This window comes from Corylus avellana, chromosome 2 (genome assembly GCF_965113065.1).
Source record: "Corylus avellana chromosome 2, dhCorAvel1.hap1.2, whole genome shotgun sequence".
NCBI classification, from domain to species: Eukaryota; Viridiplantae; Streptophyta; class Magnoliopsida; order Fagales; family Betulaceae; genus Corylus; species Corylus avellana.
In genome coordinates, this window is record NC_142491.1 from 23,124,170 (window position 1) to 23,268,348 (window position 144,179).

Genomic DNA, 144,179 nt, shown 5'->3' on the forward strand with positions numbered 1-144,179 from the left:
TTCTACTAATGTTGCTTCTTCTTCAAAGATGATTTTTGTGAAACAAGTGAACGCAGAAGATAACTTGGCTGAAAAAAGGTAATTTCTCCTCCAATTTCCAAAGGTGGGAAAGGTAACGAAACTCTAACTGATTCCTATGTGGCTCGTTCTAAGTCGAGAAGTATGCATATGTTAAGGAACCAACCTTCTCAAAGGTTTATCCTTACTTGTCATAAATGTGGTAAAATTGGACTTATTCGTCCTAAGTGTTTTCAGTTGAGCAGTCATGAGCCTAAAAGAGAATATTTCCATTATAGAAATAGTTATGAGAAATTATTCAACATGATGAGGGGCGTAATAACAAGGTTAGATGTCTTGGACAAGAGTCACACATTTGCCCCTGATGTGAAGAAAGTTTAGGTCAAGAAGAGTAATCTCATTCACCCATTGAAGGGGAGTGTTAGTGGACTCACCTAGATTAGGTGGGCACATGACATGCCTAGAATTCATGCATAGTTCATTTCTCTTTGGTATTCCAGGACATTTTTTTTTTTATTGTTTTTGTGTGTCTTTGGTGTGAATTTTTTTCATTGTTCAATGCTCATTATCTCATGTACTATTTCTAAATGCATATCCTGCATACGTGCGGGGTCAACACTTCTGCAATTTACATCTGATAATTCATATGTTTATGATCTGCTTTGTTCTTCTCGATATTGTTGAGGGAGTAAGAGTCATTCTTCTCATGATTGAATTTGTGCACTCTATGCCCCTATTAAGTTTGTATTTTTGATATGTTTTTGGGAGCTCTGGTAAGACATTTTTTTGTTAAGGAAGATAGTCAGTGTCAGTTCAATCAACTTGACCAATGCATTAGTTGAACCTAGCTCCTAAACATTCCGACATTTTCTCCTATGTGCTAAAAGCATTCAATCAAAAAAAAAAAAAAAAAATCAATATGCTAAAAGCATAAAATGTGATCAATGACTTATGTTTGCTTCAGTGTGTTCCTATAGAACGAATCAGTGACCAAATCATTGTGAAAACAGATAATCACTAAAGGAAATGGTGAAAAGCAAATGATATGTCTCAAGGGGAGTGTATCGGGCGAGGGAGTCTAGGCCCTAGCATGATAAGTTTTGACTGTTGATTGATTCAGATTGTTTGTCTTTCCTATCCAAGTTTTCTGTCTATACTCTTTTCAACTGATGAAATCTTATTTAATGAAAGTTCTCACACACTACACTTTTCGCATAAGTTTACTGAGTTCTTGCTTACTTAGTTGCATTTGCGAAACAAGTTGCTTTGTACATATGTTGAATCTCTGGTGTTTGTGTAGTCTGTTGATCACTCCGTTTTGCTAGGGTGTTCATGAGGTGTTGGACACCAGTACAAGTTTTTTTGTGGTCTTTTTTTTTTCAATTTTTTTTTTTTTTTTTTTTTTTTGTGGTTTCAGTTTGAGGGGGAGAATTCTTTTATCATATCATGATCTTGCATTTCATTCATTATGCATTCGTAACTTTGATTATATATATGTTTCTGTAACTTTCCTTAGGCTTACTGGTGTTTTACTGCCCTTGATGGGAATAGATAGAACACCATTGATGATTTTGATTTTTGATATACTTGTTACATCTATGAATGATATTTGTTTTGTGTTCTAATAGATTTGGTGCGCTATTCATGATTATATTATATTCAAATATGTTATATTATTGGTCATTATTTATTCATGTTCCACATATGTCTTGATATGTTTTGTGAAGTGTTTTAGGAAACATAAAGACTTTTTGTCATTCTGTGACAAAAAAAGGGGAGTAATGATGGGAGATGATTGGATGTCTGCATATTGGTTTTTGTCACCAAATTGTCAAAGGGAGAGTTTATTAATATTTTTGTTGGCTTAATTCGGTTCCAAAATGCAAAGGCTACTGTCCACGGACTCAAACACTGATATAGAATGCTCAAAATCTAATATTCACCGTTCATAATATGGATTCATGTGTCATGAACGTCCATGCAAAGGTTTAGCTCAATCGGACCACAAACACCCATCGATCGAAGCTGTTGATCAAGGACCGACGGAAATTCCAATAACTCTCATCTGCCAAGGCTGTCCGGGTAGCAAGATAGCCTGTCCGGACAGGAATTCAAGCAACTTGGTTTTTCCATCCTTTGCAAGGCCCTGTTTGGACATGGACTTAACCTGTCTGGACACCCCGTAGGTTTTATGCCCAACGTGTTTTTAAGTGGGCCAAGGTTTAGGGTTTTGTAGATGTTATAAATACATCTTTATAGAATTGGAGAGACACGGATTCTGGATCTAGAGTTCGGTAGTTTGTGCTAGGAGTGCGTTTAAGATATTGAGTGTTAGAGTTAGTTTCTCTTAGAGTAAAAGGTTGTGCATGTATTACAAATCGTATATAATTGAAGTCAACCAGAATTCCGGTGAAGGGAGATCACGTAGAAGGATTGTGCCAGATGTTCTGCAAAGGGCTATTGCGATAGAAGTTAAGTAGGTCGCTTGCCTTATGCAAGAGTGTCAGCTTCAAAGGTTTTGTAAGTGTGAACTTCTTGTAATACTTATTCTTTTATGGTGGAGTGATTTCCTAGGTTTTGCTACTCCGAAAAAAGTTTTACATTTAGAAAGTTCTCTAAATGGTTTTCTCTTCGTAACCAAATATCCGTGTTATTTAATATTCATTGCATATCTGTATTTGGTTGATTATTATTTGTTAGGTTAGATTTATTTCCGCATACTATTTTGTGAAACACCTATACAATCAAAATAGGTGTTAATTTGACTCAATTAGAATTTTCAATATTCTTTCACTATTTGTCTAGTTTTATTAAGAAATGATATTGTTGGCTACAAAATAAAACTCATATCAATAGGCTCACATACTCCTGGTTTGCATTCTAGAGGTAATTTGATGTTTCATAAATTTTGATTATAGCCAATTGCTTGCAGAAGAATATCACACACATAAAATAGTTGTAATTTTTTTTTTTTTTTTTAATGATGCAATCATGCAATGATAGCTAAAGGAAGATATGCTAACAAAGACTCTAGTGACAATGGGAGAAATAATTCCAAGTTAAAGTGCAAAAGGAAAGAAAAAATGAAAGGTCCTGAAAATGTGGTAAAAAGGAATGTCACTCATGTAAAGATAGTAAACTCAAGGATATAAATAAGGAGATGTACCACATAGTTCAAAATCCAATAGTAATTTATTGGAATGAGACTTTTTATATGACAACATGCAGAGATTATAAGGGTTCGTTTAGAATTGCGGTTTCAATAAATGTGATTTTAAAATCATAAAGGCGTTTGATAAAACATGTTAAAAAAATACTTTTTTATTAAATATTTGCTATGTGAAATCATGATTTTGGTTTAAATTCGCACTTTTTCAAATAAGCATCCACTAGCCTGCTTATAAAAATCGTCGTTTTTTTTTTTTTTTTTTTTTTTTCTATTTTAAATTAAGTGCTTTTTAAATCGCAATAACAAACGCCTTACGTTTTACAATATCTTTTAAAAACGCATATTATTCTTATGAAATTACAATCACAAACGCATTCTAAGTCCATGTAGTGGTAATGTCTATATATATATATATATATATATATATGGGTGATGATAACAACCGTGAAATAATTGGAATTGGTGATATCATAATTATTATATTTGCTGGTGTTATGGTAACGTCCCGAAGAAAATTAACAGGTAATTGATTTTAAGACGCGTCACCTTATCCCATCCAGACAAAATAGAAACATAGGGGGGCATTTAACTCTCTCACAACAAGGGAGAGTGTATGTAGTAGGAAACTTCACTTAAATAGCAAACAAGATAGTTAACCACTAATTAACCACCAATAGATAAATATTACCAGAGTTATTCAATATGATTATGTACAAGGCTATATTTATAGAGCTTACAAATTATTTGAATATATTCTAATCCAATCTCACCGATCCTAATAAATAAATAATAATAAAAAATAAAAAAACAAATCCCTTCACTTAGAGTAATTCAATACTCTAACATGAAGGTGAAATGATTTCGTGGCATCAGAGGATGAAAACATCTTATGTTTCTTCACTTATTTTTATTATTATTATTATCTTTTTAAATTTTGGAAATGAAACCGAGAAAGTTGTTGACTAATTATAGATAAGTAATTGATACAAATATACGTATTAAAATAATTATTCTCCACAAGGAATGCTTCCCAAAAGCATATGGGCTGTGTTTGGCAAAGGGTCGGACTGGACTGGACCCAAAAATCAAAAAAAAATTCTTCTCAAAATTAACCTAAATATTCTTACTTTTTACATCACATTAATAATTTTTTTGTTACTATTCAAATAAAAAAATTAGAACAAAACAAATTTTTTCACTTTTTATACAAAATATTTTTACTTTTTTTTCTCATATGAATCAAATCTACAACAACACCGGCCTAACTCCCTTTTTTTTCATTCCATTGCCAAAAACAGTCATGAACAATATATTATTGATAGCAGTATGGTACAAAATGCAGAGGGTGAAATTGTAGAAAGCAGAAAAGGAGGTGGGCAAAAGCGAAATAATGGAAAAGAAAAGTGAGCATTGACTGTAATTATTATGAAATGTCATACGCATCAGTGTACGTGTGGGGAATTATTGAAGGGCAGTGTTTTAACTGGTACTTGATGGCGGGAAATTTGGTGCAGAGTAAAACAGATAGCTGCTGACGTCAGCATTGTAGGAGGTGGTGCGGGTGGTGGGATATAATGATTATACGGATTTGTTTGTAACTAATGGGTTTTGACCGCACATGCGTCTCACGTGCTCTCCTTTTCTTTTGGATTGACTACGGCTTCGTGAAACTTTTTCGAATTACGGCGGTAATTCTTTGTTAAAAAAACAGTTTTTTCATTTTTTTTTTTTCTTTTGACGGTGGTGGTTGAATTAAATCACGCGCCTTTGGTGCGCGTGGGGTGGACTCAGGTCTTCCGGGTCTACCTTTTCTAAGTCACGTGGGCCCTCCTGACAAGTCTTTTTTTCTTGAGTCCAGACTCCACATCCACATTGACATGTGTCTTATTAATTTACATTTTATTAGGCTTTCTGAATTGGAGCCCATTTGTGGCCCAAAACCCAAAAATACCAACTTTTTATATCGTATGTTACCTTATTTCATTTGCATTGAACTGAGCTACAAAGTCCATAAATCAATCTTATTTATTTTATTTAAAGCTTTGGGGAAGTTATATTAATGTTTGTTTATTTCTTTATGTAATTTCATTATTTTTTTATTTTTTTAACCAAGATCCAAGGTTGAAGCATAGTTAATGTTCAATGTAAAGGATCTAATGATGGATAGATAACTTTGGCAACCAATCCTCTTAATATACGAGTAGAGTAATACTACTTTTCACAATTATTTATTATATTAATTTGTTTTCGAAATTTTTTAAGGGGTAATTCAATCAGTTAGGGACCATGTTTCATGAAGCAGATGTCACTAGTTCGAATTTCTGTCTCATTTTCTCTCCCATTGTGTGGACACATAAAAAAAAAAAAAAAAAAAAAAAGCATAACTGATTATTTTTAAGTGGCTTCTCTTTCTACATCAGTCACTTAAAGAAAAAAAAATTACTTAAAATACGTTGCGTCAACCAGTATCATGGCAAAAACAAGATGGTTAAAAAAATAAAAATTGCCAATTTTGAACCTGGGTTTATAATTGACAAAATTTGATTATTGATGAGTAGAATTATAGTAAGGGAATAATATAACAAGGGTGATGGAGTGAGACTTCTCTTTTCTTGTATTTAATGGTTTGCCCCCACCCTGATGTTTACTTTTTTGGCCATATCTTATTTATTTTGTTCTTTTATGTGTTAATTATTTTGTTAGTTGGCAAATTTCCTAAATCAAAACGTGTGCTCTAAGTTATGTCTAAGTCCAATAATCATTGAGTTTTGTTTCGAGTGTTGAAGATCCTAAGGTCATGTACCCTAATGATTCATCTCACATAATAAATGACAACGGTAAAGACCGTAAAGTTCATTTTAGATGACTTTTAGGTTATTTGCTGAAACAATGAGTATTACCGTTTTTACTATAATTGTTTTTTTTTTTTTTTAATAAATTAATATGACAATTCACAATTAATAAAATGATTAAGAGCATGTTTAGGATTACGTCTGAAAAATAAAACTTTTAAGTCAAAAAACGCTTTTTGACAAAATGTTTATTTTTAAGCTTTTGCCAAAAGTGTGTTTTAGCAATTTTTAAGCTTTCGAAATCCTTAAAAGCGCTTTTAATTTATTTATTTTTTACTAAACAAGTACCTTTTTTTTTTTTTTTTCTTTTTTCTTTTTTCAAACGGACTTTTTGAGTGTTAAAAGCACTGTTAAACCCTTCAAACGCAATCTCAAACATGCCCCAAAATAAAACATTATAACGGTCAACTTAATTAATTAGTAGTTGACTAATCAACTATCCACTCTTAAGGTGCGTTTGGCATTACAGTTTCATATATAAAAAGTGCGATTTTAAACCAACTTGTAAAAAATTGATTGTTTGAGATTGTGTTTTTTAAAAATTGCAATTTGAAAGTGCAGATTTTTTGTGTTTTCAAATTGTAGGTAAGGAGGTGTTTTTTGAAAATACATAATTTTAAAGGCTAAAAACTGCGATTTTAAATGTCAAATCGCGATTTTGCCAAACGTTCAACTGTATTTTTAAAAATCACATTTTCAAATTACAATGCCAAGTAGACCCTTAATTATTTTACCAATTATAAATTGTCGCGTTAATTTGTATACGAGAATTATAGTAAAAGCTTAAGTATTTTTTAGTTGACCATTAGTTGATTATTAGGTTCAAAGCCCATTTGTGTGTGGGCCCAAAAGTTAGATCTAGAGGCCGGTGTTTACAGAGGATTCCATGGGCAGTTTGAATCTGTTTGACGGTTGTTTAAGGCCCACATTATAAATAATAATAGTATTGATTAAAAAATAATTATGGTTAATTTAAATTATTGGCAGGTTTGTAAGAAAACAATTAAGGCCATAATTATGGCACACAACCGTTTATATATATATATATAAAACCCCAAGAGGTTGTTCAATCGGCTGGAACCACACCTCATGAAGCGGAAGTTACTAATTCGAATCATTTTCCCCTCTTGTGCGGACGTGTAAAAAAAATAAAAATGAAGATAATAAAATAATATATACAGTTTCCAAAAAAAAAAAAAAAACTAAATTGTCTTAATATTGAAAATTTTTCCAAACATGATATTTGTTATTTATTTCTAGAATTAATATTTTTAAAAATAAAAGAAAGCACTCCAAATAACATATTAAATTATATATATATATATATATATATATATATATATATATATATATATATATGTATTTTATTATTATTATTATTATTTTTTTATTGAAAATACTAGTTATAGTTGCTTCGGCATAAAGACGTTTAAGTGTATTAGCCATATTATTAATTGAAAAAAAGATATTAAAAAAATTTAAGGAAAAAAATCTACATACTCCCCTCAAACTACCACCCAATTGACAATGTCCCCCTAAAATTATAAAAAATTACCAATATTCCCCCCAATGACAAAACTACCTTTAGTAAATTAAAAACAAAAAATACTAAAACTTAGAGAAAAAACCTAAAAAAAAAAAAAAAAAAATACGAAGGGTGGCAAATTTAAAATAAAATAAAAAAAATCCTTTGTATAAGAAAAAAATTAAAAATTTTCGATTTTTTTTTGTTATAAAAAATGAAATTTTTTGTTTTTTTGTTTGTCTTATGACTTTTTAAAATAAAAGTTTTTGTTTTCTAGAACAAATTTTTTTTTAAAAAAAATATTTCTTTTAAATTTTCCGTTTTTTTTTTTTTTTTTAAAAAAATTTCGTTCAAAAAATAATTTTTTTTAAATCGTTCTTTTTAAATTAAAATTTTTGTTTGAAAAAAAAAATTATTTTTTGAATTTATAGGGGTATTTTTGTCTTATTGGGAAAAACATAGGTGCATTTTTATCTTTTTGCTAGTCTTAGGGGGGACATTGACAATGTTTTGATAGTTTGGGGGGAGGCATTGTCACAATTGAAAGTTTAGGGGGAATATTGTCAATTGTGTAGTAATTTGAGGGGAGTATGTGGACTTTACCCAAAATAATTAGTAATTTTGCATCCAAAATGTGATTTTTTTTTTTTAAATAAAAAATATGAGAAAGTCTACATACCCCCCTCAAACTACCACCAAATTGACAATGTCCCCCTCCAAACTTTAAATTGCGACAATGTACCCCCCAAATTACCAAGTCATTGTCAATGTCCCCCTCATTGACGAAACTACCCTTAGTAAAATTAAAAAAAAAAAAAAACTAAAATTTCTGGAAAAACCGAAAATTAAAAAAAAAAAAATCTTTTTATTAGAAAAAAAATTATAAAATTTCGTTTTTTTTTTTAATTTTTATTTTTTATGAAAATTGAAAATTTTTCGTTTGTTTTTTTGTTTTTTTTTTAAAGAATGTTTTCTTTTATAATTTTTAAATAAAAATTTCCGTTTTAAAAAAAAAAATTAAAATATTTTCGTTTAAAAAAATAAAATTTTCGTTTTTTAACACATATTTTTAAAAAATCTTAAAAAAAAATTGATATTTTTTTTAGAATAAAAATTTTGGTTAAAAAAAAATCGTTTAAAAATTAAAATAATTTTTTTAAAAAAATTTAAATTTTCGTTTTAATTTTTTTTTTGAATTTTAGGGGTATTTTTGTCATATTGATAAATACATAGGGGCATTTTGATATTTTTGCTAGCTTTGGGGGGATATTGACAATATTTTGGTAGTTTGGGTGGTACATTGTTGCAATTGAAAGTTTGGGGGGAACATTATTAATTGGGTGGTAGTTTGAGGAGGGTACGCGGATTTTACCTTAAAAAATAAAAAGATAAAACAGAACCGCCACTGATAGTGCTCTTAACCTTTCATTGATAATAAAAAAGACCCTCTTATAATTATTTTTAAAAATTAATTTCATATTTATATTTCACAATATTATTACAATAAACCAATATTTGGGCCGCCCGGGTGGTCCGGTCCGTCTGGAGCAGTAAATGATACGATACGGTCGGGTCGGATGCCCCGCATTCAGTCCGTAAATGCGTAAAGTAGGCAACAGGTTTAATCCTACCGGACATGGACAAGTCATCCCCAAGCTTTCCTTGGCTTGCTCTATCTCTCTCTCTCTCGGTCTATTCTTCTGAGGTCGAAAAATCCCAACCCAAAACTCAAACCCTAAAGGCCTCGTCGATTCACAGCGCTCGCGTTGAATGAATGCCTAAGGAGAAGAAGAAAAGGACAAAGTGATGGAGACGCAGTTCAATCACAATCTATTCGAAAGGCGCCCCATTGTCAAGTCCAAGACCCCCGCCGTTAAATGGTTCAAAGAGTGGTAATCTTCTGCATCTTCGTCTTTCTTTTCTGGGTTTATTTTTAGTTTTTGTTTGAATAAAATCTCTGTTCTATTGTATGGGTTTCTACGGCTAAATTGCTGCCATTGTCTGGTTTCTGAGAAAATTATGTTCATTAAAGAAAGAAGAGAAATTAAAAGATTTTTTTTTTTGGATAGTATGGCACTGTATTGTTGCCTTTTATTTTGATGATAATGGAAAACTGTGATTACCAGTAGGTGTTAGGCTTAGTCGTGTTGATTTTTTTAGGCTTAAAATAGTGATAATAATGTTTATTTGGTTTAATTATTGTGGTTATTTTGTTTTTTCATGAAAATTGAGGAAAGTATAGTAGGTTTATTGTTCTTGTTTGGTTTCTTAGAAAGGGAGAATATTTCAGGTGTTTTGAAGGAAGGAAAAGTATTGGAAGTTAAAGCCAAATTTATCAGTAAAGTTGACTATATGTTTTTGTTTTTATGTTGTTCCAGTGATACAAAATGGCAGTTCATGGGGTTAAATTGTGGGTTGATTGATTGGCGGGAATGAGGGAGATAAAATAAAGTAAAATCTTGAATCTTGTTTATTCAAAGACAATAAATAATAAACGCCTAGCCAAAAAGCCTAATAGTTGTCTGATTTGTTGATTTGTGTTTTTTTTTTTTTTTTTGTTTTCCTTTCGCCAATTTTGAAACAATGAAAGATTTCACATTCTAGAGATAGATTGTAGGCGGCTTTTTTTGCGTGGTCGGCGGCTTGGGGGAAAATTCTGACCCTAGATAACCTCAGAAAGAGGAATGTGATTGTAGTAAACAGATGTTGGATGTGTAAGAAGAGTGAGGAGACAGTTGATCATCTTCTTGTCCATTGTGAGGTGGCGTCTGCTTTGTGGAGTGCCTTTTTTGGCCGTTTTGGGTTATCTTGGGTGATGCCTGGTCGGGTTTTTGAGTTGCTAGCCTGTTGGTGGTCGGCAGGAAGAGGGGGGAGTGCTGCAGTTTGGAAGATGGTGCCTATTTGCTTTTTTTGGTGTCTTTGGAGATAGAGAAATAATAGGTGCTTCGAGGATGTGGAGAGGTCCTTCGAGGACTTTTTATCCTTTTGTTTCCTTACTCTGTATCTTTGGACTGTAGCGTTTGTTTTCCCGATTTCGGTTAGCTATGACGACTTCCTTGTACGTTTTTCCCTTTCTAGTTAGGTGTTCCTCCTTGTATACATCCAGTGTACTTAGGGGCGCCTCACGCTTTTAATAAAACCAGCTACTTACTTATCAAAAAAAGAGATAGATTAGTATTTATTTATTTATTTTTGGCTTTTTTTTTTTTCATGTGATTTGGTTTGTGTTTTAAGGGAAGTAAATTCACTAGCCTTAAAATTGGCCCAGGAAATCTATTTGACTTTTGTAAATTTGAAGATACAAAATTTCCTTTTAAAAAAAAAATCTCATCATATGTCCTAAGCCACGAAATGGGTAGGTGGAGGGGTATTTGGCAAAGGGGTGATTTGAAGAAGGGATTCACATTTCTGCTTTCTGAATATATGTGAGAACCAATAAGATAACTTAAGAATAAGATATTTTATTATATATTCGAGATTTACATGATTGGTTTGTACCATCTGCTGTTTTCTTATGTGATGCATGCTAATGATATGTCTGGTTTTCTTTTTAGGGTTCCCCAAGATGTTGTAGCAACTGGTGGGAAGTGCTCTCTCTTGAAATGGGTCACAGGTGTGTCTTACTTTCTTTTACCTTGTCTGCCTTTTTTTAAAGTTATTTTGCAATTTATCTTCTGGCAGAGGATTTTTCATGCACTTATAGTTGTAGACACTTCTTTTTCTTTTATGTTGTTTTAAACTAAATAAGTTTACATTGAAAGAGTGAAGAAGCATTGCAATTTGGATTTCAGGGGGTGTTTGTTAAACCCCCTCACATTCCCTCACATTCCACCACACTATTCACTTCATTTTTTTCAAAAAAAACATTCGGACTTTTATATCAAATCATTCACTTTTTATATCACATCATTTACTTTTTATTATTATTCAAATAAAAAAATCACTACAAAACAAAATTTTCTACTTTCCAATACCACTTTTTCATTTTCCCATATCAATCATTATTTTCTTTTTTATTTTTTTTCCATGAACAGTGCGGTGTGGTGGGGTGTTGTTTAACAAACACCCCCTCAATTGCCACTTCTGGTGTAGATGCTTCAACATTTAATTTCAGGATAAACATTCACAATTTCTGAATGAGATGAATCTTTTTTTTTTTTTTTTTTTGAAAATTTATTAGAAGGGAAAACAAAGAAATGGTTATGATGCTGGTATATGAATTTAAACGAGTCTGAAGATCAAGCACAAGTGCACATGTTTTAATCCAAAGATGAAGTTCATATTTAATGGTTTATCGTTTTTCTTTTGTCATTTTACTAATGCCTGCCCCCCCCCACCCCAAAAAAAAAAAAAAAAAAAAATCTACCTGTATCCCTATATTCAATTATATGGCTCAACACTACAATAAGCTTCCAGAAATTCAGTTCACCTGAAAGTTATTGAACTAATCCAAAGTGGAAGTTCAAAAAACTATGTACACCTTTTTTTGTCGTTAAAGCAAGCATTCGAGAAAAGTTAGACATAGAGATAAGGTTAGAAACTTACGTTGGAAGAAAGATTTTAATCCAAGCAAGGATGTTGGGGCTGATCTGGGCTCATATACCCTTTTCAAAATCAAAAGTGAAAAGAGAAGAATAAAGTCAACAGTTCAATAAATTCTGCAAGTTTTCAACCATGTGATTGACTTGCTAACCTCATTACTATTCAAAGTGACTGGCCATATTGATCGTAGCCTTTTATTCATGCCACATATTTGATTTCAGTTAGTTTTTTTTGTTGATTCTGCTAATTGGTGAGAGAAGGTACTTTATGCTTGTGGATTTGAGTTGCACAAGAATTCTTATCAAGATGTTCCTTGTTGGTCACAGCAAATGCCATGAAATATCCTGAGGAGTTAGTTCTGGTATTAGCATAGAATAGATAAAAATTTTCTTTTTATATTTGTTCTTCGTCATAGTATCTTGTGTTGGTATGTGTGTATGCCCCGCAAAAGATTATGCATAGTTTCTAATTCTTTTGTTCCCCGTGTTGACATGTGCTGAATATGAATGGTGGCTGGTGTCTAACCTGAAATCAATTATTGTGCAATATTTATCTAAGGGTTTGTAATCTTTTTGATCAGCAAATGAGTCTGGGGATCCTTATTGGATTATAATAGGATGACTTTGTTGTAGTTCTTTTTTCTTTTTTCCCCTTTTCTATTTTTTTAAATGTCAATAGTTCCTTATTTTTTGTCATGTGAGTTTGGCCTAATTTTTATCTTTGCTATCCTTCTTAGGGGAAACCTTGAACGCCTTGAAAGAGAAGGCAAAAGAGCCAGAGGTACCAGAGCCAGAACCAGAACCGACGACTGAAGTACTTTTCCTTTGCAGCTATGAAGGCTGTGGCAAGACCTTTATTGATGCTGGTGCCTTGAGGAAGCATTCTCACATCCATGGAGAGAGACAATATGTGTGTCACTATGAAGGGTGTGGAAAGGTATTGTTGTGTCCAATGTATTTTCTTTGTTTTTTGTCCATATTTGTTCAGAGTAATGCAGCAAAAGTGTGGGAAGTGGACGTCGGTTTACTGTTTCGAATTGAAATGATATGGAGCAGTGAATTCAGATTCTATGTACACTATGATAAGTTGCATTAGGAATAAAGGAACTGCAAAGTGGGTTTTATCATTGATGATGTGGTACAGGCTTATTTAAACCTCTCTACTTATAAAAAAAAAGGTTTATTTAAACCTCTATGTTAATTTATGTAGTAGACTTCAATCTGAAATTTGAGGTTCTAGGGCTAGGAATTATAGAAGGATTTGCTTAGGTTTTGTAGTTTGTATATGAAAAGATTGGATTTGCAAAACTCCTTTAGTTCATTTCCCTCCATAGATACTATAGAAGGCACGAAGTCACCATGTTCCACACAACAACACTCCTAGTGCTATTGGCAGTCCACCAACAATTTGACTACTCGTCTTGGCATAACCAAAGACAACCCAAACCGACTAAAGAAAACATTCCATATGGCACAGGCAACCTCACAATGGAGAAGAAGATGGTTCACGGATTCCCCATTTTCTTTTACACATGAAACACCAATCAACCATAATAACGTGCCGTTTTCTTAGATTGACCATCGTAAGGATCTTTCCTAGGCTGTTGACCAAGCAGAAAAGGCCACCCTCAGCGGAATCTTACTCTGCCAAACACTCTTTCAAAGGAAACGAAAGCCATCATTACAACTCATGACATTGTAAAAGGATTCAACATCAAACAATCCTCTTTTAGAGGGGACCCACCACATCTTGTCTTTAACTTCCTGTCTTACTTTAACTAAATACAATACCTTGAAGAACGAGGTAAAGACATCCACCTCTCAATCATAAGCTGCTCTAGCAAAGTTTACATTCCACTAAATGGGACCACTAGAAAGCTCCAAGTGAGCCACAACATAAGTACCCTTTGCGCAAGCAATACCATAAAATTTTGGAAATGCTACCTTCAGGGCCATATTCCCACACCATAGGTCATGCCAGAATCTAACTTTGGAGCCATTTCCCATCTCAAATCTAGGATGACTTAAGAACTTCTCCCAACCCCTCCTAATATTCTTTCATAACCCCATCCCATACGACTAGAGAGGCTCATCAGAATACCAACCACCCAATGAACTGCCAAATTTTAAGTCCAGCACCACTCTCTACCAAGTCTCTTTCTCAAGCCTATAGTGTCAAAGCCATTTACTTACCTAATAGAGTATGATTGAACATCATCAGGTGGTTTTGAACCCCAATCCTCCCTCAAATATCGGCGAACAAACCTTGGGACTAGCTTAGCAGGTGATATTTGAACTCTTTGCCTAGCCTACCCCATAGGAAATCACGTTGAAGCTTCTCAATACAGTTAGCAACACCCACAAGGAGAGGAAAGAGAAGATGCCTGATCCCAAAATGCCCATTTGTTTTCTATGATGTAATTATGTGATGAACTTCCACTATTGATTTGCGAACCAGTAGGTATACAGTCATTGAAGAGGTAATCACTTTTCTTTTTCCTTTTTTTCTTCCCAAGGAAAACATTAAGCTCATTGGAAAGGAAAGAGAGAATTATTAATAATGCAATGAGAATTAGGTAATCTTTTGATGTGTAAAATTACGGGAATTTCCTGAGATGGTTGAAGCACACATGAATAAAGCAAACTCAAATTACTCAAAGAAAGAAAGAAAGAAAAGAAAACACAGGCATGGTAAGTTTGGAGATATCACTTTCTGAGTTAACCTTGTAGGGTGAAATTGCAAACCAATGTAGATATGGTTGGGTTGTTAGGATGTGATTGAGTCTGGTTAACATCGCATTTCTCAGTAATGTATCCTATTTTTTTTTTTTTAGAACAACTTTTGTTCTGATTTCATGTAGTCTGACTGTTCACCCTCATGCTTCATCACCTGATTTTTTTTTTCTTTGTTACATTTCATTCTATCTTTTCCCATTCCATCGTGATCGTTTAACAATCTTAAAGAATTTGTCTATGTTCCAGAAATTTTTGGATAGTTCGAAATTGAAAAGACACTTTCTCATTCATACTGGAGAAAGAGATTTTGTATGTCCTCATGAAGGCTGTGGTAAGGTGACTAATCTGTCCACTTAGATTCTTCTTGTGCTTTTGATAGGCTCTTTTTTCTTTTATTTCTTGGTGTCTATGGTTGAGTTTGTATGTCAGGATGGGCTGTATATTTTACATGTTTCTTGTTGGGCATATATATATATATATATATATACACACACACACACACACACACACACACACACATACATGCATACACACACACACACACACACAAACATATGTGTGTGTGTGTGTGTGTGTGTATTTTAAGTGCTATTTTGTGCATTGATTGTTCCATGTTATGGCCAAGATCTGTCACAGCTTTGTGGCATTTTGATTTTAGGAGGCAATTTGAAAATATTCTCACTTTATTGGTGGTTTTGTTGAAATTCATTTTCCACAACCAGATTTGTACATCTTTTTATTTATTTTTAACAAAAGATGAAATCTGGATTATATATCAAGATTCAGGACTTAAGTTGATGTAAGACCATGTATTGTATATTGTAGTTTATTTCTTCTTCCTCTCTACTCTAGTGCGTCTGTTGTGCATGTGCCAGTGCACGGATTTATGAGTACTTACAAAGAAAATTGCAGTTGTAGCACCTGCATAAATAAATGTCTCTGGTTCAAGTTGCGTGTGAAAACTAAGACCAGATATGATTCTTTGATGCAAAATAATATTATTCAATGAAGAAAGAATTGTAAGGGCCACAGTCAACCAATTATCGCCTGTATTGTTCTTAGCCTTTTCATCATGGAAGATATGATTTTGTTATGAAATGCTCTGTACCTTTTCGTATTGTGGGACCAGCTCAGATTATAGTCATTTCTACGTTTCTGCTTCAGAAAGCTTTCTTTATGCACTTATTTAGAAGAGAAAAAGGGCTTCCTCTATGTTTGTGTTTGTGTGCAATTTGCGTGTGCGAGTGAGTGTGCTCCCATGTGCACGTGCACATGACATGTTTATTCATGAAATGCAGGCATTTTCTCTGGATTTCAACCTAAGGTCGCACATGAAAACACATTCACAAGAAAACTATCATATATGCCCTTACCCAGATTGTGGAAAGCGATATGCTCATGAGTACAAGCTAAAGAACCACATTGCATCTCACCATGAAAAGGTTGGTTCCACTCCCTAACTATTGCTGTTTCTGACATAATTTTTGTGCTACTTGGTTTTGCAATTGCTTCATTTGATCTAAACATAAAGCATATTTGGTTTTTTAGGGTATACAATTTTTTTGTCTCGTCAAATAAACCTCAGCTTTTCATTGCTAATAATCTTCTATATTTGTTATTGACGTGGATACTATCTCAAATCATTCAACCATGTTTTGATTTCAATTAAGTCCGCTTCATGGATCCTCTGTAACTAATTTGGGCCGACCACATGTATTTTTCCTTCATTTTGCTGTCTAAAATTGCACTCTGTCACCTCCCTTCCTTACTAGTTACTAACATGTTTTGTTCTTTAATATATCTACCTGTCATTTTTAACATTTCCTTTCCCTCATTTCATTCCTCAAATTGAATTAAATCACTTTCTCATCTTCTTCTCTATAGAAACCACTCCTACTTCTAAATGGATGACTTCATTCTTTACTTAACAGTTATTTGACTTTCCATAGAACATTTGAAAAAGTTTAGGAACTTTAGAGGAATGGCCAAAGGGAAGGAAAATCTTCTGCATTTCATATGGACAATAACATTTTATAGATGACATCTTCTGCATCTTCCCATGTTATTTTCTCATCTAAAAAACTGAGACTTGATTGCTCATTTCACCATTAATTTGCAGAGTGTGAGCGTGGAGGTGACAAAATACACCCCCCCTTCAGATAAGCCGAACAAAACTCCCAAGCCTTCTTCTGGGGCTTATGGCTCTGCATCATCTGACCGCCCTTATGCTTGTCCTTACGAAGGGTGTGAAAAGGCCTACATCCATGAATACAAGCTTAAACTCCATTTGAGGGATAGGCATCGTGGCCACGTGTCTGATGAGAATGCAGAGAATGCCGCTGCTAATGCTGATAATGAGATGGATGAAGCCAGTGACCAAGATGCCTATGGTGGAAAACGTGGGAATGGCAAAAATCAGAAACAAAGCAGGCCCAAACCAAACTTGAAATTGCCTACTCCGAAAGTCGCGCAGCGTAAAGGGTCGATTCCATCTTCTATCCCTGTGAGTGTATCGAAAAAACCATGGCCGAGCAAAGAAGAAGCTTACGAGGAAGAAGATAGTGAAGAAACAGAGGAAGATCGTGACAATGTTGAGGATGGTTGGAGGTATGGGGAAAACAATGACGACGATGACGAAGAGACAGAGTTTGAAGACTAGATCTTAATCATGGCACTCTGAATGTAACCCACCTTTTCACCTTCTTTTTCTTTTCTACATATCCCATTAATGTTTGAATTGTCGATGGGCTTAATTACCCATTTTGTATTCCAAGCATATAAAGAAAATAGCAATTCCGATTGAAATTGTCAATAGTTTAATGGTAAGTTTATATTACGTAGAAGTTCCCAGCCCTTCTTTCTCCCTATTCCCCTTTCTCTCAAATTCGCTTATGTTTGATCGCTGGTTATACATGAAACTCTTTGATATTGGAATCAAGTCTAATTTCAGTCGAGGTGTGTCACTTCTGCCTGTAAACAACAGGGATTTACATTTGCATTTGCTTTTGCTTTTGAACAACACTTTTTTTGGACAAAGATTTCCTCGGAACTTGGGTTGAAGGAACTTCGTTCAACTCAATCTAAAAAATTGACACACGTTTCTTAACATGTAAGAAGTACACGTGTTTTTAGTAAAAAAAAAAAAAAATAATTTTGTCTTTATTATTAAAAAAAGCATGTGTTTTTCAAACGCTCAAAGGACAAATGTCATTTTTATAAATTAAATTTGAAGCAAACTTGTACCGTTCAAACTGGGTAGTTTTATAGTAATTGAATTATTTGCCATTTCTTTGTACCCCCTTTCCCCCTCTTAACCTTTCAAATATTATGTATAGTTAAGGTCTATTTGATGCCAATTCAACATTGTTGGATTAAAAAAAAAAAAAAAAAACAGATAAAAAAATTGCAACTTTGGAAGGAGGCTAATGTAGTAGTTAGTGTTCTATGGATTTTTGAACTACAATTGGACGCATAAAACAAATTGGTGGGAGCACTCTAAAGAAAAAGTACCATCTCTATTCTCCAACAAGGCAATCTCATGCAAGGAAAATGCCAAATGCCTAATTATTTTGCTCAACTTATGGCCAACTTTTGCCTTATTTTTTAATTTAAAAAATAACAAAATAAAAAATAAAAAAAGTTTCTGAAGTAATAATTTTTATTTTTGTTAATTTTTATTTTTGGTATTTTTTTAAAAATAAAAATTTTATTTTGCTTCAGAAACCTTTTCCTTATTTTTTAATTTAAAAAATAAAAAATTAAAAAATTAAAAAAGTTTCAGAAGCAATAGTTTTTATTTTAGTCCTTCTTTTATTTGGTATTTTTTTTTAAAAAAAATACCAAATAAAAGAAGGACCAAAATAAAAATTATTGCTTCAAAAACTTTTTAAATTTTAAATTTTGTTATTTTTTAAAATTAAAAAATAAAATAAAAAAGTTAACCTCAAGTTAAGGCGGTATCATTCCTCCTCCTGCAAAGGGACCATGGGGCTGCCAAATCTTATATGCCACGAGAGCATTCTCTCCCCACATTCCTAAGATTTTTTTTTTTTTTTTTTTTAATAGTTTTTAACACCAAAATCTCTTTATGTCTCTCTTGCCTTTTTTTATTCATAAAAATGTTTTCTGTCTCCCTCTCCCTCTTCCTTTCTCTTTCACGACATACCCATAAAAATGCCCGCGAGAATTTCAATAGGATCATTACACTCAGTAATTACTCAGTTCTTTTTCTTTTTTTTTTTTTTTTAAATGTTCCTAAAAAAATAAGGTAACTTTTTTTTTTTTTTTTTTTTTGACATGTCCGCACAAGAGGGGGGAGGAGGATTCGAACTAGTAATCTCCACTTCATTAAGTGTGGTCCTAGCCGATTGAACTACTTTTTGGAGACAAAAAAAAATGTGACTTTTAAAATCATCATTTAATTAAAATTTAATAGTGATTAGTCACGTCCCCAAGAGGTAGCCCAATCGGTTGGGACCACACATAATGAAGTGGAGGTCACTAGTTCGAATCCCCTTCCCCCTCTTATGCGGACATGTCAAAAAAAAAAAAAAAAAATAGTGACTAGTCACAAACTTAATAATAATTATAAAAGTCACATCATTTTCTAAGTGACACAAGAAAAAATATAAGAGTAACTTCTAACATTACTCAATTACGATGTATTAAGTTGCATATACATAATCGAAGGCGTGCGCACACACACTATAGTAACTATTTAAAAAATACATGAAAATTCTTCAAAATCTTATAGCATCATAAAGCCAAGGAATTCTAAAATCCAAATTGCACACCAAGATTGGATCTACCGGTAAGAAAAAAAAAAAAAATCTACATGTATAGTTAACATAAAAAAAAAAAAAGAAAAAAAAAAAGGAGAAAAGTCTAATATCCCTAATCATTTAACTGACAATATCCTCTTTTAAATTTTAAATTATGATAATGTCTCTATAAACTTGTTAATTTCTCCCTAAAACCAACGAAAAAACAAAAATAACCTTACAAAATTTTCAATAAGACAAAAGCACCCAATACATTTGGAAAAAGTACAAAAAAAAAAGAAAAAAAAGAAGAGAAATAAAATCTATAATTAAAAACTATTTTTTTTTTTTTTTTAAAAAAAAAAAATCTTAGGGGTGCCCAAGCAACTCTTCAACCAAACCACACCCAAGGCCATTAGGATGGTTTCGTCAGCCCCTCTCACTGGCCACTATTTTTTTTTATAAATTTTTTAAAAAGATTTTTTTATCATGGGTATTTTTGTCTAAGAAATCGATAATTTTTTATAATTTGTGAAAATATTATTAATTAGATAGCAGTTTGAGATGAATATATAAACTTTTCTAAAATGTGAACTAACAATTTCTTGTAAATTCCTAAATTATAAAATTTAAGCTATTTTTAAGTATCAAAATATTTAAAAAATATTTTTATTAAAAATATGGCATATTACTGTTAATAATTGACTATATTTTCCTTAGCATCTTACTCTCTACGTTGTAAAAAAATTTGAGGAAAAAACTGACTTTTGATTTTAAGAAGAATAAGCATTTCTTCAAAAGTGAAGAATTTTTTTGGAAGGAAAATTCTTTACGCCTGCCTCGATAACATGCAACTTTTTTAATATGTGGCATTTTTCAAGCGTTTTGATGCTTAAAAACGCATAAATTTTAAAATTTGAGAATCTATAATTTTTTTAAAAATTGTAGGAAATCCTAATCAGTATCAAAATGAATAATCTCTTATTAAAAAAATAAGAATTAAATGCACAATTTTTAATACTAAACTACAATTTTAAATACCAAATTATTATTTTGCCAAATGCTTAACCGAGTCTTTAAAAATTACGTTTTTAAATTACATTTTTTGAAATCTCATAACCAAACAGACCTAAAAGAAAAAAAGGTAATAAAAATCGAATATCTTCAAATTAGAAACGAAGAAAAGAAAGAAATATATATATTGTTAATAAAATAATCCCTACAGAAACAGAGGCGAAGCTAGTGAGAGCTTCGGCCAGAGAGAGAAGTGAGAGGGAGACAGAGGGAGAGGTTAGGCTCTATCAATGGCTGCGTCGGCTTCCACAACATCGTCTCTGTCAGAGGAGGAGCTGACGCTGATAGTGAAGTGGAGCGGGAAGGAGTACACGGTGCGACTGTGTGGGGACGACTCGGTGGGTGAGTTGAAGCGTCGAATCTGCGAGGTCACCACCGTGTTGCCAAAGCGGCAGAAGCTTCTGTACCCCAAAGTCCTTGGATCCAAACTCGCCGATGACTCCGTCTTGCTCTCTCAACTCCCGCTCAAGGCCTCCCTCAAGATGACCATGATTGGGTATTACAATCTCTATTTGTGTGCGTTTTGTTTGTGTTCTTGTTAATTTGGTTTGTTTACTCTATTTTGTTGTTGTTGATAAATTTCAAGTCGAAATTTTGTAGATGTTGAACAAAAATTGAAAACAGAAAAGTGTTTGATAATGGGTTTCTTTTACTGGCCCTCTTCAAGCACACTCATGGTTAATTTAGCTGGCATTTTTAATGGGATTTGTTTGCTATTAGAATTGGGCAACTTACAGTTTTATGTTAAGGGGAAGTGGAGGACCATTATATGGGTTACTAAAATTTGTACTTTGTTATGGTATTCGGGATATGATTATAGTCATCACACTTTGATTTAGGTTTTTCTCTTCATTGGACTGAGGAATTTCACCCTTTTTGTAACACTTCCTAAAAAATGAAAGTTGAAGTACGTTTCTGCAGGAAGATTTAAGCCGACCATATTCTCACACGCACTCATACTTAAAATTGTTTTCTGTCAAAATTGAATCTCCGTTGCAAGAGGCTTTTAGTGGATAAAGGGGTGCAACTCAAGGAAATTTGACTAAAAGCGTTTTGTTTTCTAGGTATTTTTATGTTTAATGGTTGTGAATATAACACCCGTTCAAGTTTTTATGCGAGAGCTACTAACTCAAGGGTGCTACATCTTCTGCCTCAGGTAATGTTCTTGTAGACTCATGTCATGTGCACATGAATTTGGTAGACTTCATGAAAGTGGTGGGGCTGTGATGCTTGATTGGTGCATATTTTTTGTTTTTGTTTCCGACACTATATTAGAAGATAACATTTTTTTTTTCGTCTGTCAAAATTTCTCCTTGTTGATTTCCTGAATAGTAGTTCAAAATTAAGGTGCCACTAAATTTGAAATGGGAAATAAAGTAATAACATGTATAATTGTTGTTGATGAGCTGTTCATTCAAGTGCTGGATACTGGGATTTACCGTGTCTTTTGAATTTTTGAACTTATTACTTTGAATTGATACTGAGCTCAATTGAATCTCCAGTACTGTTGAAGATGATCTAATTGTAGAGGAAACGGACTCTCCTGAGGTTATTGATGATTTTGAACTTAGGAATGATGAAGCTGTTAGCATTCACATTAAAGATAAAGAAGTGAATAAGCAAAAATTGAGGAGACGTATAGATCAATACAAGGTCAGTTATTTTTATTTATTTTTTTGGTCTTTTATGTAATTGTGGAAGTTTTAGAATTTTTTTGAGCTATTCGAACTTGTAGGCCACATGCAACAAAATCCTGAAACCGAAGGAATAAGTGCTACTTTGAACAATTGACTTTGCTTACATGCTTTTCTATATGACATATCATGATGCTTGAGTTGAAATGTAGAATTTGATTGTTAGCTTTTAGCAAATACGAGGATAAAACTAGTTCCCTTGCATGCATTTGCTATCACAGTGTGCAGTTGTAACATCATATTGACAAGGGCTCATTAATGTTTGTGCATTATTTATCAAAGAAGAATCAAGACTTCCATGATAAAGGATCATTCCTGGACCAATAGTTTAATCGGAGATACTTGCTGCTAAAGAGTCATTATTGACTTCTGTCCTTTACCATGCATGATTGGTGGTTTAATTACCTTCTTTTTTTCTATTGGGTTGTATTGTTTTCTTTTCTGTTTTTTTGGGGGGGAGGGGGGGTGTTTGAGGCAATGGAGCTTCTTGTGTAAACAGTCGTTGTTGACATATGTACCTCCTGGGGGTGTGGCAGTGGTGCTTCTTGTGTAAAGAATCATCTAATAGTTGACTTATGTCCCCCCAAACAACACCTAAAGAACGAATGATATAAAAGACATTGAGTAGGCAAAACAGATGACATTGGGAACATGTCATCTAATTCTGTAGCCATCTTTGATTCCTTGTACCCTTGAATTATGCTGTATTATTAAATAAATTTTTCTTAAATAACCTTCTAAGAGTGCGGTATGAAATATGAAAAAAAAGGCTCTATGTTATACCCCCTGTCATTGAGCTGAACTGGGTTTCAAATAGCTCTGTTTTTATATCCTATACAGCTCTCTTCTGAAGTTCCCTACCATTTGTAAATGAGCCTCCCTCACTCTATTGATCAGCTGTAGGCATCTTGTCTTTCTTGGTTAACTAAGAACATTTCTCACTGGGATCCTTTCATTGATCAACCAAGTACGTGCTTGGAGGGGAGCCATGATGTATATGCTGACAGTGTTGCTATTACTAAGAGCTTAAAGGTGCCATCCCGCATTTACAGTAACCATTAACAGAAACTATTGGGCCATAGATGGAATTGGTAATCAAGTTTTGGTTGTTAGTTTTCAACCAGCCTTAAACTGCTGGCATCACTAATGCTTTATAGCCACTCATCCTAACTACCGAGATAAGCCTCTTACGCACCATCATGCCTAGACTGCCAATTCTATTACTGGATATTGTGACTTGTTGTCTTTTATTTTCTTTAGCCTTAACTGGTTAGGTAGACAACCACATCAGGTTGCTTGGGGCCCATTGCCTCTGGTACTCTGTGTATTTCTTCTCTTTGTTTGGGTAACATATAGAGGGTAATCTAAAATTTTCAAGATCATTCAGTTGTTTATGGTGAGTGCCTAGCAAAGTTCTCTACAAATTTTTCCAAATTCTTTATATATATATATATATATATATATCAAACTAATCAGGTGTGGTTTTGTGGAGAAATTGAGGGATTGGATAGGGCATTGTATTTCTATGTTGTGGCTTTCCATAGTTATTAATAGTTCACTGTTTGGATTCTTTAGTAATTCTTGTGGATTGAGACGGGGATTCAATGTGGGAATTGTTTTCAATATTTGTTGGATACAAGGTGGGTGATGGGTCAAAAGTCAGGTTTTGGTATGGGGAACAACCTTTGAAGATATCTTATCTGGAATTGTTTAGCATTGCACGTTCTGAGGATGTGTGGGTAGCTGAGCATATGCTGCTTAGAAATGGGAATATTCAATGGAATATGTTTTTTACCAGACCCATACTTGATTGGGAGGTGGATTTGGTCTCCTCTTTCTTTGAGATGTATTCTCTCAAAGTAAGACAAGGAGATGTAGACAAAATATGTTGGATCCCTTCTAAGAAGAGCAAGTTTGAAGTGAGGTCATATTATCAAGTGTTAACCATACCTATTGGTTTTCCTTTTCCATTTAGAGATATTTGGAGAGTTAAGGCTCATTCGAGAGTGGCGTTCTTTATATGGTCGCCAGCATTAGGAAAAATATTGACTTTGAATAACCTGAGGAAGATGAATGTTATTGTGGTAGAGTGTTGTTGTATGTGCAAGAAGAGTGAGGAGTTCATTGATCACCTTTTTCTTCATTGTGAAGTAGCAAGAAATTTATGGAATTTGCTTTTAAATTTGTTTGGTGTTTGGGTTATTCCTAGAAGGGTGAGTGAGTTGTCGCCTATCAGTGAGTTGGGGAGGGCAGGTGGGACATCGTAACATTTTGGAAGTTTGGCGGTTGGCCCCATTGTGTTTAATGTGGTGTATTCTGAGAGAGTGGCATGCAAGGAGCTTTGAAGATTGAGGTACTTCGGTGGTAGAACTGAAAAAGATTGTTATGTTCCGTTTCTTTTACATGTGGATAGCAGGGCATGATAATTTCCTTTTTTTTTTTTTCCAGATTTCATATTTTTAGGACTTTTGTTCTTTTTTTCCTTAATAGGAGTTTCTCTTGTATACTTTACTAGGGTTACTCCTCTTTGCGCTTTTTTAATGAGATTGAATTACTTATCCGAAAATGTATCAAACTAATCATTTTTATTAGTTAAATCTCATCTAGGGAACCTATTATAACAAATTGTTAGATTTTATTTTGCTACTTTATGTAATTTTTGAAGAGGAAAAAAATGCAAAAATAATTGGAGGGGAGAGTTAAGCAAAGGTGTAGATTAGGACTGCAAACAGGCCTAGCCAAATATCAGGATACTTAAGCTTAGGTAGGCGATCTAGAGGTGTGCTCTAGCTTTGCCATGAGTGTGACTTAGCAAGGAATCACTGTTCCAGCTTGGCTTGCAGCTGGATGACAAGCTCATTAGCAGCTTAACCCTGGGTCATGAACTCCACTCTAACTAAAAAGCTCTTTTTTTTTTTCCCCCTAAGTTTTAGACTTTCAAAAGTTAGGCAGAAATCAGAGAAACCAGAGGTGCCTGGTATCACAAGATGGACCTGAACTCTAGGCTCAAGCTAAAATTTTTTGGGCTTTGCTTAGTCAACAAATGAGCCTGAACTCTAGTTTCGAACTCAGTTCATTCAATTCGAGAGCAAGCTGGAACCACAGTAGGTTGCAAATGGCTTGGCTTTATTGGTTCCTTGGGAAGAGACTCAAAATTCTCCTCTTCAATCATGTATCTTAGATCCTGTATTTTGAAGGTATTACTGGGGAAATAAGCTGCATGATGAATGAGAGAGCATTTACTCATCTCTGGGTCATTATGAAGTAGGGATGATCTTTTGCGTTGTTTAAGGATGCCTTGCTCTTCCTCGTTTAATTATTCCATAAATAGGTTAATTACAAAAGACATAAGCCCCAGCCAAAGAGTATGCAAGTAAGATTGAATAAAAGAAGAATGATACTGAGTAATTCGAGTATTGGCATATTGCTCCGAGTGTTTCCATATGAAAAATTGAAACGATGTGATTTCTTTTGTTGACTATTATGCATTGTCATTAACAACGTTTTCACGAGCAATTCTCATATCCATATTTTACCACCTGTAGTAGTCCTCTCATAGGATACTGTAGCATGTAATGGACTACATGCATTTTTTGTGTTGGTAGAGAGGGAGGCATGTTTATAACTGACTATTGTTGATACTCTACATTGCATGCATATTTAAACATAGTAAAAGACATGTAGAGAAGACAGGCCTGCTTGACACTTCTTTGGCAAACCTCGTTGATGATGTTACTTGCTCATGCATTCTATTGTAGATTGAACTAAAGAATCCATGTCGTGAAGGAAAAAAGCTGCTTGTTCTAGATATTGATTATACTTTATTTGATCACCGATCAACAGCAGAGAACCCACTTGAACTTATGCGGCCTTGTAAGTGGTCTGTTCTTTGCATGTTTTTAATTTTTATTTGCGTCTTTAACTGCAAGTTAATTCTGACATTTTTGTGTACAGATCTGCATGAGTTTCTTACAGCTGTTTATGCAGAGTACGATATCATGATATGGTCAGCAACCAGGTCAGACTTTCACTTGGCATCCCCCTGGCCCCCAAAATTCTTGTATTAAGATAATGCCATCGAAGGAGCAAAGATCAATCTCTCATAACTGATTTTTGCAATCTCTTTCTACTTAAAGGATTTGGTATCTGGAATTGTCTTTTTCCTGGCCTTAATGTAGAAAGATATTACTGCTGAAAGTGCCTAAGATTAGGAGGCTTTCTTATTAAATTTTTGAAAGTTGTCATGATTATACGTGAAATTAAATGTATTGAGTTATTTTCTTAGGCAATTTGGTAGATGAAACTATTGCTAAATATATATATATATATATATATCCTTTCTACAGCATCAAGTGGGTTGAATTAAAAATGGGACAGCTCGGGGTACTCAGCAATCCTAACTACAAAATCACAGCTCTTCTGGACCACTTAGCAATGATCACAGTGCAATCAGATACCCGCGGAATCTTTGATTGCAAGCCACTGGGCTTGATTTGGGCTCAATTCCCTGAGGTATAGGCATCAGATAATACTTTTAATTATTCACATTTGCGTCCTTTTCTATATCATTTAAAGGTTATTGGGACTTTCATAAAATTGTATCACAAGAGAAAGATGAAGAGAATGAGAAGAGTTTCCATGGAAAGTTGCTTGCATACATACACACTAGGAAATTACCCCTGAAAAATACTCAACTCTCTTAACACTGCCTCTGAAACTGGAGCGCAGATGTCCATCATGCCCAGCTTGTTGTCGAGATTTGAAAAATGATTCTTGCTTAATACTTTTGTGGAACCTCTCTCAACCGATCAAATGACATAATATAGGGTGTAGCAATTGCTTTCTCATTATTATGTATCATACAAAATGATGATCAATTTCAATGTTTGGATCTCTCTTGGTTACTATATTAATTGCTGCTTTATTATCACAAAACATCTTCATGGGCTTGTTATTAGAAAAGCCTCCAAGAAAGATATCACCTATTGTATGGGTCATGTTCCAAAGTACTCTACTTCTGCACTAGATTGCGAGTTTGGACAGCTCAGTGCATATCTATGGTGTGCTTCTCTGTATTGATTACTGGTACTTCATCTGGCTTCTTGAATGGTTCCTATGGAACTGAAACAAGAGGATCCATTATGCCCAGTTTCTTGTTTGCTGTTGTCATTGAGGCATTGTGTAGAATGTTGGCTGCCATGATGTATGGGGGCCCTTATCAGGCTTTTTAGTGGGGTCAAAGGAGTAACGATGTTGTTTGTCTCCTTAAATAATTTCAGTTTCATCATTGTGAAGGATGGCACCATTTTTTTATTTTTCTTCACTTTGTCAAACACGTTTTGGGAAATCCTCGTTCCTGGTTTTGTATGGTTGATTGGATGGCATGGGTTGAGGTTGTTGGTGAGGTCTGTAGTGTTTGCGTGGGTTAGACTTTATTGGGTCTGGGAGTGTGTTGAAGGTGCATGGGGAGGTTCTTCTTAGTAGAAGCGAAATCCTTTGGATTCATCATCAAGCTTGGGGTAACTCCCTTAGGGTGAGAATAGCAGATGAGGGAAAGGGTACCTAAGCTCAATCTTTATGGGGAGAGAGGGAGGCATTGTGGAGAGCAGTGGTGGAAGCGAAATATGAGAGCTTGTGTGGTGGGTGGTGCTCCAATGCAATGCATGGGTCCCATAGGGTGGGGGTATGGAAAAACATTAGGAGGGAGGAGAGGGGATTTCTCCAAATTAGTGAGATTTGAGGTGGGAGACCGGTTTAGGGTTCAATTTTGGCATGACGTGTGGATTGGAGATAAGACCTTGAAGGAAGCCTTCCTAGTGTTGCTTAGCATAGCATGCTCTAAGGAGGCCTTGGTTTTAATCCATTTGTAGTTTTCGAATGACACTTGTTAGTGGAACGTTACATTCATCAAAGCCGTGCATGATTGGGAGATGGAGTTGGTTACCTCTTTCTTTGACCTTTTGTACTCTATTAGGCTAAGACGATAAGACGACGATAGGATTTGTTGGACCCCCTCCAAAGTGCGGATATTCAAGGTTAGATCTTTTTATCAGGCGTTTAGTTACCCCGTTGGCTTTTCTTTTCCTTGGAGAAGCAAGGCACCTTCAAGGGTGGCTTTCTTTGTTTTGACAGCTGCGTTAAGGAGAATCTTGGCCCTGGATAATCTAAGAAAAAGACAAGTCATAGTAATAGACTGGTATTGCATGTGTAAGAAAAGTGGGGAATCCATTGATCATCTGTTGTTCCATTGCGAAATACCTAAGGACTTGTGCACTTTGATTTTTTCCTTTTTTTGGGATAGAGTGGGTAATCCCACAACGGGTGGTGAAGTTTTTGGTGAGTTGGAGAGGGTAGTTTGGTAGTCACCACAATTTAGAAGCCTGGAACCCCTTTGTGTGATGTGATGCATCTAGAAAAAACGTAACTCCCGAAACTTTGAAGATTGTGTGAGAACAGTGGCAAAGTTAAAAGATTTTATTTTCAAAACCCTTTTATGGGTGGATAATTGCTACAAGTAGTTCTCAGTTTTCTAAATTTTTGGAATTTTTAGATTTGTTTTCTTTCTCCTCTCCTAAGCAGGTGTCTTTCTTGTATGCTCTTTGTGTACTTGAGTTGCGCTCTTTGCGCTCTCTAATAAGATTGAATTACTTATTTAAAAAAAAAATTACAAAGTTATCTACAAAGATAACAACAAGAACAAAACACCCTAGAAGCACCTATGAATGATTGGAAACTGTCCTTCTCTATCCCATAACCTGTTACCACTGGATTGAACTTATCAAACCAAACCCTAGGAGATTGATATTCACGATATAGCAGGGAAAAGAGAACTGATATAAAATTTTAATCTTTATGAAATCCTTAAAATATTTTATGCATGCTACCAAATGTAATTGGGAAAAAAAAGCATTCACTTATAATCAATAATAATAGAACATAAAACCACTGCTTTGTATTAAATACTATGTTGAATGTGGAGTAGTTGCTTTTTCTGTGGGTTCCAATTATGACCTAGTTGACAAATTGGTTGTTTCTGTTCCATTTCAGTTCTACAGTTCAAAGAACACTATAATGTTTGATGATTTGCGAAGAAATTTTGTGATGAACCCACAAAATGGTTTGACAATCAAGCCATTCAGGAAGGCTCATTCAAATCGAGACAACGATCAGGAGCTTGTGAAGCTTACCCAATACTTGCTGGCCATTGCAGAACTTGAGGACCTTAGCTCCCTTAATCATAATTATTGGGAGGGGTTCTCAGAGGACAATGTCAAAAGACGCCGCCATGTATGATGGTCATCGGGAAGCCTTGAAGTTACAGTGTGTTGCTTGTATCCACTTTTGAGGTACTTATGTTATTAGTATAATTCCAGTTCGTATCTGCCAAACATTGCCATTATAGCTTCCAAGTATGAGTTGGCATATTGTGTAATAGTGAGAAATTTTAAGACAAAAATAGTTTATCTGATCTATAGAGCCCTTTTTTTTCTTTTCTTTTGGCAACATGTAACTTATTAGAAAAAAAAAAAGAAAAAGTTATAAGGTTGATTATCTGTATGCATATGAAATGTTATAAAAAAAAAAAATAGTTGTCATATATATATACTATGCTCTATAGTTTTGGAATAATTTTTTTAATCTTTAAGTTCTTTTCCCAGTTGCTATTATGAAAGCAAACGTTATTAGGCAAGAATCAGAAGATAGATAGATATCACAATGTATTTGCCCACCCTCCAACTTTCAATTGAAGCCCTTTTCCCATTAACCTGCGCCCCTGTACCCTTCCCCATTTTGCATAGATATTGTGTGGATGTAGTACTTGTACATACGAGGGATGCGGGGAAGATAGAGTATCACGTAAAAATAATGTTATTTAATTCTTATCAAAAAAAAAAAAAAAAAAAAAAAAGTTATTTAATAGACTGTTATACGATTGTTATATATTTGGGATGTCATGGCAGTTAATTATTTTTTTTACTAGTGTTGATTCAATGGTTGATCTTCATAGTCACACCACTTCAGTTGTATGATAATAGTATAACAGTTTATTAAATAGTGTTTATTGACGTAAGGAACATCTATAGTTACCTTAGTTCGCCTTGCAGGGAGGAGCTCCACTTATAAAAGAAGGGAGGGGGTTGTCAGAATGTCGCCTGTTCAGAGGCTAAGGGCCCTTCGGTGCCCAAGCCAGAGAAAACCCTAGTTGAGAGAATAAATCTAGTAAAAAGGGGTAAGAGAGTTCATTGGGCGTGGTAGTAAGTGAGATATATATAGGAGAGTGCCTGGAATTCTAGACCAGGAAAGGGGATTGCCTCTAGCTCATCCTGGGGAAAAGAGGGTGCACCCAGCTGTTGGTCTTGGGTCTAGTGTGGGCTTAGACATATATGTATCATTTTAGGTCTCTTTGGGTTTTCTTAGTAGTCTTGGTATGTGACATGAAACTCAAGCATTACTGATTACTCATCAGGTAATTTACCTTAAACCCAATTTCAAAATGAACCAGTGCATGAACCATAGCAAACGCAGCACCATAAAAAACAGAAGAAAGATAAAATGGGTAGCTCTCTCCCTTTTAAGACCTTTTGGAGAAAATAAATTGATTTAATTAGTTGCTGAAGAATTATAACTTGTGATAGAGGCGATCTTTATATAGATTAAAACATTTTAAAAAAAAAACAATAAGATCAATATTCCTCATTTTATTACAATTCTTCTATAATTTTGGGCCCAAAAAATAGGTTTACAATGGAAAAAGATATATGCCAACTTCGACAAGGCCAGCTTCTCAAGAGCTTGGTGTACATGTACAAATAAAAAACCGAAGTACTAGTAAATGAGCATTGCTCTAAAGCAGTAAATATATACAAATAAGATTTGATAACATTTATTTACACCATCCATACCCTATTTGATATGCTATAAAAGCCTACTTTTTTGGCGTAAAAAGACTAATAAATTTTATTTAGGAAACAAATTTATCACTTTACATTCCAACACAAAATGCTACTATACAGTTATAAATATTGGAGACAAGTGAAGTGATAAGAATTTACAATATGAAGTGCTACTATTTACAACTATCTACTTACACACACAAAAAAAAAAAAAATAAATAAATAATAATAATAAATTTGTTTATCCCAAAATTTAAGTAAAACCCCATGACCCTTGTTGATGTAGATTTTTGGACGGCCAGACTGGTGATGGGTCACTTGCAAAATAGAGAAAATAGTCACCTGAAGTCCACCGGTCCTTGGGAGGACCAAGGACACTCCGATGCTTAAGTCAGTAAAAGTTTTTATTAAAAAACTATATAAAGATCATGAAAAGCAGAGAATAAGTATATGATTTGTACCTGAGGGATATATTCATTTTTATGCGAGAGGTTCCTTGCCCAATGTAGTAAGAAGCATGGATCCCAATAAGGTGCGAATTTTCTTGTAGAGTGCAATTTACCTAGTGTATCACACAAATAGCTATGTGTATGTAGTTTCCATGGGAAAAGAATTTCACATTATTTTCCTTTGATTACCTAGTTAGCTTCCATGTAAAGGCAAATTGAGTGGGTCCCCAACAACCCCATTAAAAATCGAAAAATCATTTTTAATCTCTAAAAGTATGAAGAAAAATATAAAAAAATTTTGTGTCCCATCCAAAATTTGATAAAAATATAAATGGGTTTTCTAAAAATTAAAAAAAACATCTAAAAGTCATTTTTCACAAAAAAAAATCAAAAAATAAACCTTTTTTTTTAATAAAAAAAAAACCCCAAAAAAGTTAAATCATAAACAATTACTATAAGTCAAGAAGATTACCTGTGTCCAAACCGAGTGTTTTGAGCAATCAAAACTTTGGTTTCCACCACAAAACATCATTGGATCCTCTACAAAATTTTACCTTCTGTATCGTCCTTGATGATCTTGCAAAGGCAATTGGGAAAATCACGAGGAAATAAAACCTTATAATCACTTTCGAAAAGAACCATCTTTGCAAGATGATCAGCTGCTCTATTCGTTTCACGCCATGCATGAGAAACCTTGTACTTTTCAAACTTATTTAAAAGCTCCCCAAACAACTAGCAGCCTTTTGACTAAACGGTTGGTCGTTGTTAGTGGTCTTCACAGCACTCAGCGAATCAAACTTGGCCCATATTACCTTAATACTCATATCCAAAGCAAGATGAAGACCACTTTCTATAGCCCATAATTCGACTAAGAATATGTCATCTCCATGTGCATTAGAGGCAAAAGCACATATCGGGTCACCCATATGATCTTGAAGCAATCCACCAAACCCGGATCTTTTCGGAGTTATAGATCCATCAATGTTTAATTTTGTCCATCCAAAATCTGGCTTTTTCCATTTGCACATGGATCCAAGTGGAGTAAGATGGCCACTTCCTTGTTCTTGGTTAAGATTTAGGGGAAAAACCCTCTTATTGGTTCTCTTGAGCGCCGGAGAAGACTTGCATGAATTTTTCAATAATTTCCCATTTCTTTGGTCTTCTTTCTTAGCATGGTGCGTCTTCCTTTGGAGGTAGCTCCACTCTTGAACTTTCTTTGGGATAGTTGGCCAAGCAGTGTTGTCATAATTGGGCTCAAATGTTTCCTAAAAATAAAAATAAAATAGGCATGATTCATCTTATTTTTTCTCATTATTCAGCTTGAAACCTTTCTGAAAATTCTATATACGACTCCAAACGACACCTATTCTGAATGTATAGGTGTTTCACACAATGTTATGCGAAAATAGATATGACCTAACAATTAATAAACAACCAAAAATATATGAAACAATAAACAATAAACAACACAAATATTTTGGTTACGAAGAGGAAACCAATTAGAGAACTCCCTAAAAGTAAAACCTCTCCAACGCAGCCAAACCCAGGAAATCAATTAACTCAGTAAAAGAATAAAGGATTACAAGACGTTCACACTTACAAAACCTTTGCAATTGACACAATCTTGTATAAGACAAGCGACCCACTTGCCTTCTACGCATTAGCCCTTTCCAGAGATAGCTGGCACAATCCTTCTACGTAATCTCCCTTTATCGGAACTTCGGTTGACTTCACTTCAACAATCAACAAACGATCACTCTAAGAGAGAGAACAAACTCTCTATGTCATAGACTCTCTTAGCACACGACGGCGAATTCTAGATGCAGAAATTCGTAGTAATACAGATCTGTAAAGATCTATATATATAATACAAAGACCCCTAGTCTAATTAGGACTCAATTACATTTAAATTAAACCTAGCAGACTACGGGCCGTCCGGACGGTAAATGGACTTGTCCGGACGGGGCTATTAAAACACGGGAAATATTGTTCTCGTAAGTGGTCGTTCGGACGGCGTTGCAGACGGGCTTGCAGACGAGGCTCTCGGGATAAAATTAACTGTGCAGCTTTTAAATCTCGTCCGGACGGCTATGAATCTCGTTCGGACGCCCATAGTGATTTGGAACTTTGAATCCATTTTGCTCACCGAACATTTAGCCAACACTTAAAACTTACACTTTCAAATTATTATTTGTGAGATAAGGTAATATAGAGCAAAAAAAAAAAAAAAAACTACAAATATTGTTCGAAACACATGCACACACAATTATATTACAAGTGTTAATATAGAAGAGAAATAAGTTCAACATGAATCAAGCATATAAGATCTAAACCACAAACGTAATAACTAAGTCATGAATATATCACAATTGAAAAGCATGGCAGTTCTTCAAAATATTGTCATATGAATATATTTGTCACATTTACAAATTGCAAAGACTCAATCCTAATAAATTAGTAGACATAACTATAATGTGTTAGTTTATTTGATTTAACAATAAATTTTTTATATATATATAAATTGATCATTACTGTCCTAGTACAGCGAGCATTTTATATCTTATGTAGCTCCCTTCTCTAGTCCTATTATAAGGATTTGCTGGCAACTTGGCCACCATTAAAAGAATCATGAAAAAAATAAATAAAAGTATTTGTACAAAAATATAAAATGTGTCAGAAGAAAATAAAAATTATAAAAACCGTTTGATGTGTTCATAAAAAAATCATCAATATGAATATGAAAGAATAAAAAAATACAGAAAAACAAACAAGGAAAAGAGAGTCTACTCTCTTAGTTTGGTTAAAAGAGAGTACTAGAGAAGGAAAAAAGATTACAAGGTGCTTAGAGTTGTAACAATTACATGTTTAAATTAAAACGATATGTCTAATTTTTTTTTAAAAGCAAAACTTGAGAGTAGGTGTGGGCGTTGGCCTAAACAAGTCAAAAATTCCACCCATCCAACTTTTAACTGAATAAAATTAGAAAAGAGATTTTGTATCAAAAACCAAATAGATGCTTCAAGGGGTGATAAATTGAGCTGAGACTGTCAATTGTCAATTTAGTTTCGGGTCTATTGGTTGGTGTTAGTAGTGTAGTGGCAGAGGTACAAGATATTGCACTCGCGTCCAGATCTCCAAAAGATCTAGTAGCCATTAGAATTGGAGGTGTCAGATTTTACATCCTCGCAACCAAACATGGCTTCAATTGGGCATAGAGGTGTGATATCTCGCACTGTCGCCATATTTGGAGGCGATTGATTGTGGAAATACCAAACTTCTTTAAAGTGCCCAAACACCTAATATTTCGTTAGTTTTGTCGGAACCTTTAGTCGAGTCAGGCGAGGTGGTAGTTTACACAACCTTCCTTAGGGAGGTCCCAAAAGTGAATTGAGCCAAGTAGAACGTATAATAATGAAAAAAAAAGAGTAATAGGTCAAAATGTTCATAATTGATTGTTTAGCAACTAAGCAAGTAGAGATTGGCCAAATAGCCTGCCAAATATAGGGGTAAAAAGAGAGGAACATACATGTTTATTTGATCGAGCCATAATTGGCCTAAACAAATTCAAAAAGTTCAAAAAAGGACAAGGAAACAATTTTTTTTTTTTTTTTTTTGAAAAAAAACCAAATTTATGGGAAAATGACCAAATAGGCCATAATTTTACCGGAAGAGGCTAGAGCATAGATTGAAGGGTTCCCAAAAGAAAGGAAAACAAAAGCCAATCAAATAACGGCCCAATAGCTCGTCAAATTTGGACACAAAAAAGGCCGAATAGCTGAGATTAAGGCTCAAATATATGGAAAACAAGCCCCTTTATGTAATGTGTGTGCTCAGGAATAAAAAAACCTGGAAACCCGACCCGACCAACTGAAATGAAAAAGACCCGCGCTCGATTCAACTTGATGGTTGGATTTCGACATCTTAGTTTCGACAATTAGAATTTAACACACCATCTTGTATAACCAAGTTGATTAAGCTCAACAACTATAGAGAGAAAAAAATAAAAAAACATTTAAACATATAATATTTACCAGAATTCATAGAATCCCAAAAAGAAATTGCAAGTAATGTCCACCAAACAACTTGGAAATTATTTTTGAGAACATCACTTAGTAAAAGTTGGACCTGAGAATATTGAGGACCAACCATTTAGAGGAACATAAAGAATAACTAAAAAGATAAAGCAATACATAAATACATATATACATACATAAAATTAGATTCTGGCAGAATCAACTTCAAGACTTCAAGGCAATCCCTCCATGTAGAGCTGGCATTTGGCACCTGTTGATGTCGCTTCACTGCAAAATAATTTATAATTTAGTATTTATTTTGGTAAGAAATATGACCACTAGATACCACGACTGACCAAGGTTCTGAATAAATAATTTATACGACTGTTGTTTGATGATGTGACCATGAAGATTAGCCACATAATATGACGATGTTGATGCGCCACTTTGAAGACAAGACACGACATGCTTAGACTTAAACCTTAAAAGGCAAACATCAAAGCAGGAACAAAAAAAAGGATACAAAGCAAGGGAAAGTTGACATAATTAAACTAGAGAAGCGATTAAAAGAACGACAAAGGTTCTGAATAAATAATTTATTAAACTATTATACGATTGTTGTTTGATGATGTGACCGACATAATATGACAATTGACAATGTGGATGTGCCACTTTGAAGACAAGACACAACATGCTTAGACTTGAAACCTTAAAAAGGCAAACATCACAAGCACGAACAAAAACACACATACAGTATACATAATACAAAGCAAGGGAAAGTTGACATAATTAAACTAAAAGAAATGCATACATCAGTTAAGGCCATGAAATTGGATTGAGCAACACAAGCATGAGAAGAACCTCCAAGAATGTTCATGTTTGGTGATGAGGCAACCGCAGGAGCAGATGAAGCAACAACAGGAGTCTCATGGTGGATCAAATGAAGTCCCATTGCATTGTGCATGCACAAATCATGAATTTAATGATTAAACATAATCACACATACTCTCTTATTCACTACAAATATTAATTATCAACTTATATTTTTAAAAGAAATTGCCTCCAAAATTATATCTTGGTTTTCTATTGGGAGTAGACATGTCAATTTCATTTTAGGATACAAGGTCATAGGCCAAGTGCCCCCAAGATCATAAACAAACCCAAGATCATAAACATAATCAAATCATAAACAAAACCAAGATCATAAACAATGTCGAGTGTCGGGTGCCCCCAAAATAACAAACCTAATAAACATAAACATATAATATTTAAACATACAAACCCAATATATATATATATATATATATATATATATATATATATATATATATATTAAGTGAGCTGTAAAGCTATTAATTTCTTACTAGCCTCTAAATGTCAAATGATATGGGGGAGGAGAGCAACTTCTATACTGTTGTGGCACGAGCCCTCCCCTTTGTGCTCACCAATCATGAGGTGACACCAAAGCCCATCATACTAAACCGAAGCTTATCATAAAAACACAACCTCATCATACCAAATATGAGCAAAAAAAAAACTTAAAAAACTAATTAATTTTTTTTTAACAAAAAATAAAAAATAGAAGGGGTGGCTGGCGGCCACCCCAAGTGGGAGAGGGGGTGGTTAGCAAGCCACTCCAAAGGGAGGTGGGGGTGGCTTGCCGCCGCTAATATAATCAGGCGGTTGTGTTTGTTTTTCTTAATGTGTTTCATGCTTAGGTATCACTTCTTGATTGGTGGGCACAAAGGGGTGGGTTTGTGCCATAACCTTAATGAAGTTGTTCTTTTATTTTTTGGGGGAAGAAGCAGGTAGGCAAAATTTGAACTTCATACCTACTTTTCAAATAGAAAATTAAATTGTAAAAGTTAGGGAAAACTATAAACAAGCCCTCCAAACTAACAGTTGTAACGCCAAGGAAAATTAGATGGAAAAACTGTCCGCTCTAAATTTGGCTAAGTTTGAAAATTTTCATTTATGGATATTTTCATGATAATTTTTACCCTTTTTTACTCCTCATACACTATATAGTCAATTGTGATTTTATGGGATTTTACGAAAGGGTTTACATTGATGAACATCGATGGACCATTTGTCATGAGCTACCGAAAATCACATTTTGTACAAAAACTAGATTTTTAAATTTTGATCTAGTGGGATTTTGATTTTCTAGTATTTTTATTTGAGTTCAAATGTGAGGTATTTCCTTATTTACAATGTAAACTTAAAGTAAATGGACATATAAAAATGTAAAGTTGTTTCGACTTGTCAGGACAGTGTTGTCTGTTCGACTGTTGGTCGACCGCTCCACTTAACGTTCGACCTTCGTTCAACCGCCGGTCAACCGGTGAACCTCATAACTATAAAAGGGACTAAATCGCGATTTCAGCTCATTTTCTTCCCCTGTCTTCCTCTTCCACACGATTTTCTATGTTCTCTCTCCTAGAGTTTGTACCCAAACCTTAGGTAGTGATTATTTGAAGTCTCCTAAGACTAATCCAACCTCGGGAATGTGTTCCTTGAGGTTAGATCGTTGTTTCCACTGATTGATTTGAGGTAAATTCATAAATCCTTAGTTTTCTTAGTTTGACTTGGATTTTGGGGGGTTTTGCTCAATCTCTCGAATTTCTTTGGGGTTCTTGTGTTTAGAAGACTTCTAAACATTCCTTGAGTGTTGGGCCGGAGTTTCATGGCTTGGAACTTCGAACTTCATCAAAGATTAAGGTAAGACCCAAAACCCTAGTTTTTGCTAAGTGTTGATTTGAGTATTTTAGAAGTGTCTAACCCTTTAGATTCTCTATAGGTTAGTGTTAGAAAATGATGTCAAATGGAAACCCTAGAATTCTATGGGTTCCCTTGTTGTGAGAAATGCTGGTGGGATTCAAGTATCGTAGTGAAGTTGAGTTGTTAGAGCCTGTAATAGAGTTTAATTATATGTTTATCATGTAAATGCATAGGTATTCGCAAGTGGGTCAAGGTTGCTAAGAGAACCTAAGCAGATCGATGTAAGTATTTTACTTACTGGACAAAAAAAAATTATTTTTAAAGTATAAAAGATGTTTTGGTGGAATGATTGATGTAAGGTGTTTTGTGATACTATGTCTATATAATGATGTTTCATGAGATTTGTTAGATAAATGTTTGATATAATGTTTCTATGAGCTTTTATAGGTTTGCAAGATAATGTAATGATTATGTTGTTTTGAGCATTGGATGGTTCACAAGGTTTATGACATGATTCTATGATATGAGTTATGATAGTATATGAGTTCAAGGTTTGTTAACATGAGTATGAACATGTCATAAGCAATGTAACGGGAATGGGGTTCAACTCTGATAGTGATGACAAGTCTCCTACCGTAGAACTGTCCTATGTATAACGAGAAACCGGGTAACGACTCCCGGTAGTGATGACAAATCCCCTACCGCAGGACTGGCCTCATATGTACAAATAGAAACTGGTTGACAGCTCCTGGTAGTGATGACAAGTCTCCTACTGCAAGGTTGGCCTCATATGTATAAGAAAAACAGGATGACAGCTCCTGGTAGTGATGACAAGTTTCCTACCGCAAGGTTGGCCTCACAATGGAAATGGCACAAAATAATGAGCATGAGCATACATAGCATATGATTGTATGATGGTTTTTACGCTAGACGTATCAGTATGCATATGTGACTAGTATGGGACAGACATATATGTATACCGTTATGGCTAGATGATGCATGATGACTTTCAATATGTTTTATTGTTAAGCTATATGAAATGTAAGTGTCAATAAAGTTAGATAATTTAATTTGGATAAAACTAGTGAGTACTATATTGCTGAGCGTCTCTATTTTATAAAGACGGCAGGCTCACAATTCTGCATGTATCATGGGTGGTGGTGATTCCCATGGTGTAGACGATGTGGTTAATGTTGATGTAGGTGCAGGGACTTTTGGTGATGACCCTATCTGGGTTACTATGAGGTCTGAGGCATAGATGCGTCAGATGTTATTTTGTTGGACTAAATGATAGTCCCCTTTTGTATAAGCATTCATGGATATGCTTGATGTTGATATTTTGTATATGGCTCATGTCGCATGTAACACTTTTGTATAGCCATCCTTTTGTATGTAAGCGTTAATCACTTAGATGTATTAGTCAGCTCTAATGTGTTATGTATGTCTAATGTTATTTATATTTTCGCTGCAAAGATATGAACTCTGATGAATCATTGATGATGCATGTAGCTCTGTGTGGCATATTATACTGTCAATCAGAGTAATGCTTCATAGCATACTGCGTTATCGTCATGCCACTGTGACAATCTGTTTTGTTGTGGGTAATACTTTTTAAAAAAACTAAAATTTTAGTCATATTTTTATCAAGCGAGTCGTCACAACAGCCGTTTGCGATAGCCCTATAATGTTCAAAAGGTATTAAAGTAGCCTATCAAAATACTAAAGTGTGTCAAAAAGGCCACATCTTTTTTTATATTCCTATAGTACCTATAATCTTTTAAAAACTAAAAAAAAAAAAAAAATTAATAAAATAAAAAATAAACTAAACTATTTTTTAAACGAAAAATAGATTAAAGAAAAAAGAAGAAAAAAAAAAACAAGGGGTGAATAAATAATTTTTTTTTTTTTTTGGAATGAATAAAAAATTAGTTATTATTGTTGGCTTAAATTACAAAGAGCTTGTGCGGTATAAAAAAATATGGATAAATGCAAAATCAAACATTGTGGTTGACTCAATTGGCAGCCACCCCCTTCCTTTTTTATTTTGACAAATTAATTTTTTAGTTATTTATTTTATATTTTAGTTTTTAAAAGAATAACGGTATTATATGGCCTTTTTGACACACTTTGGTAATTTGATAGGCTACTTTAACACATTTTGAACATCGTGAGACTTTTTAAAAAACAGTTGTCAGTTTGGAGGGATTTTTGTATTTTTCCCTAAAAGTTAATAAATTAAGTTAATGCAACATATTTTTTCACAAGAAAACATAAATAACATTAAGAAAAAATTTCATGCCGGCTTGATGGGCTGGGGCATTAAAAGGTGGCCTAACCTGAGCTTGTTTGTTAAACCATGACTATGGAACCCTAGAATCTCACCGGGGGTGGTCTTGGCCACCTCCAGGGCCATCGGGGGTGGCCGCGCCGCCCCCAGGGCCTTTTGTGGGTGGCCGACCACCCATTGATTTTTATTTTATTATTATTGTTATTATTATTATTATTATTTTTTAAAGTTTGAGAGAAGGAAAAAAAAATGGTTTTTTTAGAAATCTTGTCCTTGCCCTCAGGAATAACCATTCCTTTTATTTTTTTTGGAGAAATGGTTATTCCTGTGTGTAAGAGATTAATGATTCACATGAAAATCACTATTCGAAGGAATAGACCCTTACCAAACAAAAGAATGACTATTCCACAGGAATAGCCATTTTATTCCAAGGATCTATTCCGCGAACTAAACAGGCCCTTAGAAATGATCATTTGGAAGACTTTGGGTCAATGGCTCTTCGGTGAACTTCATTGAGCTTCTTCAATGAGCTCAAGCTCAATCTTAATACCAATCTTAACTACGTTGCTCATTGTAATCTCTCAATAGCTACTTTTTCTTCTTCACACCTTTATCATTTTTTTTTATAGTATTTTTTTAAAGTGTATTTGATGTTTGGTTGCTAAAAAAAACTTTGGAAAATATACAACTGCCACACATTTTGGATGTCGTGATAGTGAATTTGTTTTTTAACAAATGTTGATCTAAAGGCTGATCTTCACTGGCATGTTACCTTAGTTGTATGATAATCGTATAACAATTTATTAAATAACATTTGTTTATGTGAATAACATCTATAGTAACTTCAGGCCACCATGTAGGGAGGAGTTCCACCAACAAAAAAAGGGAGGCGTTGTTAGAAGGTGTCGGTCTGGTGAACGGAGGCACTCCAACACCCAAGTTAGTAAAAGCCCTAGTTGAGAGAGTAAAACTAGTAAAAATGAGTAAAAGAGTCCACTTGGGTGTTGTAGTGCATGAGAAAGCGGCTTTGATATTCACTCATATTAGATGTTTGTTGAATCTTCACTAGTTCTCCGTCCACATTGTCATATGATGAAGAACCAAATCGGAGAAGGAGTCATTTCACAAAATCATCCCATGTTCGTTCTCCGTTACAAGCCACCAACCAATCAAACCACTATATGACATCTCTGTCAAGACTGATTGATGCTATTTCCATATTTGAATTAGTAGGTGTGTGGTGATATTTGAAGAAATGCTCCGTTCTTGATATCCATCACGATAGGTCTCCATCGTCTTAGTGTGAGAATTCGAATTTCATATGTAGACCTTTATACTCTGGCTCCATTCATAATTGAGCTTTCGGTGACTCTCAATTTTTGTTTAACCTAGGGTTCATTGCTCGTCTATCTAAGGCTCGTTTGACTATTCTTTTAACCAAATATTCCATTAATTCCCTCAACTGTTCCAAAATCTTTGAAATAGTTCTTGATTCAAAGGAACCCTCATGTAGTGGAATGTTGTTAGAGGAGGCCATGATGTATTGACTTAAGTCAGTAATACCATCTCTCTTCTTACTACAAGTAAAGGGCATAATTTTTATTTTTACGTTTTTTTCAGGACATTTAGATATGATACTATGTTAAATCATCAGTTGTCCCAAAAGCTTAAACTGATAAGAAGAGGTAAATTTAATCACTTAATTATTACTTTAATAAGCTGTGCAGAGCCATTGGCTGGGTATAAGACCAAAAGTTCAAGGAGTGGCTATGAATCGAGTAGATCATCCACATGGTGGAGGCGAGGGTAAGAGCAGGAGTAGTGGGAGTCATGGAAAGTGTTTGCGCATTCCTTGGGGCAAGCCTTGTTAGTCTGGGTACAAAACTGGACCCCTTAAGCACAGAAAGTAGTGTCAATCATTTTCTTTGTTTTGGTACTCAAATCCATTTCTGCACACTGTCAGACCCATTAGCTAGAGAGTTTGTCTTTGGAAATGCTTAAATTTCATTTGAAGTGAAGGAAGTTTCATTGTGGATTGAGCTCCTTTAGCTGAATGCTATTGCCATCCCATAGACACATCTGTTTTTTTCAACAATTGAAGGAATCTTTGATAATTTGTGTTAGTGAGTGATATTGTGTTTCATTGGTAAAATTCCACTCGTAAGCAAATCAAATCTATTTTCACCAAAAAATAAAATATAAAAAATAAAAAATAAAGATTTAATAAAGAAGAGAGGAAAAAGAATATAAACTACGATAGCAAACACCAAGTTCGTCATCTTATCTTGCACGTTATCTTCTATTTTTCTAGATTATATATCTCGGTTATACTGACTTAACTATTAGTCCCGATACCCAACTTATGATCAATCAAGCCAAGTATAGCCACAAAGTGTCACATTGGATCCCCTCTTTCAGAATCAACATTGGTCCTCGTGATTCCAATATGATGTAACCGTTTGAAGCAGTCATGGGGCTGCAGCAATAGAAAAGCCTCCGATAAACCTATACCACATGCTTGACGGCTATGACAAATCAACTATAAAAAGCAACAAACACTACGTAAAAATAGGAAATTTTGTGTCATTCTCTTGTATATTATCTTCTATTTTCCTGGATTATTCAACTCGGTTATCCTAACTTAAGTATTAGGCCTGGTAGTGGTAGCCCGACACCCGACCCTATGACCAATTAACCCGAGTACAGCCGCTAAGCACTACACTAGATCCCCCCTTTCAGCACAAGATCCCATTCTGATGTGATCATTTATAGGAGTCACCTGGCCTAAGGAACGCAATCACAAAAGAGCCTCATATAAACGTATGCCACATGGCTAGCAGCTAGGACAAAATCAGCTATAAAAGAAAGCCAAAACTAGGTAAAAAAATTGGGACGACATTCGTCTCATTCTTTTGCATATTATCTTCAATTTTCCTAGATTGTTCACCTTGATTATACTAAACTAGCACATAACCCGCGCTATGCGCGAGATTCTTCATTATAATTTAATTTCAAAACTTAAACGCATCTGATCTTACTTTTCATTATAAGTTAAAATAGGTGTGTGAAAATACATACTAAAGGTTATACACCAGTAAATTACTGAACATGTATTTTTTTTTTTGAAATGTACCAAACATCTACTTAATGAAAAGTATAAAAGAAAAAAAAAATAGCAAGAATGACACTTGAATTCTGATGATCAAAATATTAATAGAAAATTAGTAGGAGACTCTGATATTGTTGATGTGATACTTATTATATTGTAACACAAATAAAACCCACAAAGTTCTAATAATTTCAGAAAAAATACAGAGTAAAATAAACAAAATCTTCTCTCTTCTTTTTAATACAAAATAAAACACACATTTCACTCAATATTTAATGCAATCAAATAAATTTCTTTCAATACTTCCAAAAAATGCTAGAAAATTCGAGTAAATCACAAAACGTAAAAAAAAAAAAAAAAAAATCTAAGAAAATATTCAAATGAATTAAAACATAAAATCTTATTGATGTGATACCTATTATATTTTAATACAATGAAACTTTCTAGAGAAACAAACATAAAAATAATTAATTTACAGTTGTGAAAAATTTATACAAAGTTACACAAAGATAAATCCAAAAATGATATGATAAGCGTTCTACAAAAATGAAGAAGAAGTATTTTGAAAGGAAAATTCTTTTTGGTTACCTCTACAAAAATGAAGAAGAAGTATCTATGTATCTATTTATACATAGATATCTTAGCATATAACTCGCGCTATGCGCATGGTTCTTTATTATATTTGATTTTAAAACTTAAACACATCTTCATTTTTTTTTTTTATTAATTACAGGCTAAAATAGTCATGTTAAAAAATCAATCATCACTCTTTCAATAAAAAGACATGCTATTTAAATACAAATAAAATTCACATAATTCTCAACATTTGAGAAAAAAAAAATTTATGAATACAAAATAAAACAAAATCTTTCAATCAAGATTTAATGCAATCAAATAAATAATCTATCTTACAATACAAATAAAACCTATATAATTCCAAATATTAAAAAAAAAAAAAAAGCAAAATAATATTGCTTTCAAAAGTAGAGAAAAAAAAAAAACTTAAAAATATTCTTGAAAATCCGAGTAAATTACACAAAAAAAAAAAAAAATCCATAAACATTCAAATGAATTAAAACATAAGGCCTTTAATTTTAGTTTAATTTATATAAATTTGAATATGTTAAAACATTGTTGGTCTAAAAATAATAATAATAATTACCTTCAAGTTGAATTTTTAGGCCAATAGATTATGTTTTTGTTAATGTTGGAGAGTGGAGAAAGAGAAAGATAGAGATGGAGAGAAAAAAGATGAGAGATATTAATGTTGGAGAGTGAAGGGAGACAGATTTTTTTTTTTTTTTTTTTTTTTTTTAAAAAAAAAAATTAAGAGAGAGAGATGTTGAATGAGAGTGAAAGACTTGGAGAGAAAAAAGAGAGAGACGTGGAGAGAGAGGAAAAAAAGGAGAGAGAGAGAGAGAGACGTAGAATGAGAGTGAATGACTTGGAAAAAAAGAAAAAGAAAAAAGAGAGGGACGTTGAGAGAGAGGAAAAAAAGAGAGATAGAGAGAAAATATATGAACCATTTAATTTTTAACTGTTCACTTTTTAAAATAATGAGTTAAAAAATCAGTTTAGTCTTTTAAAAAAAATTGGTTCACGCCACATGTCGCGATTTGAAGGCACTTCAAAAGAAGGCTTCGGCTATTATATATGATATATATGATATGATTTGATTTGTATTATTTGTTTCCTTATTTGATTTGAACATTGATAGTACTTAATTTATTAAATAATTTACATATGGAAAACTTTTGAAATATAATTAATTGTCATTAATTACGCTAATTTAATGACTGGTTTTTTAAGTAAGAACTGGTTCACTCTTAAAAAACTGGTTCACTCTTAAAAAACAGGTTCACAAATTATGTCTTAGAAAACCAGTTTAGCATTAAAATAAATAGGGTTCATGCCACATGTTGCAATATTAAGACACTTTTGATAGTGATTCGGCTTTTATATATGTACTAGCTTAGAGCCAGCGCTACGCGCCGAGTTTTTCTTTTATTTTATTTTTTTATAATTTACTCAAAAAGTCTTTAAAAGATTATCAACAACAAATTTTATTTTATTCTCTTAATTAACTAATTAGCTACCAAAAATGACAAATGTTCATCAAATCATTTTAAATCATAGTTTTACTCAATACATATCTAATAAATTTAAAAATTCATAAATTTTTAGTTCTTTTAAAAATTCATAAAAATTCACGGAATCCTTTAAATATATAAAAGTAAAAGAAACTAATTTTAAGACATATAGGAAAACAAGGACGTAAAAAAATCTACTCAATGAACATTGACATAATCTAAAAAAATATCTTATATACACCGTACCAAAAATAATAATAGGAAACTCTTTCACTATAATTTTCCTCAATTCAATGTGAAATTTACAAAAGAAAAATAATCAATTTGAATAAATAATATATAAATTAGTATAAAATTTAAAGGAAAAAAATGGAAGAACATAACCACTTTTTTTTTTTTCAACCATCCTTCACATATATAAACTAAAAGAAACTAATTTTAAGACATACAGGAAAACAAAGATGAAAAAAACCTACACAATGAACATTGACATAATCTAAAAAAGCATCATACATCGTACCAAAAAAAATGCTAGGAAACTCTTTCACTATCATTTCCGTTAATTCAATGTGAAATTTACAAAAGAAAAATAATCAATTTGAATAAATAATATATAAATTAGTAGAAAATTTAAGGGATAACAATGGAAGAACATAACCACATTAAATAAAGATAAAAAAAAATATATATTTTTTTTAATATAATTGCAAGAATTGTCTTTTTCTACTTTATACGTTTCCCGATTCCAATGAAACCTTGAAAACCAATGCCATCCATTAATTAATCATGTAAACAAATAAACAAATTACTCAATGAACAACAACACAAACTAAAAAATAATCAACCAAAAATAACGATAAGAAACTCTTCTTTCACTATTATTTCCTGAATTCAATGTAAAATTTACAAAAGAAAAGTAATCATTTGAATACAAAATAATATATAAATTAGAAGAAAAAAATAATGGACAAAAACAAAAATGGAAGAACATAAGCACCAGAAATAAAGATAAACAAAGGAAAGAAATGAAAATACTAATATAATTGAAAATAACTATTCTAGCAACAACAACAACAACAACAACAACAAAAAAAAGAAAAAAAAATGAAAATACTAATATAATTGAAAATAACCACAAAAAAAAAAAAAAAAAAAACTGTAGTATAATTTTTCATTGAGAAACAACGATTGGAAACTCTCTCTGTTTCTCTCTCTCGTCTTTTTCCTGAATTGATTGTGAAATTTACAAAGGAAAAATGAGATATAAATAGAAAGTAAGAGATGAAAAAATAAAAAATAAATCAGAAAAAAAATATAAGGGACAAAAATAAAATGGAAGAATATATGTACTGAATATATATATTGTAATTTTTTTGCCTCAGACTTTAGGGTTTAAATTTTTTAATGGTAAAAAAAAAAATGTTTTAATTTATATGGATTATATATGTTGGAACTAGTGACTTATATTAGAAAATCAGTGGTTGGCCAAGTAGACTGAGTGAAGTGACGTTCACAGAGTGGGGTATGTTGGGAATTTTCAAAATATGTCCGTACAATTAGGGTTTTCCTATATATAAAATATTCAAATTTAGGTTTTTGCTTACATATCCAATCAAGTTTAGGGAAGGACTTCCGGTGTGAAAATAATTGTTTCTCTTGCTGCTAATTATCTCTAGTGTCAAGACGCCATAGTTGAAGACATGATTTTATAGAATATAACCCTTCCATTGCATACTCTGGAGACATGTATCCATTGCAATTGCACAAAAGGAAAAAAAAAAAAAAAATTGTGGTCGTTTAACTTTTGCTTTTAGTAGTATTGTAGGTCCATGTGTGTGTGTGTGTGTGAGAGAGAGAGAGAGAGACATACTATGTGCTAACAACTTTTCTTGTATTTGCTTCATCTTGATCATCACCAAAAATTCTAGCTAACCCAAAATCTGAAATTTTTGGATTCATTGCCGGATCCAGTAGAACGTTACTTGCTTTTAGGTCTCTGTGGATGATTTTTAGCCTTGAATCTTGGTGAGAAATAATGTCAAATCGCGTTCTCCAATCTAACAATTTCCTTCTTATTTCATCTGACCCAAAACATGAAATTAAGCATCCATCAATAATACATAGTGAAAACAGTACTTACATGCCAAAAAAAAATATAAAATTTTGCTCTCACATTTTATATAGTTGAAAATAAGTGGTGATTGAAGAGAATGCATATCGAAGATGAAAAAGTCAAGGCTTTTGTTTGGCATGTATTCATAGATTAACATATTCTTTTCTTTGTGAATGCAACAACCAAAAAGTCTGACAATATTCCTATGTTGGAGTTTTGCTATCAGCTTAACTTCGTTCTTAAATTCTTCAGTGCCCTGTTTTGAACTTCTTGAGAGTGTTTTCACCGCTATTTCTTGTCCATTGGCTAGTTGACCCTGAAATTATAATGGGGACAAATTCACAAATCATTAGATTTATGAATTTATATGGGTCTCACACAAATTCAATGGTAGATTTCATTCATTCACTATATGAAGATAGTCAAAAAAATAAATTTTATTATTTCTTAGTCAAATATGAGCGTGATTTTTTTTTTTTTTTTTTTTAACTTCATAGCTCTTGCCACGTAAGCATGTAAGCCTCGATTCCTTCGTAATTATATGCATATCCATAAAATTTCTCGGTATGTTCTTAAATTGTTCTTGCTTTTGTTTCCAAGGATGAACACAACTTGGAACATATTGGTTGCTAGTTCTTGTCTTGCCTTAATTTAGTTCCAAAATGCAGAGTTTACTGTTCATAGGCTCAAACACTGATATAGAATGCCCAGAATCCAATCTCCACTGTTCATAATGTAGACTCATATGCCATGAATGTTCCTGCAAATTTTCAGCTCAATTGGACTACAAACGCCCATCGATCGGAGTTGTTGATTAAGGCTGAACAGCATTTCCAAAATGCTGTTTTCTTCCTACTGCAGGCCATGTCTGGACACGGTGCTAGGCTGTCCGGATAGGTTTTCCAGCAAGCATATTTTTGCTCAACAAGGCCCTGTCCGGACAAATCATTAACCTGTATGGACACCTCGTACCTATTATGCCCAAAAAAGTGTTTTTAGTGGGCCCAGGTCTAGGGTTTGATGTACTGATATATATACATCATTATAGAAGAGAGAGGCACGAATTTTCGCCCCCAGAGAGTTCGTCGGAGGCTGTGCTAAGAGAGATCATATGTGATGAGCGTTAAATTGAATCTCTTAGAGTTTTAGTTATTCCTTTGATAAATCTATAGTTGAAAAGTCTATCGGAAGAGTCCGGTAAATGAGAATCACGTTGAAGAAGATTGTGAGAAAGGAGACGAGTTGTAGGCTTGTTGATCTTACAGAGCCATGGTCTTGCAACCGTAAGTGTTCCTAGTGTCTGTAATCTCTGAATAATCTTTTGATAGTGATTTTCTAGGTTTGGCTGCCCCGGAGAGGTTTTACTTTTAGATCGGTTTCTAAAATGTTTTCTCTTCGTAACCAAAATATCTGTGTCTGCCTCTTTATTGCTTTATATATTTTGGGTGATTGAATTGTTTATTGCTTCACAGTATTAATTCCGCATAAATTGTGATAAACATATTTTTGGAGTCGGCATAGCGTTTTTCATTGGTCTACTTGTTGCGTGTTCCTTACACAACTAGAACCAAAATTTTGTTCATCTCCAAAACTTCTTGTGTAGTACCAACGCAAAGTTTTTCTTTAAATTGGGTTAAAAAAAAATTAAAAAAAATTAAAATTCTTACAATGATTGAATTGATATTTATTCTTAAAATATGTAATCCTCATATAATTTTTTTAAGAAAAATATTAACTAAAAATGTGACATTTGTTCTTTAGATATGCATTTTAAAAGATTTTGTCCTTAATTCACTAAAGATAATTAGTCAAAACATCGACCATATCTAACCCCTATAATTTTCTTTTGTCCACATTGGCCACCCTTGATGGATTGGTTGGTTTCAAGGTGTCAATATTGGACGAGCAAAATGGGAAGAAGAAGAGAATGAACAAAATCAATATTTCTCAGCATCCATGTTTGCACTTTCTTTTCTTTTAGGAGTTGGCCTTGCTCCGTTGATTGGAACAGAAAAGTTGATTAACATATCGACAGAGTTTGGAGGAAATTTTTGTCATTGTATTGTGTAGACTTTCAGTTATGTCGTTGTACATGTGGTCCAGTCCACTTGACAATAAAAAATGCACCAACATATATGTAGAAGATAAAAATCACACAACCAATTAATCAAACATTATGCGAGCAACACACAATAATTTGCCAAGATGTATTACAGTTGTGGCTATAGATTTAGGAGTCGTTGGCCTTGTGTCAAGTAGCGACTTTTATTTCCCAAGTCACGGACCACCGTGCACGGTACGCTTCAAAATCTTAGAACATGTTTAGAATTGTATTAAAAAGTAGAGCTTTTAAAGTAAGAAAAACAAAAAAAAAGTTTTTCAAAAAAAGTTTCAATTTTAAGTTTTTTTTTTTTTTTTCGATATTACGTTTTGACTATTTTTAGAGTAAGAAATATTTTAAAATTTTTTTAGAGTAAGAAATAATTGTTCTTAAAAAAGATGTGATTTAGAAAAAAAAAAAAAAAAGAAAAAAAAAAGAAAAAAAAGAAAAGAAGAAGATATGATTTAGATATGCATTTCAAAAAACTTTGTCCTTAATTGACTAAAGATAAGTCAAGACATCGACCATATTTATTATAGAATGACTAGTTCAATTTTGTTGTTAACTATCAGTGTATGTCGTCAACTAAGAGAATACATGCATTTACTTATATTTATTTTCATGAGACCTAGCGAATTCCTTCACATTACTAGTAGTGTGATGTAATGGTAGTGCTAATAAAGTCTTGATGTTTTAACAAGTCCAATCCAAAGATTAATTGACACTATCATGTTAGCAAAATGAAATAGCGAGGAGATAAAAGTGTGGTTTTTAACAATATTTCAGTTACCACCTTCGCCCTTTGCATTCCATAACATGATCAATCTCCATGGAGAAGAAAACGGGGGTCTTAGAATGAAGGACAAAAATCTTTTCTATTTTAAATGAAATTGATAGTATCAATTTTTAGCTAATATTTAAAGTTTGTGTATCTAACAGTGTACGTAAAGTCAATGTTGACATGTCTTTTAAAAATTTTAAATAATATGACATATATACATTGTTCGATGTACAAACTTTAAATCCTAACAATTAAATAGATACTATCAGTTTCAAATGAAGTGTAGAGGATTCTAGTGAATTGATTAAACGATGAAGAAATATTACAAACAGTCTCATTCCTACTCCCACTCCCACATTCCCAAATGTGATACTAAAATTACTATTAGATTTTGAATTCATTATTATTAAATTTTAGATTTAATGATAATTTTTAACAGCACATTAGAAAGTATGCATCTAAAAATATAGAAGGGCAAGTGCTCTAACATTTATCAAAAAGATGAGATAGGGCATTGGCAGACAATTATGAAATATATATATATGGACACATGTCGCAATTCTAAGCACTTTCTACGTCTAAACTCCCCTTTTATATATATATATATATATATATATATATATATATATATGATTAACCATTAGAGTCATTCCCACTGGCTTGCTCCGACAAGCTCTTATCCTATTTTTTTTTTTTTTTTTTTGCACGCACTTTAAATTGTTATCTCGGCCAGGCAGTCAACCATTCAAATTAAAAAGCAAACCCAAGTCTTAAGGTTGAATTGCATAATATAATAGGGTGAATAAATTGCAAACACAAACACAAAAAAAAAAATATATATATATATATATTTGTTAGGTGTTTCAGTTATATTGTGTATTTGTACGATAAGGTGACGTGTCAATCAACTATTGGATACTGCAAAATGTGGAGTTTACATACGGACCGCATAGTAGGGACACTAAAAAAACACAAACAAACAGAACTGCATGAAAGCTTGAATAAATTAAAATAAATAAAAAAAGGGAGAGAGTGAAGGACTCAAACGGCCCAAATGCCGCGGATCACAGAAGGCGTGATCTTTGAACGTGGAAAAACTCGAAAAATTGAAGTCACATACGTAATTCTAATCCCACCCCAATTTGGTATATCCCATAACAACATTAATTGTAATTTATTTATTTATTTCCTTACTTTCTTTGTTTTTGTTTTAGAGAGAGAGAGAGAGAGGAAGAGTGATATTTGACAAACACCCCACACACCCTGCGTTACTTCAGGTTTTGTTCATTCATTTTCCTCTTTCTTTCTTTCCAGTGCTGATTCGAACAAACCCCCCATACACAAACAGCTCAGATTTTCTAAAGATGTCACCTTTTTATGATTTGATTTTTGGATTTTGGAAATGAACCCATTTTTGTTTGTTTATCGAAGGCCAATGGGTTTGCTCTTGATTTTCATCTTCTTCTTTGCTATCACCACAATCTCACCTTCTTGTAAGTACCTTTTTTCTTTTTATATTATTAATTTAATGGCTTCTTTATTTTATTTCAATTATTTTTTTTTTCCTTTCCTTGATATTTTGGGGTCTATTTGGTTGATATGCAGATGGGTACGACCCATTGGATCCTCATGCAAATATAACCATTACATGGGATCTCATGATCGATAATGGAAATACATATGATGTAAGTTCTTCAATTATTCTTATTTTTATGCCACTTCTCTGAAACGCTCTGGGTTTTGATGATTTAAACAATCCGAAGAGTAGCCTCTAATTAGACCACACTGTCCCATTTTCCCATACCAACGTTATTTTTAAATTAATTAAAATAAACAAAATTTAAAATTTTTTAAAAAAATCTAAATTCTCTTTCTTGTCTTTTTTTATTTATCTTTTGTTTATAAATTTTTATTATTTTTCATGTGAACGCTGTTGGCCTTTACAACGTTTGTGCTTTTTTAAGGAAGACAGTGTACTTCTTGGCTTGTCTTTTCATCTGCCTGGAAGCGATTGGCTAGGGCTAGGTAAAGGGTAATATAACTTTGCAGTGCAACGTGGCATGGTTTGAATGGTTAGAGTAGAAATCTCAATTACCACATTGCCCCCAAAAATTCAACACGGTTAATCCCATAAAATGCAAATTATGATTCTCTTTCTATTACTTGTTGAATATTTATATGTGCTGGATTAATGAATTGATAGAGTTTTTGATTTTCTTTACTCCGACATATATTGTTTGATTTTAGATACATATTGTTTGAAAATTTCATCAAACAATTTTTAAAAGAAAACTTACATCTTTGGAATAGTCTTCATTTACTAAAAATTGTAAAGTGATACCGAATCAAGGGTATGTTTGGGTTTGTGATCTCAAAAATTACAATTTGAAAACGCAATTTTAAAAAAGACAAAAACATTTAATAAAATTGCAATTTAGTCTTTAAAACAGTCCGTTTTTTAAAACTCGCCTCCTTGCGATTTGAAAGCACATATTTTTCCAACTTTTTAAATCGCAATTTTTAAAAAATTCACCCCCAAACGATACATTTTATGCAATTTGATTTAAAATTGCGTCTTTAGTCTATGAAATTGCAATGTCAAACTCACTCCAAGAGTAACAGGGCCATTTAATACCATTTTTTGTGTGGCAGAGTTATTGAATTTATGACCTTATGGCATATCATTCATTATAATCAGGGCCAATGCAACTCTTCACCATTAAATTTAAGAAGATCACTGGGTAACTTTTTGGCTGCTTGTATGCAAGTTGATTTGTAGCATCATAGCTTTTTCATTAGTGGATCAAACCCCATCTTTCATTTTTAATCTACCTAATAATTTTTACCCAAATTCTCATTTCAAACAATTAGCATGGACATGAAATATTCAATGTCTAAAACAGAATATCTTTATAAGTTACTCAACTCTTTTCCTTTATATCCAATGAGTTACTTGAACTTAGTGGCTTAGATTAAATGACATCACCTCCTCCTCAAGTAAAGGGTGGTGATTTCAGGTCATGGATTCAATCTCATAACAATGTGAGTTGTGTATTTAGTAACCAAAATAATAATTAAAAAAAATAAAAAATAAAAAGGAGAAAAACTTGATTGGTCTGTTGTTGTCTTAGCTTTTACTTGATGTTCCATTTTGTAATATTTTTTGTTTTCTGAGAGGTTAAGCAGTATTTGAAATCATACATCCTAAGTAGAAATTACTTTATATTCTCTCTCTCTCTCTCTCTCTCTCTCAAGCAAATGCTAAAACCTAGCTTGCAGCAACAAAGTTCACCAACATAATCATGCATTTTGGCTGAGATGTCAGCTTATTTAGTTTCTATATTTATAGGTAAGAGTATCACTTCACAATTTCCAACTATTCCGACATATAGAGCAGCCTGGTTGGAAATTGAGTTGGACATGGAAAGGTGATGAGGCAATATGGGAGATATGGGGAGCAGAGGCCACCCAGCAAGGGAACTGCTCTAGAATCAGGGGTCCAGTGCTTCCTCATTGTTGTGAGAAGCAGCCAGTGATTGTTGATCTCATGCCAGGAGCACAATATAACAAGCAGGTTGCAAATTGTTGCAAGGGAGGGGTGCTAACCTCCATGACACAAGATCATAGCATGTATGTTGCTGCTCTTCGGATGAATGTTAACAAAGCTTCTGGTAACAATACATCAGATGGCTTCATGCCAGTAAATTTCAATCTTGGTCTTCCTGGTTATACCTGTGGAGACCCATTTCAGGTTCCCCCAAGCAAGTTCAAAGAGGATGGAAGCCGTCGATGGACACAAGCTCTTGGTAATTATTTAAGTTTCTAGATACTTTTCTTGTGCTAAGCCTTTTCATTGACTTTGGTGAGAGACTGAGAGTGATCATTTTGATAAGTAGCAATGTACTTGGGATCTGTTGGTTTCTGATTGCAAAGTGTAAGAATTCTGTTGATTGGATTCTTAATCTCTCAGAAAAACATTGGATTTCTGAACCTAGTAGAAGACAATGTAGAACACCTTTCTGTAGTGTTGTAACTGGCAATCTTAAGTGGTTCATCTTTCCTAAAGGATACAGGCTGTCCCTAAATAGAAGACTCTTCTTCCACCACACCCAACCACACCCCCCCCCCCCCCCCCCCCCCCCCCCCCCCCTCTTTAGTAATTGTAAAACTTCAGTCTAAGAAATCATTAACACAAATGAAGGCTTACCAAGAAAATTAATTTCTGGTGGATATTCTCACAGATTATATTGTATGGTTTAATGATTGTTTACTTTATTCATGACATATTTGAGCGGGTTTATGGCAGATACTTGGAATGTAACCTGTATTTACTCGCAATTTCGAGCATCACCTACGCCGAAATGTTGTGTTTCCTTGTCTGCATTCTACAATAATACCATTGTTCCTTGCCCCCAGTGCAGCTGTAATTGCCAAGAACTGGCTGGAGCAAAATGTGTAAAGTAAACCCTATTTGCTCTTTCTAATATTTCGCATTCCAATTTCCAATAGTTCTTTTCTCCTTTTTGAAGTTCTAGTAGTTCCCTTATGGATTTGGACCTGGAAGAAACTTCAGTGACAATCTGAAGTTTCATTTCTTTTAGTTGCTGCTTCCAAGCACCTCACTATTCCTATGTCTTATATATTACTTCCTTTTTTTCCTCATTTTCAAGGCATCTGTTCCATTCTGTCCTAAAAATTGCAGGTCTGCTAAAGCTCTTCCTCTGTTAGAGCTACCACATGCCAATGAAGAAGAAGAACAACCTTTGGTGAGGTGTTCTCAGCACATGTGCCCTATAAAGGTGCATTGGCATGTGAAACAAAGTTACAGAGAATATTGGAGGGTCAAGATCACAATCACAAATCTAAATTTTGTCAAAAACTATTCCAAGTGGAACTTGGTGGTACTCCACCCCAACTTCAGAAATGTCACTCAAGTTTTCAGCTTCAACTACCAGCCCCTAAGCCCTTATGGAAACATCAGTAAGTTAAACCAAAAAATGTCAAGTTAAGATTTAATGGGACTATTCTTCTGTTACTAAGCTTTTCAATGTATTTTCTCAGATGATACAGGAATGTTTTGGGGGATTCCATACTACAATGAGATGTTACTTCAATCGGGACCGAGCGGAAATGTACAAAGCGAGATGCTACTGCACAAAGATCCAGGTATCTTCACATTTAGAGAAGGATGGAGTTTCCCAAGAAGAATTTCGTTTAATGGAGATGAATGTGTCATGCCCCCTCCAGATCAATACCCTAGGCTCCCCAACAGTGGTCATAGTGCCACAGCAAGGCCTTTGATTCTTCTCTTGTTGTTATTGCTTGTAGTAGTATTTTGAGCAGAAAGTGTCTGCATTAGAGATTAGAACTCATGATTATAAATACAATACTCATTTATTAGTGTATTTGCTCATAATTTAAAAACAAATAATTGAGATCATGTAGACAAATTGTATAATTTATTGTAAAAACAAGGAAAAACTAGGCAAAAGTAGACAATAGTGACAAGACACAGACATTTGGGCTGATATTGAAGACTAAAACAACAGATTCCGAGAGTTAGTTGGTTATTATATATGCAACTGGATTTCTGAATTCACCAACATCCACTTTGTGGGAATTATTGTAGACAGTTCCTGACATTGTAGCTGCTGTCTTAGATGGGTTTATTAGGTTGGTAATCTTGGAAAAAATAAAAAAATAAATAAAAAATAAATAAAACAGAAAAAGTGGTCAATTATAGGATGTTGGTTGGATGCCCCAGCAAGTATATAAAACAGAAGAAAAATTTAGAAAATTATAGATCAGGTCTAACAAATAGAGAATGTTGCTGCATTTTGCAGGGCTGCTTACAAACATGAAATATATATATATATATATATATATATATATATATATACTAGAATCTAATAAAAATTCTATATTTTGTCCATAAAAGTCTATGCGGCAAGATGCCACATCTTCTTTTTGTTGTCTTTTTCCCTCCACAAAAATTATGATGTGACATTTTGCCACATGAACTTTTATGGGCAAAATGTGGAGTTTTTATTATATTTTAGTATTTCTTTTTTTTTTTTTTCTTTTTGTTTTTTCATTTTCTCTACAGTAGTATTTATATATGGAAAAACACAAGTTCTTAAGCCATACAAGTGTAGAGTTTCATAACCAAACATAGAACAATTACCTACAGGGATGGAACTACCCCTAGCTTTGGCGGCACTAACCCCCAAAATTTTTAAATATTTCAAAAAAAATTAAAAAAGAAAATCCTCTAAATTTTTTTTCTTTTTTAATTTTTTTAATTTTTAATTTTTAATTTTTCTATCCCTCATCTAAAGTTTTGGTTCCGCCCCTGGCTATGGTAGGGTTATGCATATTACATATCAATAAATGTTGTGAGCAATAGTTTCAAACATTACACAATACATCAATTGTAATTCATAGTCAAACATCTCGGAAGTCTTAATTTAAGAAAAGAAAAAAGGGTGGAACTTAAGATAAGCAGGTTGGAAAACCTAAGCTGCCATCCTTTGCCTTTCACTCGTTAGGCTTCCACCCACAAGGCTCGATGATCCAAATATCAACGGCTTGTGTCTGTGGTCATGTGTTGGGATCCATTGCATAAAAATTAAAAAATATTTTACACGATGGAAAAGCAAATAAATTTCAAGAACTTTTGATCTTCAAGAGAAACATTAGTTGAGGATAATGCCCGATGGATGACATATAGGGGAGGAAGGAGGAGCTCTTCCTTCCTTCCATACATTTTTTATTTTTATTTTTTATGACAAGGAACCCCTTCAAGGTAGGACTACTTCGTTAACTTACCTCTGTCGAGTAAATTTCTGACTTGGATCAGGTAATACTCTAACTTTGCCGGTGAACTAGCCTCAAAAAATTATTTGCACCCAAAAAAATTCAAACCTTAGACTTGATGGAAATACCACCAAGACCAAGGCCCTTACCACTTGAGTCAACCCCTTAGGGATCCGTTCTTCCATAAACTTACAAGGAAGGGAAGGCTCTCACTTGGGAGAAGGAAAATTTCTCAAAGGGGGGAGGGAAGGGAGACCTCTTTCCAGAAAATAGATTGAGAAGCATGTTAGTCTTGAGCTCATTTATTAAGCTGAGTTACTTAACACAAAATTATAAAGTTTAAAACCTTATATGAACCAAAATTGTATTCTAACCGGAGAGATGAGGTTAAAATCTCCAATGGCTACCAATTTGCTCTTTGGAAAAACTAGGGCTTAATAATCTCATTCTTAACACCCTATAACCCTCTCCTTATTCGATTAAAAAAAAAAAAAAATCCCTCAAGACTGAAATAGGAAAAAGGTAAAGTAGTGTTGTGTTGTTGTGTTGTTAGAGATAATCAAACATGTCAACTCCCAATGCCTTCTTCCTTTGAATATCCAATTCCAACTCAACCCACATCCCATCAGCTTTCTTACTTGTCATTTCCAATCCACAACCTGCCAAATCTCTCTTGTAAACAACCTCATTCAAGCCACTTCTTTATGTTCCATTTCTTGCACGTCCATCTCCATATTCACCCTCAAAGTTACCTAAATCCAAAATACACATGGAAACGCTTGAAAAAAAAGAAGTAACTTTCCAATATTTCAACCGCTGACCCGATTTTGATGCCGACTTGCACGAGTCAATATCGGATCTGCTTCCAATGGTAGACAGAGGCAAGGTCGGATATGGACTCAGTTTTTCAGCAAAAATCAAATTCGATCTTAAATGGTATTTAAAATTTTTGACATAACTCTAACTTTGAGATTTTATTTTTATTTTTTAATTAGTATATACCACACAAACATCCAACAAATATTCTATAAAATTAACTTGACAAGGTCTAATAACCCTTTGATCATTTATAAATCAGCCAGTAAAGAGTTTTTTTGGATATTAAATACCTCTCAGCAACTAAATCTAATATAGTGAATGTCATCCAACATTGCATTAAGTATATGCCTTTCTTTATGCTTGGGAAAAGGAAATTTGTTATCTGTTCAAGCAACAATATTATTTCTTTCCCACCAACGCCCTTAACCTCAAATCATTCATCCTAGTAGTTTTGTTGCATCTGCCTAACACCCTCTTTGTTATGCACATTCTTTTTTGTTATAATAAATAATTTTGTGATGGGGGAGTGCCAAAGTGAAAGAAAAAGTAGACAACCTGCCCAATCAGCATTCAACTAAGTCAACTTTCTCACCATACTGGAATAAAACCCAAAAACAACAACCATGGATTTCATTAGAAGCATTTTACAAGTAAACATTATCTTTACCCTACTGCGTTACAAGTAATGCACATCCAGTCCTAAAGATGTTTGCACTAGGGTGAATTCTGCAACAGTTAAATGGGCAAAAAAATATGGAGCATACAACAACTTTAATGGATTGATTATTTCTCTGCAGCATACAGGACGGGGCGGACCGATACCTCGAATCTGTTTTGAGTTACCACCTCCGATAAGTCACCTGCTAGAAATCGAATAATTTTCCAGCAACGACTACCAGGTGCACATGAAGATATCAACTTAATAAACAGAAATGGGAATGAAATGGCTACAAATCAAAATGCACAAAGCTGGCAAGAGGGCACCAAGACCGGAGGTGCTCGGCTTTATCGCGTACATGGGGAAAAACAAATTTGGTTACAGACATGGCAGTGCCGATTGATGAAATGAAGGCACAGAAAACACAGCTCCGGACAGATCACAGATCTAAATGCGAAGTGGACCAGTCACTGGGTCACGGCCTGAATTGGCATCCTTGTGTTTCAAAGAGAGGTTAGCCAATTGGGAATCTAGGTCTCTGCTGTTAGTGCGTCGATGGCTAGAAGATGGCTGCTGTTGCTGTTGCTGATACACGGCTCGTAGCCTCCCAATCTCCCTCTCCAATACTTCTTGCTCCACTGAACATGGCCAACCATATTTTAGTCTCTTTCCATAATAATGGAATGTATATATGTATATAACTTTTTGCTGTCCATGACATAGCAGATCAGTGATATCATTCTGGATTTATTTTGGTCTTTTTAATCTTTGAATTGCCTTCTAATGTGAATCAATACCCTGTTGGTGTGTTAGTACAACATTTACCCAGAAAATGTAAGAAAGATCAAATGCATCCATAAGGAGATCTATGCTCCCAAGGACTGCTTGTTTTGTGGATCATTTTCAGGAACAGAATCTATTTATCCATGGTTTCAGAATACAAATTATAACCAGTAAAAAGCAGCATAACATGTCTGCTAAATTCTTGAAAACAGGAATAAAAGCAAACGACCTGGTTGCCAAATGCAGTGTAACACGTCCACTACATTTGGCAAGTTATCTAATCAGTAAAAAGTAGAATGGCATGAATAGAATGAAACATCATAACCAAGCAAAAAGTGTGCTAAAAGCTTTTCTTGAGAAGAGAAGCAAGTCATTCCCACAGCAGTTTAGTCATGACCTACCTCACAACCAAGCAGCAAACACTTCTGAAAAATGAATTTTTGTCTTATCTAATGAAAAATATGGTACATATTCTTTTACAAGTAGCATATAAAGATAATCATTACCCAGCTAAAAATTCACCTTCAGATCAGATGGAAAGTTACTGTTAAATCATTATCTTTTGCATATTTTGTTTAATAATCCGTCTTATTCTGTTTGTAGCTAAACCCATCACCATTTCATCACCAGACATAAGAAATTCTTCCTTAATTCCTAGGCATAGAGCAACATTTACATTCATTATCTAAAAAGTATATGTTAAGCATATAGCTAGCTTTCCTCCTGAGCCAGGATCATACAGAATGACATGACTAGGTGAAGTAGCAATAAATCTTCAGTCTATGAGTTTCAAGAGCGCAAAACGGCTATTATTGTTTGAGTGTGGACCTTCATACATTTATACATGAGTTGGGCTTAGGCTACTCCACCTAATAGCTAAACTTTCTAGTTGGATGTTCTAAGATGATATCAGAGCCCAATGCCAGCCCCATTTGTATTTATTTGTGTCAGTATAAGAATGACTAGGATTATCATATGGACAAGAAAATGGAACATTCAGCTTTTATCCTAATTTAGCATTGAGATGTTAATGAAACCTTCAATTTAAAAAGATTGCCAGCCAGCTCAATGAGAAAATTTTTGGAAAGTGCAACCATGTGGCTTACTCCTGAGTTCTGACAATGTCCTACCACCTTGCCCAAATTAAAAATAGGCGTAACTGTCACCATTAAAAAATTCCGACATGTTTTCTTACTCCTTTAAAGTCAATTCAATGTTGTTCCTCGTCAGCCTCTTTTTCGGTTTCTAATCATCCTCAAACTGCACTTACACATCAAGTCCAAATGTAGTTTGGTTCATATCTCCTCTAACTATGAATTTTACATTTCCGCTTAAAAATGTAAGGTTATGAAAAGAGTTTTTTGAAAAAGTGAAAATTGTGAAGTGTTTTCTGTGAAGGGGTTGCCCCTGGAGTCCATAGAAGAAAATTTGTCTCGTAAACTGAAATGTGTTTCTGGAAAGCACAAACAGAGAAGTGTTTTCAAAATACAAAAGAAACAATTCCAAAGAAGCAAAAAAAAAAAAAAAAAAAAAAAAAAGCGCAATTGCTGGAGTTTGACTCCAAGGGTGGTGGCTGCCACCCCTTCATTGGAGGGAGGAAGTGGAGTCCACATACCCCTCTCTGTGGGAGGGGCGAACCATCACCGATGAAGGGGTGTGGATGAGAGCCTCCACTTGTTAAATTTTATTTAATAAGTAACAAAGCCAGTCTCCACACCTGAAGAAATGAGCACCTGCTTTCAAAACATTCCTATATGAACATGTGGGAAGTTTCCTAAAAAGTGTCTTGTATTTTGTTTTTCAAAAATAGTGTTTTGTGTTTTAAAAAGTTGTGGTTTATTTTAAAAATTGAGTTAGAAAAGTACTTTTCAGAGTTTGAAAAGTGCAAAGAGTTTTCAGAAGTTTTGCCAAACGGGCATTAAAGGGGTGTAACACTAGTACAAAGGAAGAATACAAGCAAAAGCACTAAAGAAAGAAATATGACAAGAAGAAAGCACAAAAATGGGAAATAATTTCAAGCAATTAAAACTGATATAAGTACCATAGTGACAAATGAGGCAGATAAATGATGGAATAGTAAGACCTTAATTACGACAAAAACTTACAGTATTTGATAAGCTGCTCCTGAGCTAAATTTTCTAAACGTTGCTTAAGGGCTTTGTTTTCCATGCTGAGAATAAGATTCTGCTGGTTGAGAAATTCAAGTTCAGCTGAAACTTCAGACCCTTCTACCTGTGAAGTAACACAGAAATAACAATTGATCTTTAGTACAGCATAAAACCCACTTATCTAACACCAAATCAATCTTATGAAGTATTCCAAGCTCTGTCAATACTTGCCTGTAAAACTTGTACATTCCTTTCTAACTCAGCTATATATTGAAGCTTCCGCACCCGTGAACGTTGAGCGAATTGCCTGCACCAAATAGCATTTCAAATTTAATGATATAAACCCCTTCCAGAATACAGCAACATTTCCTTCTCTTTTGCATGTTTTTTATTCCATAGGTACCAATTTCATTGTTAAAAAGATCATTAAAATTACCAAATGAACACAAATCAAAGCCGTAACAACCAATTAAATTGGTTATTAACAAAAGAAACATCAAGTAGTAGCCTGAAACCTCAAACAAAAACTAGTTGCAAATCCCAAATTAAGCAAAGTTGCCATGCAGGAACTATGAATATGAATACCAAGCACCACCAAGGTATTGGAGTATGGTCCAATCAATGCTCCCAGTAGTACAAATAGGAGTGGGCATAAACCGCCCAAACCCACTAAACCGGCCCAGTCCAAACTGACCTGCCCCAAAAAATGCGGATATGGCTTTTATATTATTATTGCGCACAGACCTGATTTCCTTTAACCGCATGAATCGGGCTGGTTTGTGGAATTGGATTTTGAGAAAACGCATGGACCCAACCCGTCCTGCCCCTAAAAACATTGTCATATAAATTTAACTTTTTCCACCAAGAAACCCTAACTTAATTTCTGATTCTCTTCGTCTCTCCTGCGCATTTGCTTTTGGCAGTGTGTTGTAAGCTTGACAGGTGGATTGTCTTTCTTCTCAAACACTTGTTCTGGATCGTGGGATTCTTATTTCTCTACTTTGGGCTACGTTTGTCTAGTCTTGGTTATTGAGTTACAGGTTGGCTTGGATTGCAGTTTCAAACCTTTGTATCAATTTACTATATTGGCTCTTGAGTGGGTATAAGTTCTAAAAAGAAATTTAGGAAAACGGCCATGGACATGGAGAGAGGCTTCACAATGGTGGGCAAGCGAGGACGATTTGTGCATAGGGCGAAGGATGCAGATCAATATGGAAGGCCGCTTTCGAGGTGGTATCGCCAGGTACTGTACCTGCCTTCCTCTTACGTCGGTTAAATACCTGACCCCAACCCGATTCCGCCCAGATCCATTATAGCCAACAGCCAGCAGAAACAATTTTGAAATCTCAAGTATTGAAACTTGGAATTTCAAACTTCGGGGGTTGGAAATCGGAATACCCAAAATTCCGACCCGGTCTGACTCGTGCCCAGCCCCAAGTACAAACACTATGTCGGTGTATGGATACAGAGTTTCAACCAACAAAATTGTCATCTCTCTCTTTCCTTTTTCTACTAAGCTGGTGGGTGTTTTGAGGGTTTTGGGTTTGATGGTTTTGAGGGTTTACGGGTTGTGCGGGTTTTTGCTTTTGGGTTTTTCTTTGCTTCCCCTTTTTTTTTTTTTTTCCTTTTTGGTGTCTATTATAGCCGACAGCCAGCAGAAACAATTTTGAAATCTTGGGTATTGAAACTTGGATTTCAAACTTCGGGGGTCGGAAATCAGAATACCCAAAATTCTGACCTGGTCCGACTCGTTCCTAGCCCCAAGTACAAACACTATGTCGATGTATGGATACAGAGTTTCAACCAACAAAATTGTCACCTCTCTCTTTCCTTTTTCTAATAAGCTGTTGGGTGTTTTGAGGGTTTTGAGGGTTTAGGGGGTTTTGTGGGTTTTTGCTTTGGGTTTTTCTTTGCTTCCCTCTTTTTTTTTTTTTTTTTTTTTTTTTTTTTGGGTGTCCGTTATAGCTGACAGCCAGCAGAAACAATTTTGAAATCTTGGGTATTGAAACTTGGATTTCAAACATCGGGGGTCGGAAATCGGAATACCCAAAATTCTGACCTGGTCTGACTCGTTCCCAGCCCCAAGTACAAACACTATGTCGCTATATGGATACAGAGTTTCAACCAACAAAATTGTCATCTCTCTCTTTCCTCTTTCTACAAAGCTGTTAGGTGTTTTGAGGGTTTTGGGTTTGAGGGTTTTGTGGGTTTTTCTTTGCTTCCGTTTTTTTCTTTTTGGTGTCCTTTTGTATACTTTCTGTGTACCTAGGGCCACCTTACGCTTTTTAATATATGCTTGATTATCTATCAAAACAAAAAAAAAAAAAATCTTCCACTAAGATATAAAATTTTCTAAGAATAAGCGCACAAAGCAAATATACTACATCCTCTTAGATTACAGCTGAAAAGATCAATAAAATCTAAAAGTTGCAACGTGAACAGACTAAAAGCGTGCAGCCAGTCAAATAATGAGCAAAGAAAAACATTTCTCAACAAGTTCCTGTTCAGCTCCGTGCCTTTAAAAGTATGGTTATTCTTCTCTTGCCTAGTTGTCCACATATGCATTACCCAATCCAGCCCAGGTGAAGACAAAGCTAATGCTATAATTATCTTACCAAGCAAAATGTAATAGGAGATTGTCTACTGTCCCACCACAATCCTTCCAGGTGCAACATTTGTCCACAATAACTTTTCCCTTTTGTTCTTTTTTTTCTTTTTCTTTTTCAATTTTAAAAATCTTGCCTGAATAAGCTGTCCAGCCAAAACATGCTATCTTCATGGTACCTTTGCACACAAGGTATTCTTCTGTTGAATTCAACCATTAAAAACCTTCTACGAGCCTCACAGAATGAACTACCCTCAAAACTTGCTTTCTTAGAAAGCCTCCAACATAAACAATCTTCACCTCCACATGATAGAAGTCTAGAGTACAATAAATCTGAAAAGCATCAACTGACTTTGGCTCCAATCTTGCAAAGGTCTCACGAATCCAATATCCCACCATCAAGTTCCTTCACCATACATCCCCAAATGCGATATGACTGACTCCAAAACTCAATCCTTTGACACCTCGTACACCAAATATCGTACAAGTACCAAACATTCCTACCATCCCTAATTTTAACAAATACATAGAGAGAAAGATTCTCACACATCCTGAATGCTCTTCCACAAATTCAGCCCATGGGTTCACCTCTTCTAAAGTCCACTTAGAGCATGTTTGTGATTGCATTGAGAAATAGAGCTTTTAAAGTTAAAAAAGAGCTTTTTAGAAAAAGCTTCATTTTTAAGTTTTTTCCAAAAGTGCTTTTTGGCCCTTTCTAGAGTAAAAAATTCAAACAAGTATTTTTGGAGTTTTTAACCAAACATACCAGTTTTTTGTTTGGCACAGCTTTTTAGGTACCAAAAGTACCTTTTAAGCTTCCTAATGCAATCACAAATAGGCCCTTAATCTGGGATTCTCCATATCTAACCAATAATAAAAACCAGCCTCCAAAAATGATGATGTCCCTCCGCAACAACCATATTGATCTCCCCAGCAACTCTTGGTAATAAAAAAAAAAAAACTACCAGAATCTCTTGTTGGACCCTTTTCCATCTCATTGCTACTTGATTTGATAAACCCAACTCAGTTTCACTGTGTTTTCCATTTTAGCTTTAAAAATGAAACATAGAACTGCAAAACATTTCAAAAAAAAAATAATTGTTACACTTTTTTATGCATCTTGACCTGTTTTCCTGTAAAAATATACAATCCAGCTCTAGTGACTTAGACAATTTCTATTATGATCATACTTAAATACATGTATTACCTATATCACTCAAGCACTATTCCATTGTTTGGAAAAGGATTTCTAGCAGTATCAATATACGACTACTTTAGACATTGCTATACTGGTGTTTCCATACCTTATGGTGTCCAAGTCCTGTAACAGTATATATTCTACAAGGGTATAGAGTTGGAGACTCGGAGAAAACATTGACCTTTTGGTTAGTAAAGAAAACAAGGGTAGAACAAAACTTTGCACACTGCATCCTATCAAGGAGGGTAAGTCAGATCTTTTATTCACCTCCAATCAGAAAGAATTCTTTGGTCATCCATTATTTTCAAACTAATAAATCATAATGATGTAAGTCTCTCCTCGGTCCTCACAAGTTGTTTTTGATGATTACTCCCAGAACAAGCTAAGATACGAAAGAGCAAAGGGGTTGTCCTAGTCCAGTTCTCTTTACTTTTTTCACCCTTCCATTTGTTCTTCCTTCACAATGGGTTATACAAGCAAGCATACCTACTTTGCTTTAGGCCTTAGTTAATCATGTAAAAAAAAAACAGACAGCTAGCAAAGTAGAAAGAAAACATCTAATCTACCTAAAATAATCTGAAGAACGCAAAACAAAAGATAGCAGACTTTTTTCTGGAAGTACTAAATTATTTACACCTTTCATCCATTGTATACAACACAGAACACAAATCCATCAATTTTTTTCCACAATAAAAGCAACATTTAAATTATAATTCTGAACAACATTAACTACATTCCAGATGCAGTAAATACAATACAACAAGCTTTCAAGAATAATAAAAAAATATATATAAGTTAAGAATAATAATTTTTAAAATAAAAAGATTAAAGTATGGTACATCCTTGACATGCCTATTATTCAAAGAAAAATATATGCAACAGGAAAAAAGCAGTTAGCGTCAAAGCGACTACCAGTGTCAGTTCTATATATTAACAGTAGTATCAAGTAATTCAAATATTTATTTAGATATAAAAGATCAGCTAAATTGGCTACATACTGTTTAGCCCGTTTCGTATCCGTCTCAGAAGCAGAAGGCTTAGCATGAGAGCCATCCCTTCTTTCAGAAGAAGCTTTGGGCTCTTGTGGACTGGTTTCAACTTGATCCTGCTTTTCTCTTACTGTAGATGGAACCACATCAGTTTCTTGTAGTGAACATGATGATCCTGAACTCTGATGAACAGTACTATCCCTGACAGGACGGCTGCTTGGGTTAGTCACAGCATTTAAAGATGATTCCCATGCCCTATTCTTCTGCTTTGCCAGGTTGGTGTCTGCATAGAATGAAGTGTGCTGCACATCTTTGTGCTGATCAAAGTCTTGAGATCCCCAAGAAGACGCAGAAATCAAAGTTTTACATATGTACTCATCCTGAGCTGTGTAATCTAAGTTAGAAACATTTCCTACATCTATATAAGCAAAGGAATCACTCGATGAGCGCCTATGACCTCCTCTGCGTACAGGTGTTTCCGGTTCGTTAAGGAGATCATCAAGCCAAGAAGGTTGCTCCTCTATGAGAAAGCTCTCAGAGGAAGTTCGCTGGTGGTGTGCATTTCCCGCTCTAGGCTTCTGAACAACTTTGGATCCAATTGCAGGATTTGGGACAAAATCGGCATACGGTGGGGAAACACTAGGAAATGGACTTTTAGGAGGAAGCAGAGCATGCTTACCGGAGTACATCCAATTTCTCACGTTTGATGACCCCTTGGAATTTGCCATGGCCTAAGCACAACCAATCCCTATCAAATAATATGTCATTAAATGACAGAAAATAAGGATAAATATAACAGCCGGAAAGTAATATCAGAAAATCATTTGGCAATTAGGATCTTCAGTCCACAAAGAGAATTAGAACAACTAAAAGGCCCAATTCTCTGTTCGGCAGACAAGAAAGCTAGGGAATGCGAACATTATATCCTTAGCTAAACAAATTAATTGAGCCAGGCTCAGTTAAGTTAAGGTTTTGGCTTGCTTTCTCAGTTCCCAAACAATCAAAAATCCAAGATTCAAGATTTTCATGTTTTTTCAACCAGAACATAGATATAAAAATACACAAATCATACAGCTCCGAAGCAGCAAATTAGTGATTCAACCAAACGAAATGTCGCAATGTATGAGATTAGAAAACAAGCAAAAAATAACTGGAGCTGATTTAACGAATTGTAAACAGAAATGGAAACAGATTCGATTTTCGGGAGCAAAAACCGAATGCGTTTTTATTTTTCAACAAACGAAAGCATACCTCTGAAATGAAGAATGGAGATCTCGAAACGAAAAGGCTACAAGGTTTGTGAGAATGAAATCGGAGCAAGCTTTCTCTCTCCTAGGGTTTGTTCTTCGTTTCCCCCCTTTGTAACAAGCTCTTCCCCTCTCTCTCTCTAGTTTCTCTCTCCTCTCGATGAACTGTGAGGGTTGAGTTACAAGCTGGAATAGATAAAACGTAATTTAAAAATTAATATAAAATGTAAAAACAGGAACTATTTGTTATTTCACAGTTTCACCCCCCACTCATCTCTCATTTATCATTCATACCACACTCTACTTTTCTTCCATTTTCAAGTATTTGTTTTGTTTGGTTATAAAAATTAGCATTTTAAAATGTATTTAATAAAAAAAATCTAATTTTTAAAATACATTTAACCATTTAATAAAATTATCATTTGAATTTTAAAATTTTTCCTTTTTTTTAAATGTTTCATATTATTTGCGATTTGAAAATGTAAATATTTTCAATTTTTAAACCGTCATATTTTCACCTACATACTCTTAAATAAGTCATTTTTTGTAATTTTATTTAAAAATGCATGCTTGGCCTAAGATATATATATATATATATATATATATATATATATTGACATGTCCACATAAGAAGGGGATGAGGGATTCGAACTAGTGACCTCCGCTTCATGAGGCATGATCCACAGCCAATTGAACTACTCCTTGAGATGCGGAGCAATCACTAATTAGGCTTGGCTTAAGAAATTGCGCCGTCATGATAGACAATGTAATGACTTATCATTTAGAATTACTAGAGATATGATGAGTAAGCTCAGTTACTTATGGCAAAAAAAAAAAAAAAAAATCATATTTAGCTCTTAAATTTTCATCAAATTTCGATTTAGTCATTGAATTTTAATGTCAAGAACATGGTCCTTAAATTTTGTTCAAATTTAAAATAAGTGTCTCTATCAATTTTACTATCAAAGTTAACGATTATCATAGGCCACATATGCTACATTTAACACGTTCATATAAGTTACCCAATGCAATGCGACATCAACAAGTGCAAGCAAGTCATTTATAAAATTTATAAATAAAATAGGGGAGAAAATAATAATAAATGAGATATATATGGCTAACTATTAATTTTGACAGAGAATACTATTTTAAATTTAGGCAAAATTAAGGACTGATTCTTAAAACTGGAAACCCAATGAGTAAATCGAAGTAAGATAAAAAATAAAAATTAAAAACTTATAGGTTAAATATGATTTTTCCCTTTCTAAAAGTACAACTTGTTATTTAATGCTTTGAATTAATTAATTTGTATATATTATAATCTTAAAGCTAATTATAAGGGTCAAATCCCTAACCTCCACTCCACCAACACCATTTTAGTCATTTTATGTTATAAAATTTTTTGGTTGTTTGGAAAATGAAAGATTTTGGTTCAACCAACTCCTAACCATTTTTTTGTTTAAAATATCCAAATCAATATTTTAAGGGAAATGCTAGGTGTCTTTTGGTGTCCTCCCAACTGTGATGTGGCTTTTAAAATTATCGTTGAATTTTAGATTATTATTATTGACTTTTAATCTATTAGTGATTTTAAAAGTCACATCACAGTTAAAAAGACTAGAAAAATACATAGCATTTCCCATATTTTTTAAACTCTTTTAAGGTAATTTACTAGCCATCAATGATGGAGTAACTAATAAACTAAATTTTTTATTCCATTGAAACCCAATTCTTGTTTTAGAAAGTTTACCAAATTACAAAAATTAATGGTTTTTATTTGGTGTCAAACAACTCTCCACCAATAAAGTTTATTAGATTTTCTTTATTGCCTTACAATGTTTGTCACTATTATTTAATTCTTATTCTTTATGGATTGAAGATAAAAGCATATGGGTGGAATATATTTTTCTATTATGAGTTGAGAAAAATGAGTTAAATACACGCAAAGTTTTGCATTATGGAGCAAGTTGTAGATTTATAAACAAATAGAGAGAGAGAGAGAGAGAGAGCAAATAAAGTGGAAATTGAGACAGCCAAGTCCAAACATGAAGACATAAAGTAAACAAGAAGACAACAAACTCCATACAAATATTCTGAAACATGTCTTGACAGATCAATTCCATAGGATGCCTAAGACATGCTCGAAGCTTCCCCCAACTTAGGGCAGCCAGAGAGATTCCTTATCCTCAAGATAAAAAGTTGGCGATCAACTGATTTGGAACAGCAAAACGAGCTAAAAATCAACTTGCCAGCTCTTGTACTCCCACACTTTTAGGCTCTTATGTCTAGCTGTTTAAGAGTACGACGTAAACCGCCATTTATCTCGAAAGGTTAAATTGATAGAAAATTGTGTATTAAATTACCATTTATTATAAAACTAAGCTAGTAAAAAATTTGTGAATTTAATTATTTTTAATACCTGAAAATCTAGTTGCCGACAACCCATCTTGACCAATTGGATGTCAAAGTGGTTTTCCAACTTTCGATACGAGTAGAGTTTATAAAACAATGACGTTTTGCATCAAGTATATATTCATTGTTCTTTTGAAAATGCTTTGTCTTTGCGCAATTTCATTTGATCTTTGTTACTCTCTCTGACTCTTCTCTAATCTCTTCACCACTGCTGACTCTTCTTTACGGTTCGCTCCTCAGTCCTCACATTTAATAACACTAATGAAAATTACATATTATCTTCCCCTTCACACCATAAAGGCCTTGTGTAATAATGCTTGCATTTACTCCACATCATGAGGTTGGCATTATAATGGCTTGGCTATTTTGTGATATAAATGAATGTCTTGTAAAAGATTTGCTCAAGACCCGTTGTGCCCTATTGTGGATGGGACGTGGAGATACACCAAGATTGATGTTCCACCTTGTCGAGTGATAAAAGTTAATTAGGACGTGACGATAAATAAATCAAGGAAGATGATGGGCGTGGGTGCAATTGTTTGACACCATGGGGAAAACGTTTTGGCAACCATGTGCTCCTTCAAACCTTATATAGTTAATCATGCCGTTGTTGAAGCATATGCAACATGGAAGGCTGTGAAATTTAGCAGACCTGGGTATTCAGAGGGTGATGTAATGGAAATAGTTCATGGGTTGCAGATGAATAGACAGTCTTGGAATCGTTACCGGCAATTGATTGATTATGCAAAGATGGTGCTTAAAGGTCTCCAATCATGGTGTGTGAGGCACGCCAAAAGGGAGCAAGCATGGCCGACTATTATCTAGCGAGGATGGCAATCCGACAATCTTTTGAGCAAATATGGGTAGAAGATTATCCTACTTTTATTTATGATATTGTAATTGTTGAGAGTGTTGCATTATTTATGGTTTTAATGAAAGCCTAATTTACCTCAAAAAAAAAAAAATATATATCATTTACTCATTTTGTGTAATCCTACTCAGAGTACGTTAGAGTCCAATAAGGAGTATATCTCCATATATGCATATCCAAAAGAGTAGCCAAATGGTTTAAAATAGTCAGATTTGACTATTTTGAGTCATTTTTGGTCTCCAACAAAATAGTTAAGTTGCAGATTTTTCATCTAGTATGAACATTTCAGCTTATTCACTGTTCACACACTAGAGAATAAACAATGAATGGAAAATCAACCTTTGTTTATTGATATTCCTCTTTCTCTGGTATCCCCTGTAAAAACAAATTAATGGAAGTTGAAATTAATAGTACCTGATCCTCCATTGATCACTTTTTTCTTTTCTTTTTTGAAATGCATGAGAATAACTTCATGATTTCAATGGCAATTGAATACTTGAAATTGATTCAATATTTTTCAATATAATATTTGGCAAGAATAATTTAATGACTTCAATGTCAACGTATACTAAAAAAAAGAATATAACATTTAAATGCAAGGATATAATGTCAATTTAATGATTTTAATTTGGTTTTGGCAAGGGTTTAATTAAAAAAAATGATAAATAATATTTAAATGCAAGTAGTGAAAGAAATAGATAACCTGTTGTTGGAGAGAATGAAGGAAAAAGTAGTAGCTAAAGAAAATAGTTATACTTTTTCGGTAGTTATTCTGACTATTATTGCTAAAGATGCTAGATCGTCATAGATCTTCTCCGCTTCAAATTATTCTTTTAATAGAACCATAATCCTAATTATTTCCTTAATAGAGTTAAGAGTCCTAGAAGTCAAGACCCAATTGGTCTCGCATGTAATCGGTAGTCTCTTGTCCTTCTATTTAAGGAAAAACTATCAATAGACAATAATGAAGAATAGTCGTTTATTATTTTTCTACAATACTGTTTAATGTGCTTTTGGAGGTGAAGATTCCCTTGAAATAGCCATATATCTTTTCCTGTGTTCACATCATCTTCATCTTGAATCTATTCTTTGTCTTCGTCTTCGATGAAGAAAAATTCTGAATAGATTTGTGTTCTTCTGAGCCAAAAACAAGCACAAAAAAAGCCTATAAAGTCCAACCCACCTCAGAATTTTTGGGTGGACCTATCGGTGTTGACTCGACTGGAAACCACTTATGCAATGACCATAGATCTCATTAACCTGAATTCTAGCAGGAGAAAAAAGAAAGAAAGAAATTCGTAAGCATTTTGGCCAGAATTACCATCATATGTTCTTTGCAAACTTCTCTCCATTAAATCCAGAAACACCAGTTAGATAAGATATACAAATATAAGCACTTCGACTTCCATTAGAGAACTAGATGCACTAATCATAGAGCTCATAAACTATATGTTCCACAAAATTTCAGAACAAGTCTTGAAGATTTTATAGCAACCGTAATTATATACCAAAACGAAAATTCAAGAGGAATTTGCATCAGCCACATCAAGTGCAATGTACCTTTTATGCATCCTTACATGTGTATCAAAAGCAATTTGATAATGGCCCTTAACTACATTATGTACTTCAAAGACTTCCCATTACTGGGATTCAGTAATAAGATTGAAAATATGGTGATGTTCAAATATCAAAAGCACAGCCAAATAAGATAATGAGGTGGACTTATGAACCGAGCAGCTTCTTCCATCTGGCATATCCTAAGACAAGCAGGAAAAGCAATACACAACCTGCTGAAGAGCCTCCAACAAAGAACCCAAATATCCCTTTCATATTGTACAATGTACAAGGGATGTTCATACCAAATAACCCAGCTATCAAAGTCTCAGCAGCAATAGCAAATGATGCAATGGTCAATGTCAACTGAAGTTGAATAAGTTCATTCCGCTGGTTGTCAAGTTGGATGTTAACATAATCTTCTGTGTCATCAATATACTCCCGAACCTATAAATCGAATAGAAAATATGAGAGCTCCAGTAAATTTCAAAGAGATAAGTCATGCCTAATTTGCAGTTAAATTGACTAAAAGCATCCCTAATGGCTTAGCCATTTTGCATTTTTAGCTAAAATTGCCAATGAAAGGGCCAAAAAAAAAAAAACCTCCATCCACTATGCAAAACAAAATGCAAAATGCATTCATGAACAGTATCATGCTACATGTAGCGCGACACTGTTCATGAATGCATAATTATATTAATAATTTCTCCTCTTTCTCTCGTTTTTAACATTTCTACTCTCTGCTGAAACGCCGATCTCCTCCATAGCCTCTGGAAGCCCCAATTTGTGAGAAGCCCATAATCACTTTTTGCCATATCTTTTCATTCTTCCCGCACTACTTGCAAGTGATGGACTGAACTGAACATGTGGTGGTATATCTGGTACCCTCTAGTTGATTTTGTGCCAAAAGTTTCTCTATACTGTCCACAATATTGAGCCATAGGCCCACAACAGGTGCAATACATTGATACCAGGACGCTATTTTCTAGATTTCTGTCTAAGTTTTGATGCATAAATTGATCATTTAGGGCCGTTCTAGTTCTGGGTTTTTGGCCTACCTGTGTTTCACTGGTGGGTTTGGTTTATTTTGTCTTTTTGTGCCCTTCACTGATTGCATTTTGTAGATGAAGAAGAAGGGCGATTTGCGATATGCAATTTCAGTGATGTTGGGTTGGTGATGGTTGCATTTCTATGTGATTTCTCTGTGATGGGTTCTATTCTTGAGATGGGGATATCTGACTACCGTTCTGTCCTTGCACTGTTCTCTCTCCCTCTTCCCTTGCTAGGCTAGACTAGGGGCCGATTAGGTGATTGGATGATAGGGTGATCTTCGGTGATGGTACAGAGCAGTGTGGTGTTTAAGCTACTGACAGATGAGTGTTCCATTTGGTGTATTTGGTGAAGATGGGTTTTTAACCAAAATGAATAAATAAAATTTAAAAAGATTATTTTAATGAAATAGAGAATAAATTTAGATAAGTTGTTGGATGCAGGTCTTGAAAAGTAGCTGGCTAAGGTAGAAAAAGTAGGTTTTAGATTGAAATTTAGATAAAAACCACTGTGAATGCTCTAATAAACTGTCAATAAGGTTTCCATGCATCCCGTTTTATACTTGGTGTAGCTGCCCACTAGAGAATCATTTTGTATAACTTTCCAAATAATGCAACATCCTCGGCTGAAAACCCCTAGAATTTAAACAGTTTGAGACCACTACTATGCCATCAAAATAAACATAATTACCTTTTCTCTATGCCTAAAAGTTTATTTTTGGTCACAAAAGTACCATTAAAACATGCCCCTTTTGACCAATCACATGCTACTCTCTTTCCCCAAATAAGAATAATATGAAAACTCATTTGACCATCTTAAAAACAATACTTAAAGATGAAGCAAAATGAGCATTGTTTTTTAATGTCAAGTTGGGGGGCAAGTCATTAGCAATCATTTGGAGATAAATTGGTCCATTAACAGGTAGGTATCTAATGGGATAACTAATATTTCAGCAAGTCATTCTTCTTCAATTTGAATTGTTTCCAAATTAGATTTTTGGATGGCCTCTATGATTCAGTTAACTCCAAATTGAAACCCAAATTGAAACCTCACAAGCTCTGAAACCATCCAAATATCCAAACAAATTTGATATGACAATACATAACAAGTGAGCTATGCATATAGTACTAAATTTTTCCGTCGGGCACTACATCAAATTGAACATATTTGTGAGACAAAGCATGTCTATACTATTGCTTAATAATATGATGATTTAACCAGCAAATGGTGCTAATGAAACATTTGCAAAGACTTAAATCTAGAATACCAAGTTTAAAAGAATAATACTCACAGACAATATCTTGTTACGAGTTCCATCTAGCTGCATAAAATAAGCTTCAAGCAACATCTCCAGATCCTCTACATCATTATCACCCTGAAAGTTGCTAGTCACCAAACTTCCGCTCCTGGCAGAACTAAGTCGACGAAGATGGGGAGAAGTGGTAACTATGCTATTTGAAGCAGCAGCTCCCAGTAAAGCCTCAGATTGTTGATTCTGGATCCACTTCCTTGTCAGGTATAAATGTGCCATATCTTCATTGTCATCTAATAGGTGTTCAATTTCATCCCTTACCTGACAAATTCCACATTACCTAAGGTAAATATTTATTGTAGTTTCCAATAAATAAAACGAGGAAACTTGTATAATATGGCATCTCTCTCTCTCTCTCTCTCACACACACAGAAACACACACACACAGAAACACACACTAATAATCTATAAGAAGAGGAGAATTATAACTAAAAACACACAAAATACACAGGCCTAAGCAAGAAAGAAAGAAAAACCATTTACCCAATAAACATATTCCTAAGAAACTACTTATTAAAAAAGGGGGAAAAAAAATCCTATCCTAAGAAACTTTCTAGAGCTTAAAGAGTGAAAGAGTCAACCAAAAGATGTATGCCTTGAATCCCATCAAATGCCACTGAGCAGCTGTGCATAATGAATGCATATTAGTGTAAGGGGGAACAAAACAGGTGCCTCAAGTCCAAGAAATAAAGGAGCAAGACCAGCAGTTTTAGTGATCATGATTAGTAATTCACTTTAAAAGAGTATAAACGATAACGAAGTACAACTAAGTCTGACATCTTGACGCCTCTAGGTCATTCCACTCCAAATCCATAAAAACCTAATCCAGCATGCATCATCAAACACAAAATCTAAATGCCAGAATGAGGTCCAATCATTTTCATGCAAGAGCAATATGCTATAAAACAGGGGTCATTAGTTGTTTTATTTGTGCTCGTACGAATGGTTAAACAAAAGTTAATTAAGAGCTATATACCACCATTTTATCCCACAATGATGATGTGGCAGTTCCAACCCTTGGATTTTTTTCATGTTTTATTTTTACAAAGAGTGATCTAATAATTGGTTGAAACTGTCACGTCAGCATTCTGGAATAATTGTGAGATTAAAATGTAATTTCTAACTTCTTTTTTTATGACAAGGAACCCCTCTAAGGCAGGACCACTTCGTATACCCACCCCTAACAATGTAATTTCTAGCATTACTCTTGATTGATAGAAGGATTTAAGGGTTTTTCTCTTACAAAAGAGGTTATGGCAGCATTTCAAGAGAATATTGACTTTTTATTATCAAGAATAGTTTGCTTAGGCTTCCAAGTTCACAAGAACTATAGGGTTTAGTTATTGCTCAAGTCAGTACCCAAGAAACAGCACTCTAGGTTTGAGATCAAAGTATGATTCCACTTATCAGACTCCCTAATGGCATCAGTAAGGAAATCAAGGGGCAGAAGAAATCCTAATTCTCTTCTCCTCAATATTCATCTTTATCATCAGGTGACAATACATGCTACACACCCAAAAGAGCAGTGAAGTAAAAAGGTACGAGAAACAACAAAAGAATGAAGGAACATTCATCAAGCATACCTTTTGCACACGTGCAAGCAGACGGGTAAGATTACTTTTCAGAGTCCTCACATGTTCAAGATTCTTGGTGCTAACATTCCTGGCGAGTTCATCCAACACAGGGTAAGCAGTTCTCTCGAGGTCTGCCACACTGGAATCCAAATATGTACATACAACCTCTAATGCAATCTCCAGGACCTGAAACTCGAAAGGAAGGTCATACTGCAAACCTTCTGTGGCTTCTGGAACAGGTAGCCATTGCCTCCCTGTTGAAACATGTGTTTCGTTATCTTGTTCATCAATGTGGCCGGCTCCCTGGAATGGGCTTTTATGAGGAAGTTGTTGCCTTAGCTGATCCACAAAAGGAAGAACCTCTTGGCGGAGAGGTTCAAGCAACAGCACTTCTTCAGCTGTAACTATAGCCTTTATAAACTCTAAATTGACAACCATGGCTTTCTCCCTGGCTGCAAATAAGTAGAGAAGAATTTAGTTTATTTTTTCATCAGAATCAACCACTAAAAAGGTCTGCAGCAGCCAGAAAAACCGCAACTGCTCCAATATAATTTTGATGTAAATAACATAAGGGCTTGTCAGTTTAGTAGCACAATTTTTCGTTAAAAAATCTAAAAAGCAAAGAAGTTGCAAGATTGCATCAGACATTCATATTGAGCAAGAAGATAGATGCTGATGTTAAGAAATTAATTAAAATTTGTTCTAGCATTCATCCTGGTAACACAACTGGTTGCATCATGGAAGGATATGTACATAACCAAAGCATTCCTACACAGTATTGCCCATCCACATAAGGAAACTTGTCTGCAAACTTGCACCAAGTTGTGGGTTAAAAAATGGCAAGCAGACCCCTGAAAATATTCCTCAAACAACATAGAAAACTTCATCCAACATGCCAGTGCATCTACCATGACCAAGCAAATCAAATTACAAAAGATTAAAAAAAAGAAAAAAGAAAAAGAACTCGAATAAATAATAACCCACACGCACTGCCAAAAAATCTAAATATTTGTTTGAAATTATCACAAGCCTCTCCATTGGCACTCAAAACGCTAATCAACAATACCCAAAGACAAAGTCCCATAAATCCTTGTAAACACAAAGCTGCACTCTCAAATTTTATAAAAGATGCGAATTTAAAAAAGGTTAAATCTTAAACCACTATTCTTCCATTTCTTTGATGTTACCACGAGTAATCCATTTCTAGCTAGAATTATTTCAAGCCCACGAATTAACATAACACGTTAATAATAAACAAACAAATAAAAAGATAGATAAATAATAAGAAATAAATAAATATAATCAGATTGGTAAAATTCTTACCAAGTATACTGGAGGAGTGAGAGAAGACAGGGCCAAGAATCCTCAAATCCCTAGCAGGAATAGCTGCGCGCCGAACGATGGCGCTCTTGTCGCACTCCACCAGCTCCGACCGCCCCGACCGGTCGAACCTCATCCACAGCTTCGCCCCCCCAGTCTTCTTCTTCCCCTTCCCCACACCCCCTCCTCCTCCTCCAACTATGATGCTGTTGCTGTTGTTCGGAGGCGAACTGGATCCTCCGATCGGCAGCATTGGCGCAGGTGGCGGAGACCTAGCCGGCCTCCTCAAGCGAGGCCACCCGATGGTCCGGGAAGAAGACCCGGGCTTTTTGCCCATAATTTGGTAAGACTATTTCTCTTTCTCTTTGTCTCTCTCCCTGCGTGATATGTATGAACTTTGCGAAGTGGGTTTTTGGGGATTTAGGAAGCCATGGATATGGCCGGGCTCGCCTGAGAGTCAGCCTTTGTTTCGTCTTCTACTTCGCCGTCTTCTTCTTCTGCCATAAACGCCTGCCCCGCTTGATGATTTCACCCCTTTCTGCTTTCGTGGTTCTTTTTTAAAAAAGGTATAGAATAAAGGAGGTCGCAACTGCCCTCTTATTTGATTGGTAATGCAACGTACCACCTTTTTTTTTTTTTTTTTGAAAAATAATTAAAAAAAAAAAAAAAAAACTCATCAAACTATAGCCGTGATATTGCCTTACAATATTCCAAATATATTAAGGTAGATCATCAAAGTACCACTATGTGCTAAAAAGGTCACTCCGTTAGTCAATGCCTTCAATTTCGATGGAGATGGAAAACTGATCACGTGCCGAGCACATGAGAAGTTATGACATAAACTTCCTAAAATGCCCCTTTTTCTTAAAAATAAAACTAATATTAAAAAACAAACAAAAAAACACAAAGAAGTGGCTTACCGTCACCGCAAGGCTATGGAGAGTGGCTCACAGGCTGTGGTGGTGGCTCGCGCGGCCTTTGACTTAAATTCTATAAATAAAAAAATAAAATATTAGTTTTTAAAATTAATGTTTTATTTTTAAAAAAAAATAAAAAATGGTATTTTAGGAAGAATGGCAAAAAAATGGTCACGTGATTGATTTTCCATCCAAATTGATGGGGCTGACTAACAGCTCATTCGCATAGGTGTATATATAAGTCTACCGTCTCAATAAGTATAAAAATTATTGAATTTCATAATAAGCCAACTTTTCATTTGATTTACCAATCATGATTGTACAACAACAACTACCTTAATTAAGTCCAACATTTCAATTAAAAAAATTTGTAACTGATGAAGTAAACATCGTAGACATAAAACCCTTAAAACATATTATTTAGCTGTGAATATATGTGCATGATTCAATTTTCCGTTTTGAAACATACACATATAGACCTATTTAAGTCATACATATATGTACATCTATAACTCAGCTACACATATATATACAAGACTGAGAATGGACGTCTTAGGAATTCCTTAAAAACACGTTGTTTAAATTGAATTGGAACGGAGTTCTCGGCAACACATTTTTATTCCCAGTTCGAACTAAACTTGGAATGGGGCTCTCTAGAACACTCTTGTTCGAACAAAAAACTTACCAGTTCGAACCAAAAACTAGAAAAATAATGTTTTACTAAAAAAAGTCAAAGCGTTCCTTTGTTTACTAATTCTAATTGTTTTATTCACTTAATTTAATTATAATAAATTTCTTAATTACCTTCTTTGGTGTTACAAAAAATGCAAAATGCATTTTGTTTACATAATAGGGTGGATGAGGTTTTTAGTGATTTAGTTAGCCATTTTAGTTAAAAGGAGAAAATGGCTAAGCCATTGAGAGTGCTTTGATTAAAAACTAAACATACAAGATCTTCAATTGGTTGCTTGAAAAGGAACTCATGAAGACAAGAGAATTAGGCCACTAGGAGGAAAGTTAATCCAACATGGAAGCCAAACCCTTGAGTCTCATGAATCATGATTCCATCTCTAACCATGAATCATGTTATTTTCCAAGAACATGAACGAGAAGATCAAAATGTTTTGACAATAATACTTAATTAATCTATAAAATAGCCAATGAATTAGTCTAATATGTACATTGATCATTCCAAATTTACTAGATGATTAACAACTTGAGAGCAAGCTATTTTAAGTAATTAATATACTAACCTAAAAAACATAGAAACACACACCTAAAAAAACCTTTCATGGAGCTCAAGTCCCCAAGAGAGAAAACCTTCACAAACAAGTTTATGTGTCGTTCTTCCCTTCTCTTCCACATCATGTATCCTCCACCAATCTTCTTGGACTGGTTTATCCACTTCTTTGTGAGGTATTCCATCGCCCCAGGTGATCTTTATAGGAGAGGAGGGATGGTTCATTTTCCTTCCCTCATCCCTTCCCTTTTGTCCTAGTTTTTCTTTGTGCATTCTCCCTGCTTCTTTCTTCTTCTTAGTTTTTCAATTTCAGTTTTGCTGCTCTTCTTCCCAAAATCTATGTGTCTACTCCTCCACTTCCAACCTCTGCTCAGTTTCCCCGGTGGTTTGCTCTCTCTTCAGATTTGGAGTTTAGAGCTTGGATTTTACAAGCCATATATATACTCCTATGTTTTCCCTCACCGCATACGTGTCACACCACTATAACCTTCAACCTCTTCACTCTCCTACACTTCCCCACGCCTCCATTCAACCCTCACGAGTTGGCAAGTCGCCCCTCACACGCCTATGCATGGTCATCACTCGCCCATGGATGGCCTCCACACTAGCTCCTCCTCCCAATGACTCCTCTTGGGCAACGCGGTTGGTTTTTGGTCTTTTGTCTTAAGAGTTTCTTTTGTTTTTTCTGGTTTCTTAGATCAAGATTTGTGCTTCAACTTAACCCGATCTAATTGGGCTTCAAACTCATTGTCCTATAAGAAGATCTCACTACCGTTATGTTTTTTTCTTCTTCTTAGTCTCTTCAATTTCCATGGAAGTTTCTCAAGAGCTGAGTTACATAGGGTTTTCTTACAACAGATAATTTTATCCACCATATTGGCGTGCGGCCTTCACTGGTTGTATTCCCACTTAACTTCCACCTTCCTGGTTTCTCTTTGGTGCAGCGAGGTATTAGTTATCTATCTAATTTTGGTGTTTTGCTTGTTTTGCTTATATTATTTTTCTCCTTTTATTTATTTATTTATTTTGGAAAAAAATGCACTTTACCCTCCTAAAGTTTGATCTATTTTTCAATTTGAACCCTAATATTTAAATTTTGCATTGTACCTTCCTAAAATTTCAAAAATTTTCAATTCGAACCGTTTGTTGTCATTGCCGTCTAAGAAGACAGAAAGTCCAAGTGCGTCTCATGTGATATTTTTAGTCTTTTTCTCCCCTGTTTGCCTCCAACCCATTTGTGTGGATTTCTAATTTTGTAGCTTGTTAGGTTTCAGGGCCATACGAAGAGAGCTCCTGAGAACCTCTTTGTCAGTCTCCAATATAATTTGGGAATTCTTCGTGAATCCCAGCACATGCCAATTTGCTTCAGCTATTTCAATGGTGAACTATTTCACCCAAGAAGGCAGAGGAGGCGCACCGCAGATTTTCAAAGAGCCTGTGTTAAGAGAGTAAACCTCAACTAGTTCCTTGAGAAGAAGTTCGTCTTCTTCTTCTTCTTCTTCTTCTAGAAACCTTCTATCACTAGTTTCTTCTCCTTCTGGAATCCTTCGCTTAAGAATTGAAATTCTCACCACCTTGTAATCGTTGGTCCGCAAATCAAATCCAAAGGTTTCGTCATGCATCATCAATGTGATGAAACGTTCTAGAAGATTCACAATTTTTCTAATAGACGGATTCTAAAGAAAAATGTTTTCACTTCCTTCTGAAAAGCATATCAAACCGTTGTCAGAACCAATAAATTTGTGATAAGAACCGTTTTTCATTAGATAACGACCACTTTTCATTCGATACTCATTGTCTTAGAACAATCTATAGTGATCTTTATAGCGTGCTCCATAGGGTTTAGAGGTGTGGTACTTGAATATTAGAGTGTTGCTCTTATTGTTTTGAATTGATTGACACCGATGGAAATCGATGAAGGGAAGGCTTGTGATAAGAGAGTTCCAAGATTTGCAAACCCCTCTGAATCGGATTAGGGATTTGACGGGTAGTCTCTAGGCAATGTGGAAGGCTTGTGATGAGAAAGTTCCAGGATTTGCAAACCCCCCTGAATCGGATTAGGGATTTGACGAGTAGTCTCTGGGTAGTGTGGACATTCCACACAGTGGGTTGGGGTCAAACAAGGTGTGACATCCTATAAATTTTATAGATTAAAATAAAATTATAAAGCATTTTGTTATATATATATATATATGAGGACTCCGTGTCTTACCTTCATCCATGTGTCTCTTACTTTTATTTTGGAATTGCCATGTGGTTTCATGCATTAGGAAAAAGCCTCCACGTAATGGGCGCAAATGTACCCTTGCATGACTGTTTCCCTTAGCCTTTAAACACTTGTCATTTAACTTATATTTTTTGTATTATTTTATACCCCTCTCAACACTATATATACCCAAAAGCCTTCTCTTCCCCTCACAACCTTAGTAGTGAAAATAGGAGTTTATTCAGTTCCTTGCAACCCCCACCCACCCCCCCCCCCCCCCCCCCAATTCTAGCACAGTAGCGGTAAGTCCCCTTCTCTATTATTATTTTATTTTCTTGAAAGAGATTTAGGATAAATTAGTATTTGCTTATTATAGGTATTTTAGGATTTTTGTTTGGGTGGTTATCTAAGGAGTTTGACTCTTATTATTTGAATGTTAGTTCTATAGGTTTATAGAGATTATATATATTTTGTTTAGACAGATTTTTTTTCACATAAGTATATTGTTTTTGTGATTAACTATTATACATCCATAATAATGGTAATAGCAATAATAAAATTTTTATTTGTGTAAATCTCTTGGATAATGTTTAGCGCCTCACACATGTATATATATATAGTCATGTTGTCTTGTGTGTATATATATATAAATATATATGTAGTATTTTTATAAATATATATATACATGTGTACAACATATTGGGAGGGAAATTGGATATCATGAGAATTATTTGTATATATATGCATACCTGTGCAATTACACATGGGGGACCGTACACCCACACACACACTTAAATACTCTTCTAAATTCATCTTTACAATTTATTTAGGTGAAAGGACGACTTGACCCAACCCAGCGTCAAATCCAAGTAAGGGGACACAACACCAAAAACCCCAACAAATTTTATTATAAATCTTTGAAATAAAATGTTGGGGATTTTATAAAGGATTCACTTACATGATTTTAAATTACACTTCCTTTCATATTTTAATGCCAAGTTTTATTAAATCATATGTCATTGTTTAGGAATTTTACATGTTACAGTTACCATATTTCATGATTTATGCATGACTGCAATTATGAATGAAAAGAGCTCTCAAAGTCCATGGCATAGCATATAGTTACAGATGAGTTTACAGATCATATGAAATGTTATATGTGCATTCATGGCATAGCATACAGTTACAGATGAGCTTACAGATCATATGAAATGTTATATGTGCGTTCATGGTTTTAAATGTTTAACCCGAGACACGATTATAGTGACGATCTGTACCGCATAGGGTAGCATGGCAAGCACACCAAAGGATGGTTATGAAAAGGTGTGTGCTACCCGGCTAGGTGGCCTTCTAAGTAGATCACAAGGTCCAAGAGCTACGTACGAAAAGCATTCCACTAGTGAAAGTTTTGTGGAGGAGTCATGAAATCGAAGAAGCGCCGTGGGAATTAGAAGATGAGATACACAGGAAATACCCTTTTCTGTTTGCTGAGAACTAGTAGAATATAAGGTATACGCTAGTGGATAGATTTATTTATGTATTTGATCACTATTGCTATATGGTGCTTTTATATAGACTAAACAAATTCCGAGAACGGAATTTTTATAAAGGGGGGAGAATGTGACATCCTATAAATTTTATAGATTAAAATAAAATTATAAAGCATTTTGTTTTATATATATATATATATATATATATGAGGACTCTTTTAGTTAGGAGAGTATTAGTAGAATTATTAGTCTATTAAATACTTGGAAGCCATGTGTCTTACCTTCATCAATGTGTCTCTTACTTTTATTTTGGAATTGCCATGTGGTTTCATGCATTAGGAAAAAGCCTCCACGTAATGGGGCAAATGTACTCTTGCATGACTATTTCCCTTAGCCTTTAAACAATTGTCCTTTAACTTAGATTTTTTGTATTATTTTATATCCCTCTCAACACTATATATACCCAAACGCCTTCTCTTCCCCTCACAACCTCAGTAGCGAAAATAGGAGTTTATTCAGTTCCTTGCAACCCCCCCCCCCCCCCCCCCCCCCCATTCTAGCACAGTAGCGGTAAGTCCCCTTCTCTATTATTATTTTATTTTTATTTTATTTTCTTGAAAAAGATTTAGGATAGGTTAGTATTTGCTTATTATGGGTATTTTAAGATTCTTATTTGAGTGGTTATCTAAGGAGTTTGACTCTTATTATTGGAATGTTAGTTCTATAGGTTTATAGAGATTATATATTTTTTGTTTAAACAGATTTTTTTCACATAAGTATATTGTTTTTATGATTAACTATTATACATCCATAATAATGGTAATAGCAATAATAAAATTTTTATTTGTGTAAATCTCTTGGATAAATGTTTAGCGCCTCACACGTGTATATATATATACTCATGTTGTCTTGTGTGTATATATAAATATATATGTAGTATTTTTATAAATATATATATATATATACACGTGTATAGCATATTGGGAGGGAAATTGGATATCATGAGAATTATATGTATATATATACATACATGTGCAATTACACATGGGGGACCGTACAACCGCGCCCCCCCCCCCCCCCCCCCCCCACACACACACACACATATAAAACTTTAAATACTTTTCTAAGTTCATCTTTACAATTTATTTAAGTGAAATGACGACTCGACCCAACCCATCGTCAAATCCAAGTAAGGGGACACAACACCAAAAACCCCAATAAATTTTATTATAAATCTTTGAAATAAAATGTTGGGGATTTTATAAAGGATTCACTTACATGATTTTCAATTATACTTCCTTTCATATTTTAATGCCAAGTTTTATTCAATCATATGTCATTGTTTAGGAATTTTACATGTTACAGTTACTATATTTCATGATTTATGCATGACTGCAATTATGAATGAAAAGAGCTCTCAAAGTTCATGGCATAGCATACAGTTACAGATGAGCTTATAGATCATATGAAATGTTATATGTGCATTCATGGCATAGCATATAGTTACAGATGAGCTTACAAATCATATTAAATGTTATATGTGCATTCATGGCATAACATACAGTTACAGATGAGCTTACAGATCATATGAAATGTTATACGTGCATTCATGGTTTTAAATGTTTAACCCGAGACACGATTATAGTGATGATCGGTACCGCATAAGGTAGCATGGCAAGCACACCAAAGGATGGTTACGAATAGGTGTGTGCTACTGGTCAAGTGGCCTTCACCTAGGGAAGTTTCCAACCTGGAAGCTCTCCCCTGTGACGACAGGATGAACATATAGGTCCTTTGAGATAAGCCAACGTGTGCCGCTCACGGTAAATTTGTGATGTCGGGTCAAAAGGATAAAACAGTAGTTTTGAAAGAAAAGTAAAAGGAAGTGCTTGTACATTTTACTTGCTATTCTTATATTAATTGTCAATTATTATTTGTACATAATTGAGATTATAGCATAACATATGTATAGCATGTTTTATAGCATCTTGGTGTTGTGGCTACTTACTGAGTTGTCGAACTCATCCCTTTTTCCTTTAAATTTTTTTCAGATGTGTTATACATAATAGTGTTGAGAATGGGGCTGCCCGTAGGTGTTCTCATTCTTGAGGACCCAATTATATGGCATTATGCTTAGGATACCTGGACCTACTGCTTTGCGGAGCCGTAGGAATTATAGAGCTTGGGATTCCAATGGGTTGCAAGGATCAAGCCATTGTTGTGCAGACTTTTGTTTTTTTTTTGTAGACTGCACAATTTTTGTTATGTATATATAGGAGAACACTTGACGCATGGGGAGGCTATAACCTCCCTATAGTGGTCGCTTTTGATTATGACTCCTGACAGAGCTTGAAATGTTTGTTTTGGATTCCCACAGCTCATGTGTAAACGAGATTTTGTAAATGTTCATAGTAAAACGCTAATTCTATATGACTTTTGACTTCCTATTTTTCTTTGGCTTAATGTTAATATAATGATCTTTGATAATTGTTCCTTAATTATTGTGATTTTCTTTTAAGTTCGCGTTTCCCTAATTCACCTTAATTGGGGGTGTGACACAGGGGAGAAAAAGACTAAAAATATCACGTGAGACGCACGTGGTAGACTTTCCGTCTTCTTAGACGAAAATGACTAACGGATGGTTCGAATTGAAATTTTTTGAAACTTCAGGAGGGTACATTGCAAATATGGGTGTCAATCCGGTCCTGATTCCGGGTTGTTAGCCAAAACCGGGAACCACAATCGAGGTACCCCTGTTATTAATTTTGGAAAATCGGAATCAGGTAACCAGTTATATAATAACCGGCCAATTCTGATTGGTACCCGGTTATCTGGACCGGGTAACCGGTTTTAAATTTTTTTTTGTATTTTGGGCTTATCTGAACCCTAATTTTTGTTCCGAACCCTAATTTTTGGACTCAACCCAAAGTCTCACAAATCCTCACAATTTCTAACTTCTAATCCTACAAGCATAACCAAATTTACAAGAAACAAGAAAAGGGTAAGGATTTTACCTATGGCCAGAATCTAAAAATTTTGTATTTTGGGCTTCTTCGAACCCTAATTTTTGGACTCAACCTAAAGTCTCACAACTCCTCACAATTTCTAGCTTCTAATCCTACAAGTATAACGAAATTTACAAGAAACAAGAAAAGGGTAAGATTTTACCTATGGCCAAGGAACAGAAGGGAAGAAAGTGAGAGGGAGAAGAGAAAGAAAGGAGAGGGCTGTGCGTGAGGGACACTAAAAGAGGCGGAAGTGAAAAAAGTGAAGTCGTGAACCCTAAACTGCTAAACCTAGAGTAAAAACAAAAGCAAAAATAATATATATATATATATATACCCGGTTACCCGGTTACCGATTTTTTCCAACCGGTTTCCCGGTTTCCCTGTTCCAGTCCCAATTTTTCGGTATTTTTTGACATCCCTAATTGCAAATTTTTAAACATTGATGTTCAAATTAAAAAAAGATGCCAAACTTCTGGGGGTAAAATACATTTTTCCTTTTTTTATTTGTTTATTTTTAATTTTGTATAGTTTTTTTATGATGTACTTACAATAAAATAAAATAAAATAAAAATACCTAGAAAACACACAACAACAATAATAGCAGTTAGTTTTTTTTTTTTTTTTTTGACATGAATAATAGCAGTTAGTTAATTAAAGAATAATCGACATAGATACAAGTGCAATGGACGGTGGTCATGCTAAAAATCACAACACTAAGCGAGAAAATATGACAAACCTACTATTATTATTATTATTATTTTTTTGAGAAAATTATTATTATTATTATTATTTTAAAGTCAAAATTGTAATTATTTAAAATAATGATGTTATGGATATTTTGAGACTCATTACAATTCAGTTATAAACTGGCATGGTCATTTATGATGTTGTCAAAACCGCTAATATTTGACTATTAACACTGACATTACTCGTAAGGGGGAAAATGTTCACAAATAATATAATTTTTTTTTTTTTTAAGGGACAAATAATATAAAATGGTATACACTACATTCCTATTTCACATTATCCTATTGGACTGATGTGACAGTGTACATTAACCTTTAGATTAGCTTTTGTTAAAAAAAAACAAAAAACAAAAAAATTCAAAGGCTGATGCCTAATGAAATGGGAGTGAGAGAAGGGTATAATATGTAGCATTACTAACAATAACATTTTATAAAGTAATGCCACATACTATACCCCCTGTCCCACCCTCATTCCATTAAACGTAAATGCATAAATGTGATGTATCAAAAAATTTGCAGTTCGATTGTGACAGTGCCTATTAACCCTTTGGTCAATAATTGTTTGAAAAACAAAAAAAAAAATTAATCAAAGAGCTGATGAACACTGCGACATCAGGCCAATGAGATGGAATGAATGAATGTGTAGTATGTTTATAACTCATATTTATTGTACTCTATTTGGACAAATTTTTATCTCAGTCGGAAGAAATTTCTCATTGTATATATAATATTGTTTTGTTAGAGCAACCCGGTCTATTTTTATGAAATGAATAAAGAATAACCATTGTTGTTATATATATATATATATATATAATTTCACTTTAAATCCCTGAATTACCAAGTAATTTGAAAAACTCTCGAACTTTAAAACCTCTCAATTTGCATTCTTGAACTTTTAATTGCAATCAATTTGAACCCCTCCGTCAGATTTTAGACGTTAAAAGTGAGACAATGACATTTATACCCCTGAATTTTTTTTTTTTAAATTATAAATTTACCCTTAATTTCAAATTAAATTTTTTTTAAAAAAATAAAGTTAAAAAAAAAATTAGGGATATTTTGGTCATTTTAGGGGTAAATCAGAAAAGTTAACGGCTAAATTTGACGGAAGAGTTCAAATTAACTGCAATTAAAAGTTTAGAGATCCAAATTGAAAGATTTTGAAGATTAAGGGGCTTTTCAAATTATGTGATAATTTAAGAGTTTAAAATGAAATTATCCATATATATATATATATATACTTTGAAGTTTAAAGAAACTCTTAGAATCCTCTGCTGACTAAAATTTTATAGAGCCGTGTGGGTGTATAATTGTTTTGCATTTATAAAGAGCCCCCGCTTGGGCCATTAGAGCGATCGTCTAAGGCCCAAAAGAGCCCGAGGAGATACGTGTGTGTTTTGATTGATTAGGGCAAAACAAGGCATCTCTCTCTCTCTCTCTGTGCCTGCATCAAACGGAAGCCACCTTCGACTGCCACCGATTCTTGTCGAACTCTCAAAAGCTGTAAGCAACGAAGTCCCAAGGCAGAGAAAATTGTGAAATCAATTCCGAAGCCTCATACTCTCTCGGCTTTCGATTTCTCTGAAGGTATGCCCATTAGTTAATTTGCTTTTTCATTCTTTGTGTTTCTCTTTTTTCTTTATTTTCCAGTTATTCTAGTCCATGGCCAGCGAACCATGTTTCATGCGAATTTTCGATTACCGAAAGACTGAATTTTTGTTCTGTTTGAATATTGTGGGTGATTCTAACTAGTTGTATTTTGGGTTCAAAGTAGTCCTACTTTTGGATAGACATTATCATGAGCAATATGATCTTATAGGAGCACAGTAAATTTATATTATTTTCTTGGATGTTTATTAGTATTGTATTTGATTTTTGTGTGGTTAATTTTTGTTGGGTTTTCTTGATCTTGTGCTATATGCCCATGTTTACATGCATATGTTAGGTTTTGACTTTTGAGCATTATTTTTCGTAGTTGGTAGAATCTTATGATCTTAGGATTCGACGATCCTAGGTTGAATCCTAGATTTTATCAGTATTGTCATCGCTTGATATTTCAATGATTGTGCCTATGATTCGAGCCAACCGGACAGGACTGTCCTTGTTGTGGGGTTTGTAGCTTACTACTTACCCCCTCAAAGACATGCATGTATTTTCCTGTTTTTGTACACTTACTATATTCTACGAAATTGCACAAGTATTGTTGTTCTGTATTATGGTAACTTGTGCGTGCTGTATTGTGTATACTTTCATGTGAAATTGTTCTGATTGAAGTTTTCTTTCTATTGCAGTGGGACATTATTACAGTTTGTAACAAACGTGGTATCGAACTCGGGTGAAGCTATTCCTAGATATTGATATTGGCATCCCTGACAAAGTCATGGCTGTCCAGAAGAAGTTTCGGATGATTACCTACTCGGAAGAGATTATAGATGGACTGCCAATCTATGTTTCTTCGAATTGCCTTCCCGCCAAGGCTTTAAGATATGAACCTGCTGGGCATGCTTTCAACACTGCTGCTCTTAGACTCCTTGGTTGTGAGGAGGAGAAAGCTGAAGGTGGTGATGATCAAAAGGTAGTAGACGATAAGGAACAGACCTATGTGCCATCGTCTGATTCTTATAGTAGCAAAGGTAAAAAGAAATCTGGTTCCGGAGAAAAGCAACAAGATCACTATGCATTATTGGGTCTGAGCCATTTAAGATATCTTGCTACTGAGGAACAGATACGAAAAAGCTACCGTGAGACTGCCTTGAAGCATCATCCTGACAAACAGGCTGCCCTTCTTCTTGCTGAGGAAACAGAAGCTGCAAAAGAAGCCAAGAAGGATGAAATAGAGAGCCATTTTAAGTCTATCCAGGAAGCATATGAGGTGTTAATTGATCCGGTCAAGAGGAGAATTTATGATTCCACTGATGAGTTTGATGATGACATCCCCGTTGACTGTGCCCCACAGGACTTCTTCAAGGTGTTTGGTCCAGCTTTCTTGAGGAATGGGAGGTGGTCGGTTAACCAACCAGTCCCATTGTTAGGCGATGACAATACTCCATTAAAAGAAGTTGATAGTTTCTATAACTTTTGGTACAGCTTCAAAAGTTGGAGAGAATTCCCACATGATGATGAGTTTGATCTCGAGCAAGCCGAGTCTCGTGACCATAAGCGGTGGATGGAGAGGCAGAATGCAAAACTTACTGAAAAGAATAGGAAGGAAGAATCTGCACGGATGCGTACTCTTGTTGACAATGCGTATAAAAGAGACCCAAGAATACTGAGGAGAAAGGAAGAGGAGAGAGCTGAGAAGCAGAGGAAAAAGGAGGCTAAGTTTCTGGCCAAGAAGTTGCAGGAGGAGGAAGCTGCCAGGATTGCTGAAGAAGAGAAATGTCGGAAAGAGGAGGAGGGAAGACGGGCTGCGGAGGCAGCTTCACAGCAAAAGAAGGTGAAGGAGAAGGAGAAGAAACTCTTACGCAAAGAAAGGGCTCGTCTTAGAACACTTTCAGGGCCTCTTGTATCGCAACATTTGCTTGATCTTTCTGGGGATGATGTTGAAAGTCTTTGTATGTCACTTGATATCAATCAGCTAAGGAATTTATGTGACAGGATGGAGGGGAAAGAGACTGTAGAGCTGGCAAAAGTTCTCAAAGATGCACTTGGATATAATCGTGATTCTGAGGCTAAGAAAGAAGATGAACCAACTCCACAGCAGAACGGTAGTGTAGAGGCTAACGGTAATGTCTCATTAGCCAGCTTTGAGAAGAAGGAGAAGCCTTGGAGCAAAGAAGAAATTGAGCTCTTGAGAAAAGGTATGTTGAAGTATCCCAAAGGAACATCTCGGAGGTGGGAGGTTATTTCAGAATACATTGGTACAGGTAGATCTGTAGAAGAAATTCTGAAGGCAACAAAAACCGTTCTCCTCCAGAAGCCTGATGCTGCCAAAGCATTTGATTCATTTCTTGAGAAGAGAAAACCTGCACCGTCCATTGCATCTCCACTTACAACTAGGGAGGAAACGGAAGGGCAATCGATGACTCAGGGTTCTCAAAACAGTGCTTTAAAGATGGATAGTTCTGAAGAATCTTCAACCAGAAGCACAAACAACCAGAATCCTTCTGATTCGAGTGCTGCTAATGGGGTTTCTTCAAGTTCGGAGCAAGATGTGTGGTCTGCTGTACAAGAAAGAGCATTGGTTCAGGCTTTAAAAACCTTCCCAAAGGAAGCCAATCAGCGATGGGAGCGAGTTGCTGCAGCGGTTCCTGGGAAGACTGTGAACCAGTGCAAGAAGAAATTTGCGTTGCTGAAGGAGAGCTTTAGAAACAAGAAAACTGCTGTTTAGTGTTTTGGGCTTTATTGTTGATGGGGCAGAAAAATTGACAAATGCATATTGGGGGGGTGGTGGGTAGTGGGGGGACTGTTTTTGGGCATCTATTTTATATTCAGTTCCTTCAGGATAGGAGTCACTCTAGCTACATTGTGGTTGAGATAAATTTCTTGTTTGTTCTATTCCAGATTTTGTTGCTATGCCATGTAGGCTTCATAGTTAACATTTTTGAAGGGGGGAAAGTCCTAAGATAGAAAGAGTCTGGAGATCTATTTTGTGCTGATGTGTTTCAGAACACACTTTATTTATTATCACTATTATATCGGCGGTTCATGATGTTGTATTGAGAGAGCAGGCAGGCGAGGTCTTTAGTTTTTGATATAAAGTAGGGAGAAATGATAATTTATATGGAAATCAGTTTATGGTTTCTTATTGGGGTGGTTCATTTTGATAATAGTTACACCAACTGTTTTTAATTATTATTATCATTATTTTTTAATTTCAAGTGTCTTTCATTGCTGATGTAGGGCTGCCTTTCTGAAGACTAAAGATTAAAAATATATTATCTATTCAGTTAACTCTATATATATTATTTTGTTTTGTTTTATTTATTGATCTTTCTCTTTCCAATCAAACAGAAAACTTCATCCTGTAGAAAGATTCAGTGCTGGGAAGAAATTTATATGCTTCTTTTGACAGGTGTCTTTTCATGCTTCTGCTAAGTAATGCTGTGGTATGTTTGGACTTGCTGCAGCTCATTCCTGTATGGAAATCTGGCATCATTTTCTAGTTCTTCAGCCAAAGATTTTAACAAAAACATTTGGCTGTAAAATCCTTTCTGAAACTTCAATGGTAAACAAAAGCGTAGCTAGTTTATGAACTTTGAAGTTGTCAGATCTCTCTTTATTTTATTCTCTCGAGTGTGATTGGCATTGTGATGTCGTGGATCAAATCTAAAACTGCGATTAAAAAACGTATAAAAAAAAATTGCGTTTTCAATGTAGGCAATGAGGTGTATTTTTTTAAAAACACAATTTTACAGATCGAATTACTATTTTACTAAATCTTAAATTATGTTTTTAAAAATCGTATTTTAAAATTGAACGTTTTGAAATCATAATCCCAATCATAATCCCATATATACTAAGAGAGTCGCACATCACAGTCAGAGCTACAACTTTTCTTCACGTTGATTGTTCTACTTTTGCAAACCACACATTACAAATCAGCTATACCCCAATGTTTACACACTGTTCAAATTGCAAAAAGGGTGGCAGACTTAAATGATTTATATTATCAGTCATTATAGAAACTAATAATGCAATACACAGGAATAATAAATAGATATAAAAAATTACGTGGTTCGATCTATGACTTAAATTTATAGGATAAAGTCCAAAGAGTTATATTTTGATCTTATTTCTCTTAGAAGTATTTACGTTATAACACTCATATTTTTAAGAAAATTATGTTAGATACAAATAAACTTCTACTGTAGCAAGGTGATAGTTTTTAGCTATGACTAGATTTCAATTGTAGCTAAATAATAGTCTTCAACTGTGATTAGGTAATAGAGTTCAACTGTGACTAGTTAATAATCTAACCGTAACTACTTGATAGACTTTGATTCTTAAACTCTATCATATGTTCTAACAGTCATACAGGAAATGAGACTCTTAATTAAAAAATCAGAAAATAAAAAAGAGATTAATTATTAAAAAATTAAAAATTAAAAATTAAAAAAGAGAGAACAAATCCAGACTTTTTTGCTAGACATGGGAAAGACAACCATTGTCTTTCATAATTTATGCCAAGCTTATTATGTGGGTCGGCCCAAAGTATTGGGTCTAGATGTACATGCCTTTGATATTGGGCTTAGGTAACTTAATAAGAATGAATCAAGCCTCATAAATGAGGGCATTAAAATTTCATGGTTTCAACTTTCAACTTGGCACAATTATTTTCCTTAAACTTTAACCGAATTTCATGCAAGAAATATCTATGGTTGTTTAAATTTTTAAAGACAAACTTTCAATTAAAAATGTGTTAAACATGATTCCCTTAGGTTCTCTCATTCTCTCTTCCTTACGGATCAGGAGTGGAAAACATCCTCCCTTGTAATTTCTTTTTCCCCCTTTCGATTAAAAAAAAAAAAAAAAACTTACTTGACTTTTACTTTGGGTTTATGAAACTAATGCATATTATTAACCTTTAGTTTATGAAATTAACCCTTGCATGGCTTTAACCCTTGATTTATGAGACTCAAACATAACATTAACATTTAGTTTTTGAAATTAACTTCCACATGGCTTTAACCCTTGGTTTATGAGTCTAAAACATGCCATTAACCTTTAGTTTTTGAAACCAAACTTTGACACAATGGGGAGAACCTTTGGATCTTGGAATGAGCTAGCTTTATTGAGTGGTTTTATTGAATGACCAAGTCCATAAAGTGTTAGGGCTTCTCATATCCATGGGATCACATGTCAAGCAATCTCATGAAAACATGCATGAGAAGGCCAAACATACGTTGTATATGTCATTTTTTTTAGCAAAAAAAAAAAAAAAAAAAAAAAACTAGGGTTAGTCTCTAAGCCTATTTTTAAGAACGAAATCTCTTTAAGAAGAAGGGGGAAAAAAACTCAAGATAAGTTAGGATTGACATGTAATTAGGGTATACATGCTTAGTATAAGACTAACATGGTAGAACCTTATTGTTCAAGTATTATAAATCCAAGCAACTTTCATAAGTTTTGTACTGAGGTAAGTAGTAATCACTTCTCTTTGAAATGCATTCGATTTTAATACTTATCATGTTTTATTTCTTAAATGTTCTCAATGCATGTAATGCTCTATGTTGCATTTATTTATACATTGATAAATGCTTTCATATGTTTTAAATGTGCAAAGTAGCAACAAAGCTGCAACACGTTCAATTTTATGCTCAATGAGCTACGCCTGATCTTATAGTAGATGTGGTGGCACGTTTAAAAATAGATTTGCAAGGGAATGATACAAGGTTAATATTCCGCTTATCTGATGTGAAACACTTAAGATTGTGATAGTAATTGTATGCTATAAATATGTTGTAATCACAAAGACTTTGGTGGAGAATGATTTATCCTTCACATCAGGGACATAATCAGAATTTTTCATTTGAATGGGCCAAAATATGAATAAAAAGTCAAGCCTAATTTTTAAGACTAAAAACACACACACACAAATATATATATATAACTTAATAAAAATTTGTTAAGAGAATATTTTTAAACGAAGGGGCTATATATGTAGTTATGTCCCCCTACTTCACATAGTTAATGGTTATTGTTTACCAAGAAGAACCCGACCAAGGATTGTTAGTCAATCGAAATAGACATAAGAATTATGATCAAGTGTTCGTCACAGGAAAAATTGGCATTTCTTGAAAACAATATAAAATAGATAATAACTTCAATTAGGTTATGGTGTAAACTGAGTGTTTTGTACTCTCAAATAGGAATCAGACACCTAAGCTTGAAACACTAAAAAAATGATATAACTCTTTACATCAAATAATTTTTCTTCTCTTAACAAAATACCTCATAGACAAAATACACATGGACAAAATTATCAATAAAACCACTAGAGCTACCATCTTGGTTGGTTTTTGAGACTCTGGTGTCGGGGCTCAAAGATGGGGTAGAGAGTTTGGTGGTAAATGGTAGACATTGGGTTTGAATGAATTGAAAAGTCCATGATATATTTGAATCAAATATACAATGTTTTCATTTTTATTATATTTAGTTCTTTTGACTGATGTGTCAAACCTTCTCATTCCCGTTAGTAAAACCTTCGAACCTGCATTTATTTTTTTATTTTTATTTTTTTAAAAAAATACGTTGAAGAACTATGTTCAAAAGAAATTTTAGTAAAAGGTGGCACTCTAGTGCGTTATTAATTATTATTTTTTTTAAAAAAAAAGTTCTAATGCCTTTGTTTTGTTAGTTCATTGGATATCATTTGATTTTACTCTTTACACCGCTACCCAACAAGTGGTCGTCTTCGCTTCCAAAAAAAAAAGAAAAGAAAGTAAAAAGAGACTAATAAAAGCCGAATCCAATAGAAGGGAAGATTCCAACAATGGCCGAAAAAACCAAATTCTTGTTGAAGCGGTAAAAATCAAGCAAATGTATATACCACCATTGCAAATTTGTTGTAAAGCAATTGGCCGAGATGGATAAAAACCAGCAACTAAGAGGCTCCTAAATAATACATTAATTAGCTAAAATGGGGAAGAAAATTTTGCTCCTCTTGCGAGTCCACCCCAAATATCACAAATATTAAACCAAATCCACCATAAAAAACAATAATAAAAATTTTTACAGACTAAACAGATCTCCACAAAGGTACTGTACTCGGTGCCAAAATTCAATAGTCATCACCTCTGGATATGACTTCTTTGCAGGTTGGCCGGAGTAAGATGGTATGCTCGAACTGAGATACATAGCTGCCCTTAACATCACACAGAGGAGGATATGGCTGCCAAAAATAAAAGAGAAAACACTTATTATGTAGTGGCCACAAAACTTATATATATATATATATATATATATATATACACACAGAGAGAGAGAGAGAGAGAGATGTTGGTTATGGTGATTCCATTATTGAAGAGTAGGTCTTCAATCTGCAATGTTCCCTTCCTCTCTCTTTGTATCAGTTCATTTAAAACACTGCTTTCTAACCCATCCGTTAAGATCTTTCCTTTTTTTAGGCCAGCTCCAACACCAAATTAGTGAAATGATCCCAATTTCTCTCAGTTTATGACTTGTCCAACAACAAGAAGCTTTTGTAACTACACTTTCTATTAAATAGCAGACATTAGATGCAAGTGGTAGACATAGTTACAACAGCATGGCACTCTACCTAGAATAGGCTACAAATTCTTGACTTGATCCTAGAAACAACATTTAAAACATTCATTCCTAAGAAATCAAGGGTTTGTTTGTTAAAGGGTTTTGGTCCGATATTGTAGCAAAAATTAATTGATATTAAAAAAAAAAAAGTAGGAACCTTTTTTTTTTTGAAAAAAATGAAAAAGTAAGAATATTTAGTATGAAAAAAAAAAAAAAAAAAATTGTTTTGTAGTGATTTTTTTATTTGAATAGTAATAAAAAGTAATTGATGTGATGTAAAAAGTAGGAGAATGTTAAAAAAATGAAAAAGTAAGATGAATAGTATTGGACCAAAACCGTTTTACAAAGGCACCCCAGGGCTGTCAATGTTAGAGATTTTCAACCTATTAGTCTAGTGAGTGGAATTTACAAGATTATTGCCAAAGTCCTAGCCAATAGGTTGAGAAGGGTTGCAGAGAGATTATTTGGAAGCCCCAGAATGCGTTTGTTAGAGAAGTAGGCAAATGAACACTTGGATAATAGGATCAGATCTGCAGAGCCAGGTATGCTTTACAAATTGGATATTGAAAAGGCCTACGGTCATGTCAATTGGGAGTCCTTATTACACTTGCTGATGTGTAGTTTTGGAGAGAAGTGGAGTACTCAGAGCATTCTATCAATCGATGTGTGTTTTTGTTTTGGTAAATGGCACTCCTTTCGGATTCTTCAATACTTTTTGTGGTCTAAAACAGGGAAATCTTTTCACCATTACTGTTAGTTATCATCATGGAGGCTCTAACTAAAATGATATCTGGTACTGTAGATGGGGGTTTTCTTTTAGGTATTTTAGTGGGGTCTAGGAACATTAGTGTGCTTAACATCTCCCACCTTTTATTTGCGGACCTAGATAAGACGTAGACCGCCTCTTTACTCACTGTGCCTTATTCTTATGCTTTGAATTTGTATCCAATTTGAAAATTATTTTAGCTAAATCAGAGCTGGTTCCCATGGGTAATGTCAATGATGTTGATGGGCTAGCCAGTATTCTGGGCTGCAGGGTTTCTTCTTTGCCTTCAAAGTATCTTGACCTTCTGTTGGGAGTTTTTGTTAAGGTCAAATCTATTTGGAGTGATGTTATTGAGAAGATCAAGTGTGGTTTGGCTAGTTAAAGAGGATGTACTTGCCGATGGGCAAAACAATTAATTTAATCAAGAGCACTCCATTCAATTTGTCTACGTATTTCATGTCTCTTTTTTCCCAATTTGGTGTTTTCAATCACATAGAGAAGTTACAATAGGAGTTCTTATGGGGTGGGCTAGGTAAAGAGTTCAAATTTCAGATGACAAGATAGTCCAAGGTTTGTTCTCCGATTTATAAGAGAGGGTTAGGAGTCCGAATCTTGCTTTTATTCAACTATGCTCTTTTGGAGAAGTGGCTTTGGCTATTTGCATGAAAGAGAGGCCTTATAGAGAGTCCTAGTAAATTCTAAATATGGCAGCTCGTGGGATTGGTGGTGTTCAAATAAGGTTCATGGGTCGTAAGAATGGTGTTATGAAAAAATATCAAGAGGTAGAAAGTTTTCTAGTCATACCAAATCTGAGGTGGGATACAGTTACGAGATTAGATCTTGGCATGATATGTGTGGGGATAGGCCCCTTAAGGAAGCTTTCCCAAATCTGTATAGTATTGTCAGCGGTAAGGATGCTTCCATGGTAGATTATTTGGCCTATCTCGTAATTCCCAAAAGTGGAATGTAAGCTTTATTAGTGAAACTCGCGACTAGAAGGTGGATGTCTTTGCTTCAGTTTTTAATTTGTTGTACGTCGTTAAATTGAGATGGGGGAGGTGAAGACGAGCATTGTTAGGCCTCTTCCAACAGAAACATGTTCGACATTAGATCTTTCTATAATGTCCTTGTACCTCATGATAGCCCTCTCTTCCCTTGGAAAAGTATTTGGCGGAATAAGATCTCCATAAGAATGACGGTTTTTGCTTGGAAAGGTTCTTAAGGGAAGATACTACCATGGATAACCTAAGGAAACGACATGTCATTGGTTGACAAGTGTTGTATATGTAAGAAGAGTATAAAATCTATTGGATCATCTACTCTATTATAAGATTGCCAGTGCCTCATGGAGAGATATTTTCAGTCGTGTTGGGTTAGCTTGAGTTATTCTTGAAAGAGCAATAAACCTTTTTGCTTGCTGGAGAGGGTTGTGCGGCAATCTTCATATTGTAGTAGTGTGGAAGATGGTTCAATTCTGCCTTTTGTGGTGTCTTTGGAGGACAAGAAATTATAGAAGTTTTGAAAATCGCGAAAGGACAGTGGTGAAACTAAAGTCTCTTTTCCAAAACTCTTTACTACTGGACTATTCTTTAGATCTTAATTTGCTTAGTTTTCATGACTTTCTTGATTTTTCTCTCTCTAGACGTGAATCTATTCTATATTTTCTATGTACTTGAGTTGGGCCTTTCGCGCTTATTAATAATATTTCAATTACTTAAATAAAAAATAATTTGAAGTACATGAATATAGCATATACGAGTCAAATGGTGATAAATACCTGAACAATGCCAGCATCGCATAAATTCTTTAGTGCCATAAGGTATTTAGTCTCCCCCAGGCGGTCTAAATACCGTCTGCAGAAGGCCAATGTGGAGAAGTTCTTGTTAATTGTAGCTAACAGTTGCTTTGCCCTTGGCAACCTCAAAGGGATATGACCAACTTCAAAATTTTTCATGTAATGACTGCACTCTAGATCTTCTCTGACATATCCTTTTCCTGAACATAACAACAAACCATTAATTGAACTGCAGGTCATGCTGTGAATTCACTGCTAGCCATTTTTTGTCAGATATAAATCACTACCAAATGCAAAAACTATTACCAGTTGATCCAAACGTTTCAATTGCGAAAAGTTCACCCTCTTCCATTTTTGTCTGCTCCCCTCCTTTCACTATAGGGACAGATTTCCCAGCATGGATCTGATAGCGCCCAATGCTATGTCCATTCAAGTTTCGAATGCTCTTAACTGCCAACAATAGCCAAAGTCCATTTACTTGTCCACATATATCAACATGACATGTTAAATATAATTTTTAACATATAGGATAAGAATCAGAAATTTACTGTCCAAAGAACAAATACAATATTGAACCAAGCAAAAAAAGTATTGCTTTCCACAAGGTCACAGGATATACAAGGAAGTTAGGGTGAAAGCTTTAACATGACCTGCTCCAATATGAAGATGTCATTATTTTGAGTCTATTTAGTGTTACCGGTCAAGGTCTGTTAGTGTTGGGCCCCATTTAGTGGGACTTCTCCAAAGGTATAAGCTTTTAAAAAGCATGAGTTACTTGCATGCTGTTTACCAACCTTCTTTGGCTTAGTGGATGGTTGTGTGTTTTACTATCCCCAAATCAAGGTTTCAAAGATTGGTTAAGGGAAAAGAAAAAGGAAATACTTGCTGGCTATTTGGTACTCCAATGGTGCTTCAGCTTTTTGCCGATTTCGATAAGTGACTTGAGCTTTTCAGGCAGCTTTTGCGAAGCAGCCTAACTGCTTCTCAAAGGAGTTGCAGCTTCTCAGAAAAGCTATAGCTTCTAAAAAGATCAAGCCCTCCTAAACTGGCCCTCAGTAATGCCTCAGTGGTCAAGACATACATTTCTGATCTACTCCCAAATTCCTAATAAACTTGAGCTCTAGGATTGATGCTTCACTAACACGGTATCAGCAGATGACTGCCAGTTAGGTCTTTGGTGGATTGAGTCTTGGTAACTCCCTACTCAGATAAGTTCTTCTCTTTTACTGTTCTTTTTTTTTTTTTTTTTTAATGAATAATAATTTATTAAAGAGAAAAGGTAAAGCCCTTGTACACGAAAACTATACAAAAGAAGATACCACCCTAAAGGTACTGAAATCTAAAAAGTTAACAAGATCTAAATATTCAAAGAAGCGATGTTAGGAACATAGACAGTCCAATCCAAAAGAGATCTAAAAAACAGAGACTTTTAAACAGAGGATATTGGACTCGCAATCCTCGAATAGGCGCCGATTCCTTTCTCTCCAAATGCTCTACACTAAAAATGCTGGAATAACTTTTCAGAATGTCTCCTTGGGATGTCCCTACCCTTGAGTCCTCTAACAATGAAGTAGTTCTTGGATGTTGCTAGGCACCCATGCATTATAAAGTTAAAGAATAACATTTAAGAGACAGAAAACTGAATACAAGCAAAATGTGAGAAGGGTTGACCCACTGGAATTTTAATGTCATATTTAAAGTATAAACAAAAGTTAGCACTCCTTTCCTCTGCTCTGAAGCTGTGTTCTCACTTTTTTTTACCCGAATGGTGAACAAGCATTTATACAGAATAAAAGATATAAACATGTAATGCAGATAACAACAATAAGGTAAGAACTGGCCAATATGGTTATAAAACACGTCAACACTAATTGGAATTGTGCTACATGAAAAAGTGCCTGCTTGTATGATTAAGCTGCCCTTATTCAAGTCATGCTGCTTGGGGAACTCCAACCACTTCGTGTGCGTGCTGTTGCGATTTGCACTTATATGATCCTAAGGCTGGATTCTAAACTTAATGCTGATAATTCTTTGTTTAACTAGCTTCAGTAATATTCCAAAAGTATATCTGACGTATAGGTTCATTATAGAATAACTGAATGAAGCTAAATAAGTTTAATCCAGTTAATTCTACATGTAACAGGCTTCAATAATTTTTAAACAAGTTTACTCTGCATTTAACACCTTCTAATTGGTTCATGTCGTAACCTTCAATTGTCTCGAGTAAACCGACTCCAATGTACTAATATAGGATCTTGTGTATATATAATTTAGTTTCAAATAAGCATTCTTTCTGTTCCAAGTGTTTCCAAAATATCCTTATTAATACGATGAGCAGAAAAGGTAGGAGAAAATCTAAACAACGTTAGAACAGATAGTGTGTGACCAATGCTAGGCCATCTGACTTATGTAAGCCCAAGCATGAATCTTCAACTAAAACATGGCTACTCACAAATTCCCATACATATGAGCTTTTGAGATAAAATGTGATTTAATACAGTGCCAAAGCAAAAGTCTTGAACTTGAACTCTGACTTCACAGTGTACCCCCACTTCAGTTAAATTTAATGTGTCGGACCTCACTTGTTGAGGAGGATGAAAGAGTGTTAAAGTATTAATTAAATAATTAAATTTACATCTTCTTATTAGCTTAAACTTTTGGAATAAGTGAATATTTAACAGAAATAATATAAGCCTCCACACACAAACCAATCAAAACACAAAAACTGAAATTTACTATAACAATTGCCACAAATGTAATACCTTGATACACCTTTCCATTAATTTCAACTTCATATGATTCCATGACCTCTTGAATTGCAGCACCAACATCACAAAGTCGTACATCAATTCCAGATTCCTAGAAAATTGGATAACTATCAGTAACACGATATTCTGTATGGTTGGGGTTCATGACTTCCAGAATTGGTAAAAGGTATAAAGCAGTGAGCAAATACAATACAACCCAAAAGAAAACTTGGCAATATGCTATTTCCAATATCCAAACAAAAACCATCATATATATATAAAGATATTAAAACCAAAAAAACATAAATGCAGCAAGAATAGACAGTGACCACAGAGAGACAGATCAGAGAGCCAGAAACACAATACTTGAAGGTCCAAGTTTCTGTATCTCATTCTGAAGAAATTGAAATGGAAAAGGATAAAAGTAGGGGAAATGAGGAAACAATATTTCTCCTCCAGTGACTAAGGTTGACATTAAGAGCAAAACATGTAGGACCATTGCCAATCCTAGTCAGAATAGAATATAATCTGCTCTACAAATGTCCAAACCAAGAAACAAATCATACTAGTCTCAAGAAGTAAGCAGGATGAATGTAACTCTACAATTAGATTGAACTTTTTAGAACAGACGCTAGCTCATTGCTCGGCCTAAGTCTAAAGGCAAAAGGGAGTTGTTCAATTTGAAGAGCTCCGTTAACTATGGCGATGCATATACATCCGATTGGTGAGGGAAAGGCCAGGCTCACGTGCGGTAGCGCTGAGTTTCCTTTCGGGCTTTGGGTGGGAGGGTTTTCAGTCCTTGAGGGTTTGTGGGGTTTTTTTGTGGGCTGCTAGTTTGGTAGTTGCTGTGTTCTTGGTGGTGCTCAGTTTTCGCAGGTTCTTTTTCTTTTTTCTTTTTTCTGCTTTTTATTTTCTTTTTGTATACTTCTGTATGCTTGGGGGCGCCTATGCTTTTTATAAAGCTTTCTTGATATTACCTATCAAAAAAATAAAAAAAACAGACGCTAGTTCAAAAAGTTATCCTAGGTTCCCATTCAGTTGTTGTTGCCGTCTTTTCTTTCACTAATGCAGCAGTCATAAAAGAATGAACCACAGTGCCATAAGCCATTCCAGGGAGATCAAAAAGAAAAAGAAAAAAAGAAAAGAAAAGATCATATGAAACCCAAGAGCAAGTTTAACAATATCCAGTTTCAGTCATTTGACAATGGTATTCATCGCTGAAGGCACAGTACCTTGATACCTGTATTGGTTGCTTCACGAGAGGCTTCAAGCAGTGGATCGAACATAGGATTGAATGCAACTGTAAAAGCACAGTCGACTATATTTCCTGCAAATCAAACAATAAACCATGACTGAGAACAACAAACAAGAAAAACAGAAGTGTACTTAACCAAAGTAGAATCTACCAACAATATAGACAATTAAAACATACTGAACAAATCAGAGATGCATGGAATATAGGTGGTATACCATCAATATGAGTTCCAAAATCTAACTTCATCACATCATCATACTGAAGCACAGTCTTATCTCCTGTATTTGGGGTCCAATGAGCAGCAACCCTGACAGCGTAAAAGAGCTCAGAGCACAAATAAAAGTTTATGAATAAATTGAAACTAATAAACTTTGCTCAAGTACCAGACTTAAAATTACCAGTTCAGAGAGCACCCTGTAGGGAATGCAATGCCTGCTTCTAGACCATTCTCCGATATCAGCTTACGGACTGTGTTCTCCAATGTCTCACATAGGTCTGTCATCAACATTCCAGGCTTCAGAATACCTTTTATGTACTTTCGAACCTAATCACAAGTAAACAAGCTCCACTGAATGCAATGTTTTACAAAAGGAACAAGTGGAAATTGATTTACCAGCTCAACCTATTTGATCATAAATACAATTTTTTACAGTTAAATTAAATAAATAAAAATCCTCATATTAATAAAAGTATTAACTTGATATAGATATATTTAGATTAAAAAATAAGATTTATTGAGCATTTGAATATAAAAAATCGAGTACATGAAATTAAAGAATGCGTATTTTTATCTTTAAAAAAATGACCAATTTCATAAAATTGGACTGCTTCAATGGTTCTTTGGCCAGTTCAATCCAATCAATTGATAGAACGGTTCAATCCAACCGGAAATGAGACTGGTTCACAATTCAACCGCTTGAGCAAGCCAGTTTTATCCCCTTTTTATTGTTGAATGTCAATAACAAAAAGTTTTCTAACTTTTCCTATGCTCAACAGAAGAAAGATACTTTTCTTTCTTAACTTTCAGCAGTAGCATGTGTACATATAAGAAGAAATTGCAACCTGACGATGAACTTCAGCTGCTCGGCGAATTGAATTATATATTGGTTTTTCGAGGCGCTCCAACTCCCTCTTCTCTTCAGATGTAGTCCTCCATAGGTTACTGACACACAAGCACCAACTTTAAATACCCAGTTCTTGAGGAATTACAAAAGAAACCAAGACACATGAAGTATCAATTCCAGTATATTATGACTGAAATTTGGGACAAAGATAAATGATAATCCCCTAGCCACCCAATACACAAACACATGTATACATAGAATCTTTACTTAAGGAACAAAAATTAATCGACATTTTCTTTAAGTTGCAAAAAAGGAATATATTTAGTCGAATAGAAATATACAAACCCCAATTTAGTTGGGATTACAAATAAGTTGCGTTGAGTTGACTTAGTAGAAATAACATATACTCACTCATCTTTGTACTGCTGAATCTCACCCTCAGGAAACTCGCCAGAAGGGAAAAGGTCAATAACAGGAATGGATGGTGGATCAGTTTGCTCTGGTACTTCTTTCTTCTTCCTGTGCAGGAAAAGAAAATTATCTACTTTCCAGTGAAAATATTCAACCAGAAAGAAAGCAATCAAAGCTAGAATAAGGTCCTCACTTGCTTTTACTTTTCTTCTTTTTTTTCTTGGTAACTTCTGTAAACAAATGGTTTTCAAATGCAAACAAGTGCATACATTAGCATTACATCCACAAACTCCAAATACCAAATTATTAAATCACCCTAGAAAGAACTTATAACAAAATAAATCATATCACGTTATTGAATAACCTCAAATTCACAAACTCTAATCAGAAAAATACACCACAAAAGTTAATGCCCAGGGAAGGAAACTAGTTTCTTGTCACAATTAAGATTCTTCCAATGAAAGAAGAGGAGGGCAGGAAAAAACATGGCTATCAGCTCTAATTAGCAAAAATATATTTAGTCTGTGCATAATGGTTTCAACATAATAAACCCAAACATAAACCGAAAACGCCAAAGATTAAGCATTTTTCTTTCGAATAAGGCATTTTTCTTTCTTTAACAAAAGCCAGGTCCATATAAAAGTTAGTTTAATCAATTACCACTAAGCTATTTTATTACATATGCTCTAAGATTGCTTCTTTATACATTTTTTTTTTTTCCATGAAAATATAATAAAAGCATAGATGCAACTCTGCTTGTACATACATATCCATATATGCTTTCACAAATCGTTTTTAATTTCAGAAGTTTTGAAGTCAGGATCAGTATTTAAAACAAAGACAAGAATAAAAAAGAAATTGATCGTACGAATTGTGTATATCACTCCTAAATACAAACAAAATATATCTAGCTTTTCACTACTCTCTCATTTTCCAAAAGATAATCCAATACTCCAGAAGTAATACTCCGTCCTCTCACATGAACAGTGAGCCTCACCATGAATCTTACCAGTCCGACCCACTTTTATGTGAGAGGAAGAGCATCGCTATTAGAGCACCGAACAATTACTACTTATTTGATCATTATCCTTTATCAAATCCACATTATACAAGTTATATTCAAAAACAATATCTCTTTGCTCTTATAATGCCTGGTCCAGCTTGTAACCTACTGGTTGAACAAGTGACTCAAGATCCACTTCCTCACCCAGTTCAATGTCTACTCTAGATGTCTAGCTATTCCACTGGCAACACAAAAAACAGCTAAATATAATCAAAAGCAGCAACAAGCATACGAAGAAGACAGCCGATGTATCATGTAACAAGAAACCATCACCTTTTCCCTCTTCTTCCTCTTTTTTCCCCTCGTCTTCATCTTTTTCCAAGGTCGAAGAAGGCTCAGAGGCCTCTTCATTGCCATTCACAGGCTCCGCAGCCCCATTTTCTTCAACGGAAACTTCCGTATTCAACTTTTCCTCCGCCATTGATCAAACCCTGAAAACATTCACCAATCCTAGTAAACCCAGCTTCAAATAACTTTCCAACAAACATGATGATCAAATTTCATAGAAATCAAATGGAAAAAAAAAAATGCGATTTTTGAGAGAGGGATAGGGAAAGAGGGTTGAGCTCGGAAGCGGTGGCTGCGATTGGGAGGGAAAAAAGAGTGAAATTGAGAGAATTAAACAACGAAAAAGAAGTTGAAACTTGGAACCCTAGGGAGGATCAAAAGTAAAGAAATTGTGAAAAAAACTATAAAAAAAAAAATACCTCTCGGAGAAAGATTGGGTGGCGGGTCGGTGGAGATTGAGGTAGGTAGACTGTTTAGAGCTCCGGGCTTCGGAAATCCGTAGACGATCGCGGCTGGGAAAGCGACGACATATATAGACGGGCATCCAAGTAATTTGGAAAACAAATTGGGGGTATTTCGGAACACTTCAACGACTTAGGAATTAGGATCATTGACTTGTCTTTTCAAATTTATTACACTTTTTTTAATTTATTTTTTATTTTTTATTTTTTATTTTGGGTTCGTTTCGCGAAGGGTCGCGCTTAGATACTGTTTACCTTTTTATCGGTTGCCAATGTTGACCAGCAAACTTTGAATTTTCAACTTCAATATTGAAGGAAATTTGACCATATTGTCCTTGTCTTTCTCTTCACACCTTTTGAGTTTTTTTCCTTGAAAATCTCCAACCTTAAAACTCACTTTCTCATAAAGACCGCAATTTCATCACTTTCTTCTCCATTGGGTTTGGCTTTTCTTCTTCAATCGAAGACACGCCGTAAATCCCAGTCTCCCCTAGTAAATCCTGTTTATCATGGAGACACTAGAAACGATCTCGGCGGCTCTTGAATGCACAGACGCGAAGAAAGAGGACCTCAAGAAGGCCTTCGACGAGTTGCAATCCCATTCCTCAGTCCTCGCCTCCTTCTCTCGGTCCGACCTCGATGCTCACTTCACTACCCTACAGAACTCGCTCACTGAACGATTTCACCTCCTGGAATAGCTCGAGTTGGAAAAACAAACTCAGACCCACTGCACTGCGTCGACTCAGTTAACTTCCAAAATTTCGGAGACCCTTCTTCTTCATCAATTTCGGAGACCCAAATGACCTAAATCCGGGTTTACCTGAGTGGTGATGTGGGTTCAGATTCTGTGACCCCGCCGAGGATCGAGTTAAGGGCTTTTTGTGAGAGCATAGACGGAAAGGGGTTGAGGAAGTATGTATTAGAGCACCCAAATGAGAAGGTGGCGATAATAGCCGAGCTACCTGGTGCAATGCAGTGCACGCCGGACCCAGCAGCGATGGTCTTGGACGCCATGGAAGGGTTTTATAGCGTAAAGGGCAATAAGGAACGGGATGTGGGTCGTTTGAGGAGGTCTTGTGTGCCATTGTTGGAGGCACTAATGGGGCTTAAGGCCAATGTGGGTGTGGGAGTGAGGGAGAGAGCAAAGGTTGGCTTTGGAGAAGACTCCGTGAGGGAGATTGAGTCCGTGCGCCAGAAAAGAAAATAAATGGATAAAAAGGTAATTTTAAAAATTGGGTTTGATGGGTCACGTGTTGGAAGGCACCATTACCGAAATTGCACAATGTCTAGGTGGGCACAACCCGGTTGCCAAACACCACATTTAATTATTTATAAAATTAAACATTTGCTTTCATTATTTTATTTAAATATTATTTTTAATATTTTTTTATTCTTTTTCTAACATTTATGTATTTGAAATTTTATTTTATTTTTAATGATATATTTTTTAAAATTAGTCTTTTCCCTAATTGTCATATTATACAAAAATTTTCTTTTTCTAACCATGATATTTCATCATTATCAATTCTTAAATCATTGGTATATCTCTAGGCAACATTAGAACAAAGAAAAAGAAAAAGTGAAGAGTGAATAATGTGGTAATTTTGTGGGTATGTAAGAAAAAAAAAATGGTAGGAATTGATCATTTGAGCATGAATAATTTTAAAAATCCCTCTTATATCCTCTAAAAATAATAAAATCACAATTTGATCAAAATCTAATAATGATCAATCACAAGCTCAATGTAGTGCCTCAGGATCCAAAGTGATAGATAAATACACAAGGATGCAATGTATGAAAGAGTTAGTCCTCTGCTAGGGTCTCTCTCTATGACTCCCTCACTGAGGGAAAACTGGTGTTTGGAGGGATAGTCTCCTGTCAAATTTGCTGGACGATGGGGTGATTAGGGTCAGCAATTTTGACACGACCTGCGAACCCGACATGAAGTTAGCAGGTATTGGGTTTGGACTTATCAGGTTCGGGTCTTAATTGGGTCTACCCAATTAAGACTCGACTAAATTCGTGTCTGGCAGGTCGACCCGCCAGGCACGTTTAAATTAACGAGTCTGGCGGGTCAGCCGGGTCTCGGGCGACCCCCCAGACCCGTCACCCATTTAATTTTTTTTTTTAAAAAAAAAAAAACCTAAGTGTGTAAGTCAGTAAGTGTAACCCGATACCCACTAACCCTAAACACTAAAACACTACACAGACACTTCTTTTCTTTGCACCCCACTACAACACTATCACAGCACAGCAGCCGCCAGCCCCCCCCCCCCCCCACCCAAACGGACGACCGGAGTCACGAACTGTCTCTCCTCTCTTCATCTCCGGCTCTCCCTCACCCTCTCGGCTGTATCTCCCTCTCTCATCTAAAAATTTCACTCACACGGTCACACGACTCACACCCCAGTAGCAGCAGCCACCAGCCCCCCCACCCAAACCGGCGACCAGACGTCTCTCCTCTCTCCCTCTCCCTCTCGGCTCTATCTCCCTTTCTCATCTAAAAATCTCTGCTTTGCGCCTCTTCTCCCCCGACTCAGCCGCGCCTCTCTCTCCGGCTCCACTCTATCTCCGGTATGGCAGTGTGTCTCTGACTCTCTCTATCTCTTGCTTTGATTTTTATTATTATTACTATTTTTTTAGATTTTACTGGTTGTCTTCTTCTTTTTTTTTTTTTTTTTTTTTTTTTTTTGCATTTTGTGTGTGTATGATTTGTATGATTATAATGCATTTTTTGGTTGATTTGATTTGTATAATGTAATGTATGATTTGTATGACGTATAATGCATTTTTTGGTTGTCTTTAGACAGTTTGTTGGCTGGGTAGAAACTAGAGAGTTATAGGCATGATTTGGTAAGCTTGTTTTTAGACGGTTTGTTGGCTGGGTAGAGACTAGTAAGTATTAAATTATTAATCTGCCTCTACTTTGTTGATTATATAGGGCTCAAAACATGCTTAGATGTGGCTTGAATTTGAAAAACATTTTGTGTAGATAATCAAAGTGAAATATTGCTAAAGTTGAAATTTGAAAGCCTTGAAAATTTGGAATAATAGAGAGACAGAGTGAATGGTCCAACATTTTATAATTAATTTTTTAAAATTAGTATTTATCCATTTGGTTGTTGTCTTTAAAATATAGTACATACAAATTAAAAGAAGATGATCTATGGAGGAAGTGTTTGAATGATGTAAAGTGCATCAATGGCAAAATAAGGCTTTCCATTTATTATGCACCAAATTTTTGACAAGTAATTGTTATATAGTCATTGAATCTTATTAAACTAGTTGATAGCATATACTTTAACTAATTATTACGTGTGTAGATGACTAATGAAGAAATTGTTCAATATGCATTTGAGTCATTCGAAATTGACGACGATGTTGTTGAAGTAAATTCACTAGGAGATGACTCTGTTTCTATGGGGATTAAGAAAAAGGGAAAGAAGCGTAGGAAAACCTCAGATGTTTGGCAATATTATGACATCGTTCCTAATGCTGATCCAAATGACCCGGAGGTATGGGCAAAATGGAAAACGTGTGGTAATAAATATAGGGCTCGAAGTTCATATGGAACTGTAAATTTAATAAAGCATAGTAAAAATTGTGAGATGAGAAACACTCATGATGTTGGGCAAAGGTTTTTAGCTGGAAAAAGCAGGATCTCTAGGGGTAAGTGTGTAGCACCCCAGATTTTTAAAGTCTTATTTTAGAGATATTAAATTGATGCTATGATTATATTAATATTCATATTAGGTAATAATATTTATTCTTGAGGAATTTATTAGATCTTATGAATATTGATTTGAGGTTATTATATCATGATGATGATTTTATATTGATTAATTTATTGGGAGATTTAAGAGATATGATAATTGATGATTGATTGGTATAATTTGGAGTATGATTATAATTTTTGGTGACTGATTAATTAAGGACATTAGACAGATTATGATGGGTCAGATTTCGGAAAATCTGTATCCAAATTAGTTCACTTTTCTTCTTTGTCCATTTTTGACTTCACCAACCCACTTGCCGAACAATGATCCCACTTTTTCTTTCTTATTCATATTTTATTCAAACCTAAACTTTGAGTTCACACCTAAACTTCTTTCTTAATCCTTTTTATATTCTTATTTTATATTATTTTATTCTTATTATATATTTTATTCTTTCTTCTTTCTTTTCTCCCCCAACACTCTCACTCACCTACTCCCACTTTTTCTTTCTTATTACTATTTTATTCATATTATATATTTTATTCTTTCTTCTTTCTTTTCTCCTTGCCGACAAACTCTCACCCACTCCACCTTTTTTCTTTCCTTTCTTCTTCTTTCTTCATTCCATCTTACTTTATTTCGTATATTTAATTCATCTCTCCTGCTCAACATATTGCTTCATCATAGAATTTACGTGAGCAAGAGAGGAGAGAAACCAAGAGCGAGATGGGAAATTTAAGACAGAGAGCTGAAGAGGAAGAAAGAGAGTTTAGGCGAGAGAGAGAGAAAGTCAGTGAAGGGATTGTTATGGGTATGGACCAACTGCAGCAGAACGGGTTTCAAGTAATTACCTTTGATGATCCATTCATGTAATCCACTGTAAGTATTCTTACTTACTGAGTATGATATTGATATCCAATAATACGGATTTTTGTGGTTTTATAACTTGTCTAGCATTTTGCTATATATATGATTCAACAATGATTTATATTATCGGAAATCAATTGACTCACTACTTCACAGTTTTTTTGTAGTGCTTGCAGGAATGGAAAATCAAGGTAATTATGCAGTTGTGATTAGAGATTCATATTGAGATGTACAGAGATTCCAAGTTGGTTAAGTTTTGTCTAGAGTTTAGACTGTCGGATAGATTTGTATAAATGTCTTGTACGACATAGCTTTGAGAAAAGTATTTTAAGAGTATTTTTTTTGTATTGATAATTACAGTTTTTCCGCTATATGAGATTAGATTGTTACAAAGTGACTCTAAATTTGATCCTAAAAGATATAGAGAATTGTTGGTTGCTTCAGTTATTAAGCATGATTTGCTTTTTTCATATGTTAAATATGATGGTGTAAGAGCAGTACATCAATACTTGAGTGCTAATGTACCATTTATCTCTAGAAATGCTGGTAAGACTGATTTGGTTAAGATGTATTTGAGGGAGAAACAAAGGGTTAAATCTATGTTGAATGCTTGTCCTAGGAGGATTTGTTTAACATCTGATTTGTGGACTTCTTTGGCAACTGATGGGTATATCTGCCTTACTGCACATTTTATTAACAAAGATTGGGTCTTAACCAAGAGGATGTTAAACTTTTCATTTATGCCCCCACCACACAATGGTATATCTTTGTCTGATGTTATATATAACTTGCTACAAGAGTGGGGGATTGAGAACAAGATTTTCAGTATAACATTGGATAATGCTTCTTTCAATGATCTTTGTGTTGGGTTCTTAAAAGATAAATTGAACATGAAGAAAGCCCTTCCTTGTGATCGTGATTTCTTTCATATGCGTTGTTGTGCTCACATTCTTAATTTGATAGTACAAGATGGATTGAAAGAGATCAATGATGCTATCCAAAAGATTCAAGATAGCGTGAAATATGTTAGGGGATCACAAGTGCGAAAACAAAGTTTTCTTCAAGCAGTGAATCAAATATCATTGGACAGTCATAAAGGGTTAAAACAAGATGTGCCAACCAGATGGAATTCTACATATCTGATGCTTGAGAGCGTTGTTCACTATAGGCGTGCTTTTAGTTATTTGGAGATGAATGATAAAAACTATAAGCATTATCCTACTGCACTTGAGTGGGAAAAGGTGGATAATATCAAAAGTTTCTTAGCTTACTTTTACCAAGCTACATGTGCTTTTTCTGGTACCAAGTATTCCACCGCCAACTTATACTTTCCCGTGATTGCCATGATTTATGTGAGCTTGAAGGAAGATGTTCTGAGTAAAGATGAACATAAGAGTTTAATAGCAACTCAAATGCTCTTTAAATTTGAGAAATATTGGTTGGAATTCAGTGAAGTGTTGGCCGTTGCAGTTATCTTAGATCCTCGTTACAAGCTTCATCTTGTAAATTATTACTATACGAAGATCTATAGAGTTATGAATTCTACACAGTATATGAATGTTCATGATAAATTAAAGAACCTTTTTATGGAGTATAGTGCTTCTTCTATACCTTCAAATTCAAGCTCCATAACTGTTCATCAGCCCCAAGTAACTCGAGCAACACTACCTTGATATAATCTTTGATTTCTTATCTTTTTAGTAACTTAGTATATAATCTTTTTAGTAACTTAGTAACTTAGTATATAATCTTTTTTAATACTCTTAATTATTTATGTTTATATTCTCTCTTTTTCATGTAGGAATATTTGGCATTTGTGGAGTTAATGTTAATTCACAAAAGAGTCAATTGGAAATTTATTTGGAGGAACCTAGGTCTGTGCCTGTCAATGATTCATTTGACATCCTTTCATTTTGGAAAGAAAATGAATTTTGATATCCTGTAGTAGCTACAATGGCTCGTGATATTTTGAGTATTCATGTTTCTACGGTTGCTTCAGAATCTACTTTTAGCATTGGTGGACGTGTAATTGATCAATATAGGAGCTCATTCAAGCCTGATATTGTTGAGGCATTAATTTGCACTAGAGATTGGTTATATGGAGATCAATGTAATATTATTTATTTGCATATTTAATTTCTTCATTTACTTGTATTATTTTTTTAACTACACTATAATAAAACTAATTCCTTTTTTTTTTTTTTTTTTTTTTTTTTTTTTTTTGATATAGCATAAATGAAGTTGGATAGCATAGAAGAGGAAATTTTGACAACTGATGTTAATTCTTGTGACATTCCAAATTCATCTGGAGTACAAAGTTCATATTTTGTAATGACTAATGATGATGGCTCATGGAAACCTTATTTAGTTATTTTGTTTAGAATCTAATGATGATGGACTATGTTAACTATTGTCTATATGCAAAGGAACTTGTAATTTGTAAAAGTTCAGTAGTATAATAGTTTGATGGAATTGTAATGGGTTTTGTTAGGATTCCTAGTGGGGGCAGCACTTTTAATCTTCATTACTGATGTTTGTTAAGGATGCTTAAAGTTCTGAAATTATTTAAGCATTTGTTTGGACTTTGGAGCTTATTTGGTCTTGATGTGTTTTGGGTCTTGTATTTTTTGGGAGTTAACTTGTGAAATTCATTTTAAATTATTGGATTTTTTGACACTGTGTTTTTGTTTTTTCAATGAGTGTTGTATTGTAACTATTGTTGGGTGAGTACCTTTGTTATTGAAACAATTTGTTGGTAGTTGGTTATGTTGTTTTGAATGGATTTGGGTTGAGCTTGGTGTTCCAATTCAGATTAGTATGGAAGACAATTGCATTTATAAGATGACATTTGTTGATGACAATTTAATATTGGGATTACTCAAATAATTCTTTAAAATTTGAGTAAAATAATTCTTATTACACAATTTAATAAGGGTTTTTTTTAATGGGTCAGGTCGTGTTACCTATTTAGCACATTGGTCGTGTTTACCCGATTTGACTCGGTTATGTTAAACGGGTCGTGTCGGGTTACCCGGATGTTTTTCGTGTCATAATGGTGTCAAACCCGTTAACCCGATTAGCTAAACGGATCGTGTTCATGTCTTAGGTAATTGGGTCGTGGTTCTTAGCGGGTCCTAATCGGGTCTACCTTATTACCCGTTTTGCCAGCCCTAGGGGTGATAGTATGGCTTCTATGGAAAATGGTGGATACTCAGGGGCTAATGGAAGGGGAAAACCTTATGGTAAGGCTTCCCTTACTGTGGGAGAGCAGAAGGGAATTACCATCACAAAGGGGGATGTTGAAGAAACCAACCAGAGGGGCGACAACTGTTTGATTGGGAAATATTGGGCAGAGAGGAATTACAATAAGCAGGCTTTCAAGACGATTCTTTCCAAGCTCTGGCGTGTGGACAGACATGTGACGTTCAGAGAAGTGCAAGATAACCTCTGGCTTATTGAGTTTGCAAATGGGAAGGACAAGCGTAGAGTGCTGGAAGGCCGTCCTTGGTCCTTTGAACGTAAAATCCTGGTGCTTCAAGATTTTGGCGGGAAGACTACTCATGCTTAAATGAATTTCCACCACTCAACTTTCTGGGTATAGATTCACGACATGCCTTTGGTGTGTATGATAAAAAACAGTAGGAGCCAGAATTGGAGAGTCCCTGGGAGATCTTGAAGACATAGAAGTGGAGGGTGATGGTATTAGCTAGGGAAGGTATCTTCGTGTGCGGGTTAATATAAACCTGACAAAACCACTAGAACGAGGCAGAACACTCATCTGGGGGAGAAATCCTTTTGGGTTTCCTTTCAATATGAGAAACTTCCCTTGTTCTGCTTCTATTGTGGTTGTATTCTACATGGCAAAAAGGTGTGCATGGTCAGAAGGGGAAGGAGAGGTAACTCCAGGGAGGATATAAAAGAATGGGGTGTGGGGATTAGAGAAGAGGAAGCCAGGGGGAAAAACGTCAGCGGACATGTAGAGAAGAGCTCCAGTAGCTGGTTGATGCCGGCAAGCGCTGACCAATTCCCTGGCAATGAATAGCAATCCCCACACGTCCCAAGTATGGAAATGAATGATAATTGTGGAAAACCTAAGGATTCTCGTGACCCAATCTTAGGAGAGAGTGGGGCCGATTCCAATAGTTACCAAGAGGGGCGCACGGATCATAAGGCCTTTAAGGAAAGAAATTCAAAGAAGCAGAATGCACGGGGTACTGCTCTAAGTTAGGAAGTTTAATAAGGTGACTGATTGGCAAGTCACAAGGCAGTGGATGATGAGGCAACTGGTAGGTCTAAAATTGGGCCAGATGGAAGGGACTCTACAAAGTCTCATAGAGGCCCAAGCCAGCCCAAAAATATGCATATTCCAAGTGGGCCAATGCAAAAGGAGAAAGGGAAACAAACTGAAGGGCCAAAGAAATTGTTTACCAGTCCAAAGCTAACGGGTGGAGATATTGGAGGGACTAGTGTACGAGCTTGGAAACTAAAGGCTAGAGAGCCTTATGAATCTAGTCTACCAGGTAATAAGGAGGATCACCCAGCAAGTAAGAGTCTTAAAACGGAGGCAAGGGTAATCCAGAGGTAGTGGCGAAGAAGGGGAGGCAAGAACAAAACTCAAACATTTTAGTATTGGCGAAGGCTGTTGAGCAGCCCGGCCAAGCACCATGATCCTTCTCAACTGGAACTGTCAGAGGCTTGGAAACCCTGTGACAGTTCATGACCTTTGCCAATTGTTGAAGGATAAGAAACCTGACTTTTTGTTTCTTATGGAAACAAAATGTTTTAAGAATAAAATGGAGTGGATTCGTATGAAATTGGGTTTTATGGGGTTATTTGCAGTAGATTCGGTGGGAAGAAGTGGGGGATTGTCCCTTTTATGGCAAGATGGCTTTAGAGCAAACATTCAAAACTTCTCCAGGAGACATATCAACGCATGGGACTATTCTAGAGGTGGGTAATGGCAATTAACAGGGTTCTATGGTCATCCTGAAACTTGGAAGAGGAATGAGTCTTGGGCCTTGCTAAAGCACCTTAAAGACTTCTCACCAGGACCTTGGTTTTGTATTGGAGATTTCAATGAAATCGTTGTTCAATCCGAGAAGTGAGGAGCCTCTTTGCAACGTGAAGGTCAAATGGAGAAATTCAGGGAAGCTATGGAGGTATGTGGGTTTGGCGATTTGGGCTACAGGGGCTCCCGATTTACGTGGAATAATGGCCAGGATGATGCGGGCTTCACGAAGGAGAGTCTTGACCGTGCATTGGCTAATCAAGACTAGTGCTCCATGTTTAGTGATGTGGTGGTGAACATCCTTGTAGCTTCGTCATCTGACCATAAAACACTTATGGTGCATATTGGAGGCTCCTTATTATCTTGGAAACAACTCTTACGTGGCTTTCAATTTAAGGCCAGTTGGGTGTTGGATTTAGAGTACCATGACATCGTGAAGGAGGCAAGGGATAAAGAAAAGGTGAGTATGATGGGGCTGTGGGCTTTTAGACGAAAACTGGAATGGTGCCAATAAGATTTAGCTAGTTGGAGTCGAAGTAAATTTGCACATGAGGAGAAGACTATAAAGGAGTTAACAGCACGACTTCAACTTTGCAAAGGCAGGAAGCTCCCCATAATAGAGTTGAAATTCGGGAAATCCAAGGTTAGTTGGAGAGAATTCTTGAACAAGAGGATTTAAGGTGGAAGCAACGGACAAAGCAGACGTGGTACCAAAATGGGGATTGTAATACCCCATACTTTCATGCATGGGCCTCACAAAGATAGAGAAAAATAAAATCGATAGCATTCTTGATGAAAATGGCAGTGTATGGTCGAACCCGGAGGATGTGCAAAAGGCTTTCAAACAGTTTTACCAACAGTTATTCACATCGGAAGGAAGAGGAAATCTGAGAGAATGCTTGGAAGGGCTGGATGGGCAAGTAACTTCGGCTATGAATGATAATCTTTTAGCTACATTTACAAAAGAAGAAGTGGAGTTAGCTCTGAGACAAATGCACCCCCTTAAATCACCGGGGCCAGATGGCATTGCTATGAGTTTCTACCAAAACTCATGGAGTACTGTGGGATCGGAGGTTTGTGAAGTTGTTTTGAATTTTTTAAATTTTGGAATTTTTGATTATGCTATTAATCATACATTTATAGCTTTAATTCCAAAAAAAAAAAAAAAAAAAAGAATTCCAACTATGTGACAGACTTTCGTCCAATCAGTCTCTGTAATGTGCTTTATAAGCTTAGTGCGAAAGTCCTTGTTAATCGATTAATGAAGGTTTTACCTGATATTATCTCTCATACTTAAAGCGCATTTATCCCAAGAAGGTTGATCACTAACAATTTGTTAGTAGCGTTTGAGGCTCTGCACACTATGAATGGGGGGATGAGGAGTCCGGATGGCTACATGGCTCTCAAACTGGACATGAGCAAAACGTATGATAGAGTGAAGTGGGCTTTTATGGATGAAATTATGAAGGGACTAGGGTTTGAGCATAGTTGGGTTCAACTGATAATGACATGTGTCTCCACCGTCTCCTACTCAATTCTTGTTAATGGTTAACCTCAAGGACATATTACCCCAAAACGAGGACTTAGGCAAGGTGATCCTTTATCTCTTTACCTATTAATCTTGTGTGCTGAATGTCTAAGCAATTTACTTGTGAGAGTTGAAATGATCAAGGGAATTTTCGGGCTTCCAATCACAATGGGAGGCACAAAACTTAATCATCTTTTCTTAGCGGATGATAGTTTATTGTTTTGTAGGGCAAATCTCTTCGAGTGGCTGCAAATTCAAGAGATTTTGTCTGTGTATGAGGCAGCTTCGAGTCAAAAAATAAATAAGGAGAAGACCTCTATTTTCTTTAGCAAGAATACGAAGGCGGAGACATGGGACCATATTCTTGCAGTCTCGGGGGTGAGCTCTACCACATGTTATGAGAAATATTTGGGCCTTCCGACTCTAGTTAAAAAATCTCAGACTCGTGCTTTTCTAAAAATACAAGACCGGATTTAGAACAGACTTAATGGTTGGAAGGAGCGGTTTCTCTCTCAAGTGGGAAAAGAAGTGCTTCTAAAGGCTATTATCAAGCAATCCCCATGTATACGATGAATGTTTTCCAACTCCCCAAGGCCCTGTGTAAAAAAAATAATTGCTTGATTGCAAGATTCTGGTGGGGACATAAGGATAATTTATCTTGGACTGCGTGGTTGAGTTGGGAAAAACTGAGCATGTCAAAGAAAGTAGGGGGCTTGGGATTTAGAGATTTGGAGGCTTTTTAACCAAGCCCTTCTTGCTAAGCAAGGGTTGAGGATCCTATAGCAATGTCAATCTCTAGTGGCCAAGATATTTAGGGAAAAATACTTTTTGGGGGCTCTTTTTTAGAATCCGAGTTGGGTCGTAGACCCTCCTCCCATGGCGGAGTGTATGGCAATCTATGAAGATTCTGAATGAAGGGTTATTCTGGAGAGTGGAGGACGAGCAAAAGATTAAAATTTGGGGGGAATCGCTGGATTCCTCATCTGCACACATATTCTATCTAGACTCCAGTTCGTGATTTCCATAAAGACGAAAGGGTCTGTGCCCTCATAGATCAACAGACGAGGTGGTGGAATTTCCTTCTAATTCATGATCTCTTCAGTGAAGAGGAGGCAAACCACATTTGTAGTCTGGCGATCTGTCCAAGCCAGCAACCAGATCGGCTTGTATTGAATGGTACAAAAAATGGAGTATTCACAGGTCGTAGTGCTTACTATCTAGCAAAATCTCTGGAGATGAGGGGGAAGGAATCATGCTCCTATGAAAGTGCTGAAAACGCTATCTGGAAGGATGTCTGGGATGTCAAGGGGTCTCTAATGGTCAAATTGTTCCTTTGGAAAGCTTGTAAGAATATCTTAGCTACAAAAGATAATCTCCATAGATGTAGAATTTCCCCTGATCCCCTGTGTCTGATATGTGGGCTAGAACCAGAAACTATGGAACATATATTGTGGAGCTGTGGGTTGGCAAAAGATGTATGGCTAGAAAGCTCAAAAACTCCAAAAGAGCACTAGCGAGGAATCGGACTTTCAAAAGATTTTTGCAGACATGATAGGAAAACTGGAAACGGAGGAGGTTTAGTTGTTTGTTATCATAGCACGCCAATTCTGGTTATGGGGCAATACCTACATCTTTGAAGGGGCGTTAACAGCACCAGTAGTGGGGATTCGTCAGGCAAAGGAGCAATGGGAAGCCTTTGAAAAGGCTACAACGGAATGTTCTATGGAGAGTAAGCCAACGAATGACCATGCCTCTCGTACGTGGTAGAAACCTCCTGAAGGATTCCTAAAAATTAATAGGGATGCCGCCCTGGATGTGACACGAAAATGGATAGGTATGGGAATTGCGATTAGGGACCACAAAGGTGTCATGTTGGCTGCTTTTGTTGGGCGACGAGAAGGGATAACAGATCCAGGTGTGGCAGAGGCGTTAACTGCCTGGCAAGAGGTGGAGGTGAGTCAACGTCTGGGGCTGTACAAAATAGTACTTGAAAAGGATGCGCTGGAAGTTGTTAACGTGCTCAAGCATGAAGGCATGTGGATGGGGCGATACAGACACTTAATTCAGGATGCAAAACAAAGGCTAAATCATTGCTTGGACTGGAGAGTCAACCATGTCCATCGTGAAGGAAATGGTGTGGCTCATCTACTTGAAAAAATGGCGTTAAACTTAAATCATGAGACTCTTTGGACTGAATATTTCCCACCTAGTGTTGGGGAACTTGTAATGGTTGAGCAAGGCCCTTAGTACCCAGTACAAATTTCTCTGTTTCAAAAAAAAGAAGAAAAAAAAAATCATAAGCTCAATAGTGATTTTAAGAGCCACATCATTTTTGGAAAGATACAAGATGGACATAAGAGGGACTTATAGCATTATTCGTTTGGGGAGTGAACAGTGCTCTAAGAATGTACAATCGATTGTGGTTCCAATTATTTCCTCTTAACCACAATCATTTTAGGCGGCTATTAACTTTTTAAGTAAACGTCTGCAACCGTTAAGCCAATTATTAGGTAAGGCCGGTTGTTAACATACTTGTCTTAAGAATAACCGCTTTTATAAACAATTTTCACCTTTACCTAACAAAAAAACACTTATTCACATGAAAAAAAAGGGGGAAACTTCACTTACCCCCCCCCCCCCCCCCATACTTTTGCACTTTTTGCAGATACCCCCCCATTGTTCAAAACCTCTCACTTACATGTATCAAAGTTTGAGTTTCGTTCACATTGGCCCTTCCGTTAGGATTTTCTATGAAATCCTAACGGAAGGGGTTGCACGTGCTGCGCACGTGCGAAAGAATTATGGGAAGCCCCTTTTACCCCGAATTCCACCACGTGTACAAACACCCTTAGGGTTTTTTTAAGAAAATCACGAAAACTCCAAGATTGAAAAAGGATTTGGATAGCCGTCTTCGTGAAGAACACAGGCCGACGACCACTGATCTTTGTCAACCCACCCAGTGAGTGTAAATCGTGATTCCACCCAAATAAACGAACTCCAACCCTAAATCGCGATTCCACCCTAATTTAAATCGCGATTCCACCCAGTGCCTGTCTCATGTAGTTGTGTCGGAAGATTTGTCCGTGAGCCGTCTTCTTCGTCACTGCCATCTTTTCCAGGTATAGTCCCTTTTGTCAAATGATTTTGGTTGTTTTATTTATAGGTATGCCGAGTCGTTGACCATTGTGGTCCCCTTTGTCCATATGCCGAGTTTCACATGTGGTCCCCTTTATTGTCGAATGTTATCAATTTGTGGGTCATATGGTTTTATTGTCAAAAGTCTGTCACATAAAAAACGATTTGTGTACTGGTGGGTTTGGGTGTCCACTTTCTTTGGTCGAATTAATGCTAGCAAAATGTTGAGGATTTTTCCAATTTTTACTTGGCTACTGTCGGTTGAAGAAACTTGACTGTCTGTTAGGGTTTGCTTTAGCAAAAAAGTCACTGCATATTTAGGGTTTAGCAATAATTAAGTCCATACTTAGAGTTAAATTCTCACTGTTTGATTGTTGTTGTTCACTGCAAAAAGTCATTGCATATTTAGGGTTTAGCAATAATTAAGTCCATACCTAGAATATTCTGGATGCTTTAGCCAAAAGTCACTGCATACTTATGGTTTAGCAATAATAGTATGCATACTTAATGGTTTATTTCTCACTGTTTGATTGCTGCTTAGGGTTTAGGATTTGTTTGTTAATGCTTTTTTGGAATATTCTGCATGCTGTAGCTAAAGCTCACTGCATACTTATGGTTTAGCAATAATAGTACGCATACTTAATGGTTTATTTCACACTGTTTGATTGCTGTTTAGGGTTTGGGGTTTGTTTGTTTAATGCTTTTTTTGGAATATTCTGCATGCTTTAGCTAAAGCTCACTGCATACTTATGGTTTAGCAATAATAGTATGCATACTTAATGGTTTATTTCTCACTGTTTGATTGCTGTTTAAGGTTTAGGGTTTGTTTATTTAATGCTTTGTTGGAATATTTTGCATGCTTTAGCTAAAGCTCACTGCACACTTATGGTCTAGCAATAATAGTATGCATACTTAATGGTTTATTTCTCACTATTGGATTGCTGTTTAGGTTTTAGAGTTTGTTTGTTTAATGCTTTGTTGGAATATTCTGCATGCTTTAGCCAAAGCTCACTGCATACTTAGGGTCACTCAATGTTGTATTTTGTTGCTTCCTTTTTTTTGTTCTATAAATATATGTTGCATTTTGTTTAATGCTTTTTGCATCCTGTCTCAATATGGCAGGCCGCATAATAGCTAGTGACATATTGCTGTTTGAGGTCCATTATAATGGTTATTTCAATAGGGCAAATAGGTGTACGTATGTGGGTGGGTTTGTTCATAATCATTCGGTTCAAGATGTACATAAGATGTCTTTCTTCGATATTGAGGAAATATGTAAGGATTATGGGTATAGGTTTGGTGACATCATTCACTACAAGATACCTGATAGGTCTTTAGATGAAGGATTAAGGCTGATATCATCTGATCATGATGTAAATGAAATGGTTTCACACCATTTAGGGCATGGGCTAGCTGAGTTGTATTTGGTTTCGTTTGATGTTGTTGATATAGATGCGGTAGATGATAATGCAGAAGAGGATGAAGAATATGAGAGGACTGTTGTATATAAGAAGGATGCTTTCTGGGATGAGGTTTTTAGTGTAGATATTTGATGCTGAGTCATCAGATGGGGAGAAACATCGGGTGTTGTTGATGATGAAGCAGGGTTTAGGGATGAGGTAGATGGGGGTGAGGAAGATGGGGGTGAGGAAGAGGATGGTGAGGAAGCTGGGGGTGGACATGTGGAAGAAATAGGAGGGGAAGATCATGAAGATGATAGTGAAGATCTTTGTCCGAGTGACATACTTAGGTCGCCCACTCCCAGTGCTAGTGACAATGAAGAAACATCAAGTCGTCGTGATGTCACCAAAAGAATTCCATTTACCAAATAAGAGATGCAAAATCTAGTGTTGCAAATAGGTCATGTGTTTGGTGATGCGGTGCAGTTTAGAAAAGTGGTGAAGCAAGCAAATATTTTGAAGGGAAAGGATTTAGAGTTCCCAAGAAATGAAACCAAGAAGGTTATAGCTCGTTGCAAAGACAAGAAATGTAAGTACAGGGTTTATGGGAAGAAGTTAAGGGATAAGTCCACATTTCTCTTGGTGTCAATGTATCCAAGACACTCATGCACTAGAAGATACAAGAATCACATGATTAATTCAGCTTGGATAGCTGAATGGTGCATGGACTCATTCAGAAACCAGCCAAACCTGCCTATAGACGTTTTGCAGAAATAGGTCATAGCTAAGTGGAATATAAATGCCCATGTTAGCTCATTGTATAGGGCAAGGAAGAAGAAGCAACAAAAAATTGATGGGAAGTTGGATGAGCAATAGCATCGGTTATGGGACTACTGTGCAATGGTTAGGAAGACCAATGTGGGCAGCTGTTTAATTCTTATGGTTGAGAGACCAATGCCCGAGGTCCCATGTAGGTTTCAGAGGTTATATGTATCGTTCGCTGCAATGAAGACAGGTTTCTTACAAGGGTGTAGACCTGTGATAGGTGTTTATGCATGCTTCCTGAAGGGTAGGTACAAGGGCCAGTTAATGGTTGCTGTTGGGAGGGATGCCAACAATAGTAGGGGTGGCAAAATGGGTACCTGACACGACCCAATTACGACCCGCAGGTACCCGTTACATGATTAGCTCATATCCAGACACGACCCGTTTAGCTAAACGGGTAATCGGGTTTGACACGATTATGACACGAAAATAATCGGGTAACCCGACACGACCCGTTTTACCTGTTTAAAATAACCGGGTCTAAACGGGTAGACATGACCCGACACGACCCGATTACCCTAAACTATAAAATTAAAAAAATTCAAAATTCAAAATTCAAAATTGTAATAATAATACTAATACATCAATATAGTCAATGCAAAAAATTGAGTTCTAAGATATTAAAGGCTTTAATAAAGGATAAGAAAAAAAAAAATTGAAAAGTGACCGTAATTGACAAATTGTACTCCAAAATAAATTACTAAACTCATAATTTCACCTAAACTTAAAAGTTAAAAGTTAAAACAAGTAAGTTCATTTATTAAAATAGTTCACTTATAATTTAGTCCCACATGTAACAAAAGTGTTAAAAAATCAATTTGAGCAAAGATACAAATTCTCAGACATTTTTTTTAGCATCCAACCCTAGGCCAAGACCCAATATTTTTGAATTCCATGAGAGCCATAGAAGACCAAGACCCTTATTTAATTGTGCAAATGCATTTATCAAAATGTGTAATAATGTAATATAATAGAATAGTTATAATTTAAGTGATTTTCATTTTAGCAACGACAAGGTAAAGACGTAAAGTACAGCAAAGTTTTTCTAAAGATCACAAATTTGCTATCCGAAACAAACAATGGCATCAATGCTTAGGGAGTTCTTCATTAGTAGACATTAGAATTTCATTTGTAGTGTTTTACATAATTACATGCATGGGGAAGCCATGGAAGCAACATCATATACTAATTCAACAAGAAACACTGCCAAACATCCATAAGGATGCAAATTACAAGAAACTCATCTAAGAGATCAAGCCTCAGTCCACAAGATGATACACAAAAACAATTTGAGAGTGTGGGAACTTCATAACAATATATTATATTAAAGATTCATAACACAAGATGAACAAACACATAAGGGTATGACCTCACACCATGAAGGTAGGGCTCAAGTGGATCAACACAGGATTCTAACTACAATTATAAATAATCATAAGAATAATTCATCAATGAAACAATACAAGACATAGAAAAATATTCTAAAACTACAAAAGAGGGGGCCAATTCGGAAGCTAACAAGTCGGAAGAAAATCTAATTTCTCACCATAGCACAACAACATAACAAATACTTGCTACATGGGCACTCGACCTATTTCTTCTTCATTTTTTTTTTTTTTTTTGAATGAATGAAAAAGGGCATTTAGTTTTAACCAACAAAAAAGTCAAAGACATAAAATTTAAACAAATTAGTTCAACCCAAAAGCAAGTATTAATGGGTTAAATTGTGTCCATAAACTAAAATGTGTCAACATTTCCATCATAGCAATAAAGAAAAAGATAATAATAAAAAAAAAGCTAACAAAAACAAAATAATAAATACAAAAAGAAACAAAACTCAAAACTACATCAACATTAGATTCATAATTCCTTGCAAAATACAAATTAGGTTCCCATAGGCCAATGTCTATTATGCCACTCTACTTAAGGATCCATGAAGGCATCCATGATCCACCCATATAATCAAAGTCCAAAGATATAAATTATAAAACACTACAAATATAATCAGCTTAAGAAATATTAATAGATTGTGCTCCAGATGAATCTGGAATGTCACAGGAAATTGTCAAAACATCATCTTCTTTGCCATCCAAGTCCAACTTCATTTGTGTGAGTTCTATATAAAAAAATAAGAAGAATTAGTATTATTTTATTATAGTGTAATAAAAAAATAATACACATAAACGAAGAAATTAAATATGGAAATAACTAATATTACCTTCATCTCCATATAACCAATCTTTGGTGTAAACTAATGCCTCAGCAATGTCAGGCTTGAGTGAGCTCCTATATTGATCAATCACACGTCCACCAATGCTAAAAGTGGATTTCGAAGCAACAGTAGAAACAGGAATACTCAAAACATCACGAGCCATAGCAGCTACTTCAGGATAACGAAATTGATTTCCTTTCCAAAATGAAAGGATGTCAAATGTATCATTCAAATCCACAGACCTAGGCTCCTCCAAATAAATGTCCAATTGATTCTTTTGAAAATTAATATCATCTCCAGCAAATGCTAAATAGTCCTACATGAAACAAAGAGAATATAAACATAAATAATTGAGTATATATATATATATACTAAGTTACAAAAAAGATAAGAAATTAATGATATTATTCACCTTTTGCCATGATAGTTTTGCTCTAGGTACTTGGGGGCGCCGAGCAGTTATGGAGCTTGAACTTGAAGTATTAGAAGAAGCACTATACTCCATAAAAAGATTCTTAATTTTCTCACGAACATTCTCAAATTGTATAGAATCCATAACTCCATAGATCTTCGTATAGTAATAATTTACAAGATGAAGCTTGTAACGAGGATCTAATATAACTGCTATGGCCAACACTGCACTGAATTCTAACCAATATTTCTCAAATTTAGAGATCATTTGAGTTGCCATTAATCTTTTATGCTCATCTTCACTCACAAGGTCTTCCTTCAAGGATAAATAAATCATGGCAACTACGGGAAAGTATAAGTTGGCAGTAAGATACTTAGTACCAGAAAAAACACATGTAGCTTCATAAAAGCAAGCTAAGAAACTACTGATATCACCCACCTTTTCCCACTCAAGTGCACTAGGACAAGGCGGCTTATAGTTTGAATTAGTCATCGCCAAATAACTAAAAGCACTACGATAATGAATAGCACTCTCAAGCATAAGATAAGTAGAATTCCATCTCGTTGGCACATCTTGTTTTAACCCCTTATGACTGTCCAATGACATTTGATTTACCGCATGAAGAAATTTTTGTTTTCGCCCTTGTGATCCCTTAACATACTTTACGCTATCTCGAACCTTTTTGATAGCATCATCAATTTCTTTTAATCCATCTTGCACAATCAAGTTAAGAATATGGGCACAACAACGCATATGAAAGAACTCACCTTCACAAAGAAGGGCTTTCTTAATGTTCAGTGTTTGCTTTAAAAAGTCAACACAACGATCATTAGCAGAAGCATTGTCCAATGTTATAGTAAAAATCTTGTTCTCAATCCCCCACTCTTGTAGCAAATCATATATCTTTTCTTTCAAAGAAACACCATCATGTGGTGGGGGCATAAAAGAAAAGTTTAACACCCTTTTAATTAATACCCAATCTTTGTTAATAAAATGTGTAGTAAGGCACATATATCCATCAGTTGTCAATGACGTCCACATATCAGATGTTAAACAAATCCTCCCAGGACAAGCATGCAACATAGATTTAATCTTTTCTTTCTCCCTCATATGCATCTTAACCAAATCTGCCTTAGCAGTATTTCTAGATATAGAGGGTACATCACCACACAAGTACTGATGTAATTGTCTTAAACCATCATATTCAACAAATGAAAAGGGCAAATCATGCTTAATAATCAAAGCAACCAACAATTCTCTATATATTTTGGGATAAAATTTAGAGCCACTTACTGACAGAGATCCTGCTTTCCCAGCTAAGAGCATCTACCCAACATCACGAGTGTTTGCCCCCCCACAAACTTGAATGTGCTTTCTCAAATTCCCAGTTCCATATGAACTTCGAGCCTTGTATCTATTACCACAAGTCTTGCATTTTGCCCACACCTCCGGGTCATTTGGATCAGTATTAGGAACAACATCATAATATTGCCAAACAGTTGAGGTCCTCCTCCGCTTCTTTCCCTTTTTGTTAGTCCCAGTCCCCACAGAAACGGAGTCACCTTCTAGTGACGGTAATTCGACCACATCGTCATCAATGTCGAATGCATCTTCAACAACTTCTTCAATATTCATCTACACACATAAATTACATAATCATTAGTTAAACTATTAAAGTATATGACTAATGATTATATGCTATATAACTATAAATTGAATATTTAAGAATAAATTAAAAGCTATATAGCTAAGTGAAATAAAATAATCCAACCCAAATCTTGCAATAAGCAACTATGTGATATTATACCTTAATTACAAAATAGAGTCTAGAATATATATCAAAAATTCAAACAATCAAAATCAGAGTCTAGAATATATATCAAATGAAGACTTTTTACTATTGCATTTGTTTGCTACAGCAGTACAGCCTCCGGAGCACTCACGCCGCGGGCATTATCCAAAAACACCCATTCTATTTGGCTGTCATTTTACAGTCGGTTAATCTAAATATCTTTTTTATTTTCCTCTCTCTCTCTCTTTATGAAGTTCCATTCTACTTTTAAGTTTTAATCCCTCAATTTTATTTTCAGTTTTAAGTTTTTTAAATCTTTATTTTTAATTAAAAAAAATCATTGCTTTGGCCATATTTGCCATAAATTGTTCAACAACGCAAATTCAATCAATGATTTAGCAAAATTATGTACACTAATATATAGTAAAAAAATGTAATTAAGCCATTAAGGTATAAACCCTAAACTGTATAATATCACATAATTGCTTGAAAAACAAATATATATAAAAAATTCAAACAATCCAAGATTCAAAATCAGAGTCTAGAATATATATAAAAAATTCAAACAATCAAAATCAGAGTCTAGACTTACAAAAAAAAAAAAAATCGGAGTCAGAGACTAGAGAGAGTAAGAAAGAGACATACCGCCATACGACTATACAAGAGACAGAGAGCTGCGGCTAACGGCGAGGAGACGTGGCTGACGGCGACGGTGACTCGGTGAGGACGGTGAGTCGGCGACGGTGAGGTCCGTTCTTGGCTCTTGCTAACGCCTCCCTAAGTTCCTAACGGCGAGGAGCAGAGGAGGCCCACGAGGAGGAGGGAGAGTGGAGACCCGAGAGAGAGAGGGAGAATCGGGAGAGTCAAGAGTGGCCGAGTGGGAGACGGTGAGTCGGACTGTCGGTGACGGAGGGAGAGTGAGAGGCCGAGTGAGAGGGAATCAGGGAGGTTCAACGTTACAGAGAGTCAGAGACTGATTTTTCAATTTTTTTGTTCAAAGAGTGAAGTAACTAAAACTAAAAGTCTAAACTCTAAAAGACTAAAAGTTAAAACTGACGTTACTGACCTATTCAAAAAAAAAAAAAAAGAAGTTAAAACTGACATGAGGTCACTGTGGTGAGAGACTGACAGTCGTGAGGCTTGAGCAGTGGGCCTGTGGCCTGAGTCGTCTGACTTTCGCTCTCCTCACGCCTCACGCGTGACCCGGGTCCAGAAAAAAACAAAAAAAAAAACAAGAGAAAAACTGGGTCGGCGGGTCCAGACCCGCACAGTAATCATGTCTAGCGGGTTGACCCACCAGACCCGACGGGTTGACCGGATAGACACAAATTTTTCGGGTCTTAATCGGGTAGACCCGATTACGACCCGAACCCGATTAGCCCAAACCCAATACCTGTTTTTTCGTGTCGTGTTCGTGTCGGATTTGCGGGTCGTGTCAAAATTGCCGGCCCTAAACAATAGTATGTATCCACTGTCCATTGCGGTTGTTGAAGCAGAGACCAAGGACAGTTGGACTTGGTCCTTGGAGGCACTTATATCTGATCTTGGCCTAGCACCAGCACAAGGGTGGACTTTTATATCTGATCGACAAAAGGTAAGCATACTTGTGTGCATAATGTCTAACATTTGACTTACTTGTATGAATAATGTCTGACCTATTTTATCTTACCATATGTGCAGGGCCTAGTACCAAGGCTCGAACAGGTTTGTCCCACAGCTGAGCACCATACACGTGTGAGACACCTGTATACCAATTTCAGAAGTGCCGGTCACAAGGGGATATTGCTAAAGGACATGCTTTGGACTGATGCATCATCTTATACCCAGACAGATTTCCATTATGTGATGGAAGAGATGAAGAAAGTAAGTGAGCCTGCTTATGATTACTTGGCAAAGATTGATCCCAAAACTTGGTGTAGGGGATGGTTCAACACCATGGCCAAATCTGACCTGGTACACAACAACTGTGCTGAGTGTTTCAACTCAGGGATCATGAAGTACCATCAATTGACAATAATGTCAATGTTGGAAGGGATTAGGAATAAATTAATGAGGAGGTATGTAAGGAAAATGGAGTTGATTGCTGCAATGGAGGAGGGTAGTTTAGGACCAAAAATAATGGCCAAGTTGGAGAAGGAAGAGGATGGTGCTAGTCATTGTTGGTGCACATATGCCGATGATGGCATTTTTGAGGTCGAATGTGAGGGCAAACGAGTTGCAGTCAGTGTGGAGGGCAGAACATGTGGGTGTAGGAAATGGGACGTCACTGGGATACCATGCAGTCATGCCATATTAGCCATCTTATACCATGGTGGCAATCCAATAGATTATCTCAGTGACTACTATAGTAAAGACAAGTACCTGAAGACGTATCAACCCATCATCTATCCCGTGCCCAGTGAAGAGCAATGACCTAGGAGCAATCAACCGATTATCGAACCACAAAAAGCAAGGATAGCTCCTGGGAGACCTAGGAAGGTAAGAGTGAGAGGGGCTGAGGAGCTAAAAAATTCAAATGCGATCAGGAGGGGGGGAACCAAAAACCAGTGTGGGCACTGTAAGAAATGGGGTCACAACAAGAGAACATGCACTACAAGGCTGAGGCAAGATGATAGAAGAGAACAAGTACGAGAATACTACAGATCCACTACAGGAGTTGATTGGAATCTTGATATGGTAATTTTTAACTGCATACCCTCCTGTTATGGTTTTTGTGAAATTGTCGTACTAATGGTTATTTCATAATTTTAGTCATTCATGGGCAATCATTTTTTATGTTATTTTGTAGTTGGATGAGCCATCTAATGCCGCATCAGGAAGTGGAAGCAAAAGACAAAGGGGAGGTACATCAACCAGTACTAGAACAAAAAGGCAAAGAGGAGGTCAAGCAACCGATGTTGGTACTAGCCATGATGTAAGTCATGTTTGTTTATTGTAGGTTCAGATTTTAAATTGATAGTAAAAACAAAATGTGACATAATCTTTTTTCAAAAATATGTAGGTTGTTCATACTACTCCCCAACCAAGTGCACAACCAACTGCTCCAACTCAACTTCGCGCATCCCAAAGACGTGCCCCACTTGAGCGTCGTAATAACCAATCCAATGTAAGGCTTGAAGTATTTAGTGTATGTGTTGTTTGTGAAATTATTGAAGCTGTTGTTGTGTCTCATTTTGGATTGTGAATTCATTATTGAAGTATTTAGTGTATGTGCTGTTTGTGAAATTATAGAAGCTGTTGTTGTGTCTCATTTTCGATTGTGAATTCATTATTGAAGTATTTAGTGTATGTGCTGTTTGTGAAATTATTGAAGCTGTTGTTGGGTCTCATTTTGTACTGATAACAAAAATGTGCATGTGACATAATCTTTTTTCAAAAATATGTAGGTTGTTCATACTACTCCCCAACCACATGCACAACCAACTGCTCCAACTCAGCTTCACACATCCCAAACTCGTGCCCCAACTGAACTTCATAATAGCCAATCCAATGTAAGCCTTATTATTTAGTGTACGTGCTGATTTTCAATTTATTAAAGGCGTTATTAAAAAATTTGTTGTGTCTGATTTTGGATTTATTATCTAATATATTATTTTGTTTAAAATCTACAAGCAGGTCCTGCAATTAGAACCAGAAGGAAATTGTTGGGGTTAGCCACAAGATCAAGAGCTGCTGGTGATTTAAGGGTAGACGATGGTAGTGTTAGGGACCCTAACCGCAAGGGCAAGCTGGTGATCGATATCACGGGTGAGCCTACTGGACCCCCAAAAATTCTAGGAGGTGGACCACTATGTGCTTGGGGACTTCCACGGGCAGGTGGTATTACCTTTAGGGTTGCCCCCCCTGATTTTGACATACCCAAATCCTAAGTGGCCCCAAGTGAAACAATTCTACCTAGAGGTACACAAAATGCAAAAAGGGACAAGGGAAAGGGGAAAGGAAAGCAAAAAATATGGCAACCATGAATATTTCTGAGTTGGATGTAGGTTGTGAGTTAATGAATGTAATTATTTTGTAACATGAAGCCAGACAGATGTAATTCTAATATTTTGTCTTCACAATATTAGCCAATGTGGAGGCTTTCTAATATTATTAATGTATGTTATGTAATTATTTTGTGATATAAAGATAGGGTAATGAATCTTATGTAATTATTTTGTGACATGAAGACAGGTTAATGAATGTTATGTAATTATTTTGTGACATGCATACATGTTGTAATATTTGGTGTTCATGCTGTTTGCCAATGTGGTGGATTCTTGGATGGTAATTATTTTGGATGTTAACATTTTACAAAACAATTTTATAAGTATTACAATATTTTACAAGTGTTACACAATATAGTAGGTCAATTATTTTTCTTATACAACAACGGTAGGTAAATTACTTGTATCGCACAAAATAAGACTATGTAAATTACTTGTCCCACGCAAAAAAAGTCGACAACAAAACAACAAAATACATTACATCATACGGTTTGCAATACACATTTCATTACATGCTCAGGACAACATCAACCTTGAGGAATATCTATTAGACACGGGATAAAACATCAATACAGCAAGGAGGATAAATGAACATGCTAAGGCAAACCGGTACTTCATCTCCTTTGCATGAAATTTGTTCTTCTACGCTTGTAATTGCATTTCAAAATTAACAGACGCAACCTCCATTTTGGCCTTATATTCAGCAACTTCAATCTTGCATTTCAAAATTTCATTCGAGATTGTTGTTCCAATCTATGCACGTTCAGTCTTCAAATTCTCGTGCCACTCAAACAGTTTTGAAACCACTCGCTTACCATGTTGAAAAATATCCATATCTACCCATTTGAAAAACCAACATCCACGGTTGTCAACATTCTACACAATCAGATCAATATAAAATAATATCTCTCACACAACTATTATGTATCATAAGCTACCAACACTATTTTTGGACAAAAATAGTGTATCTGACATCAACCAAAAATACTTCATTCCAAATCCTTCCTAGGGTTTCAAAATGAATCAAAATATATCACAACCAATTTCATGAACAAACTAAACCTTAAACCATACTCACTAGCTTCAATCAAAATATATCACAAACTAAACCTCAAAATGAATCAAAATATATCACAACCAATTTCATTAATCAAATACCCAGCCAATCGAAAAAAATTCAACAAATTTCCAGCTTAAATACCCAGCCAGGCAAAAAAATTTCAGCAAATACCCAGCTTATTTACCCAGCCAACCAAAAAAATTTCAGCAAATTTTCAGCTCATTTACCCAACCAACCAAACAAATTTCAGCAAATACCCAACTCATTTACCCAGCCAACCAACAAAAATTTTAGCAAATACCCAGTTCATTTACCTAGCCAACCAAAAAAATTTCAGCAAATTTTCAGCACATTTACCCAGCCAACCAAACAAATTTCAGCAAATACCCGGCTCATTTACCCAGCCAAACAACAAAAATTTCAGCAAATACCCAACTCATTTACCCAACCAACCAAACAAATTTCAGCAAATTTCCAGCTCATTTACCCAGCCAACCAAACAAATTTCAGCAAATACCCAACTCATTTACCCAGCCAAGCAAAAAAATTTCACCAAATTCCCAGCTCAAATACCCAGCCAACCAAACCAAACAAATTTCAACAAAATACTCCGCTCACATTTTCGGCTAAGCAAAAAAATTGCACCAAATACACAGCTAAAAACCGTAACCATCCCCAACAGAATAAAAATGCCAAAATAAATCTTACCACGTAATTTGCACATGTATAAAACCTTTTACCGAAATTCGGTAGCGTGAATGCTGTTAAAATGCGTGATGTCCTCCCACGTTTGCACATTGGATTGTTGGTTCCTGTTCCTGCGTCGATCACTTCACTGACTTCACTCTCGGCTTGATCCATAATGGGTATCAAATGGGTATAACCAAGCAGAATGATGAAATGGTCAGCACGAAGAAGAAGAACAAGAAACGCGGGCCTGCCCGAAGAAGAAGAAAAATGTGGAAGAAAAGTGGAACGAAAAAAGAAGAAGATGATTTCGATTTAAATGGTGCAGAAGCAGGGCAAGAAAGAAGACTTCAGGGGTAAAACGGGGCTTCCCATAATTCTTTCGCACGTGCGCGGCACGTGCGACCCCTTCCATTAGGATTTCACAGAAAATCCTAATGGAAGGGCCAAAGTGAACGAAACTCAAACTTTGATACATGTAAGTGAGAGGTTTTGAACAATGGGGGGGTGTTTGCAAAAAGGGCGAAAGTATGGGGGGTAAGTGAAGTTCCCCCCCCCCCCCCCCCCCCCAAAAAAAAAAAAAACTCCCAAATGCTACCATTCACTTTAGAAAGAGAAAGCAAAGACCAAAAGAGTAGTTTATTTTAGCTAAAAAAAAAAAAAAAAATGTAATATCGGAGAATACAGTTCGTAAGCTAAGGATCAGATTCAAAGGCCACAATTACTTCTCTTGTGGTGTTGGGCGAAAGCAATGAAATGCAAGGTCTCTTCTTGGATCAGCAGAAAGAAAGAAATGTTAATGTCAATCCTCAAGGTTGAGAGGCATGGCTACAGTGTTTGAGCTGCTAAACCTTTTCTTCTTTTGCAAGTCCAAGGAAATTGTAGTTTTACCAAGTACCTCAAAGGAGCTTGAATAAATTACATTAACACATGAAATATCCAGACCTTTTATTATTATTATTATTATTATTATTATTATTAAAAACAATACACAGAAACAAAAGAAATGAAAGGCTATGGATCAGATTCAATACTTACTTTGTACATTGTAATAAGATAGATTTTTTAGAAAACTTCACTTTCGCCTCTGAACTTTCACGTGATTTAACAAATCCCTCCAAACTTCGCTTGAACTTTCAATTTCTATCACTTTGCACCCATCTGTTAGTTTTCAACGTTAAACTCAAACGATTTGTATTTTTATGTTCATTATACCCCCACCGAGTCCACTTGAAATTTTGAAAACACCCAAAACTACAGCACCCACCCCCACCCCAATATTGGGCATAGAGGGTGGCCGAAACCACCCCCAGGCCCTTAGGGTGGTCTGGCCACCCCCAAAAGCCCATACCCATTTTGTTTTTTTTTTTTTTTTTTTTTTGGAAACTTCATTGAAAACCCCCAAACTTTCACCTGTTTTGAAATATCCCCCGTAAACTTCAAAATCTCTCAATTTAGTCTCCTGAACTTTCAATTGCTCTCAATTTGGACCCCATCATCTAAATCAATCGTTAACTCAAGCAGAAAACGAAAAACGTGACCTGCACGTGGCTTTTTTCGCCTGAACTACCCATTATACCCTCATACTAACTAAGTTAAATGTCCAAACTACCCTCTTCGAAAAAAATCCCAAATTAAACCTTAAAGTGAAATTCCATTCTATACTGCCAATGTGAAATGAAAAGTCCTCTTGCGAACCTATCCATCTTCGTTGTCGACGAACCAGAGTAGACCCCCGAACTTTTGGTGTCGATTTAGTCAAAAATCATGTCTAACTCAGTTCTTTACTGCTATAATCAAGTACACTTTACGTTTTGTGTAGCATTACGATTCGTTACTGTATTGTAGGGTTTGTAGTTGACGTTTATTGAAAGTTGTTTTTGATCTTTAATTTGTATTTGATATTTGGAGGTTTTGCATGTAACACTTCTAGAATGGATTTTGTTGAGTTTTTAGTGTGGCTATTTTTGTCGATTTGCAGTGGGTCATCCGTGGGATTCGTCCTTGTCTTTTTTTTCGCATTGAAGGTTGTTGGTTTCTGATTCGTCCTTGTAATTTTTTTGTCATTGAAAGTTGTTGGTTTTTGATAATGTTGTCTAAAGTTGTCATATTGTTTGGTAATCTCGTCGTCTGATTCTAAAGTGTGGCCACCAAATATCTTTCTCTTTGTCTGATCTAAGCGTGGTCCACTAGTTGGTGCTTGTATTGGACACGTGATTAGTACTACGAATGTAATACATTAAATATAGTGGTCCCTTCCATTACTTTTGCATTATTTGGTTGCTAATTTTAGGCAAATGCTATTTTTCATTCCCCTCACTATCTCCTCTCTCTTTTTATTTTTGAAAAAATCAAAATGTTGAAAGAGGAAAGATGGTGGGGACATGGTGAGGGGAATGTATTGTAGCAACCCTCCTGATTTTAATAAGGACAAATAAAAATTCATATGGGCAGGAGATAAAAATTTTTGTGAAGTTATTTTTTTTTAGGTGTCCAATAGATGTTCTAGATGGATAATATTTGGGCTACTTCACTTTTTTACTATAATTTTCATACAAACTTACATGTCGGTTTATATTATGAATGCCATGCCACATAATGTTTCATGTGATTAAGCAACAGAGTTAAACAAATAAATGTAAGTTATTTAATAATTGACATTATAAATACCAGGTAAACTACCATAGTAGATTATGAAAAATTGGGTTGGTTTAGTCATTCTTTTTGAATGGTTCTTGAAGTCCTATGACTACATTATCTACCCTGTACCAAGTGAAAAGCAATGGCCTAGAAGGGACCAACCTAAAATTGAGCCACCCAAATCAAGAGTAACTCCTGGCAGACCTAAAAAACTCAGACATAGGGGTGTTGAAGAACCAAGAAACCCTAATGCAATTAGGAATGGGGGAAATAAAAATCAATGTGGGTACTGTCAAAGTTTGGTCACAATAAGAGATCATGCGAAGCAAGGCAACGGCAGGAGGAAAGAAGGGACTGTGCGAGACAATTCAATGCATCAACTGACTAAAATTTGGACATTGTAAGTCACTTGTTTAGTTTACTATATCTATGGTTTCTTGTTTAGTGTTTAATTTACTATATTTGTCAACACTTGTGTCGTGTTTAGTTTACTATATTTACTATATTGTTGTAGTTGGATGGATCTTCAACTGCCACTTCAGCAACCACCACCACAAGATCAAGAGTGAACACACCATCAAATGGTACAAGAAGGGGAAGAGTAAACGCACCATCAAATGGTGCAAAAAGTGGAAGAGTTAACACACCATCAGCTGGTGCAAAAAAATCAAGAGTGAACACACAATCACAACCTGCACCAGAGACTCCATCACAACATGCACTAAAGCCTCCATCATATCCTGCATCCCAGCTTGCACCAGAGCCTCCATCACAGCCTGCATCCCAGCCTGCATCAAAGCCTACCAGAATAGCACCTTCTTCATCCCAGAAAGCCAGAACAGTGAACAAGGCAGCAACACATTATGCATACAGACCAAATGTGAGTAATTTTTCATATTAAGTAATTAAAGGACAAAAAAAATATAACTTTACTAGGATTGTATACCTATATTGCAGGCTAAATCCATATTTGGTCATAAAAAGAAGACAACCCTAGGATTGGCTACAAGGACAAGGGAGGGTGGTAGGTTAAGGGAGCATCTTGGGAGTAAGAGACAACCTACCAACATGCAGAAGCTTATTATTGATTTGACTGGGGACCCTGTTGGCCAACCCCCAATTCCAGGTGGTGGACCAATATACTCTTGGGGTCCTCCCCGAGTTGGTGGTATAACAAAAGGGTAAGGGGACAACTATTGACAAGCCTCCGTCAGGTTTTGGGGACCATGTTCGAAGAATGAATAAGGGGGAAAGAGAAGTCCACCACAGTAGTGAAGGACAAAGGGAAGAAGAAAATATGAGAACTATGACTTGTTGTTGTCAACTTTTTGTATTGGACCGCCTAATAGTTCTATTTATATTTTGTAAACATTGTAATGGATGAAGTGAAATGGTGGTCATGCTGACTTGTGGGAACATTTAGAAACTATATGACTTGTGGATTCACTATTATGTTACTATTATGCTGAAATTGTTGACTAGTTGGATGATTAAGAAGTTGCTTAATGGAATTGCTGAATAGCCTAGAAGCCATGATGTTCATATGCATGTAATGTGTCCATATTCAGGTTTTGTGAGCTTGTTTTGACAATATAGCCTTTTATAGATAAAGGTAAGTTGTCATGCCTATTTCCTATGATTGAAAACTCTAATAGAATATAATGCAATCTATTTATGAGTGTTGGATTCTGATAAGCATCAAGGCCAACTTCAATATTTTATTTTTGAGATGCTTGGGCCATTTTCTATCTAAACATTCTTTAATTTCAGGTTGGCTGGTATAGGTTATTCACTTGTTATTGTCATTTAAAATTATAGGTTTACGAGCATGTGACAAACTTTATACTCAACTTGTGAAGTTCTCCACTGTTGAAATTGACAGACATTAGATTGAATAGAGGACTCAATTTTGTGAACAAATCCTAAAAACAACTTGTCAAATTGTACCAACAAAATTCATACAAAGTATTCCAAAACATTCCAAATTCAACAAAATTCATACAAAAAACATTACAAAATAAAACATAAGCACAAGTCTGATAGTAGTTGGATCAGATTAACAAATAACGACAACAAAAACATGCAACTTCAATTGTCTTCTTCATCTAGTCAACATCAGCCTTGATGTAAGTCCATTAGAAGAAGATAGATAAAGCATCATTACAGCAACAAGACACAAACAACATGCAAGTGCAATTTGGAACTTCAGCTGCAAGTCTTGATACTTATTCTTCTGCCTTTCAAGTTTAAGTGCAAAATTAGCAACATCAACTTCCATTTTTGACTTGTTCTGAGTAATTTCAATCTTGCATTTGAAGACTTCCATTGCCCTTTCAGACTTCAAATCCTACTGCCACTCCATCAACATCGACATCACTCGATCACAGCACACAAATTTCTGGTTCAACCCATTTAAAAAAATTACAACCATGATTTTTTTTCATTCTACATAATCACACAAATTAGGGTTTAACCCATTACTACAACAACAAAAATTATATTTATGTTCAAATTTCTAAACCCTAAACTTATCACATAATTTACACACGCATAAAACCTCTTGCCATGATTTTTAGTTGTGGAAGTTGTTTTGATCACTGTTTTGCTCCCATATTTGCAAATCGAATAGCTCAATCCTGAATCGCTTACCTCACCCTCGAAGTGCTCCATCTTTCACTGTCGTAACCTCGTCGTGGTATGGGACTCCTTCACCGTCTTGAGCTCGTCGTTGGGAGAGGAGAACGAGTGTAGGTCGTGATCTTCAGCTGATGCAAAACATTTGTTTTGAGATTGCGATTTCCTCAAAAGGGTGGAAGCCTTGGGTTGTGGTTGCGATGTCCTCAGATTTGCAGTGGTTCATCATGTGGGTCGCCTGTCAGTGTTGGAGTACATTTTCGGGTGGGATTTTGGCCTGCAAATTGAGTGAGTTTCTCTTGAACATTTAAGTTAGTAAGGGTGAGGGAGTATGAGGGTATAATGGATAGTTTTGGCGAAAAAAGTCACATGCAAGTCACATTTATTGTTTTCCGTTTGAGGTTAACGATTGATTTAAACTGAGGGGTCCAAATTGAGAGCAATTCAAAGTTTAGGGGACTAAATTGAGAGATTTTGAAGTTTAGAGGGGGTATTTCAAAACGGATGAAAGTTCAGAGGTCTTCAGTGAAGTTTCTCATTTTTTTTTTCTTGGAAACTTCACTAAGCCCCCTCCCCCAAAAAAGTTTCAGCCGAATTGATAAACACCCCTTGAATTACCAAAACTCTAACTTAGGCCCCCTGAACTTTGGTTTTCTCTCATCTAAGACCCTTCCATCCATATGAATTGTCAAACCCTAACGGAAGGCCCCTCACGTGATTTTCACGTCGTCTTTTTCAATTGGCTTACCCATTTTGCCCTCATTATTACTAATCGAAATTCCCAAACTACCCTCATTCGAAAAGTAGGAAAAGTTAAAACCTAAGTCTTGCAAATTATCGGGCTGAAATTGCTAAACGCTTCAGGGACTGCTCTTGCAAACCATCGTCTTCGTCATCGGTGAACCATTTTGGTTGGAGTTTGGTTATCAATCTGCAACGGTTTAGCCAGAAATCCCATCTAAATCACTTGGGATCCACGATAATCAAGTAAGTTTCGTTATCCCTAAAATATACATTTAGGGTTTGTATTAGAAATTTTCTGAGATTTGTGTTTGACCAACAATTTGTATCGGATGTTTGGGGGGTTTTGCATGTAACGTCTTTGGAAGGGATTTTGTGGAGTTTTTAGTTTAGGGTATTATTTATTTGAAGTGGGCCATATTGTCGTCATTTTTGAAATTCGTTTAGGGTGTTTGTCAGACAATGCGTTAAAAGTTGTCATATGTTTATGGGTTAGGATCGTTGGTTTTTTTGAAAGTTGTTGTTATTTTGTCTAATCTAGATGTGGTCCCCTAGCTTCGACTTGTGTTGGACACGTGAGTAGCACTATGAGTTTTATACTATGAATAAAGTGGTCAAGTGATCCCTTCCATTACTTGTTCTTTATCATAGGATTTTTTGTTGCTAACCTTATAAGGGATAACTGTGCTTAGTGTATTGGTAGAGAGTTTCAGTTGTTGTGGAGTTGTTGTTTTTGGTTTAGGGGTAATGTAGTCCTTTGGGTATAGGAAAAAACAGGACCACACTGCATAATTTATAGCAGAATGTAGTATTTAGATTTGGTTTTGAAATTACTACTTAAACCTTGGGGTTTGTTCGTGGCTGCTATGAGTACAAGGGTAAGATGGATAATTTTCTAAAAGGGACAATTATATTAAAAGTTGTGTTTGTGATAGGAATTATGATAAAATATATGCTTTAGGGTTGTTTTTACTTTGTTGAAATTGTGGGTTGGATTGTTTTTACTTTGCTGAAATTTAGTGTTGGGTTGTTTTTACTTTGTTGATATTGTGGGTTGGGTTGTTTTTACTTTGATTAAATTTTTACTTTGCTGAATTTTACAACAATGATTGATTACTTAAAAAAATTTCTTTTTAGTTTATTGCAAATGTCTAACTTTTTGTGTATAAATAAACCCTAAATATATGTTGTGATCAGTTAGGGTTGGGTAATTGTTTTTACTTTGCTGAAATTGTGGGTTGGGTTGTTTTTACTTTGGTTAAATTTTTACTTTGCTGAATTTTACAACAATGATTGATTACTTTAAAAAATTTCTTTTTAGTTTATTGCAAATGTCTAACTTTTTGTGTATAAATAAACCATAAATATATGTTATGATTAGTTAGTGTTGGATAGTTGTTTTTACTTTGCTAAAATTGTGGGTTAGGTTGTTTTTACTTTGGTTAAATTTTTACTTTGTTGAATTTTACAACAATGATTGATTACTTTAAAAAATTTCTTTTTAGTTTATTGCAAATGTCTAACCTTTTGTGTAAAAATAAACTCTAAATATATGTTGTGATCAGTTAGAGTTGGGTAGTTGTTTTTACTTTGCTAAAATTGTGAGTTGGGTTGCTTTTACTTTGATTAAATTTTTACTTTGCTGAAATTGTATTCATTTTTTGTGGTTGGTATTGTTTGGGGTATAATGTTAAACTACCTTTCAATGTAATGAATGTGGCAGGATACGCGATGGATACACATTCTATCATGTTTGAGGTGCATTATGGGGGTGTTTTTTTATAGGTAATGTTGGATTAATTATGTTGGGGGCAATGTTAGTAATTACCCAAACCCATATGATGGGTACAAGTTGAAATTTTCTGACATAGAGGACATGTGTAGTACATATGGGTATAGGTCTGGGGACCTTGTTTATTACAGTTTACTAGGATTTCCCTTAGACCAACGCTTAAGACTTATGTCATCTGACTACAATGTAAACGAAATGGTGGCAAGACATTTAGATCATGATCTCGTAGTGTTGTATATAGTAACTTATGGTGTAGCAGATGATGTAGTTGATGAAGAGGAAGAGGAGGATTCAGAGTATAAGAGGGCAGTTGTGTTTAGGAAGGATGCCTTCTGGGATTCAGTGCTTAGTGATGATATAGATTGAGTTGATTCTGATGATGATACTACTCATCCTAGTGGGGACATTGATGAGGGGGTTGAAAAATCTAAAGGGGTTGTTGAAAGTCAAATGTGGAAAGGGATGTTGGGGATGCTGGTGAGAGTGGTGCTGTGGAGGGTGATGCTGGGGAGGGTGGGAACGAAAGTGATGGTAGTGTAGAGAAATATGATAGTGATCAGATAGAATCACTACATTGTAGTGGTGATGATAGTACAGTTCACTTAATCCATATGGATGTAACCACAAGAGTCCCTTTTGATCCTACTATTATGGATAATCCGACATTGATTGTAGGGAATACATTTCATGATGCGACTGAATTTAGAAAAGCCGTGAGACAGTACAATATTATGAGAGGGAAGGATTTGAAATTCAAGAAAAATGAAAAGAGGAGGATTGTGATTGTTTGCAAAGATACAAAGTGCAGTATAGGGTATATGGGAAGTAGTTGAAGAATGAGATGACATTTCTTTTAATATCCCTTAGGCCTAAACACAGCTGCACTAGGAAATACCAAAATCATATGGTCACTTCAAGTTGGATTGCTAAGTGGTGCATGGATTCTTTTAGGGAGCAGCCAAACATGCCCATAGATGTGTTGCAAAAAAAGGTGAAAGCCAAATATCATGTGGATGTCTATGTTAGTTCTCTGTATAGGGCAAGGAAAAAAGCAAGATAATCAATTTATGGAAAACTGGATGAGCAGTACCATCGGTTGTTGTTAAGTGCTAAAATATTCATATTTTCAGCCCTTAACTTACATGTTTTAATTCTTTAGTTTTAGTTAATTAGGCAATTTTAGTTCTTTTATGTGTTTTCTTTGATTTTGTAGGTCATCGGAAGAAAAAAAAAGCAAACTCAGAAGTTTTGGACCGAAAATGAGCTATTTTGGATTTTGGAAGGCTCTAGTAGAGCGATCGATCGCAGGGGAGCTGCGATCGAGCGCACTACAAGCGAGGATGGCAAGATGCAATGCAACCACGATCGAGCGCATGGACAAGGAGGATCGTTCACAGACCTGTGATCGATTGCACACAGGCTACAATCTAGCGCACCCGTGCGTGATGGCCAAGATAGCCGCCAGCCCTGTTATGGAAATAGCACTTTTAGGGTTTTGTAGCTTAGTGCGGACTAGGGCTCAAACCCTACGATTTTTAGGGGTTCTAGAGTATTCCTAAAAGCCTATAAATAGACTTCTAAGCCTCTAGAATAGACACACTTTTGCAAGGAGAAGAATTGGAGCTCTTCAAGTTCAAGTTTCGGGTTTATTCTTTTCCTTTCTTTTATTTTATTTTATGAAGATGTTTAACATCAACTTCATGTGTAACTAATTTACTAATTTATTTAGTAGGGTTAGATTGAAGCCCTAGTCATGTTTAGTTAATATCCAATATTGGCGCATTTGTGATGATCTTGTTGTGATATCTAAATTGATGAATGCATGTTTGCATGAATTCCTCATATGTATGTGACTAATCAACATGTGCATGTGGTATGGACTAGTTAGTTAAATCAATTTGGATGACCGAGTCCTGGGTTTGATATAAGTAACAAAAGTAATGCACACCGGGTTCTTGGGTTAATCAACATGGGGAACCAGGAGTATACACACATGCCCTATGCCTCATGTGTTTGTTGATTTCCACAAAATATATGTTTTCCTAAAGAATAACTTAGTATACACTATGCTAAATCCTTTAGGAAAAAAAAGAGTTAGAGTATACACTTATGCCTAACTCGTTGCTTCGGGAAATCTATAGCTTAAGGAGTGTACACCCATGCTCTTAGGTTGACAAACATTAGATCGACATAACATGATCAAAACATTGGTATATTGATATATTAGCTAAATATAATTAGTGGTGGATATCAAAGCCCTACCTTTTTATCATTATCAACTTAAATCCAATCTCTTGTTTTATTTTACTTTGGGAATTGATTTTAGACAAGATTCAGCAATCCTCGTGGGAATGACTCCGTATTTGCACACTATAGTACTGTGTTGACCTCGTGCACTTGCGGGTAAAACATCCAATTATTTGCCTATTAATTTAGGTAGACAATTGTGATAACAGTTGTGGGATTATTGCTCCATTGTTACGGGCACTAATGTAGGTAGTTGTTTGATTTTGATGGTTGAAAGACCAATGCCTCAGGTGCCATGCAGATTTCAGAGGTTTTACATTTCATTGGCAGCCATGAAAAATGGTTTTCTGGAAGGGTGTAGGTCTATTGTGGGTCTTGATACATGTTTTATGAAGGGAATGTGTAAGGGGCAGTTGATGTCTGCTATGGGCAGAGATGCCAACAACAACATGTACCCTATTGCAATGGCCATTGTAAAGGCTAAGACGAAAGATAGTTGGACATGGTTTATTGAGGCACTTGTTGCAGATCTTGGCCCTACTCGACATAGGTTGACTTTTATTTCGGATCGACATAAGGTAAACTAC

General features: G+C 35.3%; 7 protein-coding genes and 3 pseudogenes across 9 annotated transcripts; 5 read left to right on the forward strand and 5 right to left on the reverse strand.

Moving 5' to 3' along the window:
• Positions 1-9,208: 9,208 nt before the first annotated feature.
• YY1 (zinc finger (C2H2 type) family protein) lies at positions 9,209-17,655 on the forward strand. Of its 2 annotated transcripts, XM_059578091.2 has the most exons (6): positions 9,209-9,456; positions 11,119-11,177; positions 12,843-13,042; positions 15,088-15,177; positions 16,140-16,283; positions 16,961-17,655. In XM_059578091.2, exons 1-6 carry the CDS (start codon positions 9,371-9,373, stop codon positions 17,498-17,500), a joined length of 1,119 nt encoding a protein of 372 aa, XP_059434074.1. In that variant the 5' UTR covers positions 9,209-9,370; the 3' UTR covers positions 17,501-17,655. The 2 variants fall into 2 exon arrangements, with proteins under 2 accessions (XP_059434074.1, XP_059434075.1); XM_059578092.2 differs by lacking the exon at positions 15,088-15,177.
• A 3,157-nt stretch (positions 17,656-20,812) lies between these two features.
• LOC132189148 (ubiquitin family protein) lies at positions 20,813-29,862 on the forward strand. Its single transcript, XM_059603711.2, has 6 exons — positions 20,813-21,171; positions 22,178-22,328; positions 26,128-26,242; positions 26,324-26,387; positions 26,716-26,881; positions 29,417-29,862. The coding sequence occupies exons 1-6, from the start codon at positions 20,906-20,908 to the stop codon at positions 29,660-29,662; spliced, it is 1,008 nt and encodes a 335-aa protein (XP_059459694.1). The 5' UTR covers positions 20,813-20,905; the 3' UTR covers positions 29,663-29,862.
• Positions 29,863-32,252: 2,390 nt separating this feature from the next.
• Positions 32,253-36,677, reverse strand: LOC148587517 (uncharacterized; annotated as a pseudogene).
• Positions 36,678-52,168: 15,491 nt separating this feature from the next.
• Positions 52,169-56,266, forward strand: COBL6 (COBRA-like protein 6 precursor). The gene is made up of 6 exons (XM_059578172.2): positions 52,169-52,420; positions 52,533-52,612; positions 54,277-54,733; positions 55,234-55,387; positions 55,630-55,907; positions 55,989-56,266. The coding sequence occupies exons 1-6, from the start codon at positions 52,330-52,332 to the stop codon at positions 56,264-56,266; spliced, it is 1,338 nt and encodes a 445-aa protein (XP_059434155.2). The 5' UTR covers positions 52,169-52,329.
• Positions 56,267-59,164: 2,898 nt separating this feature from the next.
• Positions 59,165-68,323, reverse strand: LOC132181594 (basic-leucine zipper (bZIP) transcription factor family protein). 2 transcript variants are annotated; one of them, XM_088513349.1, is made up of 5 exons: positions 68,155-68,323; positions 66,913-67,634; positions 62,343-62,418; positions 62,109-62,235; positions 59,165-59,858 (listed from the first exon to the last, which is right to left on the reverse strand). In XM_088513349.1, the coding sequence occupies exons 2-5, from the start codon at positions 67,629-67,631 to the stop codon at positions 59,668-59,670; spliced, it is 1,113 nt and encodes a 370-aa protein (XP_088369475.1). In that variant the 5' UTR covers positions 67,632-67,634; positions 68,155-68,323; the 3' UTR covers positions 59,165-59,667. The 2 variants fall into 2 exon arrangements, with proteins under 2 accessions (XP_088369475.1, XP_059450829.2); XM_059594846.2 differs by having other exon boundaries at positions 66,913-67,651.
• A 4,488-nt stretch (positions 68,324-72,811) lies between these two features.
• On the reverse strand, positions 72,812-78,796 carry MGT6 (magnesium transporter 6). The gene is made up of 4 exons (XM_059602964.2): positions 78,247-78,796; positions 76,933-77,375; positions 75,329-75,610; positions 72,812-73,434 (listed from the first exon to the last, which is right to left on the reverse strand). The coding sequence occupies exons 1-4, from the start codon at positions 78,578-78,580 to the stop codon at positions 73,156-73,158; spliced, it is 1,338 nt and encodes a 445-aa protein (XP_059458947.2). The 5' UTR covers positions 78,581-78,796; the 3' UTR covers positions 72,812-73,155.
• A 2,989-nt stretch (positions 78,797-81,785) lies between these two features.
• On the reverse strand, positions 81,786-82,618 carry LOC148587518 (F-box/kelch-repeat protein At3g23880-like; annotated as a pseudogene).
• Positions 82,619-89,215: 6,597 nt separating this feature from the next.
• LOC132167098 (uncharacterized) lies at positions 89,216-92,506 on the forward strand. The gene is made up of 2 exons (XM_059577995.2): positions 89,216-89,437; positions 90,142-92,506. The coding sequence occupies exon 2, from the start codon at positions 90,231-90,233 to the stop codon at positions 92,178-92,180; it is 1,950 nt and encodes a 649-aa protein (XP_059433978.2). The 5' UTR covers positions 89,216-89,437; positions 90,142-90,230; the 3' UTR covers positions 92,181-92,506.
• Positions 92,507-96,285: 3,779 nt separating this feature from the next.
• Positions 96,286-107,002, reverse strand: LOC132184077 (methionine aminopeptidase 2B). Its single transcript, XM_059597565.2, has 12 exons — positions 106,869-107,002; positions 106,435-106,592; positions 105,292-105,328; positions 105,099-105,206; positions 104,686-104,785; positions 104,022-104,167; positions 103,839-103,930; positions 103,601-103,695; positions 102,384-102,480; positions 99,928-100,071; positions 99,604-99,821; positions 96,286-96,683 (listed from the first exon to the last, which is right to left on the reverse strand). The coding sequence occupies exons 2-12, from the start codon at positions 106,580-106,582 to the stop codon at positions 96,573-96,575; spliced, it is 1,296 nt and encodes a 431-aa protein (XP_059453548.1). The 5' UTR covers positions 106,583-106,592; positions 106,869-107,002; the 3' UTR covers positions 96,286-96,572.
• A 16,501-nt stretch (positions 107,003-123,503) lies between these two features.
• LOC148587519 (uncharacterized) lies at positions 123,504-137,363 on the forward strand (annotated as a pseudogene).
• Positions 137,364-144,179: the final 6,816 nt, after the last annotated feature.

Coding starts and splice junctions, on each gene's coding strand:
- COBL6 (XM_059578172.2), top strand. CDS start 52,330: ATGAACCCATTTTTGTTTGTTTATCGAAGGCCAATGGGTTTGCTCTTG. Junction 52,613..54,276: donor ATAATGGAAATACATATGAT/GTAAGTTCTTCA, acceptor CTATATTTATAG/GTAAGAGTATCACTTCACAA. Junction 55,388..55,629: donor GCTGGAGCAAAATGTGTAAA/GTAAACCCTATT, acceptor TAAAAATTGCAG/GTCTGCTAAAGCTCTTCCTC.
- LOC132167098 (XM_059577995.2), top strand. CDS start 90,231: ATGGCTGTCCAGAAGAAGTTTCGGATGATTACCTACTCGGAAGAGATT.
- YY1 (XM_059578091.2), top strand. CDS start 9,371: ATGGAGACGCAGTTCAATCACAATCTATTCGAAAGGCGCCCCATTGTC. Junction 13,043..15,087: donor ACTATGAAGGGTGTGGAAAG/GTATTGTTGTGT, acceptor TCTATGTTCCAG/AAATTTTTGGATAGTTCGAA. Junction 15,178..16,139: donor CTCATGAAGGCTGTGGTAAG/GTGACTAATCTG, acceptor CATGAAATGCAG/GCATTTTCTCTGGATTTCAA.
- LOC132181594 (XM_088513349.1), bottom strand. CDS start 67,631: ATGGCAAATTCCAAGGGGTCATCAAACGTGAGAAATTGGATGTACTCC. Junction 62,236..62,342: donor GGAATGTACAAGTTTTACAG/GCAAGTATTGAC, acceptor GTTACTTCACAG/GTAGAAGGGTCTGAAGTTTC. Junction 59,859..62,108: donor GGAGCAGCTTATCAAATACT/GTAAGTTTTTGT, acceptor GGCCATGTTCAG/TGGAGCAAGAAGTATTGGAG.
- LOC132189148 (XM_059603711.2), top strand. CDS start 20,906: ATGGCTGCGTCGGCTTCCACAACATCGTCTCTGTCAGAGGAGGAGCTG. Junction 21,172..22,177: donor CTCAAGATGACCATGATTGG/GTATTACAATCT, acceptor TTGAATCTCCAG/TACTGTTGAAGATGATCTAA. Junction 26,243..26,323: donor ACTTGAACTTATGCGGCCTT/GTAAGTGGTCTG, acceptor TTTTGTGTACAG/ATCTGCATGAGTTTCTTACA.
- LOC132184077 (XM_059597565.2), bottom strand. CDS start 106,582: ATGGCGGAGGAAAAGTTGAATACGGAAGTTTCCGTTGAAGAAAATGGG. Junction 104,786..105,098: donor ATTCAGCAGTACAAAGATGA/GTGAGTATATGT, acceptor CTTGTGTGTCAG/TAACCTATGGAGGACTACAT. Junction 100,072..102,383: donor TAATGGAAAGGTGTATCAAG/GTATTACATTTG, acceptor TATTGTTGGCAG/TTAAGAGCATTCGAAACTTG.
- MGT6 (XM_059602964.2), bottom strand. CDS start 78,580: ATGGGCAAAAAGCCCGGGTCTTCTTCCCGGACCATCGGGTGGCCTCGC. Junction 77,376..78,246: donor TCACTCCTCCAGTATACTTG/GTAAGAATTTTA, acceptor ACTTATTTGCAG/CCAGGGAGAAAGCCATGGTT. Junction 73,435..75,328: donor CTCGTAACAAGATATTGTCT/GTGAGTATTATT, acceptor TTCGATTTATAG/GTTCGGGAGTATATTGATGA.